Below are 144,179 nucleotides of genomic sequence, written 5' to 3'. Positions count from 1 at the left end.
CAAAAGGTAAACAGTTTGTACGCTTTTCGAAGCAGTTGTATAAGTACAGCAATCAAAGGCAGCAAATAGCTTTTGGCCACTTTTACCAGACTTTCACTGCAATTGTTTGGTCACAAGAAGCCGCTTATAGTGCTGATCTTTTTAACCAAGCAAAGATTCTCTGGGCATTTTCCAGGAATAGAGATAGATAAATGCAGGTAGTGCTGCTGTTACAAATCGAGCAACTCCGGTTCAGTCTGACCTTTAGTGATATCAAATAGTTTTCATGCTTTCATTGTGATCATGTTAAGACCCGGTAACCAAACCGGAGCACATTTATCCCGTAACTTGGAAGAAATCACATACCAATCGGATTGAACTGTCCTGCGCCCTCCCCTATTGAAATTATCCAATCTCGCTGCTTTCAGATCAGTACCCTCCCTCCCGAAGAAACGAATAAGCGACAGTAAAGTGAATGCTTATTGGCTGGACTTTAAAAGCTAATAACTCAAAAAACACATGGGCCACAGCTGCTCCGCATTATAATATGTATTAAATAGTTGGAAATGCAGTGAAGAGATAGAATTCTTTTTTCCTTAAAGATTATTACGCGGAGCATACGGACGATCCAAAATTAAAATTCCGTAAATAACTTCCGCCCTACCCCGCAAAAGTCACGAAACGCAAGGGTGAACAGCTTCGCTGCGTTTCCTGACATAGCGTGATCTCCCTGACATCATAACCACAACCAAAGAGCAGACCGATGAGATACAAATTGTTGCATTCAAAAAGGAAATCAATCTCACGAGCACATCAGGCGTTCTTCGAATTGAGAGTTTAACATTAAGGACACAATGCAACGTATGAAATGTGTATTTTGACTACATCGATTTAACCTCACCACTTCAATCACATTCATGTGCATCTGCGTTTCAAAAACATTAAAATTGGGTTTGATAGGCGTGGCAATGATTTTTTAAGAACCTCGCTTTGGCGGGCCACGAACCATCAAAAGGCGAATTAAGGGGGAAACTCCTGTAAGATTTCTTTAATTCAATTTAATTTGCCCCAATCAAAACGAGTTTACAGATTGCTTAGGTCGGGAATTTTATTGTTCTATCCAACGTGTAAATTTTAGGCGGGATCATTCGTTATTCAGCGTCAGGTCTCCAGCACAAAGGATAAGGCGTCGATAATAGACTGCAGGACCCGAGCCAGCCTGCTTCTGTGAGATGACAGGAAGGGAGGGGCGAAATGAAAGGAGCATCCTCGTGGCAAAAAGAACAGCAAGAAATAGTTTTGAATAAATTCGACTCATTGAAACTGTCACTCATCTCCAAATATGAATGGTATTCTCATATGTTCAAACGGAAATCCAGCCACTCAAGCGGGAACAGATGTGCACCAACAATGGAAATGAAAGCTTATATCGCCATTTTGAGTTATGGCCCACCGGAGGTAGATTCCAAATCCGACGGTAACAACGGAGATGAGAAAGTAAAGACTTTATGAAAATCTTATTCAGTATGTACGGTGATTACAATTAAATCTTAGGGGCTTGCCTACCGAAACAAGCAAAGTGATTCTCAAAACGAATCATATAGACCTCCATATCAAAAACAGTATTACAAATAAATTAGCTTGCCCTAAACAAGCAAATATTTCTCCAAGTGCATTTAAGTCTTATTAATTGATGCAGGAACTACTATATCGATGTACTTGTGCCAGCTGAGTGCTGTGCATTGGCATGTTTAAAGTAGGTGGCTCACTATAATCAGTTGACAAAGAACACCCTCACTTCCACGAAATCAAAAGGACAAGCAAAAATGGTTTCAGTTCCGACCAAACTGAATTAGTGTTTGTCTATCACAATCTTTTTTATAAATCAATTCAAATTTCTTTCACCTGAAGCATTTTAAATGCATCTGCAAATTTGCCATTGGTACATAGCTTCAAGAATGTAAACACAGGAAATTGCAGGATCAAGAAAATACCCGAAATCACAACTTTGAATGTTTAAGTAGTCTTTGGATAACCACACAGAAAAAGTCTACGATCATTTTGCTCACTCGCCGAACGAGCCTCTGAAAGGCACTTTTGACTACCGCGAGCTTCTAACACCACCCTAAAGTCCATCTCTTATACGTTCCAATAAAAGGATGGACACATCAATAATAATCTAGACTTGTGAAAATATTAAAAATAACGTGTATGAATCCAAAGCCAAAACCTATGACAGTCAGGAAATCTTCCTACCAAACTTATTTTAATGTTACGTTTTTCATAAAAACATGATTTTTTAAATATTCCATTCGACTATGGGTTACCTTGTATCCAATGTTACAAATCTGCCCATTAGAAGAGCTACTCAAGGTTTCAAATAGCTAGCTTGACCCAACACCACAAAAATCAGACAAAGCAATTAAGCTAGAATCACTGGAAAGAATATAGTTGAAATAAATAAAAATTTAAAGTATTCAAAAGCAGGTCAGAAGAATTGAAAAGAATCAGATGGAGCTAATTTTGTATTTTCCAACATATGGCCGAGTTCAAAATTCAACCGGTCACCTCATATACAAGTCATACAAACCCCTGCTTGTCCTGTACACATTTGAGGTTAGTAATTCACATGACAAAAGGCCATGAATCCAAGGTGATTTTGTTATGAATTCTACTCAGTTTGGATCATTCCTTCCGGCTCAAAACTACAATCTTGGGGACACAGTCTCCCCAACTATATCTATATCCTCACTTCTCCCTCGCCCCCACACACACCATGCATTAAGCCTGCAGTGGAAGATATTTGCATTAACTGAAATGGAAATGAAAGTGCAATCACAAATTATAAAAATGGATCAGAAATGTTAGTATATTTTCATAAACATCTTTCCCCCCCAATTTTCAAGCAAACGACGCTCCTTCACTGTAGCTAATTACTATCTATAATAATTGGCTCGAAGTTAAACAAGTGTCTCAAAACAAAGTCAAACTTCAAAATGAAGCTGTCATAAACTTCCCACAGATACTGCCTGGCCTGCTGCGTTCACCAGCAACTTTTATGTGTGTTGCCTGCCATAAACTTAACTGCACGACAAGCGATCAATATTTTACAAGGCTCAGTCTAGTGTAACGATAAAGAGCTAAAAATGCTAGAATCTACTCAGTCGGCGTCCTCATCATTAAAAAAAAAAGTCTGCCAATATTTCACAGCATCACTCTTGCACTGCAGATGTTTTCCTCAATTTGTACGATGCTATGCCTCCTCAGAAAATATCAAGTGGCAGGAAGAATGGTCACACGCTTCAGTTTTGCACGTTTGACGTTTCTCCAAACTTTTAAAACCACCAGTGCAAAAAGATGCAAGTAGTCATAATTACTACATTCTCACGGATATTTAAGAATTTACAATATCTGATTTCCCCTGTTAGGACCAAAGACCCCAAACTTGAGATCAGAGGGTCGGGTCGGTCACTCGGGGCGGCAATGAAAAGTTCTGCAGAGTGGAGGGGAGAGGGCGGGGTATCTCAGTATTAGAAATCTCAGCGCCTGGTGGTTACGGCCGCACAAAGCAGACCAGCCACAACCAAGATCAGTTTTATGGCTACAAGATTAAAGCAACCGGGTTAGAGGCAAAAAGAGTTGATTGGCTATAACCTACCAACTCACTAAATGACAAAGTAATTTGCCCTGCGGACAAGTTACCATCAAACATTAAGGGCAATCAGCCAAATCCGTCACTCGCTTGACATTGTGCACAGGAAAAATAACGTGAATTTAACCAATCATTGTGGGTAAAATATGATCAATACTTGGGAAATGGTTACATACTACATCACGAATGGTACAATATTATAGTAGTAGTCAATATTGGGAGAGGACTGTATGGACGACGGCTGAACTTAATTAGGGAATTGGAGATTTCACGTGTAAACTGATGAACTGAGCGGTGTTTAAAAATGATCGCGTCTCAAAATAGTTAAGTATCAAATGAAAACAGACAAAAGTCCCAAATCATACACGGGAAATTAGAAGGCTACAGCTATGAGGACTGGTCAGTCCCTACCCCACCCCTTCGCTGTACTAATAAAGTGTACAGACTGGCTATTTAGTTTCAGGAATTTACATTCACATTAAAAAAAACGAACAATTCTACATGCAGCCCGCCAACTTGACAAAGAATAATGTACTTTACTTTTTGTTCAGCTCATCCAGCTCTGTCTTGGTCTTGCCCAGCTCAATTTGCAGTTTAGCTTTTTCTCGGGCTGTCTCATCCAGCAGCCTTCTGGCGTCCGCCAACTCAGTCTCGTAGATGGTCTTGATGCCGGTCAGCTCCCGGGTCGTCACCTCTTCCTTCTCGGAGATCTTCAGCTGCAGGACACTATTCTCGCACTCCAGCGAGCGCACTTTGTCGATGTAGGTAGCCAGGCGGTCATTGAGGTTCTTCAGGTCTTCCTTCTCCTGAATGCGGGTGATCCGAGTCGGGCTCAGGGGCGTTTGGGCCGCACTGGCCCGCGACTGTTTCTGGGCCGGGGTAGCTGACATGGCAACAAAATTTTCTTTTTCGTCCTTTATAAATCGCCGGTAATTACCTACTTATTAATAAGCTCGAACCCGTACCGGTCAGCAACTCCCACCGCCGCCAAACCTCTTTTATTCAATGAACTAGAAAATGGCGCCGTTCTCATGAGGGCCTCGCTAGGGGAACAATGCCTGCTGGGAACTGTAGTTCCGCTTGTCCCGCCTTTCTAATTTCTGTCTCGGGGCTTAATAAACAGTTTCCCGCAGCGGCATGTGTAATTGAACATTTATAAATAAAGCGATTCCAAGTTTATTTTCCATTTGAAATAAATTTTAATTGAGAGTTCTGTCAAAGTCAGGAGCCCGAGGACTACAAACGCCAGCACTCTTTGTTGGGAAGAAACGGCGCTGCTCCTGTTACCCGCCAATAACGCTGATTGGTCCAACCGTCAGCAGTTAATTGTCAATCATCTGCGCCGGCGCCGACGCCCCCGCCTGCCATCCAGCGCGATTTTTAAATTTTGGCGCTGCCCGGGAAACCGCAACAGACTGGGCGCTGGGACTCCGTCAACAATAGCATTTGCCAAAGGCGTTACGTATCAAATTAGGATAGCAATTGAAAGAAAATAATACATAGAATGTCACTAACTAGGACGCCTCCCACTACTTACACATTTCAAAACTGCGTCGGTAAAACACTCCTCGTTGTCATTGTTTTTTTAAAACGTACAGTACAAGTTAAATGCCTTTCATGTTTTTCTTTTCCCTGCATATACACAAAACTCATTTTAATAAAGTACAATTACTTATTTCTTCAAAGTTAATTCAATTACTCAATTATTAGCGATAATTTGTATTCTGCAACTCAAAAATACCTTTTGGCACAGACACCACATTAAAATATCACACAGATATCACACTATATGCGCTGCTCTAGAGACTATAAAATGCGAAAATAGATCTCATTTTATAATCCAATACTAGCTTTAGCTCGCTTTTACTTAAATTACATTTCCCCCTACAGATAAAGACAGCGAGAAATAGCACTGATAATGTTATGCCGTTAACAAATTCTCCATCCCGTTTATCTGCATTAATTCCATGACTCTGAGCCTCTATTTATTCTCCTCCTGGGCAGGTTATCTTTCTCACATCTACTCCTATGAATTTAATCCTTTACAATTGTCCAATACTTAAAGAGAATTTAAATGAACCCACCACAACATGTAACCTAGCCTACCTCTATGAGTTCAATTAACCTCTGGCACAGGTGCTGATTGTAGGTTTACCAAAACAAATCAACCATGCATTAATTTAATTCATTATAGCCAATCTTTTGGCTAGTCAAACAGTTTTAATTTGGAACAAGTGATAATGAGGCAGGGTCAATATATTTCCACTTCAGGTTTGTTTTCAAGTAGAATCTCTCTAGGTGTTGGTGCTCTCTTTGGCAGGAGAGCTGTATGAGCGCTGAAGCTATTGTCAAAGAAACCTGTGTGAACAGATCGCATGCATTTTGTGGCTAGTACAGCCTGCAGGTATACTCTGCACTTATTGTTAATTAAATGGCTGCTTTATTCTGTGTTTTTGGAGGTACTGTCAATCAGGTTTTTAAAAAACTGCATTTAGTGTGATGATGTCTGTGCTATAATGCATTTTTTAAAAGAGATGCAGATCACAAAGTATTGCTAACAATTAAGTGGTTGAATATAAATGTGGGGGAAAACATTAGAGAGGTGGAAATCCATAATGCCCACCTTCAGTAGGCAATTGTTTTAAGTGGCTAGTCTAGTTAAGTCTCTAGTCTGATTACAGGATATTGATAGTGGGGATCTGACAATAGTAATGCTATTTAACATCAGGGGTAAGTGGTTAGCTACTCCTTTGATAAAGGAAGTATATGGTCATAATGAACTACATGGCTGATGCCTACTATGCCTCATGAATGCCCAGTTCTGAATTTCACATAATCCTATTTCACATTTTAGTAGTTCCACACAATATCATTGCTAGCCTCAATGGGGGAGGGAAGACTTTAGGGATATGGATGGTTTGGTCATTGTCTCTGCCAATACTATCACAGGTACCAGCCTGAGTTGTGAGAACAAGGGAAAGTGAACTCTGTACATTGTTTAGTTTTGCATTTAGAACTGAACTTGGATTTTTAATTAATAGATTATTTTAGATTTAGCCAGGCTGCCTGCTATTGTTAGTTAATTAGCTGCTTGGTAATAAATGATTATCTGAACAGATGGTAATTATTGTCAGTAGAGTCTGACTTAGAAGTTGGGGAGTGTGGGTGTAGCTTAATTATGTATACAGGATAGGTTTGACCAGAGCTTGAATAGATTGTGAAACGAGGGGTTAAGTAATTTTGCAAATGCATTTGGCCAAAGGAGATATTGCTTTACAAATGGTATTTTTGTTTTCACTTCAAACAGGCAGTAGATACGTTTTGGCTATTGCTTGCTACAAGTGATTTTTTTTAAATAGACATTTTACAGAAGACTTAAAAGTATCAGATGTAGACTAATTCCTTTCAGTCTTTTTAAACTTAACCCAGTTTTGAGGGTGTTAAGGTAATTATTGTTCCCATTGTGGGAACTGCACCCTCTAGTACAGATAGGGGAGGAGATGGCTGACACAGTGGAGGGAAGATGGTTTGTGAAATGCTTAAACCGGGCTTCTATGTGCTCCCAATGCGTGAGTTTGAGTTTCTCAAAGGCATCCTGAATGCTCCCTTTCCACTTATGAGTTTCTGAGGAATCAGTTGGAATAAGTGGAAACTCTCAGAACAGCCTTGTATCTTACTTTTCTACCTGCATGGTAATGCCGGCCCAAAACAAAAGTTTGGTATAGGGTGTATTTCAGGAGGCATATGTCAGGTATAGGAATGATGTAGCCTGCTCAACATCTCTGACTGAGAGCAACCAGAGCCTTAACCTGGAACCACTGGACAATAGAGGATAAAGTGCGTATGAAGATCATGTCTTCCATCTGGCTTTGGTCGATGGGTAATAAATGATCTGCTCCTTCTTGGATACCAGTTAGACCTGTACAACTTCCAGCAGGCATCATAAAGTAGAGTAGGGACGGGTAGACACCGCTAGTGCCTCCACTATATCTTCCAAATTCACTGGAAAGAATTGCCCAATCAACCTCAGCATCTTCTCCTTGACCAAAGTCCCCAACACTCTGCTCCTTGTTTCTCTCAATGGGAAAACCACATTATTTTCATGTCTGGCACCAGACTCTAAAAATGGCTGATCCGTGTTGAGTTCTATTATGGGAGGAAATTATAAGGGAGGGGGGGAATCAAGATTAAATAAATATCAATAAACTGTAGATGCTGAAGTCTAAACTGAAACACAAAAAATGGATCAGGAAGAATCTGCAGAAAACAAACAGCTAACATTTCAGATTGGAAACTGAATGTGGTGTTTTCAGATTTATTTTTAATATACATAACTGAGAAAGATTTCAACATTGTGCTCAGTGTTTCTCTTCCCCCCCTCCCCCCAATAATTGCAATAACCCCACCAACTCTGGGAATTCAGGGATAGACTTTTCAGACAAATTAGAAACAACGTAGCAGGAAAATGGAACATGAGAAGAGGCCTTGGAGATTAAAAGTGGCACAAAATGTCATTATTCCAAAGAAATGGGAGGGAAACCCTGAATATCATCATGGGACTAGGTAGCTGATTGGATGATGAATATAAACTGATTTACACCATGCAAATTGGGGAAAGGATTTGAGGACTAAATGAAATCTGTGTTGTTGGTTTATTATACTTTAAGAGGGAAAGCTGGAAGTTGGGTGTGACTATATGTGACTCAGTCTTTCAAAGTAGCAGAGCATGTTGAAACAGTAACTAACAAAGTACATGTTTCCTAAATTTCACAGACAGGTGCAAAAGGAAGAAGGCACATTGAATCTTTGGAAGTAAATATTTGGGCTATAACTGGAGGATTGTATCCAGTTTGGTTTATTCTCTGATGCAGTACAAATAGCTGGGAGCTGCTGAAGGAGGAGTTCCAGGAAATAGATTTTTGGCTAGGAATTTAGAATGGAGAATCTAGGGTTGTTTCCCTTAGACAGACAAAGCATGAGGGAATGGTTTTAATAGTGATGCAGGAGTTCATCATGGGCAAAGTTGGTAGAAGCTTTCAATGTTAGTATATGATTTGGGAACCAGAGAACATAAATTTAAAGTAATTGACATAAAATGCAAGGAGAAACTATGATTATGATCTGGAACTTGCTATCAATCTGCAAGATGAAAACTGAGTCAATAGGACTTTAAATGGGAATTGAATGGATACTTTAGGGTAAATAATCTGCGGGGCCATAGGTAGAGAAGATGGAAGGGAATGACTGTATCTCAGTTGTAACATTGTTGACTCTGTTTCTCCTCCCACTGATGTGGACTGATCTATCGAGTCCAGCATTTTATCTTTGTCTTGGAGTTCCAGCATCTGTGGTTTTTTTATGAATGACTGATCTGCTCTAGAAGGGCTTTCACAAATTTGTTAGGTGAATTGACATCCATCTGTGCTATAATAATTTTAAGCTAAAATGATAGTTACTAGCTGATTTCCTCCTTAATGTTAATAATCTAAATGAGACTTTTATGGCACTGTTGTAGATTCATTTCACCTTCACCAAGGGTATCTTCTCTCAAATTCCAGATTCTGACTGATTTAAATAACTTTTGGCTCTCATTTAAGTTCCTCAATTGGCATGATGAGATTGGAAACAGTAGAGGTCTTGAGATTTCTAGCCATGTAATTTAATCATTATACCTTATTTATAGCAATAAAGACTAGATAAGAGACTTTATTGAGTAGCTTAAGCCAAACTATGCACAAAATTAAGCAACAGGATGATGTTGAGGCATATTTAAATAGAAATACATTACCAGCCTTTCTGTGTAACTTGAAGTATGAATCAGTTGTGGGCATACAGGAAATGAGTAATATCTTTCTGGACTTTGTCTTAAATTACATTTTGCAAATAAGTATAAAAATGAACTATACGCGACCGAGATGTAAAACAGTGCCAATTGGTAACTCACAATATTGTAAACTTCAATCATTTTTGCTCTGGTTTGAGTAGAGATTAAATGTTCACATTAAATAGATTTTTAATTGTCAATACTACATTGTATTTTTGATCCTCATCCAAACATTATACTCTTGTCATTTTAACCTAGTTTGAACAGAACCTTCTGATATGGAGGTGGGACTTTTTTCCCCCAATTAAAGGGGCATAGCAGGGTTTAAAGTACCAGGAATGACTTTCTCTGTGTAATATTGTTGGAGTGTCTATTGTTTTTATTTTTGTGTGTAGCAAATAAACAGAAGTACCCCCTGAAGCAAGTTTTTCAATGTAACCAGTATATAATGCACTACTTATTAAATTTCTTAAATCTGAAGAAAATCCCTCAAAAAAAAAAAAAAAAAAAAAAAAAAAATTGGCAGGTCAGCTTTTTTGAACTATGCTTCCAAACTGTGAAATTCCAATAACTATAAAGGAGTCTAGTCCTGACGAAGGGTCTCGGCCTGAAACGTCGACTGCGCCTCTTCCTATAGATGCTACTTGGCCTGCTGCGTTCACCAGCAACTTTGATGTATGTAACTATAAAGGATGCAGGTTTGGTGTATTTATTTAATCTTGCTTTAACTGACATTTTTTGTTCTTTATTTTCATTCTTATTACCTTTTATTTTTGTGTTTGTACTTTATCCTGTTGTAAAACATTTTGAACTACATCATCTGTATGAAAAGTGCTCTATAAATAATTTGCTATTAATATTATTGCTTCTACTTTTTTCAGCAATTTTTTTTAATTGATTGGGCTGCTTGTTTGATTATTCAATTAGTGGTAAATTAAATAAAACACTTCCTGCATTGGTTCTGGTTTCTTCACTCCTGTGCAACTCAGTCCCATTATTAGTCTAGACCTGTTATTGATCTAGATAAAACTAATTAAGGAAAAAAGAATGATATTTTGTAACTCTGTACCCCAACTATTTATTTACTGATTAACACTGAGCTAAACAATGTCGGCTGTTGTCAAAGGTGAAGGGTTTCCTTTTAGCAGCTTAACAGTGACAAAACAAAAACCACAATTTGACAACTTGTTACATCAAGAACTTTTGTCAGCTCTTCATTTACCACTGAGGAACTAATTTGATTAGGATCTGACAATGAAACTGCAACCAATGTATAGTCTGATTACCCACGTTTTTAATTTTCTATTGATGTTTCACCCCAAAAGTTTTAAACCTAGAATTAATGTACTGACTTGCACTATTTCTCAGGGGTCAAATGTCCGTTCTCAGACACATCTTGTACCTTCCTCTGGCCTATGACCCCACCAATGAACATCAAGCCATTTTCTCCCATAAAATTATGGACCTCATCTCCTCAGCAGATCACCCTTCCTTGGCTTCCAACTTGTAGTGTCCTGGTTGCACCAGCTGATTTCTACCTCTTGCCCAAGATTCATAGGCAGGATTATGTGGGCAGACCCATTGGTTCAATCTGCTCTTGCTCCAGTAAACTTGTTTCTTTCTCCTTTGACTCCATCCTTTATCCCCTGGTCTAACATCTGCTAACCTACATCTGTGACATATCTGGTACTCTTCACATTGACAATTTACAATTTTCTTGTTGCAGTATGTTCATCATATAATAGCTCTACATTGCCATCTCACACCAGGATGCCAATGTTTTCTAATTCCTTGAAAAGAGACCTAACTAGTTCTGATTCATCAAAACATTGATTTGCTTGAGTGAAATAATCTCATATTGAACAATTTATCCTTAACTCACTATCTCCAGATCAAAAGTGTAGCTATGGGGCCTTGCATAGGCCCAAGTCCAAGCTATTCATGGTTTTTTTCAGATATGGAATAAATTTGTTTCAGTTGTACTCGAGTTGCTTCTCCCAATTCTTTTGCTGGTACATTGATGACAGCATTAATGTTGCTTTCTGTACTTGTACAGATTTTGAAATTATAATCAGCTTCATTGCTAATTTCAACATGGCTATTACCTACACAATCCCTCTGATCGTTCACTTTTTTTAGCCTCTTGGTCTGCATCTCAGAAGATAGTTTTGTATTGCATGTCTGTCATTAGCCTACAAATTCCACAGCTAACTTGACTATACTCCTCCCATCCCGGTTCCTGTAAGGATTCTAGTAGAAAGGGAGGGAACAACAGGATCTCCTGGTGATCAGCTATTTTTAATTCCATTTCTCATGCCCACACTGACACGCATGTCCTCATCCTCCATTGTCAAATCGAGGAAAATTGGAGGAAGTTGTTCCAAAACTGGTGGCGTGAACATTGAAGTCTCGAACTCTTGTTTCTTCTCTCTCTCCTGCTGTTTCACTTGGCCCCCCATCACCCATCACCCTAGCTGTTTACGCTCCCCCACTATTTCCATATGCCTGTTACCCACATGCTCTTCTCACTGGTTCCCATCCCCCACCTCCCTCCCTCCCTCCCTCACTCCCTCACTCTATTCCATTCTCCACCTCCTACCAGATTATACCAACCTCGGCCCATTGTCACTTCTACTTATCACATCCCATCTTTTGACATTATTCCCTCCCTCACCTGTATCCTTTAATCACCAGCCAGCATCTGCTCCACTCCTTTCCTCCAGCTTAATGTAGCCAACCTCCCCTCTTTCTTTTAGTCCTGATGAAGGGTCTCAACCTAAACTGTGAACTCTCTGTTTCCCTCTGTAGATGCTGTCTGTTATACTAAGTTCCTCCATCGTTTTGTGTGTTGCTTCAGATTCCAGCATCGGCACTCTCTTGTCTCCCAGTTCTTCTGCCTCAGTTGTGTTTTCCCTCAGTGATGAGACTTTCCACAGCTGTGCCTCTGAAGAAGGAAGGTCTTTCTTTTTCATGAACTGCAGTTCCCCTCTACCTGGTTGACCAAGCCCTTAAATGCATTTTATTTACTTTTCATACCTTACCCTCTCTCCTAGTGGACAGTGCAGGAGAGGGTTCCCCTGGTCCCCTTTTTCTCCCTTGTCAGTCTTTGCAACTAATCATGATCTCTCTTTTTTGCAGCTTCAGCTAGATTGCATCAAAGCTGCCAATCTCCTCCCCTTGCAGTGTTTTGAATGGACTGTGTTATTCCCGAACCCAATCTGTTTCTGTTAATCCTTCCCATCACCTGCACAAGGTACCACACCAGTTCTTTTACCTCCTCCCTTCCCACCATCCAGGGATCCAAACAATCCTACCACGTGGAGTGGTAGTTTTCTTGCAGGTCTTTCAATTTATTGTGGTGGATTTAGTGTGTACAATTCAGTCTTATTTAAATTGCCCAAGTACAAGATACAAGCTAAATAAAGATGCAAGTTGCTGGAAGTACTTGGGGTCAAGCAACATCTGCAGAAAGTGAAGCAAAATTAAAATTTCAGGTTGAGGACCCTACATGAGAACTTAGTTTTAGGTCATTGATAGCTAGGACAAGAAATAGCTTAGCCAATGTTCACTGAGGTGACTCTGCTGGTTGGAGAATTATCTGTTTAATAGGTTAATAATTGCAGTTGGAAGGTTGGAAGGAGCGAGAAAAGAAAGTAAGGGTCAGAGCTGTTGCTAAGACCTGAAACTAAAAGAATACAAATTAACCTATTTACCAGTTTTTGTATGTAAGTTATATTATAACTGAAAGTGTACATCCACATACTCTTGAAATTATTGAAGATTTCTTAATTCAGCACATTCTCAGGCAATAAGTGCTACATTCTTTGGGGCAAAATTAAGATTTCATAACTTGTTGAATTACCTTAAATTAATGTCCCCTAATTATTGATTTCTCTGTTCATAGGTCTTGTTTTTACAGTGTATATCACTTGTGTTTCTGTAATTGGTTTACTTGAGTTAACTTCTCCCCTTGGCCTCCTTTGTTCCAGAAAAGATGGTTATGATCTTGCACTGTCTACCTGCACTGCACTTTCTCTGTAGCTGTTGCATTTCATTCTGCATTCTGTTTTCGATTTACCTTGCACTACCTCAATGTACTATGTAATGAATCGATCTGTGTGAACAGTATGTTGACAAGCTTGGTACATGTGACAATAATAAACCAATTACAAATCCACCTATTCCTTTCTCAGTATTTAGGTTAAAAATATGAACAGCCACTGGAGTCAGGAATTCATGTGTAATAGCAAGGTTCAACTCCCTTAGTTAAGGTGGAGTGACAACTTTGAGAGGGAGAGAAATAAAATGATGCACAAGATGATATAAATATTCATCTCAACCCTTTTCTCATTTTAAGTAACAGTGTGCTTTATTTGATTTGATACATTAACTCGTATTGTTTTAAATAAAAATGTTTGAAAATACTGACCTTCACGGATCCCAAAGTTTCTCCTAAAAAGGGAATGTTTGTGAAAGAGAGTCATTCGTCTCCATAAAGTGTGCTTGACATCCTCTAGTGGACACAGTATAACTTTTTTTGTGAGTTGAACGTGACTTGGCAAGAAGTTGCTCATTATATTTGTATGGAAAATATGAATAATAAGTCCTTTATTTGCAGTTTCTAGTTTTTGGTGAAAGTTTCTGTTGCACAAACATTAATAATTTGCATTTGACATCATTATAATAAAGTCTTATCTTTTCATGTTTGTCTTCCTCTGCTGAAGACACCCTTGCTTGGATGTAAATGATTTCTTAATAACAAGGAAAAGATAGTTTTCCACTTCTTTAACTTCACTTTAAACATTATAAAATTATATTGTAAAACTTCCAAAATAACAATAAAGCACTTTGGGATTTCCTGAAGCCATGAAAAGTTTGATACCGGTACAAGTTTTGTATCCTCCGCTTTCTAATCTCTCTGCCTCCATCTCTGGAGACAAACTGTCAACTGACATCTATTATAAACCTACCGATCCCATGGTTATCTTGACTATATTTCTTCCCACCCTTTTTCTGTAAAAATGCTATTCCCTTTTCTCAGTTCCTTTGTCTTAGCCACATCTGTTCCCGGGATGTGGCTTTCCTCTCCAGGACATCAGAGAATGGCGTTTCCCTTCCTCACCCACATCTCACCGCCTTAACAGTGACAGAGTTCTTCTTGACCTTAACTACCACCCCTTAAGTCTCTGCATCCAACACATCATTCTCCACTTCTGACATCTCCGAAGGGAATCTACCACCAAACACATATTTACCTCTTTCCCCCCACCCCCCCAACCCCCACATCACCACCACCACTGCTTTCTGTGGGGACTGCTCCCGTCATGATTCCCTTGTCCATTCATCCCTCCCCACTAACCTCCCACCTGGCACTTATCCCTATAAGTGGCCAAAGTGCTACACCTGCCTATTCACCTCCCCCCTCACCTCCATTCAGGGCCCCAAACAGTCCTTCCTGGTGAGGCAATGTTTCACCTGTGACCTGCTGGGGTCATCTGCAGAAGATTGTGAACACAGCCCGGCACATCACACAACCGAATCTTCTGCCCTTGGACTCACTTTGCACCGCACGCTGTCGGAGCAGTGCTGCCAGGATAATCAAGGCAACCCACCCAGCCAACACACTTTTCATCCCTCTTCCCTCTGGGGAGAAGGCTCAGGAGCTTGAAGGCTCGTATGGCCAGATTTGGGAACAACTTCTTTCCAACTGTGATAAGACTGTTGAACGCATCCTGACCTGGATCTGGGCCGTACCCTCCAAATATCCGGACCTGCCTCTCGGTTTGTCTTTTGCACTACCTTACTTTCTATTTTCTATTTCTAATTTATAATTTAAGTTTTTACTATCGATTTGTACTCCAGGGAGTGCGAAGTGCAGAATCAAATATCGCTATGATGATTGTATGCTCTAGTATCAATTGTTTGGCGACAATAAAGTAAAGTACTAAGTCTGGTGTTCCTGATGAGGCCTCCTCTTCATTGGCGAGACCTGTTGAAAACTGGGGAACCGCTTTGTCAGGCACCTCCGCTCCATCCACCAAAGGCGGAACTTAACGGTGCCAAACATTTTAATTCCAATTCCCATTTTAACATGTCAGGCCAGTGGCCTCTTATTCTGTCACGAAGAGGCCACCCTCTGGGTGGAGGAGCAACACTTCATATTCTGATTGGGTATCCTCCAATCTGATGGGATCAACATTGATTTCTCCTTCTGATTTAATTTGTATTTAAAAAAAAAACACAAAAAAAAACAATTCTCTCCCCCTCCCCTCTTCTGTTCCCTAGTCTGGTCTCTCACCTGCAAATCGCCTCTTCCTGGCCCCCCTCCTCCTTCCCTTTCTCCTATGGCCCACTCTCCATTCCTATCAGATTCATTCCTCTCCCTTTACCTTTCCTACCCACCTGGCTTCACCTACTGCCACCTTCTGGTTATCCTCCTTCCCCTCCCCTCACCTTTTTATTCTGGCATCTTCCCCCTTCTGTTCCAGTTTGAAGGAGTGTCTTGGCTCAAAACTTCAACTGTTTATTCATTTCCATAGATGCTGCATTACCTGCTGAGTTCTTCCAAGCACTGTGGAAGATGCCCCACCTTTACCATTTTCCCCCTCACATCCTCATTTCCACCTGCCTGTCACCTTCCTCTGGTGCTCCTCCCTCTTCTTTCTTTCATGCCCTTCTGTCCTCCTATTAAATTCCCCCTTCTCCAGCCCTGTATCTCTTTTACCAATCAACTTCCCAGCTCTTTAGTTCATCCGTCCCCCTCCTGGTTTCACCTTTCACCTTGTGGTTTCTTCCTCCTCTACCATCCCCCCCAACCTTCCAACTCTGAGTCATTTTTTTTTTCTCTCCAGTCCTGATGAGGGGTCTTGACCTGAAATGTCGACTGTACTCTTTTTCCATAGCATTTTGTGTGTTGCTTGGATCTCCAGCATGTTCACATTTTCTCTTGGTTGCACTTGCAAAACTGAAAGGGTGCATATTGGGTACCTAAGACAATTTGAGTTCAGCTGAGCAATTGCAGTTGGAAGTGTCCTGTGGAGTGGAGGTTTGTTCCTGCAATGTGGTCAGCTGTATCCTCAACTCAATAGGTCAATTGGTACATTTAATGTCAGAGAAATGTATACAATATACATCCTGAAATTCTTTTTCTTTGCAAACATCCACAAAAACAGAGGAGTGCCCTAAAGAATGAATGATAATTAACTGTTAGAACCCCAAAGCCCCCCTCACCAACTGCCCCCTCTCATACACAAGCAGCAGCAAGGTAACAACCCCCCTCACCAGCAGAAAAGCACTGGCGCCCCCTACAGAGCACTCGTGTGCAGCAAAGCATCAGCAAAGACACAAACTTGCAGTACCCCAAAGATTACTCGTTCACTCAGTAATTCAACATGCCACAGGCTTCCCCACTCCGGGAAAAAGAGGTGCCCTGTTTCACAGCGAGAGGGGAGACATAATGAACAACTCACTGATTTTGATGTTAAAAGTCTGTTGCGTCACTTTTTCTGAGCTCTGTGCCCAGAGCGTTGGCACCAAAAAGCTTGGGTCTCCGGACACACAGACCCTGGCAGCTAACCCGCCGCCCCGGATGTTCCGTGTTCTCCCACAATGCCTCAGTCAGGGGCACCAGCCTAGAATCAGCCCGTCTCCCGAGCCACAGTCAGGTGCAGAGCAGTTCCATACCAAACTGTTATCTATCTAGATCAGGTGCTTTCTATAATGCATTGATTAGAAATTAGTCTGGGTCCACTGGGACATGCCAACTTTCTTCAGCCTCCTGATGAGCTTCCGTGGCCTTAAACAGTCACTTCCCTTTGGGTCCAGGTGGCTCCACTCCAGGAGTTCTGGAACCGCCTGAATGCAGCCACTTACCTTGAAAGCATAGTGGTAGGGCTGGGCTGCAAGTGAGGCTGAAACGATGTGGGTTCAAGACTCCCTTCCCTAGCACGCTACTTTGTCCAGGACATAGTGAACAAAGCTGATGAAATGGGGACAAGACTGACCTACCAAAGGGAACTGAGAGATTGTTGTGTGCCATGACTCACTAAAACATGGCCTACAGCTGTTCCACCTGCCTGCACCATTTCACCTGAGGGCTTCTCCAGCACTCTGGATGGACTGTATGGTGTCCTCGGGCAAAGTTAAAGCCAGAGCAATCTGCTTCTTAACTCCTCGTGGTGCTAGGACATGACAGTTCCAGCGAGCTCCTGCTCACTCAGTTTGGAACATCTAACAGTCAAGTGTTGGCCATAGTACTTGCCACAGGAGCTCACTTTGGCTATCCTGTTGGCACTCTACATCCCACCTCAGATGGACATGAAGCCTGCACTCAACAAACTATATTCTATGGTCAACATAGGATATGCAGGGGCCCTTTTTATCATTGCTGGTGACTTCAAGCAGGCCAACTTCAAGAGTGTATCACCAAAATGTGACCAGCGCTCTTCTGTCATACAGATAGACCCACACTCTCTATCCTTGCTACACAACCAGCAAAGATGCCTGCTGAGCCACCACCTCTACCAACCCCGCTGTCCACACTTTGATATATCAGATGACCAATTCCTACTACACCCTGCATACAAACAGAAGCTGAAATGGGAGGACCCAGTGTAGAAAGTCACAATGCTGGTCTGAGAAAACAGATGAGCTTTTATGTAAACTGCTGTGAGTTGGTAGTCTGGTCCATGGTCAAAGATTCAGCAGCCAGCCCAGATGGGTATAATACTACCATCATGGACTTTATAAGCAGGTATTGAGGACTGTGTATCAAAGAGGGTAATCTGATACACCAAAACTGGAAACCATTGGATTGGGAGATTCACTCCCTACTGAAATCTCCTCCTGCAACATTCACATCAGGTAACCCTGACCTTTACAAGTATGTCCTCCGTAAAGCTATCAGAGATGCCATGTGACAGTACCAGGCAATAATTGAGTCCCAGACCAGCCGTCAGTGGGCTGTTCCTCCCACTCTCATCTGGGAGGAGGCTACACTGCATCCACACCAGGAACGCCAGACTCAAAAACAGTTACTATCCCTAAGCAGTAAGGCCGGTCAACACATCCACTCACTACCCCACCCTACTGCACCCCCTCCACACTATTTCAACTTGTGTTTGGACACTCCTGGGCCGAGCATCACTTCATTTGTACAGTCTATGTATACAAGCTTTCTAATTTATATTTTGGTTTTTTTTTGTATTTATTGTCCTGCATTGGATCTAGGGTAACAACTATTTGGTTCTCCTTTACACTTGTGTACTGGAATTGATATTGAACAATTTTTAATCTTGAAAATGGAATTGGGCAGCATCTCTAGCAGCAGCTCTTTACCTCCTGATGAGCTTAACACATTCTATGCCTGTTTTGAGCAGAAAGGACGTGTATGTTGCCACCCACCCTGACAGTCTTCAGTGCACCAGGACTCATTGTCACAGTTATGGATATAAGATTAGTCTTCAGGAGAGTGAACCTACAGAAAGCATCTAGCTCAGATGGTGCCCCTGGCCGTATCCTTGGATCCTGTGCAGTTCAGCTGGTGGGGTTATTCGTAGACATTTTTAACCTCTCCCAGTTGAAACAGTGGTTCCCACCTGCTTTAAGAAGATTGCTATTATTCCAGCCTCTGAACACACCCTATGTGCGAGATGTCAGAACCACTGAGCGGTATGTATGTATTAAGGTCTTGATGTCCCTAATACATACTGCCCAGTGGCTCCAACATCTGCTACATCGTGTTTGTTGAGCGACACAGCTCGCGTTAACTCAAGCTTTCTAGACAACCTCTACCTACGACAATTTGTCTACTGCTGAAACAAGTCTATGGTAGATGCCATCTCCTTGGCCTTACACTCATCACTGAAGATCTGGACAATAAATAAATAGGGGAGAAAAATCATTAACTCAAGAGATTCTGCAGATGCTAGAAATTGATTGAGATACAGCATGGAAGAGACCCTTCTGACTCTTCAAGCTGCCCAGCAATCCCCCAGTTTAATCCTAGCCTCATCACAGGACCACTTACAATGATAACTGAACCTACCAACTGGTATGTCTTTGCACTGTGAGAGGAAACTGGAGCACGCAGAAGAAACCCATGCCATCATGGGGAGAACGTACAAATTCCTACAGGCAATGGTGGGAAATGAACCTGGGTTCACACACACCTGGAGGAGCTCAGCAAGTCAGGCAGTACCTATAGAGGAAAGACGGGTTCAGCTGTCAGAAACTGAGAACCTAGCCCGGTAATTTGTTGAGGTACAAGTAGCCACGTATTGAGGAATAAATGATTCTACAAGAAGGACTGGGCTGCAGGTGGGGTATAAAAGAAAGTTGTGTGAAGACAGTGGGGAGGCTAGTGATTTGGACTTTTCATGGAACCGGTCTTCAGAAGAAGAAAAGTATGGGGAGGTATTGGTGCCAGATGACGAGTAACCAAAGGTTCACAAATAAGTATTGGTGGGATCAATTCACTACTCTTCTTAAAACTCAGTTATCTTGAAAGTACCCAATGATGGGCTTCCCCCTAAGTAACCATGTAATCTCCTCTACAGTGCAGCAAAGAATGCATAGGTAATGACTTCACTCTGTGCATGTCTGAACACTACCATCTGAATATTTTTATCATGACTTGGAAAATATCACTAGTCCTTAACTGTCACTGGGTCTAAATCCCTGCCCAGTAACCTTGTGAGATTATCATCACAGCAATAGTGTAAGAAGGCAGATATCTTTTCAAAATCCATTAGTGACGCGCAATAAATTGCTGACCTTGCTGGTGATGTCTTAATTCCCAAAATGAATTAGAAGATAAAGGCTAGCTGGTACAATGAACAACTCTGCCATTATATTGGTTAATCCACAATTGCCTGTTTTTACCTGTCAGGTTAGAACAGATTTGACAAAGGAATAGTGTCAATAAAAAACATAGGCTTTAGACTAAGTCTGGCACAACCACAGCTAGGAACGCATTGCTGCATTTTATACATTTTAGTTGGTTTTGTAGAGATATTAATCTGATATTGAGCAATTGGGTACAGTTGTTAAGGTTGTTTAAAAGTGTATTGCATAGGAATTTTGTATTTTGTGTAGGCTATTCAGCTCTGACGCTGCTCTGCCATCCAACAGATTATGGCTAATCTTGTACCTCAACAGCCATGTCTGAATTCAGGTCTGAAATGGTTCACTTATTTCAAAATTACGTCCCTTTATCTGGACTCTTTTTGCCAAGCGGAACATCCTCACCCTCTCAAGCACTTGAAAAATCTTTGGTATGTAAATACAATGTCACCTCTCATTCTTCTAAATTCTAGACTAGCCTATTCAATCTCTCCTTGTATGACAGATCACCATTGCTGAAACCAGTCTGGTGAATTTCCAATGTTTTCTTCCTCATTTATTTCTTATTTTCAATATTAACATCAAATTTGTACACAATACTCCAGATCTGTTCGCTAAAGCTTTCTATAATTTGGTGAAATATCTTTACTCTTGTACTCAAATCCTCTTTCAGTCAAGATCAAAAATCGCCCACTTTGGTGCTGTTGCACCTGACATTAGCTTTCAATGGCTGTACGTACAAGGACACGCAAGCCTCTTTGAACATCAACATTCCTCAATCTTGCACCATGTGAACAAAATGTCACACTTCTCTACATCATCTGTATTCAGTTTGCCATGTTTATCAAAGGTTCATTTTATCGTCAAAGTATGCATATACAACTCTGATATTCATTTTCTCCAGATAGCCATGAAATACAGAAAAACCATGGGAGGTGTTGAAAGAAAATACATAAACTACCCCCCCCCCCCGCCACCCACACACATACCTGGCGCGAGAAAGAAAAAGAAACAAAACTCTCAAGCGCCAAAACTTCCCCCTCCCTTGCACAAAAAACTAACAGATCACCCACATGGAAAACGGCAGCTGGAACACCAACCCCCTAACCCCTCCCCCACAAAAACAGACAATTTCTGACCATTCAATTAGATTATTAATATGCTTCTGAAACTTTTTTGTACTCTTGTTTAACTTGTCATCAGCAGACTTGGAAATATTATGTTTGGTCCCCTTAACTTAATTATTTCATTTTAAAATCTTTTTTTATTAATTATTATTGAAAATTAACAAAAAAGTACATTGAAGTAATCAAGTCAATATGTCAATTTGTACAATAAGAATTAAATTATCAAATAACTGATTAACAAAGCTAAACAATATATCAATAATAATAAAAAAAAAAGAATGTTAAAACTTTTTTTGGAAAAAAGAAAGAAGGAAAAAAGAACCCCTACTAACAAAAAAAACCGAAAAAAAACCATTGGGAGCACAAACCCGGAGCTATACGCCATACAAGCTTCCATAAAAGAAAAACATCAATCCGCCAACCAAATCCATTTAAACAAGAATCAGAAGGGGACCATCTTAATTCACTCAAATCAAATGATAGTAGCAGTTAAAAGAACCCCACCTTTTCTCAAAGTCAAATCGAGGATCAAAGGTTTGACTTCTGATTTTCTCCAAACTAAGACATAACATCACCTGAGAGAACCATTGATAAAAATGAATGACCACCTTGGGTTGATTTGGAATTGAAAGCTGTGAAACAATTTTACTTAACTTCGTTATTAGGAGCTTCTTTACCTGTACAACTAGCCAAAATTTCTATTCTAAATTTATATCCTATGATTAAGCAGTCATTACGAATTTGGTACCAGTTTTGTAATTTTTTTAATCTTAAAAGATTTAACCTTTTTAGTTTAATTTATCAAAACTATTTATTTAAACCTTCACTTCGTGATCCTACCTTTTCTCTTCGGAGGAATAAAGGAGTTATTCCTTCATGGATCTGTTCCAAGAAGGCCGATTAACTTAATTATTAGAATCTGAGAATAATTGAGAGGAGTTAGCAATGACCTTTGTGTCATTCAAATGATCATAACTTTTCAACTGAACAAGGATCTGTTTCTACTCTTTATTAATAAAGACTTCTTTATTTTGTTATTTCACTCTTAATCATTGTATCATATTACTCCCAATTCCGTGTGCTCCAACCTTGTTCATCTTGTAGACAGCCCCCTGAAAATCCACAAGCACCTCTAATTCCTCTCAGTTACCTCTGCAAAGAACACCTGTAGGTTTGTTTGATGTGATTTCATTTTCTATGTTGACTCTGCTGTAACATATATTTTATTCTATTTAGCAGCATTTATCATAGATTGCAGCATTTTCCTATTTACCAATGTCAAACTAAAGATTAGTGTTTACTCTCTCAATACTTTTTTACAATGTGCTTACATATTTTTATCCTCTGATCTGCAGGAATCATTTGAATCACTGCAGGATCTATATTCCATTTCAAAAGAACAATCAGAGTGTGCATCATCTTTATAGCTAACTTGTTCAAAACTCTTGGATGTAGATCATTAGGTTCTTGGAAGTTACCGCTTTTTCAGGCTTATGAATTTTTTTCACAAAAATAAATGTCTATTATTATCTTATTTGCAAAGTCACTCACCAGTGTTTGAGTGACATTTATGTCACCGGTGCAATGCATGTGTTTAATTACTCTGGGAGGTCTTTAATCTCTTATCTCTCACTGTGCAGCTGTCACACAACTCCAAAGGGCTGGAATCTAACTGCTGGTACAGTATGTTTGCCCTGTGATCGCTTGGGAATACCCCCAAGTACTCTGGTCTTCTCTCACTAGAGATGTGATGCTTATTAGGTTACTTAGCTATCGTAAATTGGTCCCTGTTGCAGGATATTCATTAGGGGTTGTTTGAATGAATCTGTGGGGAAATGGGATTTCTTTAAGAGCTGCCATTGACTCGATAGACTGAATATCCACCATCTATATCATGAGGAAATGGGAATATGATATTAAAATATGAAATAATACTAGTCACTTTGTTTACATGCCTATAAAATCTTGCAAACTGTTTTTAAGTTTCTTGACAGTTCACTAGTTTTCATAAATTACAAAATGCTTCCAATTCTAAAGCTCGCTGCCTTTTTTTTAGGGAAACTTGAGCCTTTTCCTTTGATTTAATGCAATCTTGAATTTATCCAATAATCCATTTTTCCTGTTGTTTTCCAAAGGTCTGTGAGAATAGTCAAGATGATCACAGGGGTTTCCCTACCATCCATCGGGGACATTTATCAGGAGTGCTGCATATGCAGGGCCCTTAGTGTTGTTAAGGATCCCACCCACCTATCCACCCATCCAGCATCCTCTTTGGCTTTCAGGCAGCAGACTCTGATGCACAAGGACAACAATGGTCACGATGGCAAATAGTTTCTTCCATCAGGACATTAGGCTTCTGAATTCCCTGCTGCATTGTATTGTGTTATCAGGTAATTTGTAATATACCCTACAATATTTAATTTATGCATACTTCAATTGTAGATTTAATTCTTACTTTCTCAAGTTATTGTGTGTTATGTGTAGAACTGTGCTTGTATCCTGGTCAGGAGAAATGTCTCATTTGATGGTATACATGTATATAGTTAGAAGACAGTGAACTTGAGCCTTAAAGGAATGCACTTGTGGAAAATCATGCTAGCTATTGCCTGTCCACTGTCGTACCCTTTTGTTTCCTGATCTACCCCAGCTGACCTGCTCCTCATACTTTAAGTAAAGAAGAAAATGCTGGGAAAGGCAGATTAGGAAGAACATGATGAAAAAGAAATATTTGAGTTGGAGATTCTTCATCCAGCTTCTTCAAGGTTGGCATTCCTGGAAATGAAGTGGCACTGAATTTTCTTCATAATTTCCTTTGTTTAGAATGAACGACATCACCTCCAAACATTGCAAATTTCTGCTAGATTATGGTGCCTCTTTCCAAGGGTCCCTCTTACAAATGTTAATTAACCTTTTCTCATGTATGGCCTTCCTCAAACTGTATACATAACAGGAATCTTTTCCCTAAATTATTAATGCTAAATTGAATTGCCTATTTTGTAAATTAAGGTGCCCATGATCAAGGGTAATTTGGCAAATTGGGTCCAAAATTAGCATGATCGTAAAAGACAAAGGGTGATTAGTCAAGGGTGCTTTTATGACTGGAAGTCTGTGACCTGTAGTATGCAAACAGGATTGGTGCTGGGACCCTGGGACATCAACGACTCAGACTTTAATGTTGGAGGTATGCTTGATAAGTCTGTGGATGACCAGAAAATTAGTGGTGTTGATCATGAGGGGAATAGTCTTTGACTACAGGACAATATTGATGAGTTGTTTAAATGAGTAGAGTAATGGTAGATAGAATTGTATCCTGGAAAATGTGAGGTGATCTTCCTCGGGTGTGAGAGGTACTAACAAACCTAGATTATATATGACGCATGTAGGAAGTACAGAGGAACCTTGGAGTGCATGTCTAACAATCTCTGAAGGCAGCAGCCCAGGAAGGTGAAGTGGTAAAGAGGTCATGCAGGGAACTTGCTATTAATAGCCAGGAAGATTAATGTGCAACTTTATAAAATATTAGTTAGGCCACATCTGGAATCCCGTAGGTAGTTACTCCATCAGGTCCCTTTTAAATTTTTCCCCTCCCACTTTAAACTTGTGCCATCTGCTTTCGGACACCCTTAGCCTGGGGAAAAGACTGTCAGTATCCACTTTATCTGTGCCACCCTCCTTAGTACCACTTTAAAAGTGTTCAGTCTTGTTTCCACTTTGCAAGGCATTTAAAAAAAAAACAAACTAATAATGCAGATTTACTCTTCAATCTGTTAGACTTGCTGTAACATTTAAAGTCAGTTTGTTTTCCTCCATTTTCATATGATCCATTTCAATGATTCTGGTTCCCAATTAATGTACGTTTTTCAAAAAGCCAGCATTTCTTCAATAGTTTCTTCTCCAATCTTCACATATTTACTTCGAAAGTTAATCTCTATTCTATTCTTAATCTATCATCCATTCCTTAATATCTATTGAACCACCAAATCTGATTTCCGAATTTCAGTCCAACGATGGTGAAGAGAAAGTCAAATTTACTGCATAAGTACACAGATGTATGGGAGCATAAAAAAATGACTTGCAGCAGCTTCACAATCTTACAGCATCAGATGCACAGCATTCAGAAGAAAACATGAATTAAACACAAGTTGTACCAAATTAGATAAGAAAGAACACAATTTTTTCAAGAAGTCTATTGTTGTGCAAAGTGTTCATCGTTTTGCTGCACTGAGGGAGTGATTAACGTGGTGCAGGCTGGTTCACAAACCCAATGGCTAAAGAGAAGTAACTGTTCAACCTGGTGGTATGGGACTTCAAACCTCTGCACCTCCAGCCTAATCTTAGCTTTGAAAAGGTGGTGTGGCCCAGATGTTGGGGATCTTTGATGATAGATATTGCCTTCTTGAGGCAGCGTCTCATGCAATTAAGTTTAAGATATTATAAGCATTTGGAATTTTTAAAAGTCAGTTTCATTAATGGTGGCTACAGAACTAATGGATTGTCCAAATAGCCACCTGGTTCCCTAATGTCCTTCAGGTAATGTAATCTGACGTGCCTTACCTGTCTGGTCCATATGTAGTTGATTCTAAGGATGGACCATTAATGATGATATTGCTAGTAATATCGTGTTGGCGCGTTAAGGCGTTTGTCTAGTGATCTGAAGGTCGCTAGTTCGAGCCTTGGCTGAGGCAGCGTGTTGTGGCCTTGAGCAAGGCACTTAACCACACATTGCTCTGCGATGACACCGGTGCCAAGCTGTATGGGTCCTAATGCCCTTCCCTTAGACAACATCGGTGGCATGGAGAGGGGAGACTTGCAGCATGGGCAACTGCCGGTCTTCCATACAACCTTGCCCAGGCCTGCACCCTGGAAAGCTTCCAAGGCGCAAATCCATGGTCTCATGAGACTAACGGATGCCTACTATTAGTAATATCCACATCCCATGAACAAAGAAATAAAGATATAATTTAAAATTAAGAAGATCACCTTCCACATATATTGATAGCACCCAATTCTTGCACTTTCCTTAAACTTTTGACACAATTATGCCTGCACCAATGTTATCTGGTGAAATTTGTCTGATATTCGCATTTTATAATAATAACCACACTTCTTTTCTAAAACACTCTGAGATGTCCTGATGTAGTGAAATGTGTTATTTAAACACAGGTCCTGCAATTTTTTTGATTCCTGCTAGTTCTTTGAATTCTAAAGTTCACAAATTCAAAGTGCTAAATGTCTCATTTCCTGTTCTCCCCAATTTATTACTTCTCCAAATCAATGTCTGGAAATCCCCATCCACATCACTCTGTGCCTCTACATCATTATTCCAGGACTGACTCCTCTCACCTGCAGCACATGGATATTGTAGAGTCACTGCAGCATTGACAGTATTTTATTTCATCTTGTTCTGACTTCACATGATTCTTCTTGCTATCTCCCAAAAATATACCTTGGATATGGTATTAGATTATTTCCCAAGCTATTTTCTGATAATATTTATTACTTTGCATTGAAGCATTATTCTATTTGATTGCCAGTCTCCATATTTAATGATGCACAGATGTAATTCAACATTCTAAATTGTGAAGTGATTTTAAATTGAAAAATGGGTAAGAATGTTGTATTATTTTGGAGTAAATTGTCTTTGTTTCCATTTTCATATTTCACCGAAGGCTCACTCTATCCTGAGAGTGTAATTTTCTTTACGCTTATAAATGGCTTAATTCTGGACATTAGTATTTTTGTGTTTTCCTTTCTATAAATCTTTTTGGAGGATGATTACTACTATGATGCATTACTATATATTTTTGTGATAAGATCAAAAAATTAAAATACTTCAGAACTTAACTCAAACTAAAAGCTGCTGCAAATACAAGATCTGACATCAACAACAGAGACTTAAAAGTTTATTGTTTAGGCAGAATATTTATTGATATTTTTGAAAAATGGTCATTAATCAGAAGCAGTGAATCCTGTTGACTCCACATATAATGCCTGGCCTAACCTGATGAATATGTACAGCAGTTTATAATGTTCAAAGTATATTTATATAGACATTACATAATCTTGAAATTTGTCTCTTTACAGGCAAGCACAAAACAAAGAAACCCACAGAACCATTAAAAAAGAAAATTGTCAAACACCCAATGTGCAGAGATTTAAAAAAAGCAAAATCATGCAAACAATAAAAATAAGCAAATAGCATTCAGAACAAAAGTAACTCCATAGTCACAAATCCCTGAGTAGGCCTCAGCCTCAGTTCAGTGCAGAGCTGAGTAAACGTTGCAGACCCATGATCAGAACCAGCCCAACCTTTGCCTCTTGTCTCAACATTCTGCCTTTTCAATTCATTTAGCCTGGTGTTTAATCATCCAACATTGGGTTGTTCCTCGCACTAGGACCCAGCTCCTGTTGCATTTATATGCTCTGGGCCTGGACCCTGCCATTTCGGCTCATATCTGACCTTTCCAAATCAGCCTGGTGCTTGTATCAATCAAACCCTGTTCTTGGTTTAGAATCTGCCACTCCTCTGCTCTGACATTGCTCTGCTCGCTCAACAAACCTTGCCTTGAATGTGCCTTGACCTTGTCTTGTACCCACACGCTTCAACCCTTGACTCGCCCTCGTCTTTGCTCGCCTCTCCGTTGTTTTCCATAAAACTGTTATTAATGAAGTATTCAGTTGTACTGTATGAAACTCTTTTAGTTGGTTCAGGACTATGGTGGTGTAATAGTTATAAACTAATGACAGTTTTCAATCTAAAATGTTAACTCTCCCTTTTCTTGACTTTCTGATGGCCTCTAGTATTTTCTGTTTTCATTTCAGTGGCTAAGTTCCTGGACTGTTACACCAAAGCCTGGATGACAGATCTGAATGCAGAAGTTTGAAATCCATGAAAATAGTTAAAGAATTTCAAGTAATGACATGATTTTGGAATATAAAGCATGCATGAGAAATGGTAAGCATGAAACTTAAGATTCTTGTTTTAAAAGATCTGGCTTTCGGAAGGAAATCTGCCATCCTTATCTGGTCTATTGTAACTCCAGACCTATTAATGTGGTTTACTCTTAATTCTCTTCTCTTTTAATGAGAAATTAAAAATGAAGAAGGTTTGTCAGAAAGTGGTTAAATTCCTGGACTTCCATCCAGGAATTTGGGACCATTGATCCAGTGATCAAAGTTCAAATCCCATCATACCAAATTAGTTAATTTAAATTCAACTTGTTAAAAAGGCCAGATTGTTGTAAAAACTCATCTGCTTTACCAATGTGCATTCAAGGTGCAGGAAACTGATGTTTTACATGGTCTATATTGACCAGTACAAAACAAAAACAGCCCACAATGTTATGCTGGATTAACTAAACTAGTAATTAAATGCCTAACTAAACTAATCCATTCTGTCTACACAATATCAATATCCCTCCAGATAACATTTGTATGGCACATCTGTCATATTTGCCATCCCTGGCAGAGCAATGGTGGGCAAACTATCAGAGAGGATTCTTGGAGATGGAGTTACCAGCATAGTCTGATTAGGGATAGTCACCATAGCATTGTGAGGGGCAATTCATGCCTCACAAGCCTGAGAAGACACAAAAGTGAGAGTGGTTTATAACATGGATATGGATTTCAGTCGAGTGTTCAACAAGGTTTCCCGTGGTAGGCTCATTCAGAAAATCAGGAGGCATGGGATCCATGGAAACTTGGCTGTGTGGATTTGGAATTGGTTTGCCCATAGAACGCAGAGGGTGGTATAGGTAGTAATTTGCCTGGAGGTCCATGACTAGTGGTGTTTGGATTGGATTTGTTCTGGGACCCCTGCTTTTTTGTATGATTTTTAAAAAAAATAAATGACTTAAGTGAGGAAATGGAAAATTGGTTCAGTAAGTTTGTCAATGACACCAAAATTTGTGGTATTGTGTGTGATATAACAGGTTATCATTGGTTACAATGGGATATTGACCGGATGCAGAGCTGGGGTGAGAAGTGGCAGCTGGAGTTCAATCCATAAAAGTGTGAAGTGATCCACTTTGGAAGGTTGAACTTTAAGGAAGAATACAAGGTTAATGCTAGGATTCTTAGCAATGTTAAGGAACAGAGGGATCTTTGGTTCCAAGTCTATGAATCCCTCAAAGTTGTTGTGTAAGTTGATGGGGTGGTTAAGAAAGCAAATAATGGTTTGGTCTTCATTTGTCAGGGGATTGAGTTCTAGAGCCACAAGGTACTGTTGCAGCTCTATAAAACACTGGTTAGACCACACTTGGAGTATTCTGTTCATTTCTAATCGCCTTATTATAGGAAGAATGTGGAAGCTTTAGTGAGGATGCAGAGATTTACCAGGATGCTGCCTAGAATACAGAATGTTTTATGAACTAGGGCTTTTCCCTTTGGAGTGAGGGAGAATGAGAGGTGACTTGATAGGGGTGTAGAAGATAAGGAGAGGCAGAGACAAAGTGGACAGCCAACACTTTTTCCCACCCCCCAATGTGTCAATGGCTTGGAAAAGGTATAAATATCCTGCAGATGCTGGAAATCCAGAGCAAAGCACATAAATGCTGGAGGAACAGGCAGCATCTAGTGAGAGGAATAAACAGTCGGCATTTCAGGTCAAGAATCTTCATCAGGACTGGACAGGTAAGGGTATTTTACGGTTTTTGGATTTATTTTTAGATGGTTCCCTTATGTCTTTTGAACAATTATCTAATAAATATAACTTATCAAGAATACATTTTTTTAGATATTTACAAGTTAGAAATTTCCTAAGTACTATACTTTCTTCCTTTCCAATGCTTCCTCCTATATATATTTTAGATTCGATAATTAACCTTAATCCATGTCAGAAAGGTGCATCGGCTATGATTTATAATATTATTATGAAACTTAGGAAAGCTCCATTTGATAAGATTAGGGTAGATTGGGAACAGGAATTGGGGCTTACCATTTCTGTGGATGATTGGGGGCAGATTTTACAATTAGTTAATACTTCCTCTATTTGTGCTAAACATTCCCTAATTCAATTTAAAGTGGTTCATAGAGCACATATGTCCAAAGATAAGTTAGCGCGTTTTTACTCGCATATTAATCCTTTCTGTGATAGATGTTCGGGGCAGATAGCCTCTTTAACTCATATGTTTTGGTCTTGCCCTACTTTGGAAACTTTTTGGAGAGATATTTTCAATATTATTTCTAAGGTATTAAATATAGATATCTCTCCTCACCCTATTACTGCTATCTTTGGACTACCTAAAATTTCTAGTAATCTTTCCCCTTCAGCCCGTAGAATGATTGCATTTCTTACTTTAATGGCGAAAAGATGTATTTTACAACATTGGAAAGAGCTTAATGCTCCAACTACCTTTTTTTGGTTTTCTCAGACGATTTTATGTTTGAATCTGGAGAAAATTAGAAGTAATCTTTATGATTCTTCATTTAAATTTGAACAGATTTGGGGACCTTTTATTCGATATTTTCATTTAATGTAATATTTACCCTTCTTGTTTTTTTTTCACTGTTTTAATGGAGGTCGGGATTGAGGACGTGATTTTAAGTTTAACTCTGTTTGGTTTCAAGTTAGCCCATTGCTTTGCTTTGCTTTTAGTTAGTTGCACGGTGGGTTTTTTTTTTGGGGTTTTTTTTTCTTTTTTTTTCCATTGATATATATAAAATCTAGTATACTATTATGTTATCTTGCTTTCTTATGCTTAAATTACATTGTTTGTAGTATTTTCTTTTTGGTATTGTTATCTTTCGGAATTTTATTATACTTTAACATTGTATTAATGTTTATATGGCTTACCTTTTTTGTATACTTACTCAATAAAAAGATTTAAAAAGAAAGAAAGGACTGGACAGGAAGGCAGAAGATCCCAGAAGAAGGTGGTTTAGCAAGGGTAAGAGGACAAGCCAGGTGAGTGGGGGAGGAGAGATGAAATTAGAAGCAGGGAGGTGATGTGGAAAAAGCAAAGGGCTGGAGAAGGAGGAATGTGATTAGGAGAGGAGACTGGATCATGGGAGAAAGGGAAGGAGGAAGGACACCGGGGGAGCTGATAGGCAGGTGAGGAGAAGACGTAAGAGGCTAGAGTGGGAAAAGAAGAAGAAGGAAGTGGGAAGGGAAAAATTACCCGAGGATGCCATCAGGTTGGAGGCTACCGAGGTGTGCTCCTTCAACCAGAGAGAGGCCTCATTGTGGCAGAAGAGGAGGCCATGGACTGACATGCCTGAATGGGGATAGGAATTGAAATGGTTGTCCACCAGGAAATTCTGCTTTTTGTGGATGGAGATGAGGTGCTCAACAAATCAGTCCCCCAACATACACTGGGTCTCACTAATGTAAAGCAGGCCGCATTGGGAGCGCAGATACAGTAGATGACCCCAACAGATTGGCAGGGTGAAGTGTTACCTCACCTGGAAGGTCTGTTTGGGGCCGTGAATGGAGGTGAAGCACTTAAAAACATAGAAAACCTACTACAGTGCAATTATCAAACAAACATACAAACTTAGAAACGAGATGCCTGGAGTCAGGAGGGTTCTTTAAAATATCAAAAAATATACATTTCCCTGGAAGGATTTCAAAATTACAAATCTTAGATGGAATGTAGTGTCTAATTTGCAAGAAACGGAAAAAGTGCAAATGAGGCAGCTCAAATTTCTCTTTCAGCAGACTAAATGTTGCAAACCGTCCCTCTATGTACAGGTCTTCAGTAGAAACTAAACCCTTCTCCCTCCAAGTATGGTAGGTTTTATCTGATCATGAGGTTCGAAAGGAGTGATTGAAACAGATTGGTGTTTGTACAGAGGTCTCTGGTAAATTCAGAACACTCCTAATCTGAGTTAGAATTCTCATGGAATTTTTCAAAACAAAACTCAAACTTTTTGAAGTCCCAGGCCTCTCCAACTTGGAGGACAGCATGGCTGGCAAGGAGGAATTGACAACAGAGTTGGACTCCATACATAGCCCAAGGGAGCCCTATCTGGGTTTTCGGCTATCTGGGATCCATTTCTTGCCTACCTGGACGAGACTAGGGGCGGATGAACAATTTCCCCCCCAGCTGATTTCTCACGGCCCTCATTTGAGATTTAATGTTTAGTATTTTTGAGCACTTTGTACAATAGGCATCCCTCTAATGTTGTCCTTTTTTTTGCTTATTTCTTTTTTTTATACATGTCTGAGCTGGTATGTTTTTGTTGATTTCATTGTTTTTTCTTGAAAATTTTTAAAATAAAGTATTAAAAAAAAAACATAGAAACACAGCACAATACAGGCCCTTCAGCCCACAAAGCTGGTGCTGAACACGTCCCTACCCTAGGACTACCTAGGTTTTACCCATGGCCTTCTATTTTTCTAAGCTCCAGATAGCCATCTAGGAGTCTCTTAAAAGACCCTATCGTTTCCGCCGCCACCGCCAGCAGCCCATCTCACGCACTCACCACTCTGTGTGTTTAAAAAAAAAACTTACCCCTGACATCTCCTCTGTACCTACTTCCAAGCACCTTAAAACTATGCCCTCTTGTGCTAGCCATTTCAGCTCTGGGGAAAAGCCTCTGACTATCCACACCATCAATGCCTCTCATTATCTTGCACACCTCTATCAGGTCACCTCTCATCCTCCATCGCTCCAAGGAGAAAAGGCTGAGTTCACTCGAGCTGTTCCCATAAGGCATGCTCCTCAATGCAGGCAACATCCTTGTAAATATCCTCTGCACCCTTTCTATGGCTTCCATATCCTTCCTGTAGTGAGGCGACCAGAACTGAGCACTTCTGCCGCTTGCAGGGATGTGTGCCAGGAGGGAGATCAGTAGGGAGGGATGAATGGACAAAGGGAACACAGAGTGATCCCTGGAGAGATGGAGTGGGAGGGGGAGGAAAAGGTGTGTTTAGTGGTAGGGTTTTGTTGAAGATGGCGCAAATTGTGGAGAATGAAGTGGTGGATGCGGAAGTTCATGGGATGGTCGGTGAGGACAAGAGGAACTCTATCCCTGCTAAGGTGGCAGGAAGATGGGTGAGTATGAATGTCTGGGAAATGGAGGAGATACAGGTGAGGGCAGTATCAATGGTGGAGGAAGGGAAACACTCTTCTTTGAAGGAAGAGTACATCTCTGATGTCCTGGAAGGGAAAGCTTCATCCTGGGAATAGATATGGTGGAAATGATGGAACTAAGAAAAGGGAATAGCATTTTTACAGGAGACATGGTGGGAATAGGTATAGTCAAGATAGCTGTGGGAATGGGTGAGTTTATAAAATATATCATAGACAGTTTGTCTCCAGTAATGGAGAAAGAGGAGAGTGGTGTCAGAAGTGGATCTAGTGAATTTAAGGGCAGGGTGGAAGTTGGGGGCAAAGTTGATGAAACTGACAAAGTCAGCATGGGAGCATAAAGCAGCACTGATACAGTCGTCAATGCAGTGCATTAAGAGTTGGGGAATATTACCAGGGAAGGCTTGGAACATGGACTATCCCATGTACAGTAGTCAACGAAAAGGCAGGCATAGCTGGGGCCCATGGCTACACCTTGAGTTTGGTGGAAGTGGAAGGAGCTGGAAGTGAAATTGCTGAGGGTGAGGACCAGTTCCACCATATGGAGGGGAACTGGTTGGGTCTGTTGTTAAGAAAAAAGCAGAGCTTTAAGGTTGTCTGAATGGGGGATAGAAGTGCATAGGCATGGGACGTCCATGGTGAAAGTATAGGTAGATTTTTTTTTACAGAGAGGCAAGTGCATGGTAGTAAAGGCAGATACGTACATAGAGACATTTAAGAGACTCGGATCGGAACATGGATGAAGAAAAATCGAGGGCTATGGTGGAAGGGTTGAATTGATCTCAGAGTAGGTTAAATAATTAGTGCAACAACGTAGGCTGAACTGCTTCTACTGTACCGTTCAATATTCTAGGCATCCTCCACTGTCTGTGTACGGAGAAAATGCTCCCTCTCATCTTAAATATATGTATTAGACATTTTGACCCAGAGAAAAAGATACCAGCTGACTATCTTATTTATGCCTTTTATAATTTTATAAACCTCATTCAGGTTCCACTGCTCCAGAGAAAACTGCACAAGTTTGTCAACACTTATTCAATAGCACGTCTTCTAATCTTAGCAGCTTCTGGTAAACACGTACAAAATGCTGGAAGAACTTGGTAAAGCTCTACCTATGGAGGGATGAATGGACAAGGGAATCACAGAGTGATCCCTGCAGAGATGGAGTGGGGGAGGGGGAGGAAAAGGCAACATTTTGGGCTGTGACAGAAGGGAGAAGCCAGAATAAGGTGGTGGGGGAAGGGAAAGAGTGCAAGATGGCAGGTGATAATTGAGAACAGGTGAGTGAGGAAAGGATGGTGGGAGAAGGGGAATGAAGTAAGAGGCTAGGAGGTGATAGGTGGAAGAGGTAAAGAGCAGAACAGGGAATCTAATAGAAGAGGACAGTGGATAGTGAAAGAAAGGGAAGGTGGTGGGCAGGTGAGCTGAAGGGAGTCAGAGGGTAACCAGAATGGGGAATAGGAGAGAGGGGTGATTTAGATGTTCATCCCATGGGTTGGAGACTATGTGGACAGGGTATATGTTGCTCATCCAACTTGAGTTTGACTCCTCATGGCAGTACAGAAGGCTAGGGACAGACATTTTGGAATGGAAACATGAAGTGAAATTGAAATGGGTAGCCACTGGGAGAACCTGCCTTTTGTGGCGGATTCAGAAAAAGTGAAATAGTTCCTTGATTTGCGTTGGATGTCACTGATATAAAGGAGGCTGGTCTGGGGCACCAAATGCAGTAGATGACTCTGACAGAGAAGCAGGTGAAGTGTTGCCTCTCCTGGGGCTCTGAATGCTGGTGAGGGAGGAAATGCAGGGGCAGCTGCAGCACTTGTCACGCTTACATGAACACTGATTTCTCTAAATTCTGATAATTACTCCCCCTCCCTTTTTCCATTCCCCATTCTGATTACCCTCTCACCCTTTCTATTCTCCTCACCTGCCTGTCACTTCCATATGGTTCCCCTCCTTCTCATTCTTCCATGTCCTTTCCTATCCATCCTCCTTCAGCCCTTCATCAAAGTTGCTGGTGAACGCAGCAGGCCGGGCAGCATCTGTAGGAAGAGGTGCAGTCGACGTCCTGACGAAGGGTCTCGGCCTGAACTGTCGACTGCACCTCTTCCTACAGATGCTGCCTGGCCTGCTGCGTTCACCAGCAACTTTGATGTGTGTTGCTTGAATTTCCAGCATCGGCAGAATTCCTGTTGTTCTCCTTCAGCCCTTTACCATTTCCACCCATCACCTCCCAACTTCTTTCTTAAACTCCCTTTCCCTTTCACCTACCTACCTTCTGCCTCACCTATCACCTGCCAGCTTGTACTCTTTCCTCTCCCCTTACTCTTATTCTGGCTTCTGCCCCCCCCCCTTCCTTTACAGCCCTGTTGAAGGGTCTTAGCCTGAAATACCCACTTTTTATTCTCCTCCATAAATACTGCTTGACTTGCTGACTCTCTCCAGCATTTTGTATGTGTTGTTGAAGATTTCCACCATCAGCAGAATCTCATCTTTAGCATCTGGTGAATGACCTCTGCATCCTCTCCAAGGCTGCCATGCACTCCCTGTGATGACCCTGATGATTGCTATGATGGGGTGACCAGAGTTGAATGCAAAACTCTAAATTCAGCCTAACCAGGGTTTTGTAAAGATGTAATATAATTTCCTCTACCATCTTCAACAGGATCATACCACCAAACACATTTTCTTTCCACCCCCCCCCCCACTCTCCACTGGGATTGCTCCCTCTGTGATTTCCTTTTCCATTCGTCCTTCCCCACTAACCTCCCTCCTGGCACATATTCCTTTCAGTGACAGAAATGCTACACCTGCCCATTTACCTTCTCCCTTACTTCCATTCAGGGCCCCAAACAGTCCTTCCAGGTGAGGCAACACTTCACTTCCAAATCTGTCGGGGTCGTCTAATTCAATCTGGTACTCCCAGTGCGGCCTCCTCTGCATTGATGAGACCCGATTGGGGGCCTGCTTTATCGAGCACCTCTGTTCCATCCACCATGAGCAGAATTTCCTGATGGCCAACCATTTTAATTGCTATCCCCATTCCCGTTTCAATGTCGGTCTATGGCCGCCTCTTTTACCACAATTTGGTCACCCTCAGGGTGGAAGAACAGCAGCTCATATTTCACTTAAGTAGCCTCCAATCTGAACGTCGACTGTTAATTAATTTCCATGGATGCTGCCTGACCTGCTGAGTTCCTCCAGCTTATCGGTCTGTTGCTCTAGATTTCCAGCATCTTCGGAATCTCTCGTGGATATAATTTCCTGACTACTGAATTCAATATTAAAGGCGAACGGCGTCGAGCTTCCTGACCAGCTCCTCAATTTGGGGACAAGTAGGAATGGGCGATACGTGCAAATAACAAAAAGTTCTGGCTTTGAAAAGAACCGATTTTATATTGATAGTAGATCCACGTATTATTTCAAAACCAATAAGGAAGGGATTTTTCCCCAGAGAACATTTTCCTGAAACCACACGACAACAAGTCAAGCCCCTACCGGCCGGTTTCCGTTCACATGGTCGCCGCCGCGGCCGGTCGGAGGCCCTGCAGTCCCAGAATTCCGCGCCAGCCCAGTCCTTCCGGCCTGGCCGCCATAATCGTCAAGTAGGTAAAAGAAGGGCGGAATTTAAAATCGGGTCGTTATCGGAACCATCCTGCGGTTGGGTGACTCTTGCTAGGTGGGGATGGAAAGGGTAGCGTTATATGTGATTTTTAGACAGGATATTGTATGTGTGTGCATCCCACTGGAGTTGTTATTTGTGAATTAAGGAGGGGATTCGGACTTGGGGGTGTCCGGCTGGAGAACCGTCTCCGCACGGCGAAGGGGATGCGATGTCGGTGTTACTCCTTTTCTTCGACTTTCCGATTTGTGTTTTCATGGTTTTATATCGGACCATCTGCTAAACGTTGGTTAGTGCAGCTCCAGAGAGGCGGTTTGAAGATTTGAGCAGCGTGGCAGGTCCGGCTCTGTGCTGATACCATGGACTCTTGTACGGGGGTTTAACCTCACCTCGGAGCTCGATATCTAATCGGAGATTCTTCTACTCTGTTTTCCCGTGACCTACCACCGATCGTTTTGTCCCTGTCTAATATCACTAGCAAATTAGTGTTGCGTAAGGAAGATTTGCTGTGCACAAATTGGGTAACGTTTCCAACGTGTCAGCGATGGCTGTATTCAGAAGTGATAAAGCTGTTGAGTTTATGGTGCGCTGAAGATGTGATTGAACCTCAGTTTTCTCATTAATCTCTGGAATACGAACAATATTGAAGAGGTGTTAGTAATCTAAGCGTATTCTACAGTAATGATATCTCAGAAGTATGTAATTTGTTAGGTATTTGGGGTGTTGAGAAAAGAACTTCAGAAAGACAGGTCCTTTCCATAGCATAGGTTTTCTCACATGTAACGCCTGTGTAGTACAATATTTAAGATTTTTCACAACGAGCTGTACAGCAAAACTACATGAGTGTAGTCTACTAGCATTGCAACTGAGGCAGCCAGTTTGTATTGAACAGGTTTTTACAGACATAATATAGACATGACGGCAATTTTAGAAATGTTGCTTGGTGTTTGTCGGGAAACTTTATTCCAATGCCATGAGATTCTTTGTAATCAATTCATTCATCAGTTGGTTCATTTTGTTCATAAAATAGTACCTTTTGAGTCTCTAGCATGCTTTGTGCTGACCCAGTGGTATGGCTAGATTTGTGGGTGTGCCTGGAGTAGAGCTACTTAATGTCTTGGAGTCTCACCAGAACACTACTAAGCAGTGGGTGAAATTTCCAAATGCCAGTGAATGTTTTTTATTGAGTCTTTCCAAAGGAAACATTGGCACTAACTTATTTTCCACACTTCTATAGGCAGATTTGAATGCTGCAGTATTTTGAGTTGTATTTGATCCCAGTTGTAACGTGAAGCCATGATTATACTTACTTCATCAGCTACTTTCCTAAGTAGCTAACTTGTTACCCTGAGACTTGCTCCTAGTTTCAAGACACTAGTCAATTAAAAAGACCTCTCACCTTATCTACTCTTGGTAAAATCTCCTTAAGATGGTAATGTTTTAATGATGTTACCTCCTTAAGAGCTTACTGAAAATTGAAGTGGTTTTCTATAATCTTAATACCAGATACGCAGAGGGAAAGAGTACAATGAGTAACTATAAGAAAGTTACAGTTAGACTATAAAAATGTCTTGACATTAGAACATGTTATTTTAAAAAATAAGAGATTTTTTGGCATTGTGGCAGATAAAGATTATTCCTTCAAGTTTTGAATCATTGACAGGTGATTAAAAGGAAGGTGAGATCTTTAAAACTTGGCATCATCTATTATGTCGTAATTAATGGGCTTAATGCTCATGAATTTTAAGGAATTGTGTGGATACTTGGGAAGATGGGTTACCAAGGTGCAGGAACTGGGTCTATACTTAGTAGTTACATTAACTCAGACACATTTGGGCCAAATGTGTCTATTTGTTGAAAGTTTCTTATTTGAATCTATGTTTCTGTATTGGAGAGTTAAGTTGAAAATCATGGTGAACAAACTTAACTTGTATAGCACAAAATACATGGCTAGTACGGCCAAATCAGTTAGCTTTGAGATGGAATCCGCTTGCTCTTTAGGCAAACAACAGAACTTTGTGGTTAAAGTCATACATGGTTTTTAAAATGCACTGAATACTTGTGCATTTGGAATTAATAGGGACAATATCAAGAACTATAAATGCTTTGAAAATTTGAAATGTAGAAAACAAACTTAAGGTAGTTGGATTAATGGGAGTTGGGGGGAGGGGGTCACCAAAGAGTAAGAGGTTTCTGGAACTGGGTGATGGGACTGAAACAATTTTTCTTTCAATTTACCTGAATGAACAGTTGACATGATGTAGCCTGTAGGGACTAAGAATTGGGAAATGGAAATAGTTTAATCATTCTCTTTTGGTCAGCAAAAAACTCAGTGGGCTGAATGGCCTTGATCAGGGATTCTGTTGTGCAACGATGAGGTTATCTGCATTGAGATACCTGAATTTAAATCCCATCACAGTAACTGGGCATTCAAATTCAACACAGCTGACTGAAACCGTAGCATGTCTGACTCTGAACCCACTGAAGTAGTTAAATCGTTACTGCCCTGAAAGTCTGATGAATTATTTAGTTCAAGGCCTGCTAAGGATGAACAATAAATTCTGTCCTTGTTAGTAACATGCATTTCCTATGGTTGAGTTTAACTGTGGGACAGTCACAGAATGGATGATGTAAAATGTGTAGTGTGATGTGATACAGTTTGATGCGAGGAATCAGAAACCATTGTTCCAACTAGGTATCATTTTAAAGAGACTTTGTGATTACAATCTTTGATTTAATCACTAGTCTAGTTGGGTCATATTTAATTGGAGAGTTTGTATTGAATATTTACTGGTATAATTCCAGAGATTGGGGATGCATGAATAAAATGGAGAATTAATATTTTTCCCCTTTAAGCAAAAGCATTTAAGATGTTGGACTCATGAATTTCCAATTCGTCCAATTTCCATTCCTGAAACTGACAGTACTCTGCCAAAATTGATGTACAAATTTTGCTGTATTTTTGCATTCGCTTTGATTTGAATGACTATTAAATATTTGTTTCCCTACTTCATCTAAATAGAAATGGCAATCAGGTATCCTATGGCAGTCGGCCTGCACAAAGGTCACCCTATCACCAAGAACGAGACCGGCCCAAGGCAAAGCCGCAGACGAGGGGTGAGTAACCACACGAGTTGTTGATAGGAGCTGCATCATTAATTTAATGCCTGAAGTTATTTTCCAGGTTCAGCATTCCCAATTCTCCCCTCCAATCAGCAATCCCTGAAAATAGCATAGCAGTTTTCTGAAAAGATCCTGTGCTGCACAGATTTTAGGAAACTTAATTTTAAGGAAGTGGTGGTGAGGTGTTGTAATATATTGGAGAAATATTACAGTGATTGTCATCACAATTCATCCTTGCCTATAACATTCTTACTGGAATTGACAGCATGCACCAGTCTCAAAGTAAGGAGTGGGCCTTTTGAGATGAAGCTGGGAATCTTTTAAGATCAGAGTGTAGAGTAGTGAACTTACAGTTAATACAGGAAAGTAGAACTGAGATAAAATGTCACTCATGTTACATAATAGCAGAGCAAAGCACGGAGTTGAATGGCTCATGTCTCCTCCGGTGTCTTGTGTTTACTTATTCATATTGGCTAAAATTTGAGCAAAGGAGTTGTCCTCCAGTTAACTCAGCACCACAATTTAATGAGGGAAGATGAGGTTAATGGTTCTGGTTCATCTGTTTTTATTGTCTCCACAGCTCTAAATTCTGTTCTTCACAATCTCTCAGTTTTGAATATACTAATTGGCTAAATCCTGCTGGCTGTGGTCATGTGGGGAAAAATGCCACTCTGGGGAAAAAATGTCAGATATTTGTAAGCTTTAATTTTTTTTGTTTACAGCTTTGACACAAATCAGAATCCTGCCTCAGCTTGTATTTTGTCTGTGGCGCTCTGGAGATAGGGCCCTGGTACTGTACTGCACGAGATTTGTCTCTGTGGCCTTGTGCCATGCCTCGTGCCTTATGCCTTCAGGATACAAGGCCCAATGAGATTCCACCTGTGCATCTGTACCAGTTTAGTGTGGCTGGCAGGTTTGGGGAGCAGACAGGCTTAAGCAAAATCTAACCGATCAACTCAACTACAAGTCTTTTGGATGATGGATTTCAAAGATTTACCACTGCTCAAAAATTCCTCATCTGTGTTAAGAGATCTGTTCAAGTCTAAACTCCATTGAAGGTACCCTTAACAGCTTTTATCTAGTCAGACAAAAATGAGAGTACTCTTGTTTAAGAGGGTGATACGTTTTAAGTCTATTCTATCAAACCCTCATCCCAATAATCAACATGGTGAATCTTTGCTATGTCCCCAAAACAAATATATTTCCTTGAAGATTAAATCTGTGCAGAATACTTGAGTTATATTTGCCAAATGCCTGCATGGTTGTAGGACTTCCTTAATTCTTGTAACATTATAACAAGGGTCAACATTACATTTTGTTTACTGCAGTACTTGAATTCCAGCATTTTCTTCTATTGGAAACATTTTGTATCTGACAGCTAGTAATTAACATTCTCATACAGTCTTAAATACTGATTTTATATTCTAACTGGCACAATGGATAATTTCACTTTTTCCAACTTGAAACTGCCATGTATTTGTCCACTCTGTGCCTGTTCGTTTTTCAGATTTTTACCTTCCGAAGCTTTACCACTTACCATCATCTAACTTGGATACATTAAATTTATTCCTATATCACAACAAATATTAAGCATAAATAGTTGAAGCCCCGGCTCTGATTTCTGAAGTTTGCTAACTTGAAAAATAAATCTGTTCCTGTTTTTCATATTAATTAACTGTCTATTCATGCTAATCTGTTGTGTTCACTATGAATTATTCAGCAATGTTGAGGAAATTTTAAATGGGTTTAATACATCCAAGTCCAGTTAGTGGTTTCCCCTTTATCTACTCTGGTTACTTTCCCAGTAATCTGTAATAAATTCTTTAAGTGTGGTTTTCCTTTCATAAAAGCTAAGGTAAAATATGATTTTAGAAAATTGTTCTGTTTATCAGTATTATTTATCCACTAAAAAAATGGTAACAAATGGGTTTGGAATGGAATTTTAAGTTCTATTATTTTTTTTCAAAAGCGCCTGACCAAGCATACCAAGTTTGTCAGAGACCTAATCCGTGAGGTCTGTGGCTTTGCCCCTTATGAGAAACGTGCAATGGAATTGCTGAAGGTCTCTAAAGATAAGCGTGCACTCAAATTCATTAAAAAGAGGGTAAGCAACAATATGGTCAACATGTTTTCATATCTTAAATGTATTGTCTTTATTCTGGTCGTTTTGAATTATTACAAGTTAATTTGATTATGTATATTAACATGTTTGAGGATTTTCACAGTAGAACCCCCCCCCCAAAAAAGGAACTTCTGAAGCGTAAAAAAACCTAAAAGTTCAAAAATAAATGTCAGCAGTTCAAAAGTATTTATCCCCTTTTGCTCAATACTTAGTTGAGCCACCTCTTGTAACTATTACAGCCAATAGTCTTTTTGGATAAGTCTCCATTAGCTTTGCACAATGTGACGGAGAAAGATTTTGCCCATTCCTCTTTGCAAAATTGCTCAGTTGGGGAGCAGCAGTGGACACTAATCATGAGGTCTTGCCAGAGATAATTGATCAGATTAAGGTTAGGACTCTGACTGGTCCACTCAAGGACATCAGTTTTCTTTATTTAAAGCCACACCATGGTTGCTCTGGCAATATGCTTTGGTTCATTGTCCTGCTGAAAGACCAACTTCCTCCCCAGTTTAAGCTTTCTGGCAGAGTTAGCAGATATTTCTCCAGGAACTCTATGTATTTAGCAGCACTCAGCTTTCCATCAATCCTGACTAGATTTCCAGTCCCTGCTGCTGAAAAGCATCCCTGTAGCATGAGGCTACCTCCACCATGCAAATAGGGATGGTGTTACCTGGTTAATGCACAGTAGTAGATTTACACCAGGGGCCCCCAACCTTTTTTGCGCTGCGGACCGGTTTAATATTGACAGTATTCTTGCAGACCGGCCAACCTGGCCGGGGGGGGGGGGGGGGTGCGGTAGGGTTGCCAACGGACAAGAGTAGCAGTCAAGAAAGACTGCAATGACCATGAAGCCTTGCGCGGGCGCCAGTGCACATGCGTGTACCTGCCGATATTATTCTCTGCAAAGCGTTTTTGGCGATTCTGTTCGGGGGGTGGGGGTGTTCATCACGACCGGAATATTGGTAATAAGGGGCTAATACACTCAATTTTGTTTCTAGAAGGGTTTATCTGACGAATTTAATATTAAACACATAGCACATATTTTCCTCACATGAATATAGTGATGAGTCAATCATCAGGGGAGAACGGGGAGCTTGAAGTGTTGAAAGAACTTCCAGTAGAAGTGGTAGAGGCAGGTTCGATATTAACATTTAAAGAAAAGTTGGTTAGGTATATGGACAGGAAAGGAATGGAGGGTTATGGGCTGAGTGCAGGTCGGTGGGACTAGGTGAGAGTGGCTTTCGGCACGGACTAGAAGGGCCGAGATCGCCTATTTCCGTGCTGTAATTGTTATATGGTTATATAAGTCACTTATCAGTCAATAGCATCATAACATTTTAAGTAACGTTTGGTTATTAAACACACAGAACATATTTTCCCCGTATGAACATATAAAATCATTGCAACACACCAGTATCGCTGAATCAGTGGGAGCCCTGGGCTTGTTTCCCTGCAACAAGACGGTCCTAGCGAGGGGTGATGGGAGACACGATACTCGAAGGAGGTTACTTGTGTCCGGTCTATTTAGTTTTCGTCGCATTCATTGCAGAGATAGGTTGGAAATGGAAGCAACGTTTTCAGTTCTTTCGTGGCTATCTCAGGATATTTAGCCTTGACTTTGAATGAGAATGCCGGCAGAGATGTTATGTCAAACATACTTTTCAGCCCGTCGTCATTTGCAAGCTCGAGGAGTTGATCATCTTCCCGCGCTGACATCGATGACGCGCGAGTAATGACCTCGCGTGCGTTCAAGCTCAACAGTGGGCATGACGGAATGAGGAAAGGTGCAGCTGACTCATGTCGCCAAATTGTATCGTTTCCTCGTGGCCCGGTAGCAAATGCTCTGCGGCCCGGTACCGGTCCACAGCCCGGTGGTTGGGGACCGCTGATTTACACCACACATACCACCGAGTATTGAGGCCAAAAAGTTCCACTTTAGTCTCATTCAACCACAAGACCTTTGTCCACATCTTCACAGTATCTTCTGAGTGATGCTTTGCAAAGTTATTATGGGCAAGGATGTGTTTCTTTTTAACCAGGGCTGCTTCCTTGCCATTCTTCCATAAATACCCTTGTGCAAGACCTGGGAGATTGTGGAGCCATGAATAGTGGCTCCAGTTGCAGCCACTGACTTCTGCAACTCACTCAAGAGTGACGCTTGGTGTCACAGTAGACTATTACAAGTGCCGTTCTTCTCCAGCGACTGAGCTTAGAGGGTCAGCTTGACAGTGTGGTTGTGGTTTTGCTGTGAACTGCACTGAGCCCCGAGGTAGGTTCATTGCCTCCAAGATGGTCTTGTCACCTTCCCCAGATCTGTGGTTCTCTGTTATCACTTCCTTGACTTGAATGCCCTTTTGTTGTCATTTTGGTTTCATCTGTTGAAAATCTAATTGGGCCTGACAGAGAGAAGTGGGTAAATTAATTGAAAACAGGTAATCCTCCAACTTGAACCTGAAGAAAGTTGGCTAGTAATTAAAGCAGATGAATACTTCAGCTCCACAATTTTGGTTTTAAATTTTTAGTGAATTGTTGACAGGTTTTAGAATGTTTCTTTTGATTTGACATGATGCACAATGTTTTGCAGATCAGCTCAGAAATCCTACTTCAGTATATTTTTAAATTTAGAAAAATGGGACAGTAAAATGTGAAAATAGTTTAAGGCATTGTAATATCCAGTCTGATCGTTGGTTAATGTGAAAAAGACTAAGGAGCTGGTGGTAGACCTGAGGAGAGCTAAGGTACCAGTGACCCCTGTTTCCATCCAGGGGGTCAGTGTGGACATGGTGGAGGATTACAAATACCTGAGGATACGAATTGACAATAAACTGGACTGGTCAAAGAACACTGAGGCTGTCTACAAGAAGGGTCAGAGCCGTCTCTATTTCCTGAGGAGACTGAGGTCCTTTAACATCTGCCAGACGATGCTCAGGATGTTCTACGAGTCTGTGGTGGCCAGTGCTATCATGTTTGCTGTTGTGTGCTGGGGCAGCAGGCTGAGGGTAGCAGACACCAAAAGAATCAACAAACTCATTCCTAAGGCCAGTGATGTTGTGGGGATGGAACTAGACTCTCTGATGGTGGTGTCTGAAAAGAGGATGCTGTCCAAGTTGCATGCCATCTTGGACAATGTCTCCCATCCACTACATAATGTACTGGTTGGGCACAGGAGTACATTCAGCCAGAGACTCATTCCACTGAGATGCAACACAGAGCGTCATAGGAAGTCATTCCTGCCTGTGGCCGTCAAACTTTACAACTCCTCCCTTGGAGGGTCAGATACCCTGAGCCAATAGGCTGGTCCTGGACTTATTTCCTGGCATAATTTACATATTACTATTTAATTATTTATGGTGCAACTGTAACAAAAACTAATTTCCCCTGGGATCAATAAAGTATAACTATGACTGGTTCATTAGAAAAATACCACGTTTGGAGATGGCTTGTTTTATGCTGCATCATCCATAATAATAAAGCAGAAAGTATCCCACTAATAGTTAATTGATTTGGCTGGAGATTATTTTAGTGCTGTATACCAGGCACGTCCTGAGATATGGGTGGTACTGGTGAGGCAGCATTCTAACTCAATGCAAGGCAAAAGTTCCCAACTTGGGGACTACAGCCGTAAACAGGTTGGGAATCTTGCCATAAGGGAATTGCACCAGTTGAGAGTATATGGATAGAAGATGCTGACAGTATTGAAACCAAAAAATAATTTAAACTGCAGAAGCATCATTCTAACAAAAATAAGTTGTGCTATCAACTTAATATATTAGAGGACCTGACAAAAATGAGCTTTTGTTCACAACTGCTTTGTAAAGATTTATCTAAATCTGTTTACATTTCTTCCAGGTTGGAACCCATATTCGGGCCAAGAGGAAGAGAGAAGAACTCAGCAATGTATTGGCAGCAATGAGGAAAGCAGCAGCAAAGAAAGATTGATCTGTACTAAGTTGTTACCAATAAAATTCATTTTTAATGTTGACACATGAATACCTGGTTTACATTTACAATGAAGACTGATTTTTGTGGAACCATTTATGGTGTTTAAAACCGTATTTCATATTTCCTTGAGGCAATTTAGTTTGGTCTATACAAGCTCACTATATAATTCCAAAATTGAATTTATGTTATCTATTCTCTTAATATTTAATAGCACATGACTAGTGTCACTATTAAGTATAGAAAGAGGAGGGAAGTGTAGAAAAACTGCATAGCTAGAGAAATAGTACAAACCAACTGTATCTCTCTGGGGCACTTGGAGTAATTTAGGCAGATGCGTGAACCATAAAGGTCAGACAAGTTTGTGTATCAGTGCTGGGATTAGGGCCTAAGAGGGATGGTTCACTAACAAGATAGCATTGGGGTAAACACATTAGCCTAAGAGAACATAGGGAAAGTTAAGGTATTTTTGAAGTCTAAATGCTGGAATCTAAATTTGAACTGCAGCTATAATGTAATATAAAATTTAAAAGATCTTGGCAACATGGTTTTCAGGAAAGAAATCAGAAGACACTGATTAGAGAATCTGTTGGTATACTGGGGAGGATAGCTGAGCAATAAAAAGAATCTTCAAAGCAAAGAACTGAATGACACTGACTAGGATAAAGGACAATGAGCAAATACAGATGTCCAAAAGCCACAGTGGTAAGTGGGTTGGATTCCAATTATGCAATTTGATTAGAATCACACATGCATTTGTGGTGAAGTATATTTACCTTCATTGGATTTGGGTTTGAAAAACAAGCCAGGCTCACTGGAGGACAGCTAAGAGATAACAATAAATGATTTAAAATACACAAAGTATAACCCAAAGTTTTAAAAAAGTTAGTTCAAGAAGGAGTGATTTCAGTGGGCTAAAACATCTGGCTTGGGTAAACTAGAATCAAAGAACGATATTAAAAAGTATAAGGAAAAGGCCTGAGCTCCCATGATCCCAGAGCAGAGAAAAAGCATATGCCTGTGATACAAACCAGGCTGGTATGTCTTGAACAGTGTGAGGAAACCAGAACACCTGGAGGAACCAGAATTGAACTCTGAAATTCCTTGAGCTGTAAGTGTTGTGCTAACTACTACACAAGTGGTGAATCTTCCAATAACAAATGGCTGTGTCAAGACTTAAGATGATACTGAATAAGGTGATCATCAAAAGGAATACACATTTAGAAAAAAATACAGCAAAGTATATAGCATATACTTCCAAGGACAGTAGTGATAGCAAATTGAGAGATGGAAGCTGTCTGGAAAAAAAATGCAAGAACCTTGACATGGCAAACAGCCTCCTTCAATGCAGTAACCATGATAATTTAAATAAAAGCACATTGCTCCTTCTCTAATGCTCCATCCAGTCTGACTGTTAAGGCTGAATATGGCCTTACAAAGTGGGACAGGCATAAGCAAACCTCTACAGTAGGGTTAATCTGAGAGTTTGAGAATCTGGAGGCAGGAGGGGGGCCTATTCTGGGATTAGAGGCCTGTGTTTATGAGCGGTCGGGAGGATGGGAAAACGGCTTCTTTGTTTTGAACATCATAGACATGATACATACACCAGAATGTGTGGCAATGCTTATAGGTCGCCCCAGCCTGTCCTTGAGTGTTGCTTCTTAATACAAACAGCACATTTAACTTTTTTTTTGATGTACATGTGACGAATCTGAATCTAAGATTCAGCAGCAAAACTTACTTTCAACTGGAATACATAAATTTGTAATTTCACAGAGCAGTAATATACTAAAAACTGGTTATTAAATATTCCCAACTGTGTTTAGTTAAAATTGAAGCATCAAATTCCCTAGCACAATAAAAAATAGTATTGGTAGCAGCTGAAACTAATCATTCTACCAACTAATACTCACTTCTCGTAAGTGGAGTATGTGTTATTTTACAGATGCCAGACAAGTTGGCTTTTTAGAAAACTGACATATTAAAGCTACAACTACAGCTAAGGCAGTTGCAGGTAACGATTGATAAATCAATCCAGTTTGTATTCAACAGAAGAAGAAAATCAAAAGCTAACTAATGGAATATCAAAGGGTGTGGTTGCCCAAATAAATTAATGACTGCAAAGCAAGGACAGTACAACTGTTCCAATGTGTCTTATTCTGAAAGACAGATTCCCTGGGAAATGCTGAGGGAATTTTATGATTCCAGCAACATTGCAGAACGCACAATTGTCACCATCCAGAAAAGTAAAAAATTAAATAGACCATTCTGAACGTATCAATTCATATCTGAACATGGAACATAGATGCCAGGCACCTCAACTCTTAAATGACCAGTGAATATCAAAATGCAATATGACTAGAAGACATCACAGACCAGATTTCACCTACACAAAGATGCACTTGTACATCTCTGGAGACAAGAATCTTGTTGACATATTCTCAATCATCAAATTGTGCCAAGTGTAAAACATAAACTTCGCAAAAACTAGAGATAATATGAAGCTTTCTTGATATATGTAGCTATCATACACGATTTATTCATAATCTACTGATTCCAATTGCTCCAGGATTCTATAATATCAAAATTGAAGAATAATTCTAGTACATTTATTAAAATAATTTCTTAACAAAATTATTGATGCCAAGATACGTTACAATACTTCAGTAAATGAGCTACGTATTTCCTCATGCTCAATTTGCTTTGCTGCCTTAAGTCTTCCAGTGGTGTAATGGACCAGCACATAACATCTGATTGTATTTCCACAAAAGGGCAACTTATAGAAATATCTTGTGATCAGTTCAATCATTTGTTCAGTGGTCAGTAACCTTATTTATTTGGAAAGGCTGTATTATACACATCCTGGTAATGTTGAGCAAAATGCACCTCCAGGCCCTCTGTAATAAACTTTGGTAGATCAAAAAAATCCTTTTTGTTTTCCATTGGTAAAATGATGCAGTTAACACCAGCTCGTCTTGCCTAAAAAAAAATAAAACACCGTTCAGTTGCAGTCAAACCTCTGGACTACTTGTTTTAAAATTTACAACCATTAACATTTTTAGATTCCTTTACAAACACTGATCTATATCAAGAAAATGATCTTAAATATTTGAGAAAACCTGTGTTTTAAATGCTTAGGAAAATACTAAAATTAGAATTGCAAAATTTAGAACTAGCAGGAAAGAAAACGTAAAAATGATTCAATTTCTTATTTAGCTGAAGGTTAAGTACTGTAATTGAACAACTACAATTTTGCTCCAATTTCGATAAAACTCGAGCTATTCCTTTTCAACTCCAGTTTTGCTTTCAGAAACTTCACTGCAACTTACAGCAATGGTTTTCTCCTTAATTCCACCAACAGGCAGGATTTTTCCAGTTAATGACACTTCTCCAGTCATGGCTAAATTTTGCCTTGCAGGTTGATCCATTGCCAGAGAAAGCAATGCAGTTACAATTGTACAGCCTGCACTTGGACCATCCTTGGGTGTCGCACCCTACAGAAACAAACAAACAAGTAATTAGAAGGTTTAAACAGTGTCACTGATAATAAATGAATTGATTAAACTTGTTCTTCACTAGCAATACATTGTATCGGTACGGGAAACCTCCGATAATCCACTATCTGACATTTTGCAAATCCCAGTGGTTCAGCAATTGGCTCACCAGGTGATGTTTGCTACATTTGCCATGCGCCGTCAGAATGCTTTGCTTACCTTGTTCCCTTTAACCTCACCTGGTTTTATTGGTCATGCTCTTCTGAAACTTACAAGATATTTTAGAAATGTTGCTACGTTTCATCTTACAAACAAGTGAATTTGATAGTTCTGGTCTAAACACCAAAGTCCTGGGTATGCTGGATTAATAGAGTTCTACTGAACTATGTGAATTGAGGCTGTCTGTGGGACTATTACACAACTGTTCATATCAAGTCTTTTATTCTTGTATGAACAACACAAATACTTTTGCATATTAGATATATTAAAATTAACTAATTTGGATCAGATACACGGAATGTATAGCTTAAGTTAACAGTATATACTCAGCTGACTGTCAACACTGGTAGAGTAGGAAGATAAATGTTTCAATGTTTCCTCCACAACAATTCATCATTCCCTCACATCTGTAATATTTATTTATATCAACAGCACATAGTTGTATTTTTAAAAAAGATGTTAAAATAATTGCAAAAATGGTAACCTAGTAAATGGAAATACCTTGAGTGAAGATACCCACAACCACACTTTTGCCCAATGAGCTAGTCCCATCTGCCTGCAATGTGCCCAGACCTTTAAACCTCTCCTATCTACAAATGTTTGTAGATGCCTTTTAAATGTTGTTAATGTTCCTGCCTCAAATACTATTCCTGCCAGCTAGTTCCAAATACACATCACCCTTTGTGTGAAGCTGCTGCCTCTAATGTTACTTCTAAATCTCTCGCCTCTCATAACCTATGCTGTCTTGTTTTTAGTAGCCCCCTCCCAGGAAAAAGGCTATGATGGACCTTAACAGGGCCTTGCTGAAGTCTATATAGAAACAATCATCGCCCTTCCCTCATCTAGCCTTTTGGTTACATTCTGGAAGAACTCCAAGACACAAATTCTCAAGCACAAAGCTACACTAATTGTCCGAAATCAGAATGTCCCACCAGTGTTGGTAGGTCCTGTCCCTCAGCATCCCCTGCAGCAAGTTACCTACCACTGATGTCAATATCAGTGGCCTGTAGTTTCCTGTGTTATTTTTGCTACCCTTTTTAAAAAAAAAATTGTACCACATTAGTTACTCTCCAGTTTTCCAGAATCTCCCTATGGCAGAGGTGAAGCAATAATTTCTGCAAGGCCTTCTGCAATATCTTCTCATGCTTTCCACAAAATTCAAAAATACCCACCAGATCAGGCCCTGGAGATTTATCTACCTTGATATATTTTAATGCCTCCAATATCTCCTCCTTGATAAATTTCTGTTGTCCAAGAGAACATCACTCATTTCCTTCACTTTCATAAATTTTCTACGTAGTAAAAACTGAAGAGTTTAATTAAATGTCTCACCCATTTCCTTTGGTTCCACACACAGGCAGCCATGTTGATCTTTGATGGGACCTTATATCTTCATAGTGACCCTTTTACTCTTAATATACCTGTAGAATCTCAGGACTTTGCTTCCCATATCCTCTTGCTCCCCTAACTTCCCTCTCAAGCGCACTCCTGCACTTCTCGTAGTCATTGGAAGATATATTTGTTGCTTATGTGCAGTGAATGCCTCCTTTTTCTTAACCCAAAGTTTCAATATCTTTCATCAACTCGGGTTCCCTAAACCTGCCAGAATTGCCTTTCACCTCAACAGGAATGTGCAGGTCTTAATTTCTTGACAACTCTTTAAAGGCTTTCCTCTTTCCCTGCAAAAAATCTCACTATTGCAAGATTCAACTTAATGGCTCCAAATTTTGTGTTGCTTGCATTCAGGACCCTAATCTGTGAACTGACTGTTTCCTTCTCCATAACTTATTTAAAAACTAAGAGAATTATGGTCAATGGACCCAAAGAACTCACTGACAGATAGTCATAGTCATACTTATTGATCCCGGGGGAAATTGGTTTTCGTTACAGTTGCACCATAATTAATAAATAGTAATAAAACCATAGTTAAATAGTAATATGCAAATTGTGCCAGGAAATAAGTCCAGGACCAGCCTATTGGCTCAGGGTGTCTGACCCTCCAAGGGAGGAGTTGTAAAGTTTGATGGCCACAGGCAGGAATGACTTCCTATGACGCTCTGTGTTGCATCTCGGTGGAATGAGTCTCTGGCTGAATGTACTCCTGTGCCCAACCAGTACATTATGTCGTGGATGGGAGACATTGTCCAAGATGGCATGCTCCACCACTTGCCCTACCTCAATCCCCAGGAGGTGAACCCTCTCTAGAGGTTCCCCCAATGTATTGATCAAGGAAGCTTTCTTGGACACATTCCACTCCATCGAAGCCTTGGTTGGCTCAGTCAGCATTAGGGAAGTTAAAATCTCGCACCAGTATTACCTTATGTTTACAACTACCTGCGCTCTCTCCATAACTGCTCTTTCAATTCCCACTGAAAATTGGGAGGGTGGGCTATAATAAAATCCCAGAGTGACCATCCCCTTTCTATTTCTCAGTTCTGCCAATATTGCCACACTGGATAATACACCAAGAATATCCTCCTCAAGGACTGTTGTACTGTTGCTATGTCCTCTTTCAGCAAGAAAGCAACCACCCTTTCTTTCTTACTTGCACCTGTCATGCCTGTAGCATTTTCCTCTATGTTCTGTTTTGGTTATGATATTCCAATCCACAGAGCTCATCCATGCCACGACTTCACTGGCCATAACTCAAACCTTTTGCACTGAAATAAATGCACTTTAAACCAATGGCCTTTCTTCCCCCTTTTACTGCACTCAATATTGTAGACTTAGTATTGCATTACCTAGAAAAGCATAACTACATTGGTTTTACTGTGTGAAAGTAGTGACAAATTGATTTAGTATAGAGTTGCAGTATAGTGTTGGCTAATGCAGCTTTTGGTATGCAGTACACAAGTATAACACTCAACAGAAAATGCTTTGTTTATAGTTGTGAAGTAAAGTTGTGGCAACTAATTAATGCAATTAGCATCCCTTTTATGGAACAAAATACCTTTACATACTTAATAATTCAAACACTTACTTCAGGCACATGCAGATGAATATGCGAGTGAGTCAGGAAATCATTAGTAGGGTCTTTCTGCATGAGAAAGGCCCTGGAAAATGTATAGGCAATTTTTGCACTTTCCTTCATCACATCTCCCAGTTGACCAGTCACTTCAAGAGAACCATCTTTACTTTCTTTGTCTCTTGGTCGACGAAGGGAAGTTTCAATGAAGAGAGTTGAACCACCTGATTGAGTATTATAAGGTACACAATTATTTCAGAATGTTTCCATTGTTGGAGAGCCAAAAAAAAAACCTTTTCTATCTGGTTCCCCTTTGCTATTTATTTAAAAGAGCGGACATGGGAGGTTGTTGAAGAGATTCAGGGAGATCTAGATATTTAGAATTAAAATTCTTAAAACTTATAATGCTGTCTAATGATACACTGGTTTCCAAGAACCTGCTTTTTTCTTTCTGAAATAGAAACTAAGATTGATCACCTGAGGTCTTGTACAATTTCAACATCTCAATTGAATTCAACCCCAAACAAAAGTTAAGGTGTATTGGTATTGGTTCATTATTCTCCTATGTACTGAGATACAACAATGCCATCCAGATAGATCATGCCATACATAGTTACATTGAGGTAGTTAAAAGAAAACAGAACATAGAGCTGCACATACAGAGAAAGTTCGGTGCAGAAAGTCAGATAAAGTGCACGTGCTACAATAAGGTGGATTGACAGATCAAGAGTTCATCTTCTAATGTGAGAGATCCATTCATGAGAGATAAAAGTGGGATAGAAGCTGTTCTTGAATCTGGTGTTATGTGTTCTCAAGCGTTCTGTGCAACAGGGAAGGGGAGGAGAGAGAATCGTCCTTAATTATGTTGTCTACTTTAAGAGTAAGAATGTGATAAGGCAGTCCTCAAGATAAATACTTACATTGTTCCTAATGGTCACTTGAGAAATGGAACAAGTTCCTCATCTTCCCTGTTATGATTTATGCAGACTGGTTCCCGATGTGCAGGTTTGTCACTTGAGTAGTAGTTACGCAGGGTACCACTCTACATTCTTAAGAGTTTAGGATACTGAATTCATCAATACATTAAAAAAAAACTTAGTTAAAGACTTGACAAGATAGATAAATGGAGGCTGCTTCTCCAGAGTTAAGAACTAGGCATCATAGGCCATCTTGGACTGAAATAAAAAAAAAGTTCTTCATTTAAAAGGATGGTGAATATTTGGAATTCTCTCTACCAATGTGCTGTGGAGCCTTTCTTATTAATTGCTTAAAAAATAGAGATTGGTAATTTTCTACATGAAAGTGGTTGGGGTGAGGGGAAACAGTGCAGGGAAATGTTTTTTTTAAAAAGGTAGATCAGGAATGATCTTGTAGAATGTCAAAGCAGGCTTGAGCACCTGAGTGACTACTCCTGCTTTCATTTCTTACGTTCTTAAAGGAGAAAGAACAAGAAATAAAGCAATCATCCCCTCTCAGAAAATATAGCAAGCCAAACAATTTCTTGCTGAAATATTGACTTAATTATTAAAGGTAGCCAAGCTTCAAAATTACATATGATAAATAAAAAATAAAACACAGATTTTGGATATCTAACTAAAAACAGAAAATGCTGGAGATACTCCGTCATTAGGTTAGACAGTAATAGGCAGTAATCTTGGATGGAAGATTGTTAGACGTTCCCTTTCCATAGATACTAACCACCCAAAGGAGTATTTCTAGCATTTCCTGTAATTATAATAGAAACTAACAAACTGAAGTTAGAGGCACAACCTCTTTCTTTTTTGGCGTGTGCGTGCGTGAGTGTGCGATGTTGGTGGGACAGTGTCTTTTTCATGCCTTTACAAGGCGCAGAGCGAGAGAGAGAGAGACCGTGTGGGGCGCCACTCCTCACACAGACATTTCATAGTATTTTTCCCTTTTTATTTTACGAGGTCGAGTTGCAATCTCGACACTCAACCCGGCACAGATGGAAAACGTACTCCGGAGCGGCTCCGACTGGGTGTGAACCCGGGAACCTCCGTTCCAGAGTCTGGCGCTGATGTCATTGCGCCACCAGCCGGTCCACAGGCACAATCTCGGAGGGGTAGGGAGGGATGTTGAAGGCAGTTACGGAAAAAGGAAGGGAAGACCATGACTGAGAATTTTGAGGGAAAAAAGTGTAGTGGTTCATTTTAGTGAACAGAGGGATTATAAAGGATTTAGTAAATTTGGTTGACAGAAAATTGAGTTGGAGCTTGAGACTAGCTCTGTGGATGGTGAAAAGTAGCAAGCAGTGTCGGATAAACATGAAATTAGTCAATTCTAGAGGTAATATGTATATATTGTCGTATCTCAGCAGAAGAATGAAGCAGACACAGAAGAACAACATTGAAAAGTTGACAATTGGCAAGAATATATTATGTCCTTATTGTGAACCATTTTTTAAATACAAAACTCATCCTCTCACCCATAGCTGTCCAGGCTAAACCCATTACAACTCCTGATGGAGTGACGTCATACATTCGGTCCACTGTGAATATAGGCTTTCCAACAAAATCATGGAGGTTCTCTGGTGTTGCCACTACCCTGTCAGTTTCTTTATGTACAATTTTATATGCAGCCTTGCGGAATACCTGCAGGAGAGTAATCAAGTAATTTGTGGCTGCAGAGATTGTCTATGAAATTATTTAAATGAGGTATTGAAACACATGTAAATCCGAGTAATACATCAAAACCTTTAAAACCAGCTAAGAAATCTCATGTAAAATTATGTCAACTGAACAAACTCATCAGCTGTTCTCCACAGGCACCCCGTTCTGCACATGGAGAGGATACAAAATTCCCCATCTAGAAAAGCAGCCATATCTGTATGGAACCACTCTATATAAAAACATGCTCCAACAAAATTTAATCGGATTTGTCAAAAATCTATGGCACTTTTAGCAAGAGAGTTCACTATACTAAAGTAGCTGTCATATTTGTGGAAGGTGCAGGTTTTTCACAACAAAGCCTGTTGTTTAAAATGTTCATACCCTTTCCAAACACTGATAACTTTTAATTGTTGCCTAACTCCAATCTTCACCAAACTGTCCACTTGATAGACATTCCATCAATTATCCTAAATATTCATTCCCCTCTTCAGCACAGTGTAACATCCAGACAGGCAGTAAATGATGACTTTACTAACTATGCCCAGGTTCAGGGGAAAAAAAATCTCTGCATTACAAATCAACTATTATGCATGTGTTCCTTTTCTTCAAGTATTCATGTTGAAGAAATATTTAAATAAACTGAAAGCAAAAAAAAACATTTTACACTCTCCTCCCCACACCTCTATTTTTCTCTGCTACCTGATTTGATGCTGAATCATTGCATTTCAAATCAAAGTTTGTTCTGGGTCCTTACACAAACTTTCAATCTGACTTGTTGACATTGTTACTTTCCCTGTTAGCTAAGGTTTCAGATAACTCATTCATTTTACTATAGCTATTTAGCTTGCAACTTTATAATTTGCCACCCAAAAAAAATTGCACTTGCAAGTACATGCCCAACTAGACACCATCAGATACTATCTACTTAGAAGATCTGTAAAGGTTTCACATTTTAGGGGATATCTTAAGTAAGGGCAGAGGGCCCAGTGATTCAGGGAAGGAATTCCTGAGCTGAGAGATCTTGGGATCTAGGTTCATAGCTCCTTGAAAGTGGCCACACAGGTCAATAAGGTGGTTAAGGCGGCTTATGAAATACTTGCTTTTATTAATTGAGGCACTGAGTTCAAAAGTCAGGAAGTTATGTTGCAACTTTATAAAACTCTGTTTTATAATCATCTGGATTTTTGTGTACAGTTCTGGACCCCCACTACAGGAAGGATGTTGAGGCTTTGGAGGGAGTGCCGAAGATGCTACCTGGTTTAGAAGGCATGTGCTATCATCAGAGGCTGTGGGGAGATCTCAGAGATTTACAAGATTATGAGAGGCATAGATAGAATGGACAGAGAATATTTGTTTCCCAGGGTTGAAATGTCTAATACCAGTAGTCAGGCATTGAAGGGGAGAGAGGTAGGTTCAAGTGGGATGTGAGGGGTACATTTTTTTACTCAGCGAGTGGTGGATGCCTGGAATGCACTGCCTAGTATGGTGATAGAAGCAAATACATTAGAGGCTTTTAAGAGACGTTTGGATAGGCACATGGATGTAAGGGAGATGGAGGGATACAGACATGGTGTAGATAGGAGGGATTAGTGTTTGGGTGTTTTTGATTTGCTTTTCAGCTGGCTCAGCATAACATTGTGGGCCAAATAGCCCATTCCTGTGCTGTATCTTTCTATAAGGCAATAAACAACGATTAGATGCTGAAACAAAACAATAATTTGTGGGTGAAGTAAACAAGTGACAGGGACAGAAATGTAGATGGCTGCCAAATTCAGGGACAGGAATGTTGAACTAGTCATAGAAATGGAAATGGGCAAGGTAATGAATACAAGGTTGAAAATTTTAGCTGGAAAACCTATTTTTACTGACTTTTATTTGCATATATGGAGTGATGCAATCTAACATTCTACTACAGCAAAACATTTAATGTTTACACTAATAGAAGGCATGAAACCCCCTTGTATATCTTTATTATTACTGGGCAGCAAATACAATGGAGAAAAAAAAATTACATAGTTTTGTTTAATACTATGTCCGATTCAGCATCGCTGAAAATTAGACTGCATAATAATTGTTTTGGATTTTTAGTTTCAATAAAGAAATTTCTTTATATTTTGATGCATGATATACTGTAGTTCATGCGGAGTCACAGCTGGGGCTACTTTATTACATGCCTTTGAGTACAGTGTTATCTGTAGTGGCTCTTCCACGTTAGAACACTTCTACAGTGGCAAAGACGCACTTACCTTTTCCACCTGCTTTTGCAGATTGCGAACCCCACTTTCCCTGCAGTACTGTTTGATTAGAATAGTTAGTGCTTCAGGTGTGATTTGTGCCTTCTCTTTATCCAGGCCACAGCTACTCATTGCTTGGGGAACTAGATAACGCTGCAATAAGAGTACAAATTAATTATCATACATTTTAACAGTATTTTACATCTTCAGAACATTTCAAAGTGCTATAGACTATAGTGCAATCGCTGCCTTTTTTCTACAGACAAAATGCAACATCTATTTTGTGCACAGCAAGGATGCATAAATAGCTGAAGTAAGGAACTATGATTCAAGCTCACAACCTTGTGCCAGAAATTAGGAATACAGAACTGAGAATGCAATCTCACTATTAAATAGAGAACATAGATGAGATCCTTCATTTATATTCCATGCAATGTAGGCATCACTAATATACAATTTCTCATGTCCAATGCAAATACTAGAATAAATGCACACAACTTTTTATTATTTTTATAGTAATAGATAATATTCTGCCCATTTAAAAAGGAACAGATTTACCTCAGCAATTGCAAGTTTCTCCTGCGCTACATAACCAGAAACGTTAATCATCTCCATTCGATCCCGGAGAGGTTCAGGAATTGTTTCAGTCACATTAGCAGTGCAGATAAAAAGTACCTAAAAAATTTAAAATAAATGGTTGGACAGAGTACTTTCAGTGCTTTTCTTTCACTTCAGTGCCAAGAGTCCTGATTTGCTCCAGGTACTCTATTACAGATGTAAACCAGTTTGCCCAATCCTCATGAGGCCCAAGCAACCTAGACTTGGTGACAATATTTCTTGGCTTTCTTGTTCCAAATGATTTAGATGGCCAAACAGGTATAGAAAAGGATGCTTCTGCACAAGACTATTATGTACAATTTTTTGCAGCCTTTGTCTTTCTGCCTTAATTTCATGCTAATTTGATCAGCAATATTAAAATTCAGTGTTGTCAGAATATTGACAAACTTATTCAGCCATTCAGGATATTATAGCTAATCCTAAGTTTTTCCTCAGCTGACATCCGTTCAGGGTATTTCCACAAGCAATCAGAAGTAGGAACCAGGGTGATATTCTTCATCTGTTGCCTGGGATGTTGAGATTATTTAGAGCTTTCCCATATGACCCAGATAAAAATCAGCTAAACGTGACATCATCATTCATATAATGTCTTACTGAGAGTTCCATCTGGAGGCAACAGATTTAATCTCAGGTCATCAATCCCAAAATTTAACCCCTTTCTTTCATTGCAGATGCTACCAGACTTGCAGAATCCAAACTATACCTTTGATAAATCGACTGGCACATCAAGGTAATGGTCCAAAAAGTTAAAATTCTGTTCTGGATCGAGAAGTTCCAGGAGAGCTGAAGATGGATCTCCTTGATAACCACGACCAATTTTATCAATCTGTAGTAAATAAGTATGATTGCTTGATGTGATCAAAAATTCAGAATTCCTGCATGCTACTTAATAAGCTAAAGTTGGGGATAATAGATGGAAATACTGATTGTGTAAATTAAAATCAGCAATAATGTAATTAAGTATCTGTGAGTGTTGAAAACACATGAAAGGCAATTATACTTTAAGGTTATGATGAATTTTTGATTGACACTGGTTTAAAGCTTTCAGACGAAATATTAACTACAACCATATTAGAGAAGGTTACCTCATCAATAAGAACCAATGGATTTTCAGTTTTTGTTTTCTTTAGACACTGAATGATTTTTCCAGGCATTGCTCCAACATATGTCCTCCTGTATTAATTAGAGAAGCATAAAAAGGTTACCACAACTATTAATTTATCGCAGTATACTTCTATGTTGAACACTGTTTTAGAAGCAAAGCCAGAAATTAACACTGGTTCAATAAGTACAGAAGAACAGAGTCATACAGTTGTCAAACATGGAAACGTTCGGCCCACCAGATCTATGCTAACCAATATGCTCATTTACACTAATCCCACTTGCCTGTATTGACTCTCTAGCACTCTATACCATGCTAATTTAAGTATCTGTCCAGAAGACTCTTAAATGTGTTACTGTTGCCACCTCCATCATCTCCTCTGGTAGCTCATTCCAGATACCAACTACTGTGTGAAACAGTTACCTCTCAAGTCCCCTTTTACACATTCTCCTATTCGCCTTAGGACAATGGCTTCTGGTTATAGATACTTCGATCGCGGGAGAGAAAGTCTAGTTATCCACCCTACCTATGCCTCCCATAGTTTCATACATCTGTATCATGTCACCTCTCAGTCTCCTTCAGACAATTTCTCCTTAAAACTCAAGACCTCCAATCCAAGCAGCATTATTGTGAATTTTTTTTGCACCTTTCGCTTAATTATGTCTTTTCTGTAACATAGCAACAGTTCTGGTGACCATATCAAAGATACGTACAACTGTAACATGATGACCTAAATCTTGTACTCAATGCTGATGAAGGCAAGCCATCCACTTTCCCCATCACCCTGTATGCCTGTGTTGCCACATTCAGGGAACCGTGTACTCGCACTCCAAGGTCTCTGTTCAACAACATACCACTCTCTATGTCCTGCCCTAGCTTAGTTTCCCAACATACATTATTTCACATTTGTATGAATTAAATTCCACTTTCCCCAATCTCCGTCTTTTCACAAACCTGACCAACACACTACAGGATACAAGAATCAGTTACAAATTCCACATAGATTAGAGGCTTTGAGACACAAGTTTCTGGCTACAATGATGAGAACATGGTTCAGAGCTGCACATCCCAGAAAAACGTAGCAATAGGCATCTACAACACTAACCAATGAGGAAACTTTTTAAATCAGCTGAATGTTGCCTCTGTCTATTATTAATTATCAGTGAAACAAGATGTCAAGAAGAGTGCTATCAGACATTTATTCATAATTGCAGCAACACACATCAAAGTTGCTGGTGAACACAGCAGGCCAGGCAGCATCTCTAGGAAGAGGTATAGTCGACGTTTCAGGCCGAGACCCTTCATCTGACGAAGGGTCTCGGCCCAAAACGTTGACTATACCTCTTCCTAGAGATGCTGCCTGGCCTGCTGCGTTCACCAGCAACTTTGATGTGTGTTGCTTGAATTTCCAGCATCTGCAGAATTCCTCGTGTTTACGTTTATTCATAATTGATTTGCTTACTGATGTTAGGTCTGAGTCCTGACAGATTATGTTATTTTGCATAATACATTTTTGTTTGGAACTTGAAAAGCCTTAAACTCTATGAAAGCTACTGATGTCCCCTTAACATGTGATATTCTTGACAAGACAATATGATGTCAAAACAATCTTATTTTTTCAATCCCCTTTTAAAATGCCCAACATTTGATTTGCCATCTTAATTACTAGTTAGTACACACAGGTGCAAATGTACACAAGCATTTACTACTTTACCTGTTATCTCTTATTTTCCCAAATCATATTCCCTATGCCACTGGCCTATCCCAGTCACTTGACACAGCTACAACCTCTTGTGCTCACATAACCACCTGAATTTGCTTAAATTTGGGTAAATTGTATTAACTTATCAATCCTCATTATAAACTGCGATTGAAAAGGGACCAATAAAAATCTTAAGATGACTCAACTAGTAATAATTAGATTCCAAAGAAATTAAAAATAAAAAGCTGTTGGAACTCAGCAGGTCAGGTAGCATCTATGGAGGGAAATGGACAGTGGACATTTCAGGTCAAAACCTTTCAACTGGACTGCAAGATATAGTTAGTATAAAGAGGTGAGGGGAGTCAGGTTTATTATCACTGCCTTCTAGGAAGTGAAATTTATTGTTTTGCAGCAGTAGTACAGTGTAAAGATGCAAAATTACTATAGATTTAAAAAATAAATAAATAGTGCAAGTAAAAGGAAATTATAGGAAGTGTTTATAGCCGGTTCAGAAATCTGATTAGGAAGGGAAAGAAGCTATTCCAGAATCATTGAGGGTGGATACCTCCTCCCTGACAGTGGTATTGAGAAGAAGACATGTCCCAAATGCTGAGGGACACCGCCTTCTTGAGTCACTGCCTCTTGAACATGTCCTCAATGGTGGGGAGCATTATGCCTATGATGGAGCTAGGAATCTTCACTACATGCCAGGCCGTGAAGCAAGCAGTCAGAATGTTCTCTATTGTACACCTATAAAAATTTGTGAGAGTCTTTGGTGATTATAGCAAATTTCATCAAGCTCCTAACGAAGCAGAGCTGCAAGTGTGTCTTCTTCATGACTGTATTGATATGCTGAGCCCAAATCAGATCCTCTGAGATGTTGACACCCAGGAACTTAAAGAACCTCACCACTTCCACTGCTGACCTCTCAATGAGGACTGGTGTGTGTTCTCTCAACTTCCCATTCCTGAAGTCCACAGTCAATTCCTTGTCTTCCTGATGCTGAGTACAAGGTTGTTATTGTGACACCACTCAACCAGCTGATCTATCATTCTTGTATGCCTCTTTGTTACCATCTGAGATCTTACCAAAACAGTGACGTCATTGTGAATTTATACCTGGCGTTGAGCTGCCACAGTCATGACTGTAGAGAGAGTAGAGCAGTAGGTTCAGCATGCAAATAGTAAGTAGAACCAGGTGAGGAAGGGTGACAGGCAGAAGGGGGGGGGCAGGGGAAAGAGTGGAAATAGTGACAGAGGCAGGGAGGTGATAGGTGTAGACAACAAAGAGCTGCAGGTGATGGAATCTCATAGGAGAGGAAGGTGAATCATGGGACCAAGGAAGATGGGGGTGAGCAGATGGGAACAGTGGGGTAAAGGATCCAGTGGGAGGCATATGTGGGTTATCAGCAGATGGAGTGGGTGGAGGAAGAGAAAGGAACAGGGGCTGGGTGGTGCGATGAAGGGTTTGTTGGTCTAGAAGATTGGGGAAGAGCAAAAATGTAAAGTATAGCAACAGGTTACCAGAAATTGGAGAATTCAATACTTAAGCCGTCAGGTTGTAGATTACCCAGGTGGCATATGAAGTGCTGTTCCTATAGTTTGTGCTTAGCCTCATCCTGGCAGTGGAAGAGATAGGGGGATTTGTTAGCTAGGGGAACAGTAAAATTCTGTGGGCAAGAACGAGATTCCCTGATGGTGAGTTGCCTCCCGGGTGCCAGGGTCCGAGAAATTTCAGATCAAGTCCTCATCATTCTCAAGTAGGAAAGGTGAACAGCCAGAGGTCACGGTCATGGTCCATTTAAGTACCAATGATATAGGTAGGGCAAGTGATGAGGTTCTGCAAAGGGATTTCAGGGAGTCAGGAGAAAAGTAAGGGCAGGACCTCCAGGGTTGTGATCTGAGGATAACTACTTGTGCTCCATGCTAGTGAGGCCAGAAATAAGATTATACAGTTTAACATGTGGCTTAAGGAGATGGTGCAGGAGATAGGCATAAGGTTTTTGGATCATTGGGCTCTCTTCCAGGGAAGGTTGGTCATGTACAGAAGAAACGGTCTGCACCTGAACTGGAAGGGGACCAGTATCCTAGAGGGAAGGTTTGCTAATGCTGCATGGTGAGGTTTAAACTAGAGTTGCAGGGGGATGGGAACCAGAGTGCCTGAACAGTTAGTGGAGAGGTTGTGGAGACAGATGTTTGGAGACTGCAGACAAAGTCAGGAGTCAGAAGGTTGAGCATGGTGCGAATAGTGCCCTGAGATGCGTATATTTCAGTGCAAATATCATCATAGGAAAGGTGGATGAGCTCCGGGCATGGATCAACACCTGGAATAATGATATTGTAGCCATTAGCGAAACTTGGTTGCAGGATGGGCAAGACTGGCAGCTCAATATTCCAGGGTTCCGTTGTCTTAGACGTGATAGAGTGGGACGGATTAAAGGAGGATGGGTGGCATAACGAGTCAGAGAAAATGTCATGACAGTGCTCTGTCAGGACTGAATGGAGAACTCGTCCAGTGAGGTGTTATGGGTGGAACTGAGAAATAGGAAAGGTATGACCACATTAATGGAGCTATGTTCCAAACCAACAGTCCGAGGGGTTTAGAAGAACAAACTTGGAAAGATCGCAGACTGTTGCAAGAAACACAAGTTGTTATAGCAGGTGATTTTAACTTTCCATGTATTGACTGGGACTCCCATACCGTAAAAGGACGAGATGAGATAGTGTTTGTCAAATGTGTTCAAGAAAGTTTCCTTAATAGTACATAGAAGTTCCAGTGAGAGAGTGTGCGATATTGGACATTCAAGATGAGGTAGTAAACTGGATTAGACATTGGCTTTGTGAAAGAAGCCAGAGACTGGTAGTAGATGGTTGCCTCTCTGATTCAGGCCTTTGTGTTGCAGAGATCTGCGCTTGGTGCATTACTGTTTGTCATCTATATCAATAATCTGGATGATAATGTGGTTAACTGGATCAGCAAATATGCAGATGACACCAAGATAGGGGGTGTAGTGGACAGTGAGGAAGGCTATCATGCTTGCAGAGGGATCTGCATCAGCTGGAAAAATGGGCTGAGAAATGGCAGCTGGAATTTAATGCTGACAAGTGCAAGGTACTGCACTTTAGTAGGACCAACCAGGAAAGGTCTTAGACAATGAACAGTAGGGCACTGGGGAGTGTGGTAGAACAAAGAGATCTGGGAATGTAGGTCCATAATTCGTTGAAGGTGGTGTCACAATTAGATAGAGTTGTAAAGAAAGCTTTTAGCACATTGGCCTTCATAAATCAACGTACCGAGCACAGGAGATGGGATGTTATGTTGAAGTTGTATAAGATGTAGGTGAGGCCTAATTTGGAGTACTGTGTGCAGTTTTGGTCACCTACCTACAGGAAAGATGTAAATAAGATTTAAAGAGTAAGAGAAAATTTACGTTGTCAGGTTTGAAGGACCTGAGTTATAAGGAAAGATTGAATAGGTTAGGACTTTATTCCTTAGAATGTAGGAGATTGAGAGGAAATTTGATAGAGGTATACAAAATTATGAGGGTATAGATAGAGTAAATGCAAACAGGCTTTTTCCACTGGGTCACGGGTTAAGGGTGAAAGGTAAAAAGTTTAAAGGGAACACAAGGGGAAACTTCTTCATTCAGTGGGTCACGGGCGTGTGGAATGAACTGCCAGCACAAACGTTGCGTGCGAGCTTGATTTCAATGTTTAAGCAAAGTTTGGATACGTTCATGGATTATAGGGGTATGGAGGACTATGATCCCGGTGCAGGTCAATGGGAGTAGGCAGTTTAAAAGGTTTGGCATGGACTAGATGGGCCAAAGGGCCTGCCTATGTGCTGTTGCAACTCAGGTTAATTAAACCCAAAGATGTAATGTTAGACGAGGTTTACCAAATTTAAAGAAGAGCTATGCGAGAACGAGGCATGTTTAACACAGGTGTGGACAAGCAACAGAAACGCAATAAGTTATAGAAACTAACTAAATATATAAACTGTTGAAAGTGGAACTAGTAGTTAGTATCTCTACCCTACTTATTGGAAATCCTCAGGGAGAAACCCCTGGAGAAAAGACAATATTGATAAAAGATTTATTGAAGCTACGACTATAACGAGCACTAGCTACAGCGAGATGAAGTAGGCATAGGGCAGTGTCCAAGATCTCTTCTGAGTAACCAGGAATTAGCTCTGTTTAATCATACCATGGGACTTGGTGAGTTAAAACACTTTTACTGTTCAGAGTGTATAATTTGTGTGTAATATTTCAGTATTGCTGTAACTGAGAAATGTTTGGAAATGACAATGTGATATTGAGTTATGTATTTAGAAATTGAAAATAGAATGCGTACAAGAACTGTTGTATACAGGTCGAGTTTTTTTTTGTGTAAGCTTTGTGAATCGGCTTTCCATTGATGACCCACCATGTCATCTATCAAACTAAGAAAGAAGATGGCAAGCCACCCACGATCGAAGAACCAGCAAGGGAATGGAATGCTTCAAGATGCAGAGGATTTAATACGGTTGGTTGGATGTATGAGTTTATTTCCCATCCAAAGGATCTGAATTTGATCTTCTGGAAGAACTGATTATTTTTGCCAAGGCTTTGATAAGTGACTAAATGAGATTTACTTTGTTTAAAAGTTGTGATGTTGGAGAGTTTGTTGTGAAAGAAGTTAAGCTGTATATATTCTTAGAGTTGAATTTGAATTTGTAGACGTACTGACTCGAAATCATAATACTTAAAAATAGGAAATCAATTAATTTCCTAACTAAGGATAAATAAAAAGGTAAATATTAATCTGTAAACCTTTAAATAGGGAATAACACTAAATCTAATTATTTAGATAAATTGGAGTAATAAGCTATTCTAATGAGATTCTAACTAAAAAGGAATTTGGTTTTCATTTGATATCTGAGATTTGGAATCTAAAGCAGAATGTCAGAGTTTTGAATTGTGCTTACTCGTAAATATTTTGTGTACACTTAAACGCCACTTAATGCTGAGGATGCGTTCCTCTGCTGCGCTATGTAAATCAGCGCTATGTGGGGTCATTCTAACACTAAGTAAATGGATAAGTGTGTCTGCTAAAAAAAGAAATCAAACCCGAGACATATGATATATTATTTTATGTATACACAGTAATTTGTGGAGTTAGAAACATGCAAGTAGGCTTAACCTGTACATCAGTCTAACAGCAACAGTAGAGGGAAGTGGGTGGTGGAGGAGGGACCAAATTGTGGGTGCCACTTCTTCAGTAGGTGTCGAGATTTGACTGCCTTTTCTTGTTTCCACTCATGAAGCAGTTCATGGTAGAAGGAAATCATGTTGAGAACACCTCATTTTGCCATATTGCTTCACTCCCAGTCAGGTCATTAATAACGAACTGGTCTGTGATTTGAGTGATCGTGGTGATGCTAGTGCTGAGGAATTTTGTGGTGAGGTTTCTTGCTGGTGCTTAAACTTCTCCACCTGTGTCCTCATATTCACCCAGAATGCATTGCCCTGCCAATTCTTGAAGCTCTTTGTTATTAAGCTTCTTGCTGTGTGCACCAACCGCTTCACCAGAGATACGTATGCTATGGAGATTACTGCACTGTTTAAATCTACCAAACCAACCTCTGCTGGCTGTAAAACTTACTGACGCATCTTCATCTTGAATATAACTGAAGTTGTTCCTTGCCTTTTCCATTATCATCATCTGGCTTAGGGCTATGTTTCATTGTGTTTGGTCATCTACCCATGTATTGTATTTAGTATATTTTCCATTTTTTCAAGCAAATAGGTCCTTGAATGAGTCACCTTCATTAATAATAACTTTGAGGTTGTCGTTGCAGAAGCTTTTATCTTGTCTGCATTTTTTAATAATTGTTCTGACCATCGATGTAGCCAACTTCAAAGAGGCACCAACATCAACCTGACGCTCACCAGCTTCCAAATACTTACAATTTCACATCCCAGCTAATGCTTTTCCTAGACATCTTAGATGTACTACCCTCAGTGGAAGTTATAGACCATTTTCCAGACATTATGGGTGAAAAAATGAAATAAATTGGCGAGGGAGTAAGAATGTTTACTTACGTGGGGGGAGGGAGAGCGTATGTAAAGGGCTTACATTGGCTGATTGAATGTTTACTGTAAAGGCAGCTGCTCGAGAAGTTTTAAGTATTCTTTAAAATGAATTTTCGTCATTTAAAAAAAATTTCAATCAAGAATTGAATAACCACATTGTAACGAATCTGCGGGGTCTGAGTGTGTATTGCTATTTTTTTAATAAACAAAACTTACCTCCAGAAGTATATGTTTTCTATTCACTGCCTCCTTCCGATACCTAGAGCTTCTGATGGCCCACTAGCACCTGGTGTAGTACTACATAATTAGATTTTTCCTCAGAGAGCGCGGCGACCAGTCACATGAGTTAAGGTAAGCACTACATAGGTGTTACACTGCACTATGTACTATGACTCTAATTAGATGAGGATATAAATTGTAGAAGTACTGAGATACAGAGGGACCTTAGAGTATAACTCCAGTGATCCTTGATGGTGGCAACAGTAGGTAGATAATGTGGTTAGGACGGCTTGTGAGATACTGGTCATGAGTCAGGACATTGAAAACAGAAGTAGAAAAGTAATGCCTCAATTTTTTAAAAACATTAGCTGGAGTAGTGTGGTGTAGTTCTGGTTACCAAAGTACAAAAAGGATGTGAGAGCACTGGAGAGAGTGTGGAGGGAGGAAATTTACTACAGTATTGCCTGGAATGGAGTACATCAGTTATGAGAAGAGATTTTATCCCCACTCCCAACCCATCAAAAAAAAGAATACTATACCCTTATTGGCAGCAGATTTCCTTGTGTTTTTTTTTTAAAAAAACATCCAGATTCAGTTGCTACTTTTAAAGCCACTGGCAGTATTCCAGAATATTTTGGAACCTCTCACCGACAGAGCCGTTATCATTGTAGCTGTAATTTTAAAACATTGGAAACGGGCCAGCAAGTCTGGGAGTTGTCAGCTTTTGGCCCCTTTCACTTCTCCATTACTTTCTCTTTACTGGCATTAATTACATCACCTTCCTAACTCTCATTAACATTTGTTTCCCTGCAACTTCCAGTACATTTTTCAGTAAGAGCTTTTCCTTCAGGACTAGACACATATCCTGTACTATATTCTTTGAAGAAACTCCAACCTCCTGTAGTTTACCTAACAGATTTTTTTTCCCCTAGCAACACACACAACACACTGGAGGAACTCAGCGGGCCAGGCAGCATCTATGGAAAAGAGTACAGTCGACATTTCGGGCCCAGACCCTTCATCAGAACTGATGATGAAGTGTCTCGGCTCGAAATGTCGGCTCTACTCTTTTCCACAGACACTACCTGCCCTGCTGAGTTCCTCCAGTGTGTTGTGTGTGTTGCTTGGATTTCCAGCTTCTGCAGATTTTCTTGTTCAAGATTTTTTTCATAGTTTACCGATAAGCACTATATGGCATTAAAGGCAGACTAGCTTAAGTCTGTAATATTAGTGGCAATTTTGTGTTCTTTCTTTTTGAACATAACATTTAGTGAATAATACCCACAACAGAAATGAATTCAATCTACACTCAGTCCGCATGAAGGGTTTCAACCTGAGATATCAGTTGTCCAGTTCCCTCCACATAAGCTGCCTGACTCACTGAGTTCCTCCAGCATCTGATTTTTTGTTTTGCTGCAGATTCCATCTGCAATCTCTGGTCTTCACTCACTGTGGGTTGGTAACTCTTAAATCTTACTACAAGCTGCCCTCTTGGTTCTAGGGCATAATTTTTCAAACTCTATCCTGAAGACAAAAGAAATTCACTAGCTTTTCTGCTTCACCATTTAATTTTATCTATTTAGAAGTTAAAATCCACCATTAAACCGTACTGCATTAATAAATTATGCCACTTCTCATCTGTAATAATCCTAATAAGGCACTCTCACTGTATCATCTCAAATCATACAAAGTAGCCATCTAAAATCACTATTGATACTCCCCCCCCAATCAAATTCCCCATCCTATAATGCTGTATATTCAGTTCTTAATCTAAAAAGGCTCAAGGTTATCATGTTGTCCTCTTAAAATTTCAGTTAAATTTCATACATCAGTGGCACCACTGGGTAAGATCACTATTTGCACACTCTTCTTTGCATGGCTACTGATTAATCTGTATAACATTGTGACTCAGAGACATAACTATTAGATATTTCGTAAAGATTAGTGAATTATATATAGTCTATTTCAACTTTTGAATAAAAGACTAAGAAGTGCTTTAAAAATCCATCAGAATGACATTCAAGTTCCAAATTAATTCTATTCAAAGATTTAATACTAATCAGAACACAACTGGAAGTATTTTAAGTGAAATTGTATAGCTTATAGCAATCAGGTTGTAGAAGTACCTGTGACCCTTGATTTCCGCTACATCAGTCATTCCTCCAACACTGAATCGGAAATATTCTCTGTTCAATGCTCTTGCTATAGACCGAGCAATGCTGGTTTTGCCAACACCAGGGGGACCATAGAAGCACAGAATCTTCCCTTGAGTAGTTCCACGTAGCTGGCTCACTGCAATAAATTCCTGCAATCACAAAAGTGGTTATTGCACTTTATACAATGAAAGGCTTAAACACATCCACAGTAAGTAACTTTTGCAACAATATTATATGGCTTCCAGTGCATTTAAAATCCTGAATTAGATCCCAGACTAAGGCCAAACAAGGCAAGACTCTTTCAAAAGATAACTTTATGCCATTAATGGTTGATAGGACTTTAAGGACAACTGTAGTGCACGGACTGGATGTAATTTTAAGTCCACATGAAGTCAGTTAAAGAACTGAGACACCGATCTAAACATTAATTTTAATTTCAGTGACAATAACACCTATTAAATGAGTAAGCAACTCCACCTTCCGCCTGTGGACATGTAAGACACAGCGTCTTTCTGTCTGCCTTTAATTTCTCCCTTTCCCGACTTAAACTTTGAAATTTTAACTTTATTCAGTCGGATCTGTCAAACTGATAATTATAACCATGGCTACCTTGAGAAGCACTAAAAAAATTCCCGATACAGGTAACGGTAAATCTGAAAAAACTGACGAAGCTTCTGAAGAGCCAGCCTGGGGTAATGGATCAGAGACTCAAATGAGCTCTATTGTCGCTGAATTAACTCAACTGAAAGAAAGTCTTCTTCCTTTGGAGGGAAAAATTGATTCTTTGAGCTTGGATCTTAAAGAAGTAACTCCTAATGCAGCTGATATTTCTTCTCATTTGGAAAAAGCACAACGTCGGATTGTTGATTTGGAAGCTCGTTCTTGTCATTATAATATTAGAATTGTTGGATTGAAAGAGCAATCAGAATCTGCCGATATACTGGACTATTTCGCTAAAATGTTTCAATCTCTATTTCCTGAGGCGTTTTCACAACTGCCCGATATCGAAACAGCCCACAGGATTGGAACTCCGAAAGAAGGTAAAAACAAACATGTTATTGTGCGTTTCCTCCGTATTCAAGATAAAGACCGTATTATTAAACCGGCAAGAAAGCAAAGACTGTTTGAATCTCAAGGCTCTGAGATTCATTTCTTTCAAGATTTTCCATGTGAAGTTGTTCAGCAACGTTCTGGATTGGCGACTGTAATGTGAATGGCCTTTCAAAAACAGATCTATCCCTCCCTTCTTTATCCAGCTAAATTAAGGTTTTTCACTAAAGACTCTGGGGTTCGTATCGTTGAGGATCCAGCCGATGCAGTGCGTTTTATTAATTCTCTCTCGGATGAGTCTGAAGCCTGAAGTTTAAAAGACTTACAATTATTTGATCGTTTTGCGATATAAGGAATGATGAGATCGGAAGAATTGAGAAGTATAGAAAGTCTTGCTACTAAAAAGTACCTTTATCTTTGAAATAGACTGGTTTGGACAGTTTTAACTTTAGAAGATATTTTATGGGATCTTTGGAAGACTAGAAATTTTAAACCATTTAGAATTTCTTTCTGTTTGCTACATACATGAATTAATTGTTTCTTTTTGCTTTGTATGGTTTTGTTAAGAACTTTTAACTACTATTCGGTGTTTTTTAAAAATTTTATAGATAGATGTAAAAAAATTTAAAATGGCGACGTTTTCTTTTCTGTGCAAATATTTCAAAAATTTGTTTTGGAAGTGTTTTTATTCTTATCTAATGTTATGAAGGTTACTTTCTAAATTGAAGGCCATTTCTGTTAACTTGTTTTTTCTAATTTAATTGTAATGGGTTGTATGTCGACTGTAATGAGTAGTATACCTGGGAGAGGGAGACAGATTACTTTTTTTTATTTGTACCTTTTACTTAGGCAGGTGGAGTTCAGAATTGCTTCTATGCATTTCTCGGGGTTTGCATCGATTAATATCCATTTATTTCTGGGCTTTGTAGGTTGGGTGGGGTTTTTTCTCTTTTTTTATTTCTATTTTTTATTCCCATTATGGAATTCCAGAGGGTACGCAAATTATTATCATTGTTGTTTATCATCGCAATTTAAAATTTCTTTATCCTGACATGGGTTTAATTGTTTTCTTTAGATATAAAGTTTCATGATGTTAGTTAAACAGTTAAATGTTTTAAGTTGGAATATCCATGGTTAAAATCATCCTATTAAGCATCAGAAAACATTTAAAATTATTAATCGATTCTGACCTGATATAATCTTTGTACAAGAGACACATGTAAGGTTATAAGATAACAATCGATTTTTAAAATTTTGGAAGGATCCTCAGATTCATGCAAACTCTCAAAGTAAAATTAGGGGTGTTTCCATTTTTATTGATTCCAATATTCCCTTTAATCAGGAGGATATTATATTTGATATTAATGGTAGATTTTTGATTGTTAAAGGAACAATTTACAATAAGAAAATGGTTTTGGTTAATATATATGGACCAAATACTGACGATCCTTCCTTTTTTAAAGATATTTTTGCTCTATTACCTGATTTAAATGAATACATGTTATTAATGGGTGGAGATTTTAATATTTGCTTAAATCCCTTGTTAGATAAATCATCATCTAGACATCAACTCCCTAATCGTTCTGCATCACTTATTAATTCCTTTTTAATTGATTATGGTTTAATTAAAGTCTGGAGACATATGCATCCTACTGATAGAGAATATTTCTTTTTTCACATGTTCATAACAAATATTCGAGAATCGACTATTTTATAGCTGACCCTCGACTTTTACTTAATGTTCAGAAATGTGAATATGATGCAATTGTTATTTCTGATCACGCTCCTTTAAATTTAATATTTGATTTGAAAGATGTTATTTTTTCAAGACCACCTTGGTGTTTTCCAGAACATTTGTTATAAAGTTCAGATTTTGTTGAGTTTATTGAAACTCAGATAAAAGAGTTTTTTTCTCTTTAATAATACAGGAAACTTCTCAAAGTTAGTAATTTGGGACACGTTAAAAGTTTATTTACGTGGCCAGATTATTCCTTATTTAGCTAAGTTGAAGAAACAGACAAGAATAGAATTAGATAAAATTGCTAAACAAATTAAAGAATTAGATAATACTTTATACTTTATTGTCGCCAAACAATTGATACTAGAACGTACAATCATCACAGCGATATTTGATTCTGCGCTTCCTGCTCCCTGGATTACAAATACTAAATATTAAAAATAGTAAATACTAGTAAATATTAAAAATTTAAATTATAAATCATAAATAGAAAATAGAAAAATGGAAAGTGAGGTCGTGCAAAAAAACCGAGAGGCAGGTCCGGATATTTGGAGGGTACGGCCCAGATCCGGGTCAGGATCCGTTCAGCAGTCTTATCACTTTTGGAAAGAAGCTGTTCCCAAATCTGGCAGTATGAGTCTTCAAGCTTCTGAGCCTTCTCCCGGAGGGAAGAGGGATGAAAAGTGTGGTGGCTGGGTGGGTCGTGTCCTTGATTATCCTGGCAGCACTGCTCTGACAGTGTGCGATGTAAAGTGTGTCCAAGGACGGAAGATTGGGTTGTGTGATGTGCTGCGCTGTGCTCACGATCTTCTGCAGCTTCTTTCGGTCTTGGACAGGACAACTTCCATACCAGGTTGTGATGCACCCTAGAAGTATGCTTTCTACGGTGCATCTATAAAAATTAGTGAGGGTTTTAGGGGACAGGCCAAATTTCTTTAGTTTTCTCAGGAAGTAAAGGCGCTGATGGGCCTTCTTGGCAGTGAACTCTGCTTGGTTGGACCAAGTCAGGTCATTTGTGATATTGACCCCGAGGAACTTAAAGCTTTTGACCTGTTCCACTTGCGCACCACCGATGTAAATTGGGTCATGCGGACCGCTACTTCTTCTGAAGTCTAGAACCAATTCCTTCGTCTTGCTGACGTTGAGGGATAAGTTATTGTCCTCGCACCATGCCACCAGGTTCTTAACTTCTCCTCTGTACTCAAACTCATCATTACCCGAGATACGGCCTACAATTGTTGTGTCATCAGCAAACTTATATATTGAGTTTGATGGAAACTTGGCTACACAATCATGGGTGTACAGTGAGTACAGCAGGGGGCTGAGTACACAGCCTTGTGGGGCACTGGTACTCAGAGTGATTGTAGAGAAGAGCTTGTCCCCTATTTTTACAGCCTGGGTCCTGTCTGTGAGGAAGCTGAAGATCCAGCTGCAGATCTGAGTGCTAAGGCCCAGGTTCCGGAGCTTAGGAATCAGTTTATTTGGAGTGATGGTATTAAAGGCAGAGCTGTAGTCAATGAAAAGGAGCCTTACGTATGCATCTTTATTCTCCAGGTGTTCTAAGGAGGAATGTAGGGCCAGAGAGATGGCATCAGCCGTTGACCTGTTGCTCCTGTAGGCGAATTACAAAGTGTCGAGGTTGACTGGTAGGCTGTGGTTGATGAGTGCCATAACCAATCTCTCGAAGCACTTCATAGCAATTGATGTCAGAGCCACAGGTCGATAGTCATTCAGGCATGCCACCTTGCTTTTCTTCGGCACTAGGATTATCGTTGCCTTCTTTAATATCAACGCAATCCTTCCAAACGTTGAATTGTTTAAAAGAAGAGTGGAACTACAATCACAATATAATTTATTATTAACTTACCCTATTGAAGGATATTTGCTTAAATTAAAGTCAGTTTTATATTTTTGGGGATAAAAATAATAGGCTATTAGCTTCCCAGTTAAGAGCTGCTAAAGCTAAAAAAAAATTTTAAAGATTCGTAAAGATAATGGAGATATAATAAGTAATTCTGAAGATATTAATAATATCTTTCAGGATTTTTATTCCGATCTTTACAAATCTCAGTTTCCAGCAGATTCCTCTAAAATGAAAGCTTTTTTACATAAGATTAAATTTCCTCAAATTATTGCTGAAGATCAACAGATCCTCGATGCTCCAATTGTTGAGCATGAAATTCAGAAAGCTATATGCTCAATGCAATCAGGTAAAGCTCCCGGACTCGATGGTTATTCAGTAGGATTTTACAAAAAATTTGAAAAATTACTTTCTCCATACCTTTTGGAAATATTTCATGAATCTTTTGAGAAAGGTAATTTACCCTCTTCTTCTTATGAAGCTTCTGTTTCTTTAATCTTTAGGAAAGATAAAGATCCTACTGAATGTTCATCTTATAGACCTATTTCGCTATTAAATGTGGATGCTAAAATTCTTTCCAAGATAATGGCTAACCGTTTGGAAAACATTTTATCTAAAATTATCGCTATGGATCAAACAGGCTTCGAAAAAGGCCGTTATTCTTTTTCGAATGTTCGGAGATTGATGAACATTGTATATTCACCATTATCCAAAACACCCCAATGTGTTATTTCTCTGGATGCAGAAAAGGGATTTGATAGAGTTGAATGGACTTATTTGTTTAATGTATTAGAGATATTTGGCTTTGGTAATAATTTTAATAAGTGGATTCAAATGATCTATAAGAACCCTATTGCTACCGTTATTACTAATAATCTTAGGTCTCCTTTTTTTCTTACTTTCACGAGGTACTCGACAAGGGTGTCCATTAAGTCCTTTATTATTTAATCTCACACTGGAGCCTTTGGCTATAACAATCCGCGAAGCTAAAAATATTCATGGTATCTCTATAAATGGGACCACACATAAGATTTCTCTTTATGCAGATGATCTTTTGGTTCATATCTCGATTCCTGAAGATTCTATTCCTAATCTTTTGGAATTATTAAATGATTTTGGAAAATTTTCAGGATATAAACTTAATTTATATAAAAGTGAATTGTTCTCTTTAAATGTTCCTGTTTTTATATATAAGGATTTGTGAATTCAAAAGAATTGTGAATTCTTTTAAATATTTGGGTATTATCATTACAAAAAAAATAAGGATCTTTATAAAGCTAATGTAGTTCCTTTATTGGACTCTATGAAACAATTATTTTCTAGATGGAATCCTCTTACACTTTCTTTAATAGGTCGTATTCATGCTGTGAAAATGATGATTTTCCTTAGACTTTTATATATTTTTCAAAATATACCTATCTTTCTAACCAAAAATTTTTTCGATCAAATTGATTCTATTTCATCCTTTATTTGGAATAATAAAAAACCAAAAGTTAACAAGTTTCATTTACAAAAATCTAAAAAGGATGGTGGACTCGCGTTACCTAATTTAAGATTGTATTATTGGGCTGTTAATATTCGACAATTATGTTTTTGGTTATATTGGCTCGATAAGAACCAAAAACCAGCCTGGATTGATTTGGAATTTAAAGCTATTAATCAATTTTATTTAACTTCACTATTAGGAGCTCCATTACCTTTACAACTTGCTAAAATTTCCGATTTTAAATTTCTACCCTGTTATTAAACAGTCCCTACGGATTTGGTTTCAGTTTCGCAACTCTTTTAATTTTAAATAATTTAAATTGTCTAGTCCTGTATTTCGAAATTTGCTATTTAAACCTTCAATTACTGATCCCATCTTTCTTTTATGGAGAAATAAGGGGATTTGTTCTTTTGCAGATTTATTTAGTGATGCTCGATTGATGTCTTCTGAAGAGTTAATTAGTAAATATTCTCTCTCTCACACACATTTCTTGCAATATTTACAGGTTAGACATATTTTTACAAAAATATGTTTCTATGTTTCCATATATGCAAGAATCTGATTTGTTGGATACCATTTTGAATATGAATCCCTTAGTGAGAGGCTCCATTAGTAGAATTTATAACTTATTTATAACTACAAAAAGATAACCTCTCACTAAAGATTAAACAGGATTGGGAGAGAGAACTTAATATGACTTTTGTTAATGAAGATTGGTTGCGAGTTCTGAAAATGGTTAATTCTTCTTCGATATGTGCCAATCATTGTTTAATTCAGTTTAAAATTGTTCACCGTTATTATTTAACAAAGGAGAGGCTATCCAAAATATTTCCTAATATAGATAATTATTGTGATAGGTGCAAAAATGAAGTAGCTACTTTGTCACATATGTTCTGGTCATGTCCCTCATTGAAATCTTTTTTGGAAATCTTTATTTTCTACAATTTCTAAAGCTTTCAAAATTAATTTACAACCTAATACATTGACTGTTCTATTTGAAATAGTTCCGCATCACATTCAGGGCATTTCATTTTCAAATCAACATGTAATTGCATTTGTTACATTGTTGGTAAGAATAGCTATTTTATTGAAATGGAAAGATACCTCTGCTCCTACACTAACTCAATGATTTTCCCAAGTAATGTTATGTCTTAGTTTGGAAAAAATTTAGAAGTAGAACTTTTGATCCCTGATTTGATTTTGAGAGAAGGTGGAGCTCTTTTGCTAAATATTCATTTAATTTGAATCAATTTACATGGTTTCCTTCCAATTTCATGTTATATAAATATGATTTGGCGGTTGTTGCTTTTTTTCTTTTTATATCTATAAATGATTGTAAGACGTATTGCTCCAGGCGTTAGATCCTAATGGTTTTTTTTTCTCTTTTTTTGTTTTATAGTTAGTGGGGGTTTTTTTTTTAGTTAGCTGGGGTTTATTTTTTCCCTTCTTTTCCTTTTTTTTTCATTATCATATGTAAGGTTTTTTTTCAGTTTTATTAATTATATACATAGTAATTTGTTGAATTTCTGTATTTTATAGCTGTAGAAGATTATATATTAATAAAAAGATTTTAAATGGAATTAAATAAGTAAGCGGAGCCTTTCCCCAATATAACCTAAATTTAAAACACACAGGAAGAATGAGGTGATACCTAGTTGAACTCAGAAGGCAGACACGCAAGTGCAATCTGCTGAATCAGTAAAAAGCAGGGCTTGGTTACATTCAGAACATCTTAAACCCAAGCTCCAAGCCAGAGTCCAAATAACTCCAACTAGGATCTATAATTAGCTTCACTGATTCCCAAGGGAAAAATGCCCGGCAACCTACACAACTACTCCCTGTAGGGAAACAGGTCATGTCTTTCAGAACTTCTGATAAATGATCATTGACGTGAATCCTATTTCTCTTGCCACAAATGCTACCCGAGATGCTGAAAATTTCCAGCATGTTTAAGTTTCTATTCGAAATTTTCGGCATCTAATTTTTCCCTGGGTTCAATACGAGTCCAAACTGTTCAAGTGAAATCAATACAGGCTATAAATCTGTATGTCAACACAAATCATTGACCCTTGGGTCTGACTGATTAACAAGCCTATGCAACTCTCGTACCAGGATGCGTTTTTTGACCTCTTCCATGCCATAATGATCTTCTTCCAGCACCTCCTGTGCTCGTTTCAAATCCACATTTTCCTCACTGCATTTTCCCCAAGGCATTGTTGTCAGCCAGTCCAAGTAATTTCGGGTTACGCTAAAGGAGATGAAATGGAAACAGAATGTCAGCAAGAAAACAATAATATTATTTTAAGTTGAATTTAAAATTTGATTATACTACTTAAAATTTGTTATGAATTAATTTAAAAATATTGAACAGTTATCTTATTGAGTTGAAGTTTGCATTGACTTGTACCCACTGAACCCTGACACAACTTGATCTGTGTTCAGGTTTTTTTCTTTGTTAGACTAGAAGTTTGACTGCAGTAAAAATAAGCTCAGAGTCACCAAGATTTTAAGCTCTAATTTCTAAGCAAAGGTCTGTAGACTGACATGCACTTGCAAAATTTTCAGCATACTACAGTGCAACACAAGTATTTGAAATGTATTTAATGGATTATAAGATTGTAAGAGATAGGAGTAGAATTAAGCCATTTGGCCCCTCAAGTCTTCTCTGCCATTCTATCATGGTTGATTTATTATCCCCTCAATCTCATTCTCCTGCCTTCTCCCCATAGTTAGTAAACACGACAAAGTTTAAATAACTATCAACCTCCGCTTTAAATATACCCAGTGACTTGGCTTCCACAGCCATCTATGAAACAAGCTGCTGGATGAAGTGGTAGAGGTAGGTACAATTATGACATTTAAAAGACATTTGGACCCGCAAATGGATAAGAAAGGCCCAAAGGGACATGGTACAAAGACAGGCTGATGGGCTCAGTTCAGACAGAAAACTTGGTTGTTATACGTGATGTTAGAAAGTTTGTGAACACTGAACCCTCTATTTCTGCATAAATCTGACCTAAAATGTAATCAGATCTTCACACAAGTCCTAAAACTAGATAAAGAGAACTCAATTAAGTAAATAACACAAAAACATTACACTTGTTCATTTATTTATTGAGGAAAATGATCCAATATTACATGTACTTGTTGGAAAAAGTATGTGAACCTTTGGGGTAATGTCTTCTGCAAAAGCTATTTGGAGTCAGGTGTTCCAAACAATGAGATGAGATTGGAAGTGTGGGTTGTGGAGGTGCCCTGTCCTATAAAAAAAAGACACACAGTGAGGTTACTGACAGAGCCTACTCTTCTCAAGAAAGATATGTTCATGTGCATCATGTCTTAATCAGATCAATTTTCAGAGGACCTTAGAAGAATTGTAGATGCATGAAGCTGAAAAGAGCTACGAAAATATTTCTGAAGACCCGAGGGTTCATCAGTCTACAAAATTGTCTACAAATGGAGGAAACTCAGCACTGTTGCTACTCTCCCTAGGCGTGGGCATCCTGCAAAGATCACATCAAGAGCACAATGTGCAATGCTGAAGGAGGTGAAAAAGAACCTCAGGATAACAGCAAAAGACCTGTAGAAATCTCTAGAGCTTGCTAAAGTCTCTGTTCATGTGTCCACTATAGGAAAAACACTGAACAAGAATGGTGTTCATGGAAGGACGCTTTGCTTTCCAAAGAAAAACACTGCCACACGTCTCAAGTTTGCAAAAAGCCACCTGGAAGTTCTGCAACGCTTCTGGTACAATGTTCTGTGCACAGCTGAGACAAAAGTTGAACTTGGCAGAAATGCACATTGCTATGTTTGGAGGGAAAAAGGAACTGCACACCAACACCAAAACCTCATCCTAACTGTGAAGCATCGTGGTTTGGGGCTGCTTTGCTGCCTCAGGGCCTGGACAGCTTGCAATCATTGAGGAAACAATGAATTCAAAATTGCATCAAGACATTTTACAGGAGAACATCAGGGAAACAGTACGTCACCTGAAGCTTATTACAAGTTAGATAATGCAACAAGACAATGATCCAAAAAAAAGAGTAAATCAACAACAGAATAGTTTAAAAAGAAGAAAATTTGTGCTTTGGAATGGCAGATTCAAAGTCCTGACCTTAATCCTATAGGAATGTTGGGGAAGGACTGGAAGCAAGCAGTTCATGCAAGGAAGCCCACCAACATCACAGAGTTGAAGCAGCTTTGTAAGGAGAAATGGCCTAAAATCCCTCCAAGCTGATGTGCAGGACTGATCAATGGTTACTGGAACCATCTGGTTGAAGTTATTGCTGTACGAGGAGGTCACACCAGTTACTGAAAGCAAAGATTCACGTACTTTTTCCGACAAATAGATATAATACTGGATTATTTTTCTCAATAAATAAATGAACAAGTATAATGTTTTTGTGTTATTTACTTAGTTGGGTTCTCTTTATCTAGTTTTAGAACGCGTGAATATTTGATCACATTTTAGATCATATTTATGCAGAAAGAGAGACAATTCTACAGGGTTCACAAAGTTTTCAACACCACTGTATACAAGTAGCATGTCTGCAATCTTCTGACAAGCAGACTTGCACTTCAGTGCACTGACAGCTCAAATTGATATGCTACGTTACTTCACATATTATAACTGACTACATGTCATAATTAATAGTAAATCTCATTTGCCATAAGATAAGAGTTAGCACGGTAAAATGTAAAATCACTGTAGTTGTAAGCAGCCTAAATAGCACACTGCTATTTTGAAGAAATGATATGGTCACAATTGGATTGTATTCAGCTGCCTACATGCATTCTTTGTTTCCTGCTGAGCTGTTCATTACCATCTTTCACCTCAGTATGCAAGAATTGGCAGCTAGATTATCAAGTAAACAGGATAGTGGTTCTCCCAAGATTTGAGTAGAAGTAGGTACAGAACTCCCAGGAATCCTGAAGCGACTAGATCAACTCAACATAGTAAAGCACCACAGTCGCATAGCAGTCAGCATGATGCTACTATAGCTCAGAGCATCGGAGTTCAATGCCAACGTTCTCTGTACAGAGTCCCTATGTGCCCTCCCCATGGAATGCTTGCATTTTCTCTAGGTCCTCCGGCTTCTTCCCACAGTCCAAAGACGTACAAAGTAGGTTAATAGGTCATTGTAAACCATCCGGTGATTAGGTTAGGATAAAATCAGGGTCATTAAGGGTTGTGGGGCGGTGTGGCTTGAATATTCCATGCTGTATCTCTAAATATATTCAGTAAATAAAAATACATTTATAGATTCTCACTGAAATGGTATATAATTACAAACTGGCTCACATGACTTTAATGCGTCTTCCCAACTTTTAATTGCTCCATGAATTTTAAGTCCAATTTTAACTTAATATTGTTGTTTTAGCATTTGGCCATTTTCTTGGCATATCCTTTTGAATCTACATATCATCTATTTCCTATCAGACTACTTTAATCCTTTCATATGGTTTCACTAAGATCAATAATTATATAAATGTTTTTCTTTGAGAATTACTACAGAAATTAAATTTCAAAAGAAATCTTCATATGAGATTGACATTCTGAAAGGCACATACACAAGTTATTTAAAATTAGACTGTCAACTTTTTATTGCAGAGAATATTTCAACCCATTTTGACTTTTCACTGCAATTTATCTGCTTGTCGCTATTTTGCTCTTACAATTATATTTTAATTCATCAACTCCAGGAATGTATTTTCTTCACCATCTTTCACATAACAGGGTGTTCAAAACAATGCCTGAGGTGATTGTGGTACCAAGTTAAACTAATTGATTCTGCCAGAATATAGTCTATATTCCTCCATCCTCTACCCATTCATGTGCCTGCCTAAATTCCTCTTAAAAGTTATCAGATCTTCCCAACAGTGGGTTTCGGGCCCTCCTATTATCTGTGTTAAAAAAAAACAACTGCCTTCCAAATCTCCTTTAAACTTTCCCCCTTTCACTTTAAGTTTGTGTCCTTGAGTATTGGATATTTCCATCCTGGGGAAAAGACCATATACCAAATTATGCCTCTTATAATTTTATCAACTGCAATTAAGTCTCCCCTCAGCCTTTAAAACTCCAGAGAAAATAATCCAGTTTCTTCAATTTTTCCTTATTGCTAATAGCCTCTAATTCTGGTGAACTTACTTTGCACCTCTCCAAAGCCTCCATTTTCTTGCTATAATGGGGAGGACAGAAATGAATGCAATATTCCAGATGCAGGCTAACCAGAGTTTCATGAAGCTGCAACATCGAGACTCTTGAACTCTGTGCCTCAATTAATAAAGGCAAGCATACCATATGCCTTGCTCATCACCCTATCCACTTGTGCGGCCACTTTCTGGGAACTATGGACTTTGACCCCAAGAACCTTCTGTACATTAACACTGTTAAAAGTCTTGCCATTAAGAATGTACAGTATCTTTACATTTGACCTTCCAGTATACAACACTTTGCACTGGGCTGGATTAAGCTCCATTGTCATTTTCTCTGCCCATATTTCCACCTGATACGTCTTGCTGTATCATTTGACAAACTTCCTCATTATTTTCAACACACAAAATGCAGGAGGGAGTCAGCAAGTCAGGCAGCATCTATTGAAGCAAATACATGGTCAACATTTCAGGCTGCGACCCTTCATCAGGACTGGAAAGGAAGAAGAAGCCAGAATAAGGTGGAGAGAAGGGAAGGAATAAAAGCTGGCAAGTGAAGCCAGGTGAGGGGAAGGTGGGTGGGATGAAGGGAGAAGCTGGAAGGTGATAGGTGAAAAAAGTAAAGGGCTGAAGAAGGAATGTGATAAGAGAGGCCAGTTGACCATGGGAGAAAGGAAAGAGGAGAGACATCAGAGAGAGGCGATGGGCAGGTGAGGAGAAGGGGTATGAGGGGAACCAGAATGGGGATTGGGAAAGGAGGGAAAGGGGAGGGAGGAAAAATTACCAAAAAGTTAGAGAAATCAATGTTCATGCCACCAGGCTGGAGGCCACCCAGATGGAATATGAAGTGTTGCCCCTCCAACCTGAGAGTGGCCTCATTGTGGTAGCAAAGGAAGCTATAGATTGACTTGTCAGAATGGAAATGAAGAGTGGAATTAAAATGGGTGGGCACCGGGAAATCCTGATGGCCTGAAGGAGCATGATCTGATCATGATCTTGATGAAGGGTCTCGGCCTGAAACATCAACTGTTTATTCCCAACCGGCTGAGTTCCTCCAGCATTTTGTGTCTGTTGCTCTAAGAGTAACTGCTTAATGCTCTGGATTTCCAGCCTCCGCAGAATCTCGTGTTTCTCATTATTCATAAATCCCTTAGTTTTTGTGTCATTTGTAAGCTCACTTATCATACCACCTAAATTTTTGTCCAATCATTTGTACATGCCACAAACAGATCTTACCAAACTTCAAATTTTCTCTCTACCAAAATAAAGCTGAAGAAATGTTCCATTCCCTTCAATAAAAGAACAGTAAGGAAACTGGAAAAGTTCTGTATCTGTAAAAATCTGCGGGAATCTCACTTGAACTCAGAAGAATGATTATCAAGCAAGTTGAGTTTGTTCAGTTCTTCATCAATAACCTCCATGACATGCTTCGGAATAACCAATTCCTTCAGCCTTTCTCGAAACTTCTCCTCAATGGCATCTTTATCTTCCTTCTCCAGCCCCAGCTCCTTTTTAATAATCTTCAACTGCTCTTGAAGCAAGTACTTACGATGAGTCTGCTTGATCTTCTCTTCGACCTAAGAATGAACAAAGTCACTTTATAGCCGGGGTGGTAATGGAAACAATCTCCCATTACCCATTAAATGCTCCCGATGGCATGCGCCTCAAATACCCTCTGGCAACCAAGTCCAGGTCCTGACCTCCACGTGTGGCTTAGCTACTAAGCCCAGCGGAACTGTTTCTACTGACAGCAGAAGAGACAAAGGCAGCTTACTGACACCTTAAACTCAGTCACTTCGGGCAGATGGGGCTCGTCAGCTGTGGTTGGCAGCTCATCTAGGAGAGTGAAAACTCTGTTCTCAAACCTCTACTGTCTTGTGGCTATACCCACTTATGGGGAAGGCTTCGGGAGTAAACCCTGAGGGAAAAATTCGGAGCTGGAATCCCTGAGGCAGTCCTACGTTGAGTTCAATGTTGACTGGTAACTCCTGCAATGCTGCTGGTACCAAACTGTATTGGTCTCTGTCATTCCTTTAGGTTCATTAGTTGTGTGGAGAGGGGGAGCGTGCTACATGGGCAATAGCTTGCTCTCCGTATCGTACTACCCAGACTTGCATATCTAGACAACTAGGACACAATATCCATGGCCGACTCTGACTATCGGAGGCCCACACCTCACTTTCCAAACAAAAGGCACTTTAAAGTGCTTTACGTAGAACAAGAGACAAAAATCAAACATTAAATTTCAGACAATATTAAGAGAATAAAATCAGACAAAAATAGATATGATAAATTTAAGTTACAGTGCAGAAGATTCTAGTTAAAAGCTATAGCGAAAAGAAAAGTTTCAGGCCTCAATTTAAAAGAGCATAAAACTGGGGCAGACTTCAGATCCTCTGGAAGGTTATTCCAGACACATGGAACATAGTCACAAAAAGCGGCTTCACCAGGTTTAGTTTTGACCCTGGAGACGGAAGCAGACCTGTCCCAGACAACCTGAGAGCTCAGTAAGGTTTATAATGTAGCAAGAGATCAGAGATGGATTTTGGCCCTAGACTATTCACTGCTTTATAAACCAGTGGTAATATTTTTAAGTCAATCCTCTGATGGATAGGAAGTCAGTGTAGCAATCTGAGAACTGGAGTGATCCCCACCAGGAATGCCTCAAAGCTCTCCATTTCTTTCTGGAGACCAGACCCAACCAGTTCCCCTCCACCACCACTCTCCTCTGTCTGGCAGAACTGGTCCTCACTCTCAATAATTTCTCCTTTAGCTCCTCCCACATCCTTCAAGCAAAAGGTGTAGCCATGGGCACTTGCATGGGTCCCAGGTAGGCCTGTCTTTTTGTCAGCTACGTGGAATAGTCTATGTTCCAAGCCTACACTGGAGTCACTCCCCCTTTACCTACGCTACATCGATGACTGCATTGACGCTGTTTCCTCTGCCTCCAATTTCCACCCTGCCCTCAGATTTACCTGGTCCATTTCTGACACCTTCCTTTCCTTTCTTGATCTCTGTCTCCATCTCTGGAGACAACTTATCCACTGATGTATATTATAAACCCACTAACTCTCACAGCTACCTAAACGATACCTCTTACCGTTACTTGTAAGAATGCCATCTCCTTCTCGCAATTCCTCCGTCTTCGTCGCATCTGCTCTCAGCATGAGGCACTTCTTTCCAGAACTAATGAGATATCCTCCTTCTTCAAAGAAAGGGGCTTCCCTTTCTCCACTATCAACACTAACCTCAAACGCACCTCTTTCCATTCTGCGCATGTCTGCCCTCACCCCATCCTCCTGCCACCCCACCAGGGATAGGGTTCCTCTTGTCCTCACCTACCACCCCACCAGCCTCTGCGTCCAGCACATAATTCTCCGAAACTTCCGCCACCTCCAACGGGATCTCGCCACCAAGCACATCTTTCCCTTGCTCCCTACTTTCTGCAGAGATTGCTCCCGAAGCGATTCCCTCTTCCCATTCATCACTCCCCACTGATGTCCCTCCTGGCACTTACCCTTGCAAGCAGAACAAGTGCTACACTTGCCCTACACCTCCTCCCTCACTACCATTCAGGGCCCCAAACAGTCCTTCCAGGGCGACACATTACCTGTGAGTCTGCTGGGATCATATACTGTATCTGGTGCTCCCGGTGTGGCCTCTTGCATATCGGTGAGACCTAACTAGATTGGGAGACCACTTCACCGAGCACCTACACTCTGTCCACCAGAAAAAGCGGGATCTCCTAGTGGCAACCCACTTTAATTCCACTTCCCAGTCCCATTCCAACATGTCAATCCATGGCCTTCCCTACTGTCACAACGAGGCCACACTCAGGTTGGAGGAGCAACACCTTACATTCCACATGTGTAGCCTCCAACCTGATGGCATGAACATCAATTTCTCAAACTTCCAGTAATCCAGTAATGGCCAACCCCCCACCATTCCCCATCCTTTTTTCCCCTCTCTCACCTTATGTCTTTGCCTGCCCATCGCCTCTCTCTGGTGCTCCTCTCCTTTTCTTTCCTCCATGGCCTTCATTTCTCTCCTATTAGATTCCCCCTTCTCCAGTCCTGTATCTCTTTCACCAATCAACTCCCCAGCTCTTTACTTCACCCCTCCCAGTTTCACCTATCACCTTGTTTCTCCCTCCTCTCCCCCCACCTTCTAACTGACTCCTCATCTTTTTTTCCTCCAGTCCTGCTGAAGGGTCTCTGCCTGTAATGTCAACTATACTCTTTTCCATAGATGCTGCCTGGCCTGCTGAGTTCCTCCAGTATTTTGTGTGTGCTGACTGAGTACGTTCTACCTTCTTGGTCTTAGGGAGGACTCTAGCAGCAGCGTTCTGAATGAACTGCAGCAGTCTGAGGATCAACTCTGTAGATCAGAAAAAAACTAACAGCACTCAGGTGTTGTTTTTAAATATTTAAAATAATTTAAAAATGTTATGAAAGCTTGAAAAATCAGAGCAAATATGCCTGCTGGAGATCTAAACAAATACTCGCCCTGTGCAATACCAGGCTTACATTTTCTACCTCTGGAATGAGTTGAATTCAAGAAGAGGAGAAGCTATAACTGGCTTTAAGGTTTCCAAGCTAGAAATAACAAACAGATCTTCAGTTCAAGGTCACTGGGAAACAAATGCAAAAATGAACTTGGTGGTACGTTCAATGATTGATAGTTATTGTGATTTGTACAGAAATAAGTGGAAGAACTTGATATTGTAAATAGGTTGCAACGTGGCAAGAATTAATAATACAAACGTTTGTAGGTTAGAAACAGGAGAGAAAGGCAAGATCACAAATAAGATGACTAATTACCTCTCTCCCAAGGCGCTGCTGAAGCTTGCTCAATTCAAACTCTTTTTTCAACAGAGACAATGCCTTATAGAGTCGCTTTGGAATCTAAACATAGGGACAAAAGAAGCAACACACCCAAGCATTTCATACATATTCTTTAAGAAAATCTATTGACAAGAAGAATTCAATTTCCCTATTATGCATTCAATTATACAATATGCCGTATTAATATTGGAGTTGTAGTGACAATTTGTTGGCAGCATAGTTCAAAGTAAATTTATTATCGAAGTACATACATATCACCATTTACTGTGCAACCCGGAGATTCATTTTCTTGTGGACATACTCAATAAATCCAACAACCGTAACATAATCGATGAAAGACTACACCAACAGGGCAGATAACCAGTGTGCAAAAGACAACAAACTGTAGAAATACAAAAAGAAGAAAAAAAAGGAAATGATAATAAATAATCAATAAATAGCCAGAACATGAGATGAAGAGCCCTTGAAAGACAGTCCATAGCTTGTGGGAAGTTCAGTGATGGGGCAAGTGAAGTTGAGTGAAATTACCCCCTCTGGTCAAGAGCCTGATGGTTGAGGGGTAGTAACTGTTCCTGAACGTGGTGGTGTGAGTTCTGAGGCTCATGTACCTTTTTCCTGATAGCAGCAGTGAGAAGAGAGCATGATCTGGGTGGTAGGGGTCCCTGATGATGGATGCTGCTTTTCTGTGACAATGTTCCATGTAGATGTGCTCCTCCTGAAGTCAATAATAAACTCCTTGGTCTTACTGACATTGATTAAAAGGCTGTTGCTGTGGCACCACTCAGCCAGATTTTTAATCTCCCTCCTATATTCATCACCATCTTTGATCCAGCCTACAACAGTGGTGTCATCAAACATTTGACATTGGAGCTGTGCTTGCCCACACAGCCATGAGTGTAAAGTGAGTAGAGCAGGGGGCTAAGCACACAGCCTTGTGGTGCACCTGTTCTGATGGTGATTATGGAGGAGATATTGTTGTATATCTGAAGTGACTGAAGTCTGTAAGTGAGGAAATCAAGGATCCAATTGCACAATGAGATATTGGGGCCAAGGTCCTGAAGCTTCTTTGACTAGTTTTGAGGGGATTACAGTATTGAATGCCGTATTGTAGTTGATAAAGAGCATCTTGATGTATTCTTCTTTGCCAACCAGATGTTCCAGGGTTGAGTGAAGGAACAATGAAGGAAAAGTAGTATAAACAAAAGCCAAATGTGTCAATAGCAGTTGGAAAATGTACTTAAAAAATGTTTTTGAAAAGGTGAAATAAGCAACAGAAAGGAACTGTGATATGAAGAGAAATTCAAAAAGTAGGGTTCAGGTTTGGGATAAAGATGGGGGAGAAAAACCTGGATGACTAAAAAGTGCAGGCGGGGCTAGACTGAGATGGGTGGGGGATAGATATAGCTTCAAATGGAATTGGAGAAAAACAATTAATAAACAAACAGAATGAGAGTCTGCAACAAATGCTCTTCAAAAGAGTCATCAACACAGATTCATGAGGAAATCTGCAGATGCTGGAAATTCAAGCAACACACATAAAAGTTGCTGGTGAATGCAGCAGGCCAGGCAGCATCTCTAGGAAGAGGTACAGTTGACGTTTCGGGCCGAGACCCTTCGTCAGGACTAACTGAAAGAAGAGCTAGTAAGAGATTTGAAAGTGGGAAGGGGAGGGGGAGATACGAAATGATAGAAGAAGACAGGAGGGGGAGGGATGGAGCCAAGAGCTGGACAATTGATTGGCAAAAGGGATATGAGAGGATCATGGGACAGGAGGCCTAGGAAGAAAGAAAAGTGGGGGGGGGGAACCAGAGGATGGGCAAGGGGTATAGTGAGGGGACAGAGGGAGAAAAAGGAGAGAGAGAAGAAGAATGTGTGTATATAAACAAATAACGGATGGGGTACAAGGGTGAGGTGGGGCATTAACAGAAGTTTGGGAAGTCAATGTTCATGCCATCAGGTTGGAGGCTTCCCAGACGGAATATAATGTGTTGTTCCTCCAACCTGAGTGTGGCTTCATCTATACAGTAGAGGAGGCCATGGACAGACATATCAGAATGGGAATGGGACGTGGGACTGTGTCCAGTGCTTTCCATGTGGCCTTCTGTATATTGGTGAGACCCGACGCAGACCGGGAGATCGTTTTGCTGAACACCTACGCTCTGTCCGCCAGAGAAAGCAGCATCTTCCAGTGGCCACACATTTTAATTCCACGTCCCATTCCCATTCTGATATGTCTATCCACGGCCTCCTCTACTGTACAGATGAAGCCACACTCAGGTTGGAGGAACAACACCTTATATTGTGTCTGGGAAGCCTCCAACCTGATGGCATGAACATTGACTTCTCAAACTTCCGCTAATGCCCCAGCCCCCCTCGTACCCCATCTGTTATTTATTTATATACACACATTCTTTTTCTCTCTCTCTCCTTTTTCTCCCTCTGTCCCTCTCACTATACCCCTTGCCCATCCTCTGGGTTTTTCCCCCCCTCCCCCTTTTCTTTCTCCCTAGGCCTCCTGTCCCATGATCCTCTCATATCCCTTTTGCCAATCACCTGTCCAGCTCTTGGCTCCATCCCTCCCCCTCCTGTCTTCTTCTATCATTTCGTATCTCCCCCTCCCCCTCCCACTTTCAAATCTCTTACTAGCTCTTCTTTCAGTTAGTCCTGACGGAGGGTCTCGGCCCGAAACGTCGACTGAACCTCTTCCTAGAGATGCTGCCTGGCCTGCTGTGTTCACCAGCAACTTCTATGTGTGGTGTTTCAACACAGATTCTGTAATTTTAACACATTTATTCACTTGACAGCAAAATTCATTTTAAAATACAACACATCAATATTTGAATCTTTGATCAATTCAGCTTATCATATTGAAGCTTTCAAGGTCATTGTTTTCAAGCTGGCTCTTTATCACAGAACTCAAAAAATAACATAAAAAGGAGAAACTATTGAATTGTGTAAAGAAAAAGCTCATCAATACTCTTAAGGGAACAAACCACATTTATCCAAATGCCCTATTTGTGACTCCATTCTTATAACATTATGAGCAAGTCTAATCTGTCACCATTACCATAAAAATGCCACAGCAAATCACTTTTGCTGTTCTGACTGTTCCTGATCAGAGTAGGGCTGCAAATAATGCCTCCAATCGATTTGTCCAATATGTTATATCAGTAACAACAATAACATGGGAAAAGGCCAAACCCAAAATGGGCTTGGTTTAAATATCAGGACAACCTGAACTGACATCTTACGTTGGTCTCCTCCAGAACTTCTTGTAGTTCATGTGATTCTGCACCTGTGAGAGCAGCTCCCATGTCACTTAAATAAATTGGGTTGTCCACTACCCTTTGTCCTGCCTGCATCATCTGAAGTACCGATTCTCTGAAAAATAGCATGGACAATTTCACATTTAAAGTGAGGTAAAATAATGACATTAATACTATTTTAAACAAAATCAAAGAATTATTTTTCTTAGCACCCAAGAGAAGCAAGCAGAAACCTCCTCAAACCTCTTCCACCATCCAATAAGATGATGGCCGATTCAGTCTTACTCCCAACATTACCTTCCTGCTCATTCCCTTATCCCTTAGTTCCCTTGATGCCAATTTCCACCTGATTGCATTGAATAACTTGGCTTCTATAGATGAGGAAGAGAATTCTTGATCTCCCAATCTACCTCATTGTGCCCTTGCACTTTATTTATCTGCATTGCACCTTCTCTGCAGCTGCTGTACTCTGCATGCTGTTTTTTTTTTACTACCGATGTACACATGCATGGCGTGATCTTATTCCGTAATTTGAAACCATTTTGAGGTAAAACCTCCAAGCATCCATTCTGTCAATCCTTATCAGAATCTTCCATGTTCCACTGTTTCTCTAATCAGCTTCGGCACAGCTGCTTCAATCTTACTTCACACATCAACTCCTTCAGTCCAGGAATTAACCTAGTGAACCCTTGCTGCATTGTTTCTAATGCATGCAAACGATTTCTTAAATACGGAGATCAAACCTCTACATAGTACTTCAAACATTGTCTACCTGCTACCTTGCAAGATTACAGAAAATCCTCCCTGGTCAAATACTCTTATCCCAATAAAGGGTAACATTTCAATCATCATCATTATGTGCTTTGTTATATGATGTGGGCGATCATGGTCTTATTCATGACTATGATTGTTCTTGGCAAATATTTCTACAAAAGAGGTTTGCCATTGTCTTCTTTTGGGCAGTGTCTTTACAAGATGGGTGACTCTTCAGAGGATGTCTGCCTGGCATCACTGGTCACATAACCAGGACTTGTGACATGCACCAGTTACTCATATGACCATCCACCACCAGCTCCCATGGCTTCATGTGTCCCTGATCTGGTGGAGGGCGGGGGGGGGCTAAGCAAGTGCTTGCTCAAGGGTGACCTGCAGGCTAGCAGAGGGAAGGAGCACCTTACACCTCCTTTGGTATGGAGATATATCTCCATCCCACCACCCAAACATTCCAACAGCCTTTCTAAGTACCGGCATGCTCTCTTGCTGTACCTGCATACTTGCTGAAGAATTACAACCCCTAGATCAATAAGTAGAGCAAAATATTGTCTCACACTGTTTAAAAAAATCTTACTTCCAATGGATAACCTTGTATTTTCTCACAATACTCCATCTGGAGGAGGAGAAGATGGCGACGCGACGGAGCTCGCAGCGGCCACTCGGATGGTGATGTCTGTTATTTATCAAGTAGGGTGCCGTGCACAATCCTGATTTGATGGAGACGGACGTGAGAGCATGGAGGAACATCTGGTGAAACTTCTGAAATGCCTGCTTCGCTGCTGCTGCTACTGTGTGATCCAGAATCTCCAGAGGGGAAGACCCCAAGTCCTCGTCTGTGCTTGTTGCTTGGCGGCCGGGACGGGGTTGAAGCTCTCGGCAGAGGATGGTGCTCGGAGAGGCTGTGTCGGAGGCTCGAAGTTTTCGGACGGACTCAGAGTCTGCTGCGGTCGGGTGCTTCCAATGGTGCTGTATCAGCAAGTTTGCGGCACTTGGAGGTTCATGGCAGGGAGAGTTTCTCCCTTCTGCCGCCCGCGTGAGATGATGAGGCTATTGGGACTTTGAGACTTTTTTCCCCCCCAATGGTATTGCTTTGCCTGTTGTAACTATATGTTATAATTATGTGGTTTTGTAAGTTTTAGTCTTAGTTTGTCCTGTGTTTTCTTGTGATATCATTCTGGAGGAACGTTGTATCATTTTTTAATGCATGCATTTCTAAATGACAAACAAGGAACTGAGTGTCCTCATAATCTAAATCTAAATCAACCTGATAAATAAATTCTCCACTCACTTAATTCATCTTTATCCTCCAAATTATAATGAATATAGAAAAGTTATTATGACAAAGGAGAGGAAGAAAATACTGTAAAACTGGTAATACCTCTAGGTGCATTAAAATGCATGATGTGGCCAAATTGCTGCTGCCCATCAATGTGCTGGAGCTAATTATCTAATGCATATTTCCCTAGGAAAAGAGTCTACTTATAGCATGGAATTAAATAAATACTGAATTCCAGTATCCAAGTTGAAAAGAGCACCAGCACATGGGAACATGCTTACCTTTTCCAAACTATACACCAAGTTGTCCACACAGTAGTCAAATGATAAACTATGAAAGCATATCCCTTTTATAACTCCTACTGCCAATGATAGGCAAATCAAATTCACAGCTGTTCCTATTGTCATTATTGCTCTAAAATCCTTTGGTACTTATTATTCTGTGCCATGCACAGTATTGTAATATACTTATTCTGCTACACTGGCTGTTTATCCCCCACCACCCCATTGCAAATACCTTAAGACATGAACAGATGAAAAAAAATTAAACCAGTGGTGTTAGACGAAAGTGCAGAATGTTCAAGCAATTACCTGTAAAGTGGATTCAGGGCAATGATATCACGTATAGTTTTCACAACTTCTGCTGTAAGTGCCTGTTTAAAAAATGCCAGTTAATATTTTTATTCACATTGAGAAAGATTTGTTTCAATCCATTTGGAGAAATAGTATTAAAAACTTTGTACATTTAAATAAATCTGCTGACATTTCAAGAAGACTTACAAATTGTTATTAAATCTTAATGGGCAGCATGATAGCACAGCTAACAGAGCTGCTGGTCTCATAATGGTAGTGACCCAGGTTTCAGTCCTAACTTCTGAAGATGCCGGTGAGGTGCTTTCACGTTCTCCCTTTGACTACGTGTATTTCCTCTGGTTTTATCCTACATCCCAGACACGGAGGACGGCCGCTTAATTGGCTATTATAAATTGTCCCTGGTGTGTAGGCAGGTGGCAAAATCTAGGCAGATCTTGGGAACATGGGGGGATAAATGGATCCTTGATGGTTAAGCATCAGTGATCAAAGATTTGAGAGGCACCCCCAGAACTTGACCAAAATTCTGGAGATTAGCAAAGACCATGGCTACGAAGTGGAATCACTTCGAAGAGTGGAGAAGAAAACTATTGGCACCGGTATTTTTATTTGCATCATTGCCTAAATAATTTACTACAGAAAATTGCTGGAAAGCACAAGAGCAGGAACCATATGTTAAGTAAACATGAAATTACTGCAGGTTTGGGAAATGTAAAATAGTTATAATAAAAAAAAATTGGAATTAGTGAGTGGGTCAGCCTGCATGTGGGAAAAGGAACAGAGATAACAGTTCCGGTCGAAGACTCTTCGTTAGAACTGGAAAGGAGACAAAAGGAAGGTGTTAAGTTGCAAGAAAGATGACAGAGGGAGGATGTCTCTGATAAGGTAAAACCAGGGTGACCATGGAAATAAGCTGCAAACAAGCTTACCTGGTCACTGAGGGAATAGGAACGATTTTAGAATGAGAAGATTGACGAAATAATACAGGAATTCTGAAATTCTGAGCAGGAAGACGTACGCAGCAGGCCAGGTTGGGCCTGTCCTCCACCTGCAGGTTAACATCTTATTAAGGACAAGAAGGGAAATAGATGCCATTGAGGGAGAACGAAGCAAGAAAGAAAGAAAGAGGTCCTTTTGGAGAACAGAGCACAGGCATTCCTGGAAGAGAAGTGGCAGTGAATGCAATAAACAAGGGATTTTCTTGCATTTTCTGATGCTTTACATTCAGTGTTCACAGTGTGGCTTCCTCTACATTGAGGAAACTAAACACAGTTTAGGTGACCACATAGTAGAGAACCTGTGTTCAGTCTAACCTTCCCAATACCTGCCACTTTGATTCTTCTTTCCGCCCCGACCTATCCATCAGTGGTCACCTGCACCATTACAATGAGGCCCAACACAAGCCTGAGGAACAGCATCTCATCTTCTATTTGGGCATGTTGCAGTATTCCAGACTCAATATTGAAATTAATAACTTCAAGTAGGTACCTTGATTTCTTGGTCTGTATCAGTCATTCTTCTGTAACAGTAGCTGAACTGTATTTTTTTCTTTCCCCTCCAACAATGGAGGACATGCTCAGCCTGACCTGCCAGGCACGTTGCCCTGCTCTACATTTTGCAGCTCCCATTTTCTGCCCACGTTATTTTGTCTATATTTTTACTATTTAACTGCTCCTATTCACTTACTGACCAGATAATCTTGTTTATAGTTTATCCCCATCATCACCCCGGTTTACCTCATCAGAGACAGTCCTTGCCCACCCTTCGTATAGATTGGTCTTTCCCAGTTCTGACTAAGGGTTTGTAAACCAAAATTTTAAACTCTGTTTCTCTTCCCACAGATGTGGCCTGACATGTTGAGTATTTCCGACAGCTTCCACTCTTTGTTGTGTGAACGGGACTGAAGATAACACAACACAAATGCTTTGAGAATGTGACACTTCAGCATTACCATTTATACTTACTTTGACCTCTTCAGTAACCTGAAAGTCTTCATGAGAAACATTTTCCACCTCTACCATTAGAACTTCACCCATTGGGGGTAGATGGGATTCCACATTTAAGGACATCTCTGAGCTTTGGCCATTGGTTCTATCTACTCTGTCGGGCTTTTGTTTCTCCTGAGTTGGTTGATTCTGCTCAAATTCCCCAGGTACTGATTCATCAGCCTCTACTTCCAGCTGCCTGGTTAACTGGATTCTGGGGAACAAAAATCAATAAACATTTTAGAGTCAACATAAGATAACAAAAAAAAATCATAGAAACCTAGATCCAATCAACTAAGGGCAACAAAATTGGCTCAGTGGGAACTCTATTTCTGCTGTCTCAAAATCCTGTGAGGTTAAACCCCAATTCACTGGTAGTTCGTTGCTTTTAAAGTGCTTCAGGCCATTTTTGTTCCTCATGAATACCTTTATGGAATTAGGAACTCAAATGAAACAGAGAAGGAAATGTATTGAGACCTGCAAACATCCAAACTAAGATTATTGATCACAGACTTATAGTTACTAGGTATCAAACAAAAATAGGAATTTTGAATGTTTTTAAATAAAGAACTATGGAACAAATTTTCAATAACAGGCAGTAGAATAGACAAGTCCTTTAGGAAAAGCAACATAAAAGGGCAGAAATTGCTGTATGCTGTCAACCTGACTTGCATTTTCTGTTTATATTTCAGCTTTTAGTTTTCTGGCCAAAACTTTAAATTTATTCAGTAATCTGTCACAACTATATCAAGAAAAAAATGCGGTGAGAAATTACAGTACAACTGATCACAAAATCCAGATGCATCACAGTTTGGTATGGCAACTGCTCTGCTCAAAACCATGAGAAATTGCAGACAGATTTAAATGTAGTTCAGTTCATCACACAAACCAACCTCCCCTTCACTGACTCTATCTACACTTCCCACTGCCTTGGGAAAGCAAGCAACTTAATTAAGAATCCACCCCCCCCGCCCAAATCTCTAGTAATTCCCTGTTTTCCCCTCTCCCATTGGGCAGAATATACAAAAGTTTAAGAGCATACATCACCAGGCTCAAGGACAGTTGCTATCCTGTTGTTATCAGACTCTTGACAAGACCTCTCATACACTAAGTAACAAACTCGAGGTCATACCAATACCAAAATCAAAACAAGTCATTTTATTGAGTTGAGGGCAATTAAAATTTATTTATTGTGATACAGCATGGAACAGGCCCTTTCAACCCTGCGAGCCATGCTGCACTGATTTAATCCCAGCCCAATCACGGGACAATTTACAATGACCAATTAACCTACCAACCGGTACATCTTTGGATTCTGGGAGGAAACCGGAGCATCTGGTTTCACGAAGAGAACATACAAACACCCTACAAGCAGCGGTGGGAATTGAACCTGGGTTGCCTGTACTGTAAAGTGTTGTGCTATGCGTTATATTATAAGCAACACACTTTATCAGAGAGAAGAAAGTTTATAGAACCTCACTTCTAACAATAAAAATCTTTAAAATGTAAACATGCGATTGTTTTTTTTAAACAGTAAGAAATGAGGTAATTCAATGCAATGTCTTACTTACCTTCTATGTCCCATTACAATCATGCGCAGTCTGTCTCCCAAATCCTGCATCTCATGGATCTGAACGAATGTTCCCGTTTGGTAAATCTCACCCAAATTTTCAACTACATCAGATTCATTGCTGTGTGTTGGCAGAAACAGAAACAAATATCAGCCCTCTTACAGATTTCTAAACTCTGTATCACCGTTAAAGGTTTAAAAGAAAGCTGCAAAAAAATTAAGAATTTGAAAATAAATTTTTGACAGTACTCATATAAAACCAGTAAATTCTCCAAGTTTAAACATTAATTGCATTAAGCTCAATTGAAGACATCGAATCTGAGTGAGACAGAAATAAAGTAACAGATCTTTAATTTTTTTTCCTTTCAACGTTATACCTTCCTGTTCTGAAATTGTCTACCCAGCAACAAGTAGTCACACATTACATGTTAGCATTAACAGACTTTTATTACATTATCTTAATTCACTATCCATCCAGTGAAGACTTTATAGTAGGAATCACTAGGAGAGCAGCAGTGAAAAGTCAAGCTGATTACTTTTAATTTCTGATATGAGATCATGAACATTCATAGTTAAGCATTTCTCTAACCCACTGAAAATGCTGCCCCCCATGTAAATCCATGGAATTGAAGCTGCTTAATATTTAACCAAATACAAAAATGTGGGCAAATTTGAATTTTTATTAATTTATCAACCATCTAAGCCTCTGGGGAGCCATATGCAGCTACAAACATAGTACTGATTCATTTTATTTTGAAAAAAATTCTAAATTTTCCAGCTCCTCAAGTAAAATTTGTGTAGAAATTTAGGGAAGGAAGAAATAGCTATTCATTTTAGTTGAAGACAGATAGCCTGTCTTCTGAAAACACTTCTATATCATTTTCACAAGGTTGATAGTAAAACACCAGTGACATTACTGCTCATCAGTACTGGACTGACCTTCTAGGCTCAGAAATTTATTATCCTGCACAAACGGCCATGACTTATTCTCTAATTTTTAGGATATTTAGAAGGACTTTATAATCACACAGATCAGGAAAAAGTTATTAGCCTCACTGAGTCTTTGTAGATCTCTGAAAGATCTACCTATTGATTCCATTCCCTCGTTCTTTCTCCATTGCTCTACAAATTTCAGTGTCTGTCTACTAGAACTATTAACTTGCCTCAACAACACAAAAGTCGGGCAGCATTTACAAGACCATAAGATATAGGAGCAAAATTGGGCCATTCAATCATGGCTGCTATTTTTTTTAAAAAAACCTATTCTCCTGGCTTCTCTCCATAACTCCTAACCTCTTTACCAATCAAGAATCTATCAATACCTTAAATACATCCAATGACTTGGCCTCCACAGCCCTGTGGGGCAGCAAGTTCCATAGATTTACCATCCTCTGACTAGGCTCTCCCGGTAATGGAAACATCCTCTCCATGGAACACTCTGCCTAGGCCTTTCAGTATTTGGTAGCTTTTAATAACTTCACCCCTCGAGGCCGGCTGGTGGTGCAATGACATTGGCGCCGGAGCCGGGAGCGGAGGTTCCCAGGTTCGAAACCAGTCGGGTCCGCTCCTGAGTACACTTTCCATCCGCGCCAGGTTGAGTGTCGAGATCGCAACTCAACCTCGTCAAATAAAAAAAAAGAGAAAAATACTGCGAAAATGTCTATGTGAGGAGTGGCGCGTCACACAGTCTCTCTCTCACTCTGTGCCTTGTAAAAGCCATGAGAAAGGCATCATCACGGACGCATGCACAGACAGACTCGCACGCACACGCCAAAAAAAACTTCACCCCTCATCCTTCTGAAGTCCATTGAGTCCAGGCTCAGAGACATTAACATGTTATGCCTTTCATTTCCAAGATCATTCTGCGAACCTCCTCTGGACCCTTTTCCAGTTACAGGGACACCACACCATGCAGCCAATGAACAGACAAACTCTGTCTAATTACTCTGCTCTCAGCTGCAGCATCAAATAACTCTGCAAAATTATATTTTCCCTTTCCAAGCCACAGTTTGTATCACTAGAGTATAGAACACATTTCTGAGTGTCCAGTGGAACAGCAGTTACGGAAACAGAGGGGAATAAACAATCAATGTTTCAGTCTGAGACCCTTCATCAGGACTCACTTACTTGTCATCTTTTTTAAGAAATACTCCTGCATATGGCAGAGCCAAACGCACTTTCCTTCGAAGCAGTTCCATCAACTTTTTATTTCTGACCTAAAAAGGAGTGAGCATTCATATTACTGTGATAGAAAATTATTTTAAATATTAAAAACCAAGGCCTCAAGTTTAGACCTGAAAGGAGCACTGCAACACACTTTTTACAGACAGATTCTATTGGTAATCAACATAACCTCAAAAGATGACTATAGAAATTAGTTTGTAACTATTGAGGTATTTGCCACATTTCTCCGCAAGCGCTTGGCCCTGTCTCTTTTCTCCTTAGGATTCAGGAAGCAGCACTGGAACCCCTTGAGGATCTGTCAGTTCTCAAAGAATCCCAATGAGTGCCTTTCTCCCATTTAGTTCCCTCTACTCCTTTCTTTCGATCTCTTTTACATGTCCACCAAAAGTTCAAACATCACTCAGACAGTAGCAGTGGTTGGGAGCTTTGCTCAGCAGCGTTAACAGCTCTGCCACTGTGCTGCCTAAAAGTAGTTCAAGTTAGCAACCATTATTTCTAAACAAGTTTCATTAGGCAACACATTAATTTCCCTGTCTAAGCCACCCACAGACAGTGATCAAGAACACTCTCTGACTCTGAGACTTGGCTGTCTTGAGCTTAGTACAAAATTACAATTGCAGGTTCGATGTTGTCGTTTAAAGTTAAATTGGATAGATCCCTGGACAGGAAGGGAATGGAGGGTTATGGACCGAGTGCAGGTCGGTGGGACTAGGTGAGAGTAGGAGTTCGGCACGGACTAGAAGGGCCAAGATGACCTGTTTCTGTGCTGCAATTGTTATATGGTCATATGGTTTAATTACATGCTTTTACACGACCTAAAATAACATTACAGATTTTCTACTGTACAAGTGCCATTTTGCACTCATCAACTTCCATTTATTTGTCTCAAGGTTTCAGCAAAAAGCAGGGTAATAATCAGCTTATAAACAAACAGGACTACTCAATTAAATACACAGGCTGATTGACCTTCTTCAGCTTTATGACATCAGCAAAGCAAACTGATTACGAAAGTCACGAACACGAGAAAATCTGCAGATGCTGGAAATTCAAACAACACACATAAAAGTTGCTGGTGAACGCAGCAGGCCAGGCAGCATCTATAGGAAGAGGTACAGTCGATGTTTCGGGCTGAGACCCTTCGTCAGGACTAACTGAAGGAAGAGCTAGTAAGAGATTTGAAAGTGGGAGGGAGAGGGGGAGATCCGAAATGATAGGAGAAGACAGGAGGGGGAGGGATAGAGCCGAGAGCTGGACAGTTGATTGGCAAAAGGGATATGAGAGGATCATGGGACAGGAGGCGTAGGGAGAAAGAATAGGGGGAGGGGGGAAGACCAGAGGATAGGCAAAGGGTATAGTAAGAGGGACAGCGGGAGAAAAAGGAGAGAAAGAAAAAGAAAGTGTGTGTGTGTGTGTGTGTGTGTGTGTATGTATGTATGTGTGTATGTATGTGTGCATATATATATATATATAAAACAGATGGGGTACAAGAGGGAGGTGGGGCATTAGTGGAAGTTTGAGAAGTCAATGTTCATGCCATCAGGTTGGAGGCTACCCAGACGGAATATAAGGTGTTGTTCCTCCAACCTGAGTGTGGCTTCATCTTTACAGTAGAGGAGACCATGGATAGCAGAATAAGTCATTGAATAAGTTATCCACACAAAGCTCAACTGATAGCCTGGCAGTAGAAGGGAGACTAAGTTTTCTTATTCAAACGTTCTTAGAATATTCTAAATAAATTTTTAATCCATTAATGCAGAATCTTAAACAGTCTTGCAGTAAAATTCAAATTAGTTCTGAACATTCACTCAACTCCCCAAAGGTTCTTACTTATGGCACATCTGATGCAATTGCTTGCCTTGTATTGCATCAGACATGCAACAGCAGTAAAGATGGCCATATGAATAGGTTTACAATGAGTGACTCACCAACACTGGTTCCCCAAAGCCTCCCCAACATCCACAATGCTCCACAGGAGTGCAATGAAATATTCTCCACATGTTGAAGTTACGACACTTGAGACACAAAACATCTCCCCAGATGACAGCTTCTGTTTGATTAGCACTCAGTTCACCACTCCATCCACAAAGCTTAGGTTCTCTACCTGCTGTACATCTACGTGCCCTCCAAAAAAGGCCCGTGATGAGACCTTTAAAATCATGGACCACACACATCTTGGAAACTGTCTCTCAATGAAGGAGGCTGTTAATAATGAAATTTACCAGTATCAGAATTCCATCACCATCATTTGGAGGCGGGCGGGCGGTGGTGGACTATAGGGTGGTTTATTAACTTCTCAAGGGCAATCGCAGCTCAGTCAACCAACCACACCTACAGCCCATTAATGAATTAAAACATGCACTCTGCATTATTTGCCTGCTTAAAATAATGGTTGCATGTTTATACATGGTTTTAAATTTAATTCTCATATTTCAAAGATCCACACACCTTCCCACTGCTTTTTAAAAAAAAACATAATATTATTCTTCTCCGTGTTTTCAGTTGCATCTATTTGAGGAACTATTCACGTGTAAAGTTAGGACATCCCCATCCAGCCCAAAGGGATTCATTAAAACTTGTTAAACTAGATTATTGTATTTCGTGAACGAGTTGCTTTACTGAGTGTGAATGGCCTGCCGCGGACTTCTTACCTCGATAATTTTAATAAATCTGGGAAACACTGGATTCCTGGTGACTGCGATCAAGGGAACATTGGGGAAAACATCTGGCACGATCATGGGAGACAGCGCTGTCATGGCAGGAGCAGCAGCTCCATCGTCACCATCTCCCGCTCCGCCTTCCACACCATCATCCTCGGAGTGAATCGAATTACCTCCGCTCCTCTCGCTGAAGTCCTGGAAGCTTCGTGTCTGCTGGAAACAAGTACCGGGAGCGATGCCACTGCCACAGGCCGCATTAGTCACCCTGGTTACCGTCCAGCACTGTATGCAGCCCAGTAAACGCTCAGGCGCAACTGAGTGCAACCGCTTTGTAAAACAAGCAGCAGCAGTTGCCCCAGATTTATTACCAACTGCAGCATGGCTGGGGACCGCAGTGGAAGAAGGACATCGAAACCTACCGCCTCCAGTGAACAAGCGACTCAGTGAACCGAGCCGCATGTACGCTGACATCTTGGACGCACATTAAACTCCCACAATGCGTCTGGACCAGTCAGGGACTTCCGGGAACCCCAATAACCCATCACAATTGGCCAATGTTGTCCGAGTAGGAGGGATCTTTCAAAACGATAGGCGGAGTTTCTCCTGGGGACTGCTGCTCAATCTTATAAATCTGAAGAGTTCAAAAAATATTACGACTTTACAGTTGCTTAAGATCTCATTAAAAAGAGCGTAAATATTACTTGTCAGGCAGTGTTTGGGGAAGATGAAAGGTTGCCGGTCCGATGCTGTCTGTAAGCTGTCAGTGCAATTGAACCCCAGAGATTTGACTAATAAAAATTATGTTTTTTCGATGCCATTGTTGCTGTCATGCACCTAGCCCTGATACATCTAGAAAACAAGGACACTTATGTCAGAATGCTCTTTCTGGATTTCAGTTTGGCATTCAACACTATTGTCCCACAGACCTTGGTGGCATTCAATACTATTGTCCCACAGACCTTGGTGAGCAAACTCCTACTCCTTGGTCTAAATACACAACTGTGCAACTGGGTGTTGGACTTCCATCCAACAGATAGTCTGAATGCACAGCCGCTCCTCCCTCCCTGTCACCATGGGTGCTCCCCAGGGTTCTGTGCTGAGCCCATTGCTGTATGCTCTGCTCACACATGACTGTAATCATATTGTCAAGTTCGCTGATGATATGACAGTGGTGGAGTTCATCACCAACAACTCATAGATGGCCTATAGAGTGGAAGTGAAGGGCTGGAGGCTTGGTGCCAGGCAAATAATCTCTTCCTCAAAGTCAGCAAGACAAAGGAGATGGTTATCGACTTCAGGAGAACTTGCACCACTCACCCCCGACTCTTTACATCGGTGGCACAGCGGTGGAAACTGTGAGCACATTTCACACAACCTCTCATGGTCCCAGAACAATCAGGAGAGCTCAACAACACCTCTATTTTCTGAGGAGGCTGAAGAGAGCTGGAATCTTCACATCTATACTCACATCATTCTATAGATGCAGAGTAGAGAGCAACCTAACGTGATACATCACTGCATGGCATAGAAAATGCACTGCAGTGGACAGGAAGGCTTTACAATGGATAGTCAAAACTGCTCCACACATCACCAGCACCAGCCCACCGGCCCATAGCAGTTTCTTGAAAATAAACCAAAACTGCTGAGAGGCTAAGCCAGGGTACTTGACACTGTGATGCACTTCCAATTTGAGAAAGGTATGTTCAATCATGTATTGCAAACCACCAAAGACGAATTATTCTGTAACGATAAAAAAAACAAAACTAAATTAGCAATATTCCGATCTTGGCGTTCGAATCAGTGTAATTAAATGTTCTAATTAGCATAATAACTGTAATTGGTGGCTTAATAACATTCCAATTAGTGACCTAGTTAGTGTAACTCAGTGAAATTAGCGAACTACTTAGCAGTCTAACTAAATTAGCGAAATAACGGTCAACAAAAAAATATAATTCCCCATGGCTCACCCCTTCTCTACCTAACTAACCTAAACCAACTGACAAAGTGTGAATATGTAACTACTTAATTGCTTCTACCACACCCCAACCCATGTGACAGATTATCATAATAAACACATCACAAAACACACAGACAGAATGTTGATACATGGCTGCTACATCCCAGCCCCTAATTATTACATTATAATAATTACAACTACATACTACTAAAATAGGAGACATGAAACCTTCGAGGACAAACATTTTAACATTTATACAAACGTCCTCTTCCTTCTTCCAGTCAAGTCATGTTGTTCTGCAGGGGATGTGGCTTATTCTGCCAGTTGAAAGTCACTTTGTCGTGATTGGTTTGTTTAGAAATTGAAGTTGCTTTTCCCATTGGTTAGCTGCCTGGTGTCCAGATTCAAATGTCCCAGGCATAAAATAGCACAAAGAAAGGGCTCATTCTTTCTTCCTTTGTTTAAGGCAAATGGTACTCACAGCCACTGGGAAGGTGTGCTGTGCATGCACATTTGATTAAGTCTGTTTATTGGACGTATTTTTGTTGAATATTCAGCTTTGTAGTTTCTGTAATGCAGAACATGAATGTTGGGATGAATTTTTACTCTTTGTAAATAAGTAATTGATATACTTACTTGTAGTCAGTGTTTCTGTCTCACTTGCCAGACCCGCGATCCTGATTCAATGTTACATTTTGACACTTCAAGCAGAATCTGGGTTTTGAGCAGAAATGCATTTCTTTAAGAGGTTATTTAAAAGACCAGACCCCCAAATTAGAGTTGCCAGGTGCCAGGATGGACAGATAATAGAGAGGGCTTTGGAAGTCTTGCTAACCTACTGATGGGATATGGAATGCCAGTAGATTGATCAGACCAGTTAGATTTCATCGGGGTGGAATCTGGACACCACATTGTTTCCATTCTTAAATCTTTCGGTTTTCCCAGGAGAAAGGATTGCCGGCAGGATGCTTTCTGGCTGTCTTCAGCGATTGTAAGACATCAGTATAGAATGATAGCGAGTTTTAAGGATGAATTGGAAAATCACAGTCACCACTGTATTAGTCTGAGAAAATCATTATTAATGGGTCATAGTAGGGCTGCAAAGGTTGAGCATAAGAATATAAGGATAGTTTGTCAGTTAATGAAGCTACAGCACTTAGACACCGCATGCTGAGCTGCTTGACAACCTGACTGTGTTAAGATTCAAGCAATGATGAGGCAGGGCGATGATCCTACTGGGGGGACGGGGAGTTCTTGCTGGATAACAAAAATGATGGAGAGAGGGTTTAATCCTTGAAATGATCGCCCTCTCCCCTGCGTATCCAAAACAGTAAGGACCAGGCCGGTGATCACATGTTCCCATATTCAGCATAGGGGGCATTGGCCCGTGGCTCCTTCTGTTCAGGAGGGGGAAGAGGAGGATCAGGAATGTGTGGGTGATCGTACAGTGGGCCCCTTCAAGACAACAGAGATCAGAGAATTCTCCACCAAGGAATTAGCAAGTTTAGGGGATAGTTACAGACAAAAGGCTGGGGAGTCTTTGGCCACATGGTTTGACGATATGGGGTGAGGGGGTACTGGAGTGATCCTATCTAATGGAGAGATGGTTGCCTTAGGGAGCCTATCGTCCCAACACATAATCAATAACACCCTGAGGATAGTCATAGTCATACTTTATTGATCCCGGGGGAAACTGGTTTTCGTTACAGTTGCACCATAAATAATAAATAGTAATAGAACCATAAATAGTTAAATAGTAATATGTAAATTATGCCTGTAAATTATAAAATAAGTCCAGGACCAGCCTATCGGCTCAGGGTGTCTGACCCTCCAAGGGAGGAGTTGTAAAGTTTGATGGCCACAGGCAGGAATGACTTCCTACAACACTTTGTGTTGCATCTCGGTGGAATGAGTCTCTGGCTGAATGTACTCCTGTGCCCAGCCAGTACATTATGTAGTGGATGGGAGACATTGACCAAGATGGCATGCAACTTAGACAGCATCCTCTTTTCAGACACCACCGTGAGAGAGTCCAGTTCCATCCCCACAACATCACTGGCCTTACGGATGAGTTTGTTGATTCTTTTGGTGTCTGCTACCCTCAGCCTGCTGCCCCAGTACACAACAGCAAACATGATAGCACTGGCCACTACAGACTCGTAGAATATCCTCAGAATCGTCCGGCAGATGTTAAAGGACCTCAGTCTCCTCAGGAAATAGAAGACGGCTCTGTCCCTTCTTGTAGACAGCCTCAGTGTTCTTTGACCAGTCCAGTTTATTGTCAATTCGTATCCCCAGGTACTTGTAATCATCCACTATGTCCACACTGACCCCCTGGATGGAAACAGGGGTCACCGGTACCTTAGCTCTCTTCAGGTCTACCACTAGCTCCTTAGTCTTTTTCACATTAAGCTGCAGATAATTCTGCTCACACCATGTGACAAAGTTTCCTACTGTAGCCCTGTACTCAGCCTCATCTCCCTTGTTGATGCATCCAACTATGGCAGAGTCATCCGAAAACTTCTGAAGATGACAAGACTCTGTGCAGTAGTTGAAGTCCGATGGGTAAATGGTGAAGAGAAAGGGAGACAAGACAGTCCCCTGTGGAGCCCCAGTGCCGCTGATCACTCTGTCGGACACACAATGTTGCAAGCACACGTACTGTGGTCTGCCAGTCAGGTAATCAAGAATCCATGACACCAGGGAAGCATCCACCTGCATCGCTGTCAGCTTCTCCCCCAACAGAGCAGGGCGGATGGTGTTGAACGCACTGGAGAAGTCAAAAAACATGACCCTCACAGCGCTCGCTGGCTTGTTCAGGTGGGCGTAGACACGGTTCCGCAGATAGACAATGGCATCCTCAACTTCTAGATGGGGCTGGTAGGCGAACTGGAGGGGATCTAAGTGTGGCCTGACCATTGGCCGGAGCAGCCCCGGAACAAGTCTCTCCAGGATCTTCATAATGTGGGAGGTCAATGCCACCGGTCTGTAGTCATTGAGGCTGCTGGGGCGCGGCGTCTTCGGCACAGGGACGAGGCAGGACGTCTTCCACAGTACAGGAACCCTCCGGAGCCTCAGGCTCAGGTTGAATACATGGTGAAGTACTCCACATAGCTGAGGGGCACAGGCTTTGAGCACCCTGATACTGACACCATCCTGTCCTGCAGCCTTGCTTGGGTTGAGACGTTTCAGCTGTCTTCTCACCTGTTCAGCTGTGAAGCCGACCGTGGTGGTTTCGTGTGGGGAAGGGGTATAGTCATGAGAGCAGGGTGGGGGACTGTGAGGAGGGGTAGGAGTGGAGAGTGGAATATATGTTGGTTGGGGGCCGACAACAGAATGCTCATGTGGGGGATGGGCAGGGGCCACAATGTCAAATCTGTTAAAGAACAGGTTAAGTTCGTTGGCCCCGTCCACACTGCCTTTAGCTCCTCTGTTGCTAGTTTGCCGGAACCCAGTGATGGTCCTCATCCCCCTCCAGACCTCTCTCATGTTGTTCTGCTGGAGGTTCCACTCAAGCTTCCTCCTGTACCTGTCTTTAGCCTCCCTGATCCTGGCTTTCAGGTCCCTCTATATTGCCCTCAGCTCCTCCCTGTTTCCATCTCTAAACGCCCTCTTTTTAGCATTCAGGATCTCCTTAATGTCCTTTATTACCCATGGCTTGTTATTTGAATAACAAAGGACAGTTCTTGTCGGAACATTGCAGACCACACAGAAGTTGATGTAATCAGTGATGCACTCTGTGAGCCCATCAATATCCTCTCCATGTGGCTCACAGAGTGCCTGCCAGTCTGTCACCTCAAAACAACCCTGGAGCGCCTCATAAGCCTCCTCCGACCATTTTCTCACTGTCCTCGATGCTGCTTGCTTCCCCTGAACATTATGCATCACTATAGGATTGGGTAATGATAGCGGTTAAACTTACTAAATGGAATTTAAAACCCCAAGTTGAATGGAACACAGAAGAGGAGGGCACTAAAGTTCTAAGCTAGTGGGCTTTTATCACAGAATTATACTACGATAGTGGTAGCCCACCAGAGGATATTAATTTAACTTCTAGAATGATATGACATGTGGTTATGGCAGCAACATTTCAAATCTAAGGGGTAGTGCTGTCTTTAATAGCACCAGCTGTTGATCATCACATAGGTATACTAATTCAATTATTACTGGGGTTAGAGTATGTAGACGAGGGTGTGCGTAGTCAGGTATGGAAGTTAGATAAACAGATGGGGAGTGGGGGATCCTGCATGTCCCATAAAGAAATGTGTTTGGCGTCGCTCAAAGCTGGGGTCCCGAAAAAGTAGATAAATAGGACTCCCTCCACCACTTTCTGCGCAATGTGGAGGAAGCTCTGTTTGGGGGACCAAGAAAGGGAGACTGTTGAAGGGGAAGGGTTATTCTTTAAGTCCTTTCCTGATAAGGGCTCCTCTTGTTCTCTGGTAGATTCCTTGCTTTCCGTTCAGGATTCCCTGCAAAGGACCTTGGCTAACGCTCAGCAAGGGTGGGAATGGGGGGGGGGTTGTGGTTATCACATTTGCACCTCATTGTTGTGTGCGTGTGTGGGGGGGGGGCTTTCAACTTGCATCTCTCTTCCCTGTAAATAGAGTGGGTATGATTTGAATGCAGAGAAAGGTTAGGGGTGCGTGTGTCTGTGTGTACGTACTATGCCTTTAAGAGACTCTGTGAATGAGTTGAGCCCCACTCAGTTGTTTTTCCTTTCTCAGTTGTTCTCTGATAAGTATGCTATTTCTCTGTGAGGAAGTAACTGTCTGTTTTAAGCTTTTGCAGTTCCACACCAAGCTTTAAAGAAGAGGAGTACATCTGGGCTTTGTGGTTTATATTCTAATCTGTTAGTTTGTTTCTTGTGTTTGCTTAGTCAGTTATTTTGTTTCTTGTTTTCTTAATCTGTTACATGTTTACTTCATCAGTTACTTTTGTTACTTGTTTCTTCGTACAATTAGTTTTAGGGATGACTCATTTCATACTGGCCGTATGAAATTTGAGTTGATGGGGTAGAAATTTGGGCAACTTTATTTTGGATATGAGATGCCTGCATTTCAGGGAATTGAGCATTTGGGGAGTAATTTTTTTAGTTTTGTTATTTTTGTGTTTTCTAAATACCCAGTGACAAATCAGTAATAAGTGCATTTATATCTCCCTGTATTACAGAATGGCAAAGTGGTGGATGCTGACTTGTGGTGGGAGATCCTGTGATACATTGCTGTGGATGGCATTTGAATGTGCACACTGGACCAACGGGTCAGATTGCTGAATTTGTACGGTCTTCTACTCTATCACAGAAGGAGTGCCACTGATATTGATCCCTTTGGTGACAAAGAAAAGACTGTTGGGGGAACTTATCTGGCATTTTGGGTTTTGGCATTTAGTTTTGGGGGATCTGGGAGGGAATAGTCTATTCCAGCCAATCTCAACCCAAAGTATGGCAACAGCTTTAAGGGGCTTTCACCTTCAACCTGCTAGAGGTCACATCTGCTGGGTTGCTTGAAGTGCTTACATACCTCAACCAGAATGCTTGTCAGGCCATAAGAGTTTCTGAAACTCTATTTGCACTTAAGGTTCATAGATCTTGGAAGTTTCAATCTTGATATACAGCATTTCAACACAGAAATACTATTAGTCCAAAACAAAGTCATGAAGTTGCATGTGCAACTCCTTCCTCCACAATATGTCTATACAGCTTGCCGTTGTAGCAGCGGTAAGTTCCACACAAGGGATGGAAATTGACTTCAATGGAGCTACCCTAGATTTCCCCACGATAAAAGCACTGTGCACCTGTTATGCAATAATAGGTAGGTCACTGCTCCATAGCCATCTTTGCTTCCATCTGTAAAGTTGTGTAACCAGGCAGCAGTAACCTCTCCAAAATCCAGGTGTCAAGCATCCAACAACCTTGAAGTCTTCCATCTGGCAGAGTTCTTCCAGCCACCTTGTCCATTCATGAGTAACTGTTGTTGGTATAGTGTCATCCCAGCCAAGTCCTATCTTACATAGATCGTGTAGGATCTTCTTAGCAAATAGCACTACCAAACTCAAGATTCCTAAAAGATCATTGATGGAGCTAACTGGAGAGGATTTCCTTTCTGGTGAGTGGTCTATCTTTGATAGTGATCTTTAACTTGGAAGTATCAGACTGAACAAGTCATTGCACACCCAGTACTCTCTCTACCAAAGGAATATCTTGTTTCAAATTCAAATCCTTTACGTGCTAGCTCTTTTTCAAAGAGCAAAAGACACTGTGTCTGTTGCTTATCCACTACATGACTCAAAAGCCACCTTTCACACAAATAGATAAAAAGCCATGATCGGGAGACACTGCTTTGTCCTCAGAGGACACTGACCAAAGGCAGACATAAACATAGAAGCAATGCAAAACTTTATTCACTGTCTCACAGCTGGACTGTTCTTCATTGTCCTTGGCGCATTTTCTAAGAGTGAAATTGGCACAGCTTGGTGAATTTGCTCCAAAGACACGTCCACCATATCTTGGCTGAGGTCACTATCAGGCCACCAGAGAAACCTCAGCAATCTGCATCTTCTACTGGTACTTTAACCTGATGAAACATTGATTCAATATCTGCCATGATCGCCACTGGTTCTTTTCTGAATCTGTTTATGACTCCAAATAGTGAACTAGTAAGATCTGGTCCTTATAAAAGCTGATTGTTAAATGATATTGCCACAGTCAAACACAACATGGGGTTTCCCTATCTGGAGTGATAAACACCATGATATGGAATATACCAGATTTTCCCATCACTGCATTCCAGATCCGCTACTGGCACTGTTTCTTCATAACCTTTGGAGATGACATCCTTCATGAAAGTTGTGTAGTCAGTGTGAAATGACAAATCCTTCTTAAACCTCTTCCTTAGATTTATGGCATGCTGTTCAGCAATTTTCCAGTTACTTGGCATGTTAACTTCCTCCTTTCTCAAAGGTAAGCTAATCTGGTAGTGGCCATCCACCAGTTCTGTGGAATTCATAACCAGCTCAATGAACTTGTGATCTTCTCTTGACAAACCAGGCTGTTCATCCTGACTGCATTTAGTGAAATCTGCCTTGAACTGCTGCCGCCAAAGCTCAACTAAGTTCAAAACTGAGATCCTGTTAACTGTCAGCTCTGGCTGTGCACAGTCTCTCCCATCACCATAGTTTCCTTCAGTGGTCCACTCACAGTCCAACCTAACATTGTCCTAATTGCATAGAGTCCATTATTAACACTGTGAATGACTTGCAAAAGCTCCAATGCTTTAGGCACATTTGTACTATCAGGAGCTCAATTTCTGAATCAATCTCTTGCAAATGGATACATTTCAGGTGAAATCATCTCTGGAGATCACTCTTGTTCTGGAATGCTCCCTTTGTGGACAGGTAGTTCACAGTAGTTTTCACCAATTAAGCTAGCACTTCCAATACTGAAACAATGCAGCTACTCACAACCTTCTCTTGACCCATGGTGTGTAAGAGAATGTGTATTTTTTCCTGTGAGGTTGAGCTTGTTCACAAGGCTAACTGTGCAGAACACTGCTGTACTTCCTTGATCTAGGAAAGCATAAGTAACCATTGTCTTGTTATCCATCTTAGACTTAACTTGTATTGGAGCTATGGGAAATTTACAATCACGATTGCCAGCCTCTGTAGGGCCATTGGGTACCAGGGCTCTAATCACTGCTATGTCTGATTATTGCACAGCTTGCTTTGATTTTGCACACTTTTCATTAGAGTGAATGTGAAGTCTGCTGGGATGCTTGCCACTGCAGACCTTGCATGAAAAATGCTTCTTGCATTCCTTGAAGTATCCTGTCCACAAACAGCCAAAGCAGACACCATTTTCCATTAGGAAAGCAATCTTCTCACTATGAGCCCTTTTCTCCAGCTAAGGGCACAAATCCGAAACAAGTTCACCCTCGCAGAACAGGCAAGCCCATTTGGCTGGGGAGACCATTTCCCTTACATTAGTTCCAGGTTCACATTTAGCTTTACTTCTCATAGTGGCCCTAGTAGTGGCAAAGTTGCTTCCTTTAGCCTTAGGATGAAATTATGGCTTAGTTTTTTTTAAAAAACACCTTTGCTTATTGCCAGTTATGTGGTATACTGTATATTCCCAAACACTAGGAGTGCAGCAATTTTTACTTGCCTTTCAACAAAATCAACATCAGTGAAAGTAATCTTACAGTTGGGGCCTTTCTTCCAGTTCACAGACCACTGTACTCCATTTATCTCTGAGTATATAGAGAAATTTCTTTATGATCAACACATTGGTAGGCATGTCCAGCTCATGCACATACTACACTTCTTCCAGGGCATTGCAACAGATTCTAAGAAAATGGCTGGAGTCTTGAAAAGCTTTCATGTCTTCAGATTTAGTAGGTGCCCAGGAAAGAGTGTTTTGCATGTTCCTGTAGTAAAGCCTTAGCTTTTATATAGCCTTTCTTAGGATCAACATGCTGGCAACTTCTGACAAATTATCTTAGATGACCACTAGTATACTGTTCAAGGAAATAGAGGTGTCACTATAGCCGCCAGTCTTGCCTTTAGCACTATTTTCAAAAGTCATCATGAACAAATGATACTGCAATGGATCTCCTTTGTAGAATATGAATCTCTCTTTTAGGCAAAGATAAAATGCATTGCTGTTGTACCAATATGGTTGTTATTTCATTTGGCCTCCTCATAATATCAATAATACTACTCTGACATCTGTCACCTGAAACAGAAGTGTTTCCGTGCTATAAGTGAATGCCCCCATAAGCACTTTGAGCTGTGGGATATGACATAGATTCAGAGTGACACATTAGTGTAGACTGGGTGTAAACACCATGAACTACCTCTTGGGGGGTATAGCTCACGTTTCACAGATACCTGAGGAACAAATGAATCAACATTGACATTGAATGTTTTTGTTGTCTTCTTTGCCTTTTCATTACAGGAGTTCCCTGCTGAAGCACTTGCAACACTTAAAGCCCCTAGCACATTAACTTTGGCCACATATGCTGCAAATTCTTCCTCCAACAAGCTGTTCTTTTCTTCTCTGTAGCTCCATGGCAATTAATCAGTCCTCTTGCTCCTCTAGCATGTCTGTTGTTCAATATTTGTTGATGTGCCATTATTGCAGTTAAATCAGCCGCTGATTTAATGCATGCAGAGGTGGTAATAGATGCTGAAGATTTTCTTTTTGCAACAGCAGTTCAAGCATTGACATTTGACACACTGTTGTTTGGTTTCACATCATCTTGTGGGTTCTGTACTCTATGTGCAGTCAAAACATGCCTTGGAATTTGAGAAATATTGTCTGATGGAAGTAAGACACATATTCACTTGTTGCAGCAATATGACCTTCAATGGAACATGTTTGATTCAACCACAGTTTCACGTCGCCTATGAAAGCACTACTATAGCCATCAATGTTTGAAAAACACTTATTGTGTCTGTTCTGCTCAACCTTGGGAAGTAATAAGATTAGCATGTAATGTTGCCTAGCAACAGCTTCACAGAGATTAGTCAAGTCCTCAAGATAAGATTAAATTTTTAAGACATTTTCTTTATTTTTCATAAGATCATTAATTGATATTAAATCTTTAATTTTGTTCACATTTGTTCCATACTCCTTTTGAAGACTTTAAGTAAGATTAGCCTTAGGTTCACCTTCAATTTATCTTTTACAAGCCCTGATACCAGGGTCATTGGCGCCTGTTCCATACTTTAATACATTCATGTTACTTTCTCTAGTTGTGCGACTCGCAATTAACTCTTTGTTTGCCCGCAGCACCGTGATATTCGATTCAGTGAACATAGTCAACAAACTGTCCGTGCAAATACAGCAAACTGAACATTCACACCAGAACTACTATACTCAAAAAACAGTGACGATCCCCAAGTGGTAAGGCTGATCAACACCTCCATCCACTAACCTACCCCTCCACCACAACTTTATCATTTCCTGTCAGAGTTTTCTTATGTACAGACACACCTGAGCCAAGTGTCACTTTATGGACAAACAAGCAATCAATGTATTGTGACGTTCTTTATCTTATTGTGTTTTTTTCGCACTGTATTGGATACAGAGTAACAATTGTCTCCTTCTCCTTTACGCTTGTGCACTGGAAGTGCCATTAAACAATCTTGAACTTGATTCCTGACTTGTTGAGTTATCTCCAGAATTTTCTGTTTTATTTCAAAATATTGCTATTTACCTAATTCTTTTGAGGGAGTCATACGGACTGGCCCTGTTGCAGGATCTCAGCCAGTGGAATGTATCTGTGCCTCCACAGATGCTGTATGACCCGCCGAGTTCCTCCAGCACTTTGTTTATTTTGCACGTTATGTTTACACGTTTCTATCGAAGCTCAATGCACTCTCAAGGAGTCAGGCATATTACAGCATTCTGGATCAAACAATGAATTCAACAGTTAAAGATGTTCACCCATTCCATCTTTCCAATACTTAACGTTTCCTTCTTTTGATAAATTCAGATGTTACTCGTTGTCCCCTCTTTACAAAATCTGTAGACATGCCATTTCTTTTCACTAGCATTACCACTCTTAAACTTCTCCAGCTTTCCACTGACCTCCCTTTTGGTTCTCTGTCTCTCTTTATTTACAAAATAAAACTTTCTACTAAAAAAAATCTGCAGTTTGACTCAGTTCTGACAAAATGTCTGAAATATTAGCCACTTCCCTCTCTATAGATGCTACCCAAACTGTTGAGAATTTCTGGGTTTTTTTCTTTACGTTGCAAGTTTCATTCATCTTTGGTATGTAATGATCTTCTCTAACTCTTGAGCATTAAGACCATTTTCACAAATAAATGCTGGTTGAATTGTTCTTTCAGGAGTACCATGTACATTTCAAGTCACATATTTCTATATAGAAAATTCTGTACTTCAAGACAATAAATAATCTAGCTGAGATCCAAGTCGACTGTGATGCAGTGTTGGGTGTTATACGTGGCAAATGGGTCAACAAATCTTCGTCAGTGATGAACTTGTTAGAAATTATGTTCATTATGGAGATTGAGATTTAGTAGTTAGCCTGGTCTAATGTCTGTTTGATCTTGTGTAAGCTTACATTCTACAAAGGGTGAAATTAAAGAAGGAAGGTTCATTCCTCTGGATGGCCAGAGCTACAAATCTTGCCTTTCAGCATATTGATGATACTTGCTTACCCATGTATATGCATGTATTGAATGGGACTCAGCAAATATACAACTTAGAGCGACACCTAAAATGCTGTAGGAAGTCTATGGGTCCTGCAGCATTTATAGAGGGAAATGGGCAGTAAGTGTTTTGGGTCGAGACCCTTCATCAGGATGGAAAAGAAAGAGAGAGCTGGTATAAAAAGTCGGGGTAAGGGGTGAATGGGAATGATGTTAAGAGACTAGGAGGTGATTAGTGAAAGTGATGAAGGGCTGCAGAAGATGGAATCTGATAGAGGTGGACCATAGAATAAAGGGAAGGAGGTGGGGAAAGGAACTAGAGGGAGGCATGTGTGGATGATGGCAGATTGAGAGAGCAAGGGAGGGAAAAGAGAAAAATGATGGGGCTGATGGGATAAGGAAAACAAAGAGGGAACGGAGTGGAGTGGTTACCTGAAGTCACATGCTTCTTCATAAGCTATTATGAAGGGGACCAGGATGGCAATGCTTGGTTGTTGGTAGGTGGGGTTAATACCTGACTTTCAAGAGGACTTGTGAGTTATGTTCTGGCTGGACTTAGTCCTTAAACTGCTGGAGAACAGTGCGGAAAGAACAGGTGCTGTTTTCTCCCGGAAGGGATTAGTTTTTAGTTCCAAGTGCTCTTGCCACATGTTGTCACCCTGCAGCCTTATCCTTCAATTATGGAGGACAGCATGTGTATAATTGAGGGAAGTACTAGATAGTGATGCAGCCAGTCAAAATGCTCTCAATTGTGCCCCTGTAGGAAGTCCTTAGGATTTGGGGGCCCATACCAAACTTTTTCAACTGTCTGAGGTGAAAGAGGTGCCATTGCGCTGTCATATAGACCACATGAGATCCCCGGTGATGTTTATGCCAAGGATCTTAAAGCTGTTCACCCTCTCAACCCCAGATCCATTGATGTCAATAGGGGTTAGCCTGCCTCTATTCCTCCTGTAGTCCAAAACCAGCTCCTTTGTTTTTGCGACATTGAGGGAGAGGTTGTTTTCTTGACACCACTGTGTCAGGGTGATGACTTCTTCTTTGTAGACTGCCTCGTTATTATTTGAGATTAGGCCAATCAATGTAGTATTATCAACAAATTTAATTAACAGATTGGAGCTGTGGGTGGCGACGGAGTCATGGGTATACAGAGAGTAAAGGAGGGGGCTTAGGACACAGCCCTGAGGGGCAGCTTTGTTGAGGGTCAGAGGGGCAGAGATGAGGGAGCCTATGCTTACCACCTGTGGGTGATCTGACAGGAAGTCCAGGATCCAGCTACACCTAAGAAAGGATACGCTGGCATTGGAGAGACTCTAGAGGAGAATTATCCCAGGATTGAAAGGGTTAACATACAAGGAATGTTTAATGGTTCTCGATCTGTACTTGCTAGAATTTAGAAGAATGATGGTGGATCTCATTGAAACCTATTGAATACTGAAAGGCATAGATAGAGCAAACGTGAAGAGGATGTTTTCTACTTCAGAGGAGTCTAGGACCGGAGGGCACAGCCTCAGAATACAAGGCATCCCTTTAAAACAGAGATGAGGAGGAATTTCTTTAGCCATTGGATGGTGAATTTTGTAGCATTCGTTGCCACAGACAGCTATGGAGGTGAAGTCTTTGGGTATATTTAAAGCAGAGGATGATAGGTTCTTGAATAGTACAGCCTCAAAAGTTATGGAGAGAAGATAGGAGAATGGGGTTGAGAGGGATAATAAATAAGGCAAGATGGAATGGTGAAGCAGACTTGATGGGCTGAATGGCTGAATTCTTCTCCTTTGACCATGCTCTTATAGTCTAAAATGACTCCCTGGAGGTGTAGTGAGAAAGGATAGTAGAGGTGGTAAGAGAGAGTGGAAAGAAAGGGTAAGATTTAAGTGAAGGGCTGAGAGTTGGATAGAGAACAGTGGGTGTATACATTCAGTGGCCAATTTATTACGTACATCTGTACACCTGCTCGTTAGTACGTATATCTAATCAGCCAATCATGTGGTAGCAATTCAATACATAAAAGCATGCAGACAAGGTCAAGAGGTGATAAAGTTTAAGGGAATAGGGGATTCTCAAGATTCCTGTAAACAATGGATTCAGTACTGACTATGTCTGTGACTGCAGTGTGTTTGAATAATGTCTCCCAGCTGCCTTCTTTGGAGCAAGATGATTAAAGTTTGCCCAGATCTACATAGATGTCTCTGGGCTTTTCACACCTTTTGATTTTGACAAAAAGCAGTACCTGATGGAAATTAGACAGAACATTCCTTTCTTAATTAAAGCACAAATTTGACGGATGTTCTTATCTTTGTAATTAAGTTGTGGCTCCAGCAAACCAGGTAAGACATTCTTTTCTTTAATTAAGGTGGATGGAGTGTCTAACAAATTGATTGTACCTTTGTATCAATAGTCCATTGACTTGACCGGAATGGTTATCAAACTGATTGTTCTTTTGTATTGGTGGCCTTATAACTTCTGACAATTCTGACATCAGGCAGTGAACTTGTAGAACCGCCGGGGAGATGAGAAAGGGTCTCTTCCTGATGTCGGGTCCAAGTTCACTCGCCGGCTGAACTCGAAGAAATAAACAGGTGAAAAGATAAGTAACGATCTTTTTGTGCTGTCATTATTTGATCCAGCAAAGTTACGTTTACAGAGGTTCATTTTTTGTTCAGACCAAACATCAAAATAGGGAAACAATGTGATCCATGTGATTTTGACTGTGAAATAATTGCTAGTGCCAGATAGGGTGGTTTGAGTATTTCAGGAAATGCTGATCTCCTGGGATTTTCATGCACAACAGTCTCTAGTGATTACAGAGAAGGGTGCAAATACAAAAGAAGACAGTGGTAGTTCTGTGGGCAAAACCGCCTTGTTAAAGAGAAGGGTCAGAGGAAAATGACCAGACTGGTTCAAGCTGACAGGAAGTCAACAGTAACACAAATAAACACACATTACAACAATGGTGTGCAGAACAATGGGTGGGGGATATTATAAGAGGTATGTGGAGGAAAGAAGTAGTAAGGTAGTCGGTAAGGGGAAATACTATGAAAATTGGGAAGAGTAGGGGCGTTCTGTGGGGGAGTTTGAGGAAGGGAAATGCTTTCAGATGGAGGAGGGGTGAGGCAGATGGGAAGGTAAGGACCCAGGGTGTGAGATTAGCCATCAGAACTCACTAAACCAGACTGGAAGCAAGTCATTTTCAATCTCAAGTGATCTCATAAGACAGGGGTCCCCAATCTTTTTTGCAGTGCGGACTGGCCGACCGGGGTCGGGGTGTGTTAATCATGACCAGAATATAGGTGATAAATCAACCATAAGTCACTTAGAAGTGGCTAATACACTCAATTTCATTTCTAAAAGGGTTTATCTAACGAATTTAATATTAAACACACAGTGCATATTTTCTTCACATGAATATAGTGATAAGTCACTTATATAAGTCAATAGCATCATAACATTTTAAGTAACATTTGGCTATTAAAAACACAGCGCATATTTTCCCTGTATGAACATATAAAATCATTGCAACACACCAATATGGCTGAATCAGTGGGAGTCCTGGGCTTATTTCCCTGCAACAAGACTGTCCCATCGAGGGGTGATGGGAGACAGGGATACTCGAAGGGGGTTCCTTATGTAATGACCTTGTGTGCGTTCAAGTTCCAACAGTAGGTGTGACAGGGAATGAGGAAAGGTGCAGCTGACTCTTATCATTTCATATCGCCAAATCATATCATTTCCTTGCAGCCCGGTAGCACATGCTTTGCGGCCCGGTACCGGTCTGCAGCCCAGTGGTTGGGGACCATTGTCATAAGAGGAAGTGAGGGATGTGCTGGGATGGAGTGAAAATGATATCTCGGATCTTTAGTAGCTGTGGTGTTTGACCATTGGTGCCAATGAAATCAAGTGGACCCTATAAAAGACCATTTTGGGTAGTCTTTGAGAATTGAGGCATGAACTAAGTATTGTGGAAAAAAGATTCACAGATGGATACTTAGAAAAGAAGAAAGCAGATTTAAGTCAAAGTCAACTAGCTGTTTAGGCATTCATCAAACTCAAGAGCTGTTTAAACATTCATCACTTAAAATGTGTTGATTATAGAGTTTTGTCCTTTTAATAAACTTGATCTTATAAAGGAACTACTAGCACCAGGTTTACAAAATAAAAGTTAAACAAAATCCCAAAAAGGATGTCAGATGGTTTATAAGATGAGGAAATACAAAATGAGAGGAACAGATAAACAGAATATTATTCAGAAACAGTACGACAATAGAATGTTGCTGTACAAAGCGATCTTGGTGTCCTTGTCAACAAATTTAGCATGCAAGTACATGAAGTAATTTGGCTGGCAAATAGAATATTAAACATTATTGCTAAAGGTATGGAACATAACAGCATTGATCAGCTTCGGTAGTGTAGGGGGTTGGGAAGAGCAAACCTAAATACTATGGTCAGATTGGTGCCCTTAATTAAAGAAGATTAAAACCGTCTTTGGAGGTAATTTAAACAAGATTCATTCGGCTGTATTCGGGTATCAAGGAGTTGAACTAATGAGGAAAAGTTCGGCAGATTGAGGCCATACTTGTTAGAGTTTTGGCGGTATCTTAATGGTACAAATAAATTTCTAAATTTCTGAAACAGAGGTTTCTCTATCAGTGCTGCACAGATTCAGAATAAATGGTCACTTTTTTAAGACAGAAGAGGAATTTCTTCACTCAGCCAAGGCCAAACAAAAACTTATTTGATTTAGTGGGCTATATGGAACGTGGAGTAAAGTGTAGTCAAGGCAAGAAAAGTTAACCATCAGGCGGCATGGTAGCATTGTAGTTAGCACACTGCTTTACCGTACTAGTGACCTGGGTTCAATTCCCACCGCTGGCTGTAACAAGCTTGTACATAATCCCCACGACCGCATGGGTTTCCTCCGGATGCTCTGGTTTCTTCATGCAGTCCAAAGACGTACCAGTTGGTTGGTTAATTGGTTATTGTAAATTGTCCCTTGATTAGGCTAGGATTAAATTGGAGGATTGTTGGGCAGCACAGCTCGAAGTGCAGGAAGGGGCTACACTGCACCGTAGGTCAATAAATAAAAAATAAATAAATCTTCCAGATGCTAGAACAGATTTAAGAGCCCAATCCTGCTCCTATCTCCTGTGGGTACACCAACCTAATGTAATAACAGCAATAGACATTAGATGACCTATAGAAAACCAGGGGACAACAATTTCACTTCTCAACATTGACATTTTCAATCAACTTGAACAACAACAAAAACAACACTGCAGAACGTTAATGTGCTAGATTCTCGCAATAAACAGATTAGTACTAACTTGTCTATTATAGAAGAATTGACAGCAAAGGGCTACGTCAGTACCTCCAGCTGAACTCTCTTTTTGTGTGTTTTCCCCCTAGCTGTCATTCTGTGTTTTTGTATTGCCATGTGATCTTGTTTGTTTTCATGCCCCATGTGCTCCTGTCCCCGCCCTGCTCTACTCCGGCCCCTGTATTACTGAGTACTCTGCCTCTCACCTGTTTCTCATTGTGCTCCTCTTATCATCTGCCTCTTTGTTTATTGCTCAGTGTATCTTAGTCCTGTGTTTACACTTGTTTGTTGCCAGATTGTGCCAGTGAGTTTTCCTGATTCTGATCTTTGGATTTCTCTGGATGTTTTGATCTCTGCCTGAACTTTGACGCCAACTTTGTTTGCACTTCTGGATTTGTTACTCAATAAATAAACTAGAAGGGCCAAGATGGCCTGTTTCCGTGCTGTAATTGTTATATGGTTATATGGTTATAAATATAACAGGGTACACAGTACTTGGTCTGCAGTTGGGACTCTGCTCTAGCGCTCTGACAAGCTGTAAAAATAAGGGAAGGCAAAAGTAAATTTGCATCCAATGTAGCATCAATTTCTCTTACTTTTTTTTTATTAAGTGCAATCGTGAACAATAGCCAGATCAGAAATGCTAATCAAGTCAACTAGTTCCCAAAGAGAACTCTAATAGGCCAATCAGATGGTTCACTGCTGCTCAGCGATAGAACACAAAAAAAATCATATGTACAATTAAGAAACATTAAAAATAGTAGAAATACTGGACTCATGATGATCATGATGAAGTCTGCTGGAGAGAGACATTTATACACATGCTGTCCTCCATAATTCTGTATACAGAATTGTACTTCCCTCAATTGCAGGACTCTGCAGAGAGTGGTGTGGACAGCCCAGCGCATCCGTAGATGTGAACTTCCCACTATTCAGGATACTTACAGAGACAGGCGTGTAAAAAGGGCCTGAAGGATCACTGGGGACACGAGTCACCCCAACCACAAACCACTCCAGCTGCTACCATCGGGGAAACAGTACCGCAGCATAAAAGCCAGGACTAACAGATTCCGGGACAGTTTCTTCCATCGGGCCATCAGACTGATTAATTCATGCTGATACAACTGTATTTCTATGTTATATTGACTGCCCTGTTGTACATACTATTTATTACAAATTACTATAAATTGCACATTGTACATTTAGACGGAGACATAACATAAAGATGTATATGAAGGATGTAAGTAATCAATTCAATTGAATAAGGGGCCCAAAACAGCTCTCAATACTCCAAATGTGGTCTGACCAAAGCTGTATAAAGCCTCAGCATTACATCCTTGCTTTTATATTCTAGTCCTCTCAAAATGAATGCTAACATTGCATTTGCCTTCCTTACCTGTAAGATTTTTTAAATTTCAGTTATTTTTTGCTCAGCATAACAAAACTTTCAATTTACAGATACATTTACGTTTCTTCCCCTCACATATATCAGCTATCAGAACACTTCCATCAAAATACAGACATCACCCCAACATCCTATACAAAAGCCCTTATTAGTATAGGAGACAGGTTTACATTTACATATTGTAGAAAAGGTTGCCACATTTTATGAAAACTATTTGTTTTTAAGTGTACCATACATGTCAAAAAGTCCAAAGGAATGTATTCCATGATTAATTTACGCCAACCAAAAAGTCCAGGGGCCTTATCGGATATCCAACAAAGTAAAATGTTCTTCCTCGCTCAAAAAGTCAGGATGTTAAAACCTTACCTGCAAATTAACCTTTAAGGAATCATGCATGAGGACTCCCAAGCCCCTTTGCATCTCTGATTTCTGAATTTTCTCCCCATTTAGAAAATTTATTCCTCCTACTAAAGTGCATGACCTTGCACAATAGTCCATCTGCCACTTCTTTCCCATTCTCCCAATCTGTCTAAGGCTTTCTGTGGACTGTCTGATTTCTCAATGCTACTTGCCCTTCCACTTATCTTTGTATCATTCTCAAACTTGGCCACAAAGCCACCAACTCTATCTATCATCTAGATTGTTGACATATAACGTGAAAAGAAGCAGTCCCAACTCTGACTGCTGTGAAACACACTAGTCACTGGTGGCCAATTAGAAAAGGCCCCTTTATTCTCACTCTTTGCCTCCTGCCAGCCGGCCAATCTTCTATCTATGCTAGTATCCTTCCTGTAATCACATGGGCTCTTATCTTGTTAGCAGCTTTATGAGGCACCTTGGCAAACGTCTTCTGAAAATCCAAGTGAACAACATCCACTGACTCTCCATTGTAAATCCTGCCTTTATTTCCTCAAAGAATTCCAACAGATTAGTTGTGCAAAATTTCCCCTTAAGGAAATCATGCTGACTTTGGTCTATTTTATCATGTGCTCCAAATACCCCAAAACTTCATCCTTAATAATGAACTCCAACATCTTACTGATCTCTCCAAAGGAGAGATTGGTAAGGAGGGAAGCATATGACAGGATATTATAGGCCTGAAGTCAGGCTAACAGGCCTATAATGTCCTGTCATATGCTTCCCTCTGTTCTTAAAGAGTGGAGTGACACATGCAATTTTTCAGATTTCTAGTGATACTTGAATGATGCCACCGCAATCTCTTCAGCTACCTTTTTCAGAACTGTGGGGTGTTGTCCATCAGGTCCAAGTAACTTATCTACTTTCAGGCCTTTCAGCTTCCCAAGAACCATCTCCTTACTAATAGCAACTAAACTTTTTTCTACCCCTGACTCTCAAACTTCTGGTATACTGCTGGTGTTGTTCAAAGTGAAGACATGCAAAATACTTACGGAGTTCACCAAGCATTTATTTGTCCTCCCCGCACCCCCCCCCCACTACCTCGCCAGCATCATTTTCCAGTGGTCCGATATCCACTCTCGCTTCTTATATAGAAACATAGAAAACCTACAGCACAATACAGGCCCTTTGGCCCACAAAGTTGTGCTGAACATGTCCCTACCTTAGAAATTATTAGGCTTACCCATAGCCCTCTATTTTTCTCCATATCTGAGAAAACTTCTGGTATCATTTTTTATATTATTGGCTAGCTTACTTTCATATTTCATCTTTTCACTCTTTATTGCCTTTTTAGTTGCAAGTTATTGGTTTTTTAAAAGCTTCCCAATCCTCTAGCTTCCCACTAACTTTTGCTATATAGTATATCCTCTTTTTCTTTTGTGCTGTCTTTGACTTCGCTTGTCAGCCATGGTTGCCTCGTCCTCCCTTTAGAATTCTTTGGGTTGTATCTATCCCGCAGTTTATGAATTGCTCACAGAAACTCCAGCCATTGTTGTTCTGCTGTCATCTCTACTGGTGTCCTCTTCCAAACAATTTGGCCAGCTCTTCTCTCATTCCTCCCTTTACTCAACTGTAATACTAAAAAGTCTGATTTTAGCTCCCCCCTCCCCGCCCCCACCTCTCACACTGCAGGATGAATCTATCATATTAGGACCACTGCCTCCTTAGGATTCCTTATTTAACCCCTCCTTCACCGCCCAGGCCGACCCTTCACGCGAGCAGAGCGAGGACGCGCCCGCGGGCCGCCAGGCCGTTGCCGTTGGCAGCTCCGGCGAACTGGCGGCAACGACCGTCCATTTTGAACGCGCGAACTTGAGGCGGCGTTAGCAACGAGTCACTATTGAAGGGGCAGTGGACCGGTTGAATGGGGAAACCTGAAGTGCAGGATGCCCAGTAATTAATTCATCTTTAGAAAATTGATAAAGACATGAGTGCGGGTTTAATAGCTCTTCTTTTAACTCAGATGCTTTACGTAAGCAGTTCCATCCCGAAAGAATTTTGTAGGTACGGAAAAGTCCCATTTCTTTTCGTGTGAGTGAGTGTGTGTGTGAGTGAGTGAGGGAGAAAAAAAAAAGAAAAAAATGCCTTTCACGACCTCATGGTTGTTATAACCAGCCGGGATTTATGACTCTCGCGGAACCCCACTGTTGGAAAAGGATTTCTCCATTTACTGAAGATCGGCACAGAAAACACGTGCCGATTTTATTTGAGAGTAGCATTGGCGTTTTTGAATTTATTTTTTCCGTTTTCAATCATGTCACTGCACAACTGGAGTCACCTAGAGCAGATAGGGATGTTAGTTCAAATAATCATGGAGAGTATTGTGCTTTCCTAAAGAGCTATTTGAAATTGCAGCACCAATGAAATGCTTGTTTATGCCTCCGAAAGAACTTGGTGCCCAAACAAAAGATATAACCTTCTGACAGGCAGACAGCGGGAGCAAATGAGTCCTTTCCATCTCAATTTTCCCTTTCCTTCATGCCTTTCTTTCTTCCCCTGGCTGGAACAAGTCCCATTTCTAGTGCTGTAGAGTCTGACATTTTCTATTGGTGCATCAATTGGATCTTGAATCAGTAGTATTGCATAAGGACTGATGTCATGAAGTGTTGAAATTTTGTCAGACGTATGCCAACTAAAAATAATCAGATCAATTTTCGATGTAGCTTAGTTTAAGTTGGATTGGGTTAAACTCTTTTTTATTGGTGTAGTGGCATTAAAACTATCGATTATTTAATCAGTGATTCAAAACTAAACCATTTAAAACATACTGACAATCATTTTGATACAATTGAATTATCCAATACTAAAGCAAGACCCTTGATACTGAAGTACCAACAGATTGTCAACTGATAGAATGTCCACAAAATATACTGCATATTCTTTTATTTTGTGTATTGTTGACAAAAACACATTATAGAAAGCGCAATTTCTGTGATTACATACAACATCAAAATACTTAATTACCTTTCCAAAGAATAAACTGTCTTTTTCACATTTTTAAATGTGTGGTTTTTAAATTATCATTGATTTATGTGCTTTTTTTAATTAGTGATTTGAAATACATGTATTCCTTAAATATGGAAGATGATCCATTTCAAAAAGAACATGTAAGTAAACTTGCAAAGATTTGTTAATAACTATAATAACAGAAATGGCTAGAAATGCTCAGCAGGTCAAGTGGGATGTGTGAAGAGAGGAATATAAGGCCAAGGATTGAACTGGGAAAATTTGGAGATAAAGCAAGTTTGCAAATGGCATAATTAGTGATGCTGCATGATGAAAGGTAGCAAGGATAATGAGATGAAGGCCAGTGTGGAGGAATCAGAATGAAAATCAGGTTTAATAGCATCGGCAAATGTCATGAAATTTGTTAACTTTGCGGCATCAGTACAATGCAATACATGATAATAATAGAGGAAAAGAACTGTGAATTACAGCAAGTTAAATTAAATTAGTGCAAAAAAAAAGGAAATTAAAAAGTAGTGAGGTAGTGTTCATGGGTTTAATGTCCATTCAGAAATCTGATGGCAGTAGGGAAGAAGGTGCCCCTGAGTCATTGATTGTATGCCTTGAAGCTTCTGTACCTCCTTCCTGATGGTAGCAATGAGAAGAGGGCATATCACGGGTAATGGGGGTCCTTAATGATGGACACTGCCTTTCTGAGGCACCACTCCTTGTAGATGTCCTGGATACTACAGAGGCTGGTACCCATGATGTAGCTGACTAATTTTACAATTCTCTGCAGCTTACTTCAATTCTGTGCAGTAGCACCCCCCCCAACCCAATGCCAGGCGGTGATGCAGCCAGTTAGAATGCTCTCCTTGGTGTATCTGTAGAAACTTCTACGGGTGTTTTTAGTGATATACCAAATCTCCTCATACTCCCAATGAAATAGAACCGCTGTCTTGCCTTCTTTATAGCTGCATCAATATGTTGGCCCCAGGTTAGGTCGTCAGGGATATTGACACTCAGCAACTTGAAATTGCTCATTCTCTCCTGTCTGTCTGTCTGTATCTTGTTTTACGGCGGTGGGCATCCAGCTTAATGGTGCATTACAGCCACCCTCTGCTCCGGAATGTGCACTAGACATATATTCTAAATCCCTTCACCCAATCACGCACACACACACAAACCTACACTTCACTCTCCCATCTTTGACCATCCTAGTACCCTATTCCTGTTTATCCGTCATATCCTATAAAAAACCCCTGTACCCCTTAAAAACGCTAAAAATACCCGGACTTGTGCTCTCTGACCCCTCATTCTCTCCACTTCTGATCCCTCTATGAGGACAGGTGTGCGTCTCCTTGTCTTATCCTTTCTGAAGTCCACAATCAGTTCTTTGGTCTTACTGATGCTGAGTCCAAGTTTGTTGCTGTGACACCACTCAGCTAGCAGGTAATCTCACTCCTGTACACCCTCACCATCTGAGATTCTGCTGACAAAGGATGCAATGGAGCTGAAAATGCATAATAATTATCTAAAATCATTACAGGCAGTTGGAATAAATACTGAAAATCTGAAATCAATGTTGATTATTTGAATTTTTTGAACCTATTGTTAAGTCCAGAAAACTATGATGCACTGGTTGGAAGAGATGGGGTTCTTAAGCTTGAACTGAGATTTATGGAACAACGCCAGAGGCTGAGGTGGTGCAATCTGAGTGGGAATATTTTGAGAAATAAAACTACCGGCAGCTGGAATCTTGGTGTCATTTTTGTAAACTGAATGGAGTAGAGCTGTCAGGCCAGTCTGAAGTTTGGCCTCTGATGTAGTAGATTCCATATTATGAGTACTGCTTGCTGCTTATTAAATTGAAAGTTAATTAGTACTTTACATGGAAAGCACTTTTGAAGCTCTGGTTGGTTAAGGAGGAAGAAATGAAAACAGGGTTTGCTTTTTCTGCCTGGGATTTTGCCATAGGAAGTGGTTATAATGTGAGAGAAGGGGAATAGTGAACCAAAGTACCTTGAGGATTTGATCCCTTGGGATATTGCAATACAGGCAGAAGAAGATGCAGTGGTGGTAATATCACTATGGGCCACCTCTGAAGGCTATGAAAATATTTGTACCTTCAATCCTGTAATTAATATGTCATGTGATACGGAAATTGAAATTTGTAATCATAGACACTAAAAGGAAAGGGAAAATGGAGGCTTATGCCATTTTCTTCCGGGGAGTCTTCATCCTCTCGCGTACATTCCTTTATTTTACCACCACTGACTATTCTCTTCACCTTAAAAGCATGCCTGATTTAAGAATATTTCTGATTCCAATGAGAAGTCATTACCCTGAAGCATTAACTCTTTGTCTCATAACAGATGCTACCTGACCTGCCAAGAATTTTCAGCAATTTTTGTTTTTGTTTTAGATTTCCAGGTTCTATAGCTTTTTGATTTTTGTGTGCACACCTTGATTGAGGAATGTCCCTTGTATAATATTAACAAGAAAATTGTATTCCACCACAATTTTAAAAGTATCTGGATACACATTTGAAGAGCCATAACCTACAGGATGATAGACTTACTGCTGGAAGGCAGGTTTTCAATCAGTGTAGCCACAGTGGGCTGGATAGGTATCAGGGCCTGCACAGTTTCTCTAATTCCATAATTTACTAATGATCGCCAAATGTTTAATTCTACTTGAAACTCAAGATAATACAGCAGTATGTGGATATATGCATAAAATACAGGCATGATCTGATAAGTGGCAAGAAGCAATAGTGTCTCATGCGTGTCAGGGAATGAGTATCTTCATTGAGTAGCATTACCATTGACGCAAGAAAATCTGCAGATTGAGTAGCATTACCAGTGACAGCTTTCCCAAATCGGTATCCTAGGCTTCATCAGTGACCAACGGCTCACCTGGGGCAACTAGTTAGAGGGTTGGTATTAGAGTCATGGGACACTACAGCAGGGAAACAGGCCTTTCGGCCCATCTAGTCTGTGTCGAACCATTAGTCTGCCTAGTCCAATCGACTTGCACCTGGACCATAGCCCTCCATACTTCTCTCATCCATATACCTATCCCAATTTCTCTTAAATGCTGAAAACAACCCCTCATGCGCCACTTGCATTGGAAGCTTGTTCTACACTCTCACCATCCTCTGAGTGAAGAATTTCCCCCTCATGTTCTCCTTAAACATTTCACCTTTCATTCTTAACCCATGATCTCTAGTTGTAGTCTCATGCAACTTCAATGAAAAAAGCCTGCCTGCATTTACCCTATCTATACCTCTTTTAATTTGGTATATCTCTCTCAAATCTCCCCTCAGTTTTTGACATTCCCGGGAAAAAAGTCCTGATCTATTTAGCCTTTCCCTATAACTCAAGTCCTCCAGTCCCAGCAACATCCTTGTAAATTTTCCCTGTACTCATTCAATCTTGTTTACATATTACATGTAAGTAGGTGACCAAGACTGCACACAATACTCTAAATTAGGCTTTGCCAATGTCTTGCACAATTTCAACATAACAGCCCAACTCATGTACACAATACATTGATTTATGAAGGCCAATATGGCAAAATCTTTCTTTATGACCCTAACCACCTGTGATGCCATTTGAAGGAATTATGGATCAGTATTCCCTGAACACTCTGTTCTACCACATTCCTCCGTGCCATACTTCTCACAAGTAAGACCTACCCTGGTTGGTTCCCACAAAGTGCAACACTTCACACTTGTCTGCATTAAATTCCATCTGTCATTTTTCAATCCATTTTTCCAGCTGATTCAGATCCTGCTGGAAGCTTTGATGGTCTTCCTCACTATCCACTACACCCCGATTCTTTGTGTATCTGCAAATTTGCTGATTCAATTAATTACATTAGTCATCAGATCATTGATATAAATGACAGACAACAATGGACTTAGCACTGATCTCTCCTGCACTCCACTAGTCACAGGCCTGCAGTCAGGGAGGCAACCATCTTCAACCACTCTCCAGTTTATCCCACAAAGCTAATGTCTCAACTAATTTACTACCTCATCCTGAACGCCAAGCGATTGAACCTTCTTGACCAATCTCCAATTTTGGAACAGAACCTTGTCAAAAGCCTTGCTAAAGTCTATGTAGAGACAATATCCACTGCCTTGCCTTCATCAACTTTCCTGGTAACTTCTTCAAAAACCTCTATAAGTTTGGTTAGACATGACCTACCATGCATGAAGCCATGCTCTCTATCCTTAATCAGTCCGTATCTATCCTAATACTTACATGCAACACACATCAAAGTTGCTGGTGAACGCAGCAGGCCAGGCAGCATCTATAGGAAGAGGCGCAGTCGACGTTTCAGGCCGAGACCCTTCGTCAGGACTAACTGAAGGAAGAGTGAGTAAGGGATTTGAAAGCTGGAGGGGGAGGGGGAGATGCAAAATGATAGGAGAAGACAGGAGGGGGAGGGATAGAGCCGAGAGCTGGACAGGTGATAGGCAAAAGGGGATACGAGAGGATCATGGGACAGGAGGTCCGGGAAGAAAGACGGGGGGGGTGACCCAGAGGATGGGCAAGAGGTATATTCAGAGGGACAGAGGGAGAAAAAGGAGAGTGAGAGAAAGAATGTGTGCATAAAAATGAGTAACAGCTGGGGTACGAGGGGGAGGTGGGGCCTAGCGGAAGTTAGAAAAGTCAATGTTCATGCCATCAGGTTGGAGGCTACCCAGACGGAATATAAGGTGTTGTTCCTCCAACCTGAGTGTGGCTTCATCTTTACAGTAGAGGAGGCCGTGGATAGACATGTCAGAATGGGAATGGGATGTGGAATTAAAATGTGTGGCCACTGGGAGATCCTGCTTTCTCTGGCGGACAGAGCGTAGATGTTCAGCAAAGCGGTCTCCCAGTCTGCGTCGGGTCTCACCAATATATAAAAGGCCACATCGGGAGCACCGGACGCAGTATATCACCCCAGTCAACTCACAGGTGAAGTGATGCCTCACCTGGAAGGACTGTTTGGGGCCCTGAATGGCGGTAAGGGAGGAAGTGTAAGGGCATGTGTAGCACTTGTTCCGCTTACACGGATAAGTGCCAGGAGGGAGATCAGTGGGGAGGGATGGGGGGGACGAATGGACAAGGGAGTTGTGTAGGGAGCGATCCCTGCGGAATGCAGAGAGAGGGGGGGAGGGAAAGATGTGCTTAGTGGTGGGATCCCGTTGGAGGTGGCGGAAGTTACGGAGAATAATATGTTGGACCTGAAGGCTGGTGGGGTGGTAGGTGAGGACCAGGGGAACCCTATTCCTAGTGGGGTGGTGGGAGGATGAAGTGAGAGCAGATGCACGTGAAATGGGGGAGATGCGTTTAAGAGCAGAGTTGATAGTGGAGGAAGGGAAGCCCCTTTCTTTAAAAAATGAAGACATCTCCCTCGTCCTAGAATGAAAAGCCTCATCCTGAGAGCAGATGCGGCGGAGACGGAGGAATTGCGAGAAGGGGATGGCGTTTTTGCAAGAGACAGGGTGAGAAGAGGAATAGTCCAGATAGCTGTGAGAGTCAGTAGGCTTATAGTAGACATCAGTGGATAAGCTGTCTCCAGAGACAGAGACAGAAAGATCTAGAAAGGGAAGGGAGGTGTCGGAAATGGACCAGGTAAACTTGAGGGCAGGGTGAAAGTTGGAGGCAAAGTTAATAAAGTCAACGAGTTCTGCATGCGTGCAGGAAGCAGCGCCAATGCAGTCGTCGATGTAGCGTAGGAAAAGTGGGGGACAGATACCAGAATAGGCACGGAACATAGATTGTTCCACAAACCCAACAAAAAGGCAGGCATAGCTAGGACCCATACGGGTGCCCATAGCTACACCTTTAGTTTGGAGGAAATGGGAGGAGCAAAAGGAGAAATTATTAAGAGTAAGGACTAATTCCGCTAGACGGAGCAGAGTGGTGGTAGAGGGGAACTGATTAGGTCTGGAATCCAAAAAGAAGCATCTCCGAGCCTACTTCTTCGGCAAGGACTCTTCCACCCCCACCGATGACCCCTTCTCCCGTCTTCAACCCTCCTCTTCTTCATGGACACACCGCTCTGGTCTTCTGCCTGCTCTGGATCTCTTTATTGCCAACTGCCGACGGGACATCAACCGTCTCGACTTCACCGCACCTTGTCCCCATTCCAACCTCACTCCTTCGGAACGCTCTGCTCTCCACTCCCTCCGCACTAATCCTAACATTATTATTAAACCCGCTGATAAAGGGGGTGCTGTTGTAGTCTGGCGTACTGACCTCTACCTTGCCGAGGCACAGCGACAACTCGCGGATACCTCCTCTTATTTACCCCTCGATCGTGACCCCACTAAGGAGCACCAGGCCATTGTCTCCCACACTATCAACGACTTTATCCGCTCAGGGGATCTCCCATCCACTGCTACCAACCTTATAGTTCCCACACCCCGCACTTCCCGTTTCTACCTCCTACCCAAGATCCACAAACCTGCCTGTCCTGGCCGACCTATTGTCTCAGCTTGCTCCTGCCCCACCGAACTCGTTTCTGCATACCTCGACACTGTTTTATCACCCCTTGTTCAATCCCTTCCGACCTATGTTCGTGACACTTCTCACGCTCTTAAACTTTTCGATGATTTTAGGTTCCCTGGCCCCCACCGCTTTATTTTCACCATGGATGTCCAGTCCTTATATACTTCCATCCCCCATCAGGAAGGTCTCAAAGCTCTACGCTTCTTTTTGGATTCCAGACCTAATCAGTTCCCCTCTACCACCACTCTGCTCCGTCTAGCGGAATTAGTCCTTACTCTTAATAATTTCTCCTTTTGCTCCTCCCATTTCCTCCAAACTAAAGGTGTAGCTATGGGCACCGGTATGGGTCCTAGCTATGCCTGCCTTTTTGTTGGGTTTGTGGAACAATCTATGTTCCGTGCCTATTCTGGTATCTGTCCCCCACTTTTCCTACGCCACATCGACGACTGCATTGGCGCTGCTTCCTGCACGCATGCAGAACTCGTTGACTTTATTAACTTTGCCTCCAACTTTCACCCTGCCCTCAAGTTTACCTGGTCCATTTCCGACACCTCCCTCCCCTTTCTAGATCTTTCTGTCTCTGTCTCTGGAGACAGCTTATCCACTGATGTCTACTATAAGCCTACTGACTCTCACAGCTATCTGGACTATTCCACTTCTCACCCTGTCTCTTGCAAAAACGCCATCCCCTTCTCGCAATTCCTCCGTCTCCGCCGCATCTGCTCTCAGGATGAGGCTTTTCATTCTAGGACGAGGGAGATGTCTTCATTTTTTAAAGAAAGGGGCTTCTCTTCCTCCACTATCAACTCTGCTCTTAAACGCATCTCCCCCATTTCACGTGCATCTGCTCTCACTCCATCCTCCCACCACCCCACTAGGAATAGGGTTCCCCTGGTCCTCACCTACCACCCCACCAGCCTCCGGGTCCAACATATTATTCTCCGTAACTTCCGCCACCTCCAACGGGATCCCACCACTAAGCACATCTTTCCCTCCCCCCCTCTCTCTGCATTCCGCAGGGATTGCTCCCTACACAACTCCCTTGTCCATTCGTCCCCCCCATCCCTCCCCACTGATCTCCCTCCTGGCACTTATCCGTGTAAGCGGAACAAGTGCTACACATGCCCTTACACTTCCTCCCTTACCGCCATTCAGGGCCCCAAACAGTCCTTCCAGGTGAGGCATCACTTCACCTGTGAGTCGACTGGGGTGATATACTGCGTCCGGTGCTCCCGATGTGGCCTTTTATATATTGGTGAGACCCGACGCAGACTGGGAGACCGCTTTGCTGAACATCTACGCTCTGTCCGCCAGAGAAAGCAGGATCTCCCAGTGGCCACACATTTTAATTCCACATCCCATTCCCATTCTGACATGTCTATCCACGGCCTCCTCTACTGTAAAGATGAAGCCACACTCAGGTTGGAGGAACAACACCTTATATTCCGTCTGGGTAGCCTCCAACCTGATGGCATGAACATTGACTTTTCTAACTTCCGCTAGGCCCCACCTCCCCCTCGTACCCCAGCTGTTACTCATTTTTATGCACACATTCTTTCTCTCACTCTCCTTTTTCTCCCTCTGTCCCTCTGAATATACCTCTTGCCCATCCTCTGGGTCACCCCCTCCGTCTTTCTTCCCGGACCTCCTGTCCCATGATCCTCTCGTATCCCCTTTTGCCTATCACCTGTCCAGCTCTCGGCTCTATCCCTCCCCCTCCTGTCTTCTCCTATCATTTTGCATCTCCCCCTCCCCCTCCAGCTTTCAAATCCCTTACTCACTCTTCCTTCAGTTAGTCCTGACGAAGGGTCTCGGCCTGAAACGTCGACTGCGCCTCTTCCTATAGATGCTGCCTGGCCTGCTGCGTTCACCAGCAACTTTGATGTGTGTTGCTTGAATTTCCAGCATCTGCAGAATTCCTGTTGTTTGCTAATACTTACATGTCTGGTATCTTAATACTTTCCAATGGCTCTCCCACTACTAATGTCAGGTTCACCGACCTATAATTTCCTGGCTTATTCTTAGAGCCTTTCTTAAACAACAGAACAACATTAGCTATCCTCCAATCCTCTAGCACCTCACCCCGGCTAAGGATGTTTTAAATATCTCTACTCGGGCTCCTGCAATTTCTGCACTTGCCTCCTAGAGAGTTTGAGGGAACACCTTGTCAGATCCTGGGGATTTACCTACTCCAATGTTCCTCAAGACAGGAAACACCTCCTCCTCTGTAATCTGTATATGGTCCATGAGTGGTCCATGACCTCACTGCTGCGTTTCCTCACATCCATAAACTCTGTCTGTCTCCTGAGTAAATACAGAAAAAAAAATCGTTTAAGGTTTCCCCCATCTCTTTCAGCTCCACACATAGATTACCACTCTGCTAATTCAGGGGACCAATTTTGTCCCTTGCTATCCTTTTGCTCATAATATATCTGTAGAAGCCATTAGGCTTCTTCTTAAACTTTTCTGTTAGAGCAACCTTGTGACTTCGTGTACCCCAATCACAAACAAGAGCAAATCTGCTGTTGCTAGAAATCCAAGTAACACACACAAAATGCTGGAGGAAATCAGCAGGCCAGGCAGCATCTATGGAAAAGTGAATAGTTGACATTTTGGGCCGAGACCCTTAATCAGAACTGATGTAGGGTCTCAGCTTGAAACATTGACTATACTCGTTTCCTTAGATGCTTCCTGGCTTGCTACTTGACTCAGCATCGCATGGGTGAAGGTGAGAAGGCCACCTTCAATAAGCAACACAGTCTAGGGTCAGTATCATTCAGGTTCAACCAAACAGGAAAATTGGAATGCTCTGATGATAGAATGAAAAGTGTGGTGAATGTTGTGTAAATACTGCCCCATGCAAAGTTATCCTCCACCAGGAAATAACAGATCGTACATTGGCATAAAATTTACTAATATTCCAATTTTAACAGTTAACAGACCAAGATAAAGAGAAAGGACCCATCACAGTTAAACCAGTCTAAATGTGCACATAAACGTTAGAGCTCATTTCTGTATTAGCTTGGTGTATCGCTCTACTTATGGTGCTGAAACTCCATCATCAACCACAGGTTGAACTTCCCTTGAAGGATGTCACAAACAAACTGACTATCTCAGAAGTATTGGCACTTCCTCCGTTGAACCATTTGTCCACACCAAGCACTTCTTGCAATAGGCTCTTCTCTTCGGGTGGGATCCTCCAAGTGTCTTCCCTTGTGCTCTTATCCATTCCTCCCAACCAAAAGACCCCAAACCAGGCTACAGAAATCTGATCCTGCCCAGCCCTCTCGAATCTTCCATGGCATCCCACTGGGAAGAATGTTACAACATGTTACCAACAAAAAAACACAATTGGCTCTCACAACATTCCTAAGTTGGGCAAATGGCTCCTTATCTCAGCCGAAGCCTAAACACTAGTCTATGAAGTCTAACTATCAGAACACACTGCATACACAGAAAACCGCCAAAATAAAATGCCTAACAGTAGAAATACAATCTTAACCAGGGCTTTACATCCATAACTACCTTTAAACGAATCACATTATGATCACTAGATGCAAGTGTTCCCTGCACAAACTTCAGTCACCTTCTCTGTCTCATTCCCTAATAGGAGATACTGTATCGCAGTCTCTCTAGTTGAGACTTCTATGTATTGATTAAGGAAAATTTTCTGAACACATTTGACAAACTCTTTTCTATCTAGACTTTTGATAATTTGGGAATTCCAGTCTATATATGGAAAGTTAAAATCTATCACGATGCTTATAGTTCTTGCAACAAATCTGTGATTTCTTTACAAATTTGCTCTTTTATGTTGCACGGACTGTTGGATGGTCTATGATATAATCCCATTAACACAGTCATACCTTTCTTATTCCTCAGTTCTACCCATAAAGCCTCACTAGACAGCTCTTCAATCTGTCCTGACTGAGCACTGCTATGGCATTTTCCCACACAAGAAATGCCAACCCTCCCCTTTAATCCCCCCTGCTCTATCACATATAAAACTATGGAACCTCGGAACATTGTGTCAGTCTTGCCCCCCTGCAACCCAGTCTCGCTAATGGCCTCAATATCATAATTCCGTATGCTGATCCATGCCCTAAACTCATCCACCTTTCCTACTGTACTCTTTGCATTAAAATTATGCAGCGCAGAACATTAGTCGCACTATGCCTAAATTAACCTTTCGATTCCTGACCTCGTATGTAGGCTTAACAACATCTTTCTCCACAACCACTCCACTATTTGTTCTGGTGCTCTGGTTCCCATCCCCCGGCAACTCTAGGTTAAACTCCACTCCCCCTCCCCACCCCTGTGTAGCACTAGCAAACCTTCCGTCTAGGGTATTAGTTCCCCTCTAGCTCAGATGCAAACTGTCTGAACAGGTCCCTCCTTCCCCAGAAGAGAGGCCAATAATCTAAAAACCTGAAGCCCTCCCTCCTGCACCAACTCTACATATTAAACTGTATGATCTTCCTTTTTCTGACCTCACTAGCATGTGGCGTGGGTAGCAATCCTGAGATCATAACCTTGGAAGTCTTGACATTTAACTTAGCATCTAACTCCCTAAACTCTGCAGGACCTTGTTGCCCATCTACCCATGTCATTGCTTCCGACTTGGGCCACAACCTCTGGCTGCTCATCCTCCCATTACAGTTATACTTTTGTATTAAAATTTATGTTTGTGTTTTGCTTACCTGATACATAGTTTCCCTACTTAGCTGAATTTGCAGCTTTATGCTCTTTCCTCTGTGCTATAATCTTATAAAAATATAATTAATCATAAATTTTTTAGAATCCTAAAATATCAAAAACTATCTTTTAAGTAATGATATATTGTTAGTGTTAGACTTCCTAGGCATCAAAAGATACAAAAATTTTATTTCATGGTTTACTCTTGCTCGCCTTCAGGGAGCCATCAACATTTTTAGATTATTTTTGGATAATTAGTGGTTATTTTAACATTTTGGTTGTTTGGTTGTATTATTGGATTTATTGAGTAGGTTTGCAATATATTCTTGTGGCGCAGTTTATTGCATTTGTTTTTGTTGTTTATCAGCACTCTATTTTAGTTTGTATAAATGAAATATATTTTCTCTTTTTTCCCCTCTGTTCAACACATTATATACATATATAGTAGTAACATCATAGTAGTTTATGTAATATCAGTGTTGGTTAAGAACTGAGTGTATTTTACTTCCGTGCAGGATTTGTTAGAAGTTGCAGACAATTTTCAACTGTTAGTCACCCATCCTTGTAATCGAAATGTTGCTCTATATGTATGGTAAGAACTTATTTTTGAAGCATCAAGGACAGAACTGAATTTTATGTGACGCATTAAGTAAACAAATTATAGAAGTAAGTATTCCTACTTATAAACCCATTAATTTATAATCTAAGAAGAACAAAAAAGATAAATAGAATTTTTTTACATAGATATGAGTCAGTTAATCTTTCTCTACTCTCCTTCGGAATTGCTTGCCCTTGCTTTCTCTTTTCTAACTTTCTCTCTGCCTTTAAGAATTTAGTGCCTTTTGTATCCTTTACATTTTTAACTCTCATCTATGTCTCTCTCTCCTCTGATGATAATGCAGTTTGCAATAACTACAAATTTTTTGTTTCCTTTTTTATGTCTACCATTGATGCGTCCAGAAAATAAAGATCAAATCATAGGCTGAACATTCAATCAATTAGATAGTAATAGATGTGGTTGGTCCAAAGCTGGATATTCTTTACACCAGTAAATTAAACTAATATTCAGAATAGTTCTAAAGGTATCAAGGTCTGCATATTATTTGGCTCCACAATTACATCTGTTATTGTATTTGGTGCTTGTGATAGTTTCATTGTGATCTACCATTTATTAGGAATTAAATAGATAAAAGGTTCACCTGTGGGTAAAGTTTGTGCAGTTTCGAATATGTAAAGATATATATGGTATCAGACAGGGATGTAGGGTGGGTAGGTCAGCTGCCAGTAATCAGTGATAGTAGGTCTGAGATCATTAGCCAAGAAGAGTGTTTGCTGAGTTGGGGCTTGATTACTATTTAGCAGGATGTGGGGAGGCAGAGGCTTGGTGCTAAGGTTTAGGTAGTTCTGTCAATTGCTGAATTGATTTGGGATGAGTTGGAAAAAGGATGTGTGTCTGATGGCACTTGAAATTACTATGGGATCTTTTACAACCTGATGAAGGAGAGAATTGAATCCCATAGAGTACAGAGATCAAAATCTTCCCTGATTTCATTAAACCAATTTATTTATATAACAAAGATGCCTGCTGTATTTATTGGTCCAGATGGAGGAATTGCAGCATAAAAACAAATCAATTGACGGTGATTCAGCAATATATTTGATAGCTGACTCATTACATCAACCTGCAGTTTGCTGCTTACCATATCCTTTTACGAGTTACCCAGACTCTATTAATGGAGCACAGATTTTTGTGAAGAACAGGTGTCATTGCATGTACTAGGATTTAATACTGGAATGTTGCTATGACAACAATCACAACATTGCCAAGAGCATATTGGAAGATACTATAGGCCTGCTCAACATAAAACTTCAATGGCAGGAAAACAAAGGTGACTCTGAAGAGAGTTAATGACCTTTTGGAAGTTTCTTGACTGCATTATTTTGTTTAGTGCAGGAAGAAAACAAAGCTTGCATGTGTTATTCAGGATTTCCAAATTGCAAAGAGATTCACAGGAATCAGGAAGTACTCCCATAAACATCTGAGAGATTCTTCAGCAGGCATCATCTTCCGTTACATTCGTTATAGATCCACCTATCACACTTATAACATTAGTTCCATTATTTAGAGGTAGGTTTTTTACACAGAGAGTGCTAAGTGCATGGAATGCACTGCCAGGGGTGGGGTAGAGGTTGATACATTAGGGACATTTAAGAGACTCTTAGGTAGGCACATGGATGAAAGAAAATGAAGAGCTATGTGGGAGGGAAGGGTTAGATTGATCTTGGAGTAGGTTAAAACGTTGGCACAATGTTGTGGTCTGGAGGTCCTGTGCTGTATTATTCTGTGTTCTATGTCGAAGAGTTTTTGGCACATATAATGACAGAGATTGTGTTGCAAGCATTTTTCTGATGATGCAAAGCTTTCTGCTTTCACTATAGTATGGAGTAAAGCCTATGCAATTTCATGTCCTAACAGCAAGGATGCTTTTTAGTCCAAGTGCTCAATAATTAGAGGAGGGTAGTCCACATGTTTATATTGTAGACAGAGTAATTAAAGAATGAAGTTAGTAATGATCTGTCAAGAATTAATAGATTCTGGCGTGGTTCCAGAGAGCAAAAAATTGCAAATGTCACTGCACTCTTCAAGAGGGGAGAGAGGCAGAAGAAAGGAAATTATCAGCCAGTTAGCCTGACCTCAGTGGTTGGGAAGATGTTGGAGTTGATTGGTAAGGATGTGGTTTTGGGGTACTTGGAAGCACATGATAAAATTGGCTGTAGTCAGTATGATTTTCTTAAGGGGAAATCTTGTTGGAATTCTTTGAGGAAATAACAGGCAGGATGGATAAAGGAGATTCGGTGGATATTGTGTGCTTGGATTTTCAGAAGGCTTTTGATAAGATACCACACATGAGGCTGCTTAACAAATTAAGAGCCCATGATATTATAGGAAAGATACTAGCATGGATAGAGCATTGGCTAATTGGCAGGAGGCAAAGAGAGGGAATAAAGGGAGCCTTTTCTGTTTGGTTGCCGGTGAATATTAGTGTTCCACAGGGACCGCTTCTTTTTGTGTTAAATGCCAATGATTTGGATGGTAGAATTGATGGCTTTATGGCCAAATTTGCAGACGATATGAAAATAGGTAGAGGAACAGGTAGTTTTGAGGAAGCAGATAGGCTGCAGACAGACAGATTAGGAGAATGGGCGAAGCGTGGTCATGCACTTTGGTAAAAGAAGTAAAAGCATAGACTATTTTCTAAATGGAGAGAAAATTCAAAACTCTGAGATGCAAAAGGACTTGGGAGTCCTCAAACAGGATTCCCTAAAGGTTGATTTGGTGGTTTGGAAAACAAATGCAATGTTAAGATTTGTCTTGAGAGGGTTAGATATAAAAACCAAGGATGTAATGTTGAGGCTTTATAAGGCACTGGTGAAGCTCACTTGGAGTATAGTGAGCAGTTTTGGGCTCCTTATCTAAGAAAGGATGTGCTGAATTTGGTGAGAGTTCAGAGGAGATTCATGAAAATGATTTGAGATTTTAAAGGCTGATCACATGAGAAGCATTTGTTGGCTCTAGTCCTGTACTCACTGGAATTAGAATAATGAGGGGGATCTCATTGAGATATATTGAATGTTGAAAGGTCTCGATAGAGTGGATGTGGAAAGGAAAGGATGTTTCCTATGGTGTGGGAGTCTAGGACTAGAGGACACACTCTCATAATAGAGGGACAGTCATTTAGAATGGAGAAGAGGAGAAATTTCTTTCACCAGAAGTGGTGAATTTGTGGAATTCGTTGCCCCAGGCAGCTGTGGAAGCCAAGTCATTGGGTATATTTAAGGCAGAGGTTGATAGATTCTTCATTTGTCAGGGCATGAAAGGTTACATGGAGAAGGCAGGAGATTGGGACTGAGAGGGAAATGGATCAGCCATGATGAAATGACAGTGCAGACTCGATGGGCCAAATGGCCTAATTCTGCTCCCATGTCTTATGGTCTAATTCATTCAGTTTAAACATTCTATTTTTGCAAGAGGTAGTTTTTACATATATGGTAATTTTGAATGATGATTGAATGCACCATAAATGCAGAGAAAATTTGTGTATATTTATATGACAATTGTAAAAACAACTAAGCTTTTAAGTAAAGTTCATTATAATTTTTGTCCCCATAACTAACCATTACTAATCAGAAAATTCATATAAATAATGCGCCTAGTGTAAATTTCCTTCTCTGTAAGTGTATTCTAAGCTTTGAAGCAATTAATACATTTTTACATTTAATGTTTGTGTGAAAGCAATTTTCAGTATATTCCTGAATCTGTGAAAATATCATTATGTAAAAGATAAACTTTTAATGTTAAATTTTTGATTTGTATCTAGGAAAGTGGTGTTTTTTACCAGAGATTGTTTTCAAAGTTCTCTCTATCCACTTAAATTTCCCAGAGCCTTTAAGGTATGTTGGAAGGCAATTAATCTGAAATTACAATACAAGTTGTATGCTGTTGTATACTCAAAATAATAAATAAAAAATATAAAAAATAATAATATTCATGATGTACTTCTGACAGAGTCTACTAATGACCATTTATTTGTCTAAGGAATGCTATTCTCGTCTAATGAATTGATTAAAATTAGTAACAAGAATAAAAATACCTGTTAAGTAATATAATTTTTCTGAAAAAATATAGTGAAAGCAGATGACTCCGAATTTTGCTTAGAAATTTAGTTAATTAAATTATTCTGGAATAAAATGGTGATCATGAGATTGTTACCAGATTATTCTTAACCTTGCCTGGTTTATTAATATCCATAAGGCAAAGAAGTGTTGTCCTTCCTTGGGCTGGTGTTCTGTGACTCCAGATCTATAACAGTGTGGTAGTCTCTTAACCACCCTCTAACTTAAGTTTGTGAGTAATAAGTAATGAGAAAACAGTAATGGATGATAAAGAAACAGCAGAGTTTGAAAAAAGATTGTATGAGTCTTCATGCTCAAAGATACTGAAAACATCCCAATGGTAGTAAATGATTTAAGAAAAAAGGAAAGCAGGAGCTTTAAAACAAATCACTTTCACTAGAACAATGTTTCTGGACACACTAATGGAACTGAAGCTCAGTGGATACACTGGACCTGATGGCAGGCAACCTAGGGCATTTCTAATGCCAATACTGCATTAAGTTCTTCCTCACCAATCTCTAAGCAATGCGTTCAACTCTAATTTTTTTGGCCTTATTACAGTTTGCATGTGGTGTGGATAATTATCTAGACATCATTACCTATGTAATTCTGCTTTCTAATTTAGAACCTAGCTGCTCAGTTTTCCTCCATTTACAATCTGTCACAGTTTCTGAAAGTGACAATAAGTACAAGTAACTGTCCCTAAATTGTACCAGTAACTTTCTCCCTCCTCGATATGGCACAATATATGAAGAATGAACTCCATTTTATCAACTCCTAAGTCACAGTTTCTCAAATTGCAGGCACTTTTACTGATGTTTTTGTTGGGATCTCGGTGTTACTCCGCCAGTTCCTACATGCCCTGTTCAACCATATCTATTCTAATATTTTTTAAATTAATAATAAAGTTCTTCAACTAACTGAATATTTTAAAGTTAAAATGGAGTTAATAATCTGATTTTAAGGAACTGTTGAGCCTGCTCTGTTATTTAGTAAGATCATGACTGAACTGATGGTAGCCTTAAATCCATGTACCTGCAAAATTAAAACGTTTCAACACTTTGCTTATCTATCACTACTTAAGAATATTCAAGGTTGTTACTTCCAGCAGCCTTTATATGTAAGAAAAAAGCACATATTTCCTGTCCTGTAGATTACCCCTTACTTTTAAATTCTAACTTATTAAGAGGAAATGTTTTCTCCATTACCACTATCAGGAGTGTCCAGATCTTATGTATTGAAGTCAGATCTCCACTCACTCTTATGAACTCCACTGGATATTAGACTAGCCTCTCAAGCTTTTTTCATAGGATGACTTAACTATTCCTGGTATTGCACATTCCAGATCCTTCTGGAATCTTTCATCATTTAGGTATTATTTTTCTATTTTAAATATCCTGCCAAAATGGCCACAATTTTCCATTATACATCATTTGTGACATCTCTGCCTGCTCAATCTATGTGTGTCCCTTTGCAGCCCAAGTCTTGCAACCTCTATCACAAGAAGGAGGACAATTGGTACATGAGCAAAACATTACTAGTTTGGTTCCCACCAACTAAAACACACTCCTGACTTGGAACTGTACTACCCTTCCTGCATTATTGGTGTATCTGAACTCTAGAAATCCACCAAACGGACTGCAGCAGTCAATGAAGGCAGTTTTACCATCATCTCCTCAAAGTCAACAATAAATACTGGCCTTCCCTGTGAAGTCCAGGTCAACGGAATGAACAAATAAACACTGCAGTATCTTTGATATTTGTCTAAATAATGTCCATGGCACAATATCAATGTTGTATTTAATTTTGCTTGTATCATGGCCTCTGATTAGATGAACAACGCCTCTATTCCCCCAGTGATGTACAACCCAATACTATTCCAGATAATTCACATTCTCTGTAGTATAGCCCCAAACTATTCCAGATAACTCATTCCCTGTGCTCATTTCTCTCTCCTTCTTCTCCCAGCCCTGCCCCATTATCTATTTTAACTTCTCTCTCCCACATCATTCCATATGCCTATTACGCTTAAAACTATGTCTCCACATCCCCTCCCCTATCCTCATCCCTTCCCCTGTCTGTCATCTGGTTGCACTTATCACCTTCCTTACTTGTTAGAATCCAGCTTCAGCAACCTCATTTCCACTAATTACTTTCTAGCTTCTGTCTCTACCGCCCACTCCTCTCTCCCCATCTGCTTCCATCTGCCCTATTTCTCTCTGTATTTATCTCTACCATCACCGGCAGCCAATCTGTCCTGACACTAACCACTCCCCACCCCCACTCACTGTCATCTGACTCCATCTCCTCTTTACCTGGTTCTAACTATTACCTGCCAACCCCTACCTCAATGTTTCCTCTCACTTCTTTATACTGGCCACCTCCCCTCTACACTTTCAGTCCTGATGTAATCTCCACCTGAAACATCAGCCATTCCTATGCCTCCACAGAAGATGCTTGACACACTGAGTTCCTTCAGAAGTCTGTATTTGCTCCAGATTCCAGCATCTACAGTCCCTCATGTGTTTCTTAACTAGGATTGTAGGCAGCTGATTAACCAAGCTGGCATTTGGATTTAGAGGTAGCCTATATATAAAGAGGTAGAATAGGTATTGCAATGTACCTATCTGTGTGCAGTTTGCTTGTTCCTCTTGTGAGTTTCCATGATTTGCTCCTGTTTCCTACTACATCTTAAAATTATACAAGTCAGGCAATTCATTGGCCATTGTAAATTACCCCTTATGTGCTGATGAGTGATAGAATTGGAAGGGGATGTAGATTGGGAGGTGGAAGTGCAGAGAGGACAATTAGTGAGGAGAATAAAATGAACTAAAGTAGGATTAGTATAAAAATGGGTGCTTGATGGTTTGATGGGGCAAAAGGCCTATTCCTGTGCTATAACTCTTACTGACTCTATGGCGAGAGGTTAGCCCTGTGTAGTTAACAGAGAAATTGACACCAAACACACAGCGAATTCTCGCTTATTTCACAAGAGAACACTGTAATTTGCTGTTGTTCAGAAACCACAAAATGATGCTTTATTTGTCAAAACGTTTGTCAACTATCCCAGTGTAAATCAGATGGCAGATGGATTATAGTGTAGGGAAGTATATGATCTTTGGTAGAAAAAATAAAGGCATAGACTATTTTCTAAATGGGGAGAAAATTCAAAAATCAGAGGTACAAAGGGACTTGGGAGTCCTTGTGCAGGATTCCCTAAAGGTTAACTTGCAGGTTGAGTCGGTGGTATGGAAGGCAAATGCAATGTCAGCATTCATTTTGAGAGGACTCAGAATGAGTCCTTATAAGATCAAGGATGTAATGTTGAAGTTTTATAAGGTATTGTTCAGATTGCACTTGGTGTATTGTGAGCAGTTTTGGGCCCCTTGTATCAGAAAATATGTGCTGGCATTGGAGAGGGTCCATAGGAGGTTCATGGGAATGAAAGGGTTTACATATCAGGAAGATTTGATGGCTCTGGGTCTGAACTGGCTGGAGTTTAGAGGGGGATCTCACTGAATCCTATCAAATATTGAAAGGCTTAGATAAAGTGGATGTGGAGAGGATGTTTCCTATAGTGGGTGAGTCTAGGACTAAAGGGCACAGCCTCAGAATAGAGAGAGGTCCATTTAAAACAGATATGAGGATGAATTTTTTAGCCTGTGGGTGGTGAATCTGTGGAAATAATTGCCACCAATGGCTGTAGAGGCCATGTCACGGAGTATATTTAAAGCGGAGGTTGATAGGTTCTTAATTAGTCAGGGTCTGAAAGGTTACAGAGGTTACGAGAGAATGGGGTTGAGAGGGATAATAAATCAGCCATGATGGAATGGCACAGCAGATCTGAAGAACCAAAAGGCTTAATTCTGCTCCTAGGTCTTATGGTCTTAATTTATTGTGTAATATTTAATAATGTTCTGATCAATATTAGTTATTATCTATCAGTTGTGTCACTTACAAGGCATTTGCC

General features: G+C 40.5%; 3 protein-coding genes across 5 annotated transcripts in view; 1 reads left to right on the top strand and 2 right to left on the bottom strand.

Annotated features, from left to right (window-relative positions):
* Positions 1–4,656, bottom strand: part of lmnb2 (lamin B2) — a 22,795-nt gene extending 18,139 nt beyond the window's left edge. Inside the window, exon 1 of the mRNA XM_063032749.1 lies at positions 4,172–4,656. Coding sequence (XP_062888819.1) covers positions 4,172–4,521 — 350 coding nt within the window. The 5' untranslated portion in view covers positions 4,522–4,656. The remainder of the gene's footprint in view (positions 1–4,171) is intronic.
* Positions 4,657–37,000: 32,344 nt separating this feature from the next.
* On the top strand, positions 37,001–46,308 carry rpl36 (ribosomal protein L36). 3 transcript variants are annotated; one of them, XM_063032643.1, is made up of 4 exons: positions 37,001–37,064; positions 40,104–40,198; positions 42,174–42,308; positions 46,176–46,308. In XM_063032643.1, exons 2-4 carry the CDS (start codon positions 40,106–40,108, stop codon positions 46,263–46,265), a joined length of 318 nt encoding a protein of 105 aa, XP_062888713.1. In that variant the 5' UTR covers positions 37,001–37,064; positions 40,104–40,105; the 3' UTR covers positions 46,266–46,308. The 3 variants fall into 3 exon arrangements, with proteins under 3 accessions (XP_062888713.1, XP_062888715.1, XP_062888714.1); XM_063032645.1 differs by having other exon boundaries at positions 37,022–37,068; XM_063032644.1 differs by having other exon boundaries at positions 37,023–37,138.
* Positions 46,309–46,314: 6 nt separating this feature from the next.
* lonp1 (lon peptidase 1, mitochondrial) lies at positions 46,315–101,594 on the bottom strand. The gene is made up of 18 exons (XM_063032642.1): positions 101,103–101,594; positions 98,398–98,486; positions 96,272–96,391; positions 94,680–94,914; positions 92,716–92,777; positions 90,061–90,190; positions 86,786–86,869; positions 83,322–83,542; positions 77,922–78,060; positions 69,648–69,826; positions 59,511–59,598; positions 59,129–59,251; positions 58,366–58,482; positions 57,820–57,960; positions 55,390–55,555; positions 52,959–53,167; positions 49,595–49,759; positions 46,315–49,244 (listed from the first exon to the last, which is right to left on the bottom strand). Exons 1-18 carry the CDS (start codon positions 101,580–101,582, stop codon positions 49,095–49,097), a joined length of 2,898 nt encoding a protein of 965 aa, XP_062888712.1. The 5' UTR covers positions 101,583–101,594; the 3' UTR covers positions 46,315–49,094.
* Between the last annotated feature and the right edge of the window lie 42,585 nt (positions 101,595–144,179).

The sequence above is a fragment of the Mobula hypostoma genome, chromosome 24, assembly GCF_963921235.1.
Source record: "Mobula hypostoma chromosome 24, sMobHyp1.1, whole genome shotgun sequence".
In the NCBI taxonomy this organism is placed as follows: domain Eukaryota; kingdom Metazoa; phylum Chordata; class Chondrichthyes; order Myliobatiformes; family Myliobatidae; genus Mobula; species Mobula hypostoma.
Note: the sequence above shows the minus strand (reverse complement) of the source record. Positions and strands in the feature narration are given on the sequence as shown.

Excerpts from the sequence above, each read along its gene's own strand:
- rpl36 (XM_063032643.1), top strand. The coding sequence starts at position 40,106 with ATGGCAATCAGGTATCCTATGGCAGTCGGCCTGCACAAAGGTCACCCT. Across the intron at positions 40,199-42,173 it reads GGCAAAGCCGCAGACGAGGG|CGCCTGACCAAGCATACCAA; the intron begins GTGAGTAACCAC and ends TTTTTTCAAAAG. Across the intron at positions 42,309-46,175 it reads TCAAATTCATTAAAAAGAGG|GTTGGAACCCATATTCGGGC; the intron begins GTAAGCAACAAT and ends CATTTCTTCCAG.
- lonp1 (XM_063032642.1), bottom strand. The coding sequence starts at position 101,582 with ATGTCAGCGTACATGCGGCTCGGTTCACTGAGTCGCTTGTTCACTGGA. Across the intron at positions 98,487-101,102 it reads GATTTATTAAAATTATCGAG|GTCAGAAATAAAAAGTTGAT; the intron begins GTAAGAAGTCCG and ends ACTCCTTTTTAG. Across the intron at positions 58,483-59,128 it reads TGCCAGTCGATTTATCAAAG|GTACTTTTTATCTGCACTGC; the intron begins GTATAGTTTGGA and ends TAAATTTTTTAG.